The sequence below is a fragment of the Mus musculus genome, chromosome 1, assembly GCF_000001635.26.
Source record: "Mus musculus strain C57BL/6J chromosome 1, GRCm38.p6 C57BL/6J".
In the NCBI taxonomy this organism is placed as follows: Eukaryota; Metazoa; Chordata; class Mammalia; order Rodentia; family Muridae; genus Mus; species Mus musculus.
Genome location: NC_000067.6, coordinates 194,162,141 through 194,306,319, shown reverse-complemented (window position 1 = coordinate 194,306,319; position 144,179 = coordinate 194,162,141). Strand labels below are relative to the sequence as shown.

The 144,179-nt window shown below is 40.6% G+C and overlaps 2 long non-coding RNA genes across 2 annotated transcripts; one reads left to right on the top strand and one right to left on the bottom strand.

Annotated features, from left to right (window-relative positions):
• Positions 1-43,636: 43,636 nt before the first annotated feature.
• Positions 43,637-51,086, bottom strand: Gm31988. The gene is made up of 3 exons (XR_373914.2): positions 51,031-51,086; positions 46,120-46,217; positions 43,637-43,896 (listed from the first exon to the last, which is right to left on the bottom strand). It is a non-coding gene; the product is annotated as a predicted gene, 31988 (long non-coding RNA).
• A 32,474-nt stretch (positions 51,087-83,560) lies between these two features.
• On the top strand, positions 83,561-94,133 carry 4930503O07Rik (RIKEN cDNA 4930503O07 gene). Its single transcript, NR_040477.1, has 3 exons — positions 83,561-83,891; positions 91,213-91,309; positions 93,984-94,133. It is a non-coding gene; the product is annotated as an RIKEN cDNA 4930503O07 gene (long non-coding RNA).
• The last annotated feature ends 50,046 nt before the right edge of the window (positions 94,134-144,179 follow it).

Here is a 144,179-nt window from a genome sequence, read left to right as displayed (position 1 = left end):
CTTGCTCTAGGCTACAGCCAGTGAGGAGGCCAGGTGCCCAGGCCTTCTGATGAAAAATATTTACCACAGGCAGCTGCTGCTCTCCTGGTGCATGGCACTCCTCTTAGAAAACAGCTTATCTGGTGATACCCCAAACAGCCAGCATGATGCCTTTACTCTGTCCCTGGTATCCAATATTAATCACTCTGATGAAGCTGGGTGATAGCTCATGCACTGCGAGGGACTTGCAGGGTTCCAATATAGGAAGACTAATTTACAGAGGAGACCAGAGCTTGTGAAGGTAAAAATCAATGAGGAGGAAGGAGAGCAACCACCACGACATCTGAATGAGAATCAGGAAGTGAGTAAGTCCAGCTGAGAACCTGTCACATGCCTGGGAGGACTCACTGCCCTAGCGGGGAATGGCAAAAAACAATTTACATGACTCTAGTTGTGATGAAGTTCTAGCTGAAAATACTAAAACCTGAACCATGAATACAACTGAAGAAACCTTTGCTGAACAGTGTGATCAGTAAGTGCCAAGGGATATTTGATGTGTGGCTATATAACTCATCAATTAAGCTCCAACAGGATCATGGATCAAGGGAAACCCCAGCTATGCACATGAAAAACTGTTATGTCTGACCCACGCATAGAGCAGAGAGCATGGGGTTTCTTGAGTTCTGTATATCTATCTTCCTTTACCACGCCATACCTTATTTGTTTATTTATTTATTTATTTATTTATTTTAGATACATTCTTTCACTGAATCTGGGGCTTGACTCACTGGCTAGTAGTCTTCTGGAGTCTACCTTTTTTATCACCCCTGAACCATAACTGGGGTTACAGAAGTAGGCTGTATATGGATTCTAGGGCTCAGAAATGGGTACTTACATTTCTGTTCTGCCCACTTAGATCCTGGAACTGACATGTGGAACCAAGTGACTCTTTTATGTGGGATGTTCTGTACACCATAATATGCCTGATGTGCCGGTTGGCTTTTGTCAACGAGGCACAAACAAACCCACACACATCTGGGGAAAGGTAATCTCAATGAGAAAATGCCCCCATAAGATTTTCATAGAAGTGGGGGATATATCTCAATTAATGATAAATGTTTTAGAGCCTAGTTCACTGCCAACCCTAGTCAGGTGGACTTGGGTTACATAAGAAAGAGGGATAAGCAAGCCATGAGGAATAAGCCAGTGAGCAGTCTCCTGTTTCAGTTCCTGCCTCCATCTTTCTGGAGTTCTTGGTCTGACTTCCCTCAGCGGTAGTGTGACCTGAAAGCTGTCATGCCACAAGATGAAGTACCACTCCTCAAGTCAATTTCGGTATGGTGTTTCAGCACAGCAATAGAAATCTAAGACACCTAGCTTCTACTTGCCAGAGATCAAGAGCAAAGTATCTTTGAACACGGCCAGATGTTTCCTGAGCTACAAAATCACCCTTAGTTCAAAACTACCAATAACTCATAAGAAAAAAAAAAAGACAAAACACTTGCTTAACCAAGGGTTGACATCCTGTAAGGTTAACTGGCTAAGGTGAAACCAGGTTATGGTAATACAAGATGCCAAGCAAGGGAGTTTCTAATCCCAGCTGCTGGGATGGAGATTGGAGCTGCCAGACCTCCAGTGAGGCTGACTTCTTTGGAGTTTCTGTGCTTCCTAAAACTGTCCTTCATATCAGCCCCAGGCATCAACTAAACTAAACCTGCCAGGCCTCCGCCACTTACTAAGGACTTATAGGGGAAGGGGGATGGGAGGAGAAGGTTGCTACTATGGTTCTGAAAGATAACTGGGAGAAAATAACCTTGGGAATTCAAGGAGTTCTGAGTCTGTTTTCTCAGAGGTAAGTTTTATGTTTCCTTTGGGAGAATACAAAGCTACAGGCAAGACATAAAAGGATATTTTTATAAAAAGTTCAGAAAGATTGTCTTTCTATTGGTGAAAGTAAACCATTTGTACTTAGTTGCCACAGGGATGCCAGCATGGTTTGAATGTGAAATGTCTACCACAAGCTCCTGTCTAGAGTGCTTGTTCCCCAGTGAGTGGGAATGTTTTAGTAAGCTACAGAACCTTCTAGAAATAGGGCCTAGCTGGTTGAAGAAGGTCATCAGGGCTGGGCCTTTGGAAGTTATACCAAGCTCTTGGTTCTTGTCTGTACTTTGTGCTTCCATGATGTTAGCAGCTCTTTGATAGCACATGCAGCCTGGCACCCTCTGCAACTATAAGTCAAAACAACTCTTTCCTACCTGGGGCTTTTTCGTTTAGTTATTGTGGTCACAGCATTGTAAATGTGACTGACTCAGAAGTTAAAAGATTCTGAAAGTGAGAGGTAGTATCATGGCTGCAAATTTCTAGTGTGGCTCTGTGTGGTGTATGTGCTTGTCTACAGTGTACTGTGTGCTTGTGTAATGTGTACTGTATAGTGTGTGTTGTGTGCTGTGTGCTTGTGTGCTGTGTGGTATCTGCTGTGTGATGTGTGCTTCTGTGCTTGTGTACTGTGTGCTATGTGCTGTGTGCTTCTGTGCTGTGTACTGTGTACTGTGTGCTATGTGCTCTATGCTTATGTGCTGTGTGCTTTGTGCTGTATGGTATGTGCTGTGTGTTATGTGCTATGTGCTTCTGTGCTGTGTGGTGTGTGCTTCTGTGCTGTGTACTGTGTGCTGTGTACTGTGTGCTATGTTCTGTGTGCTTGTGTGCTGTGTGCTGTGTGCTATGTGGTGTGTGCTTGTGTGGCATGTGGTATATGCTTGTGTACTATGTGGTATATGTTGTGTGCTTGTGTGCTCTGTATTGTGTCCTGTGTACTATGTGCTGTGTACTGTGTGCTTGTGTGCTCTTTGCTGTGTGCTTGTGTACTGTGTGTACTGTGTATTCTCTGCTGTGTGCTCTGTGATTGTGTCCCTTGTTCTGTGTACTTTTGTACTATGTGCTGTGCTGAGTGCTCTATGCTATGACGGTGTGCTGTGTGCTATAGCTTGATCTAAGCTGGGCTCTGGTTTCCAGATGATGATGACGACCTCTTTCAGTATATGAATTCTGAGTCTGTCTCTGTGGCTGTGAGATATCCTGGCCACCTCTCCTCAACTGCCTCCTCATTTTAAGCACCATTCTGTCTTGCAAGCAGAGCGAACTCTTATGGTTAATCACTGAGTGAAGGGTCAGGAATCATCTTGTCTGTCTGTCCTCTGTTTTAAATAGCAGGCAGAAGGTTAATCCAGAGTTTTACACCAGCTCTGGTCCACAGAGCAACTGACAGGATGGCTGCTCACTTTCCTTCTGGCTCCCACATGTCACAGAACCTGTTGGCACATGATTCAAACCCCCATTCCCATCAAAGTTAACCATCCCCTTGAAAATGAATGCACAGTTAACAAAGTGATAAGTTGATGCTTAAACTTTAAGCAGATTGCTTCCAGCTAATCTCAGTTAAGTGGCAGATGAGATCACAGGCTTTCAGCTCTCCATGAGCCCCAGCACCCAAGAAAACGAGACTGCCTCCTCAGGGAAAACACTTGTGCAATGCTTTCTTCTCCCAGAGTTGGGTGTGCATGGGGTAAAGGCAAAGAATACTCGAAAGAGGTTAGCTGTGCAGTCCTGGGAACTCTAAGTGACCACTCTGAGCCATGTTTACTACAATGGAAATGCAGATAAAGTTATCTCTGCTGAAGGGAGGGTCTGGTGTACTTGTGAACAGAGGTGTTGACCCTTGCTTTGCACTTCAGAAGGGCTTGATTATCACGAATGTCAATTACTGGTGGCCCAAGAGTAGAAAGACAAAGTGTCTGTCCTCAAATAGCATATTACCTAAAGAATGCATGAAACAAGGGCCACAAAGACCCTAGATGACCAGTCTGAACCACAAGAGAAGCTTTTGGGGTGGGTGTAACAACAACTTAGGTGAAGAGGACAGGGTGAGTGAAAGCTTTCTAGGTAGAGTGTTCAGCATGGGGGAGAACCCTGAGAAAGAGGTGATGGCACTGTTAGAAACCCAGAGGCAGGCTCAGCAGCACCATGTGGAAACACTAGAGTGCCACAGATTAGGATGCTGTAGAAACTTCTGACCTAGAGGAAGATACAGGCCTGTTCCATTTTTTCACAGTGATTTTAATAAATAAGGTACTTGCTGTGGTCTTGGGTGTGGTTGAATTGGATCCTCCACAGACTCTTCTTGGATGAAAAGCTAGGTTCTCAGTGCTGCACTGATAGAAGGTAGATTGTCAAGAGGCAGCCCTGATAGAAGGTCATGTCAGGAGGTCATAGTCCTTGAAAAGGATTGAAGGAGTTTCTGTGGAAAGAACGTATTTATCCTCAGAGTATTACACACACACACACACACACACACACACACACAGAGAGAGAGAGAGAGAAAGAGAGAGAGAGAGAGAGAAAGAGAGAGAGAGAGAGAGAGAGAGAGAGAGAGAGAGAGAGAGAGAGAGAGAAGAAAAAAGAAAGGCTAGCCCAGCTCTCACCCTGGCATCCTGTCTCATACCATGTGATCACCCTGTGTCACAAACTGTGACCATGATGCCATAGTTTCACCAAGACAGCACCTTACCCTTGAACCTCACAACTACAGGCTAATAGATCTCATTCCTTTACAAAACATGCCACACCTCATGGATTTCATACAGGGATGGAAAACACACTAATCCAGGGTTGGTGCCAGAATCTTTCAGAAACAGAACGGCATCCTCCTATTTCAAGGTGGAACAGATTTGACTACATCCAGCTTGGTGCTGAGTTCTCGTGAATCCAAGCTCGTAATTCAGTGTTCTGTGATTTAGTTGTATGAACGGCTAATAATGATCAAAATAGGCAACAGTGAAGAAAAGCGCATCTTATTTATAACGTCGAGTCAGTCTTCTGGGCTGACAGCACTCCCCTTAACTATCTCAGCAGCTCTAACTTCATCAGATACTGCAGCTGTCTCTCCAGAATACAGTGTCACAGGAAAATTGTTAACAGAAATGTTTTGGAAGCCGTTTCTTCTGCTATGCATGCCCTGCCTGCCTCTCAACAGACTGTCATTTTCTCTGCTGTATTCCTACAGACTTTGTTTATAGTCCTTTCAATTAAAGCATTTCTCCACTGTATTGCAATACTCCATCTAATTTTATTAATTTTTTTTCATCTAGAAAAAAATTCTCAACTTATATCCTATGCATGGGAAGTGTTATTGTACTTACCTGGGGAAAAAGCAAAAATAAATTAATTACTTTAGACCTAGGAAACCTGATATTGTAATTTTATGCTCAGTAACTAGTGGTGAATAGAATGGAACAAGTCTTACCAGGTTTGCTTCTAATTTAAGAAATTATATGCAACTTTAAGTGTTGAACATGAGGAAATATTTAATTAAATTACCTTACATCTGTTGAATGATCAAAGGACAATAGAAACTAATGTTCATGCATAGTTTATGGTAATAAGAAATGTTTGTTAATATTCAAATTTTAAAAGCATTACTAAATATTGTAAAGAAAACATGGAAATTTGGAAAAAAATACAAATCTGCATTTTATAAGGAAAAACTTGTGCTGAAAAATAGGTGGATTGTAATTGTTATCTCTAGATGATAATATTTAACTTCCTTGCTTATTTCCTATTGACTTGGCTAAGTGGAATTCTTGTTTTAAGTGCCTTTCTCTGAAATGCTTCTTTTTTTCTTTTTATTTACAGATTGCTGATTCTCTGAGACCAGCTACATCCTTTTCTTGAATCTTATCTTTCTCATCTACTTCTCTGACTCCAGAGCTTTTCTATAATAATGTTTTGAGCTGAAAGTACACTATATTTCAGATCTCCCTTTAATATTTTGGTTAAGATGAAAATCATGTCTCTCAAGAGGGAGAATATCCAAATTTGAATCTTGACCTTTATTTGGATTCCCGGAGTAACTTTGTGAAAACTCTCTTATTCTCCCATTCCCCATTCCATTATTTATAAAATAAAACTGTCTTATACCTAAACACAAGAATATGTCTTTGTAGCCATGCTGAGGTCTAATCTGAAACCTTGTTACAAAAATCCACTTAGCAAAGCTAAGGTAATTGCTCCTGACTTACATAGACAATGTCATTCCTTCATTTATAGACATACTCATAGACACACACTACTACAAAACAGGTTAATGTTCTCTGCTATGCCTGGAACAAATTTTACATTTTCGAAACTATTAGTTTTATTTGTTCATCTCCTGATGCATCTGTTATTGAAGCCACTTGTGTTATGGCCACTGTTGAGTTCTTGCAACAGAATTAGTATAAACTATTTCTGGCTCTCAGGGAACTTAAAGTTCTGTGTCAGAGAATGGAAAGCACAGACCAAGTAGAATAGACTTGTGAAATAGTAGGGAAAGAGAGAATTCATAGGTATGAGGTATCCTGCATATGCATGGGTAAAATAGCTGTGAGTCTGAGGAGAAACAAGATGACAAAGAAGTGATAAGGTATTATCCAATGACCTGCACACAATGCCAGAGAATGAGGAGAAAACATAGCAACTTCAAAGGCCCATGGTTTGCTTTCCCTCTGAAAGTTTTCTTCAAGAGAGACAATGGCTATCTCTAGTTGAGTCTAGAGTTGCTGCAAAATTTAATGTTTGTGTCACCAACCCAGGAGAGAAGGGCTCAGAGATTTTTATATATTTAAGATGGTTTTCCATTGTGAAGATTAAGGATTCCTCAAAGAATCCACCAAATCCAAGTCAAAATAAATTCAGTATATGGACATTAGTGGGAGATGAGCTTGAGAAGTAGCCCATGCTAACAGAATGGCAGTGGGTTGAGTGTTTATATGTGGTTACAGAAAAGCTTCTGAAGTTTTCCTCAATGTTATGCCTGGGAAAGTGACACCAGGATGTAGGGTCATCTATGAGCTATGGAGAAAAAGCAAGCCATGTTGTTTTGAAAGGTTCAAGGTTGCCTTGAACTTGAGGCCTTGTGAGTTTCCAGGCAGAGATGAAAGAAATAGCTGGAGATGTGGGGTTCAGAGCTTTGGAAACAGAACTAAAATGTGCTTCTGTGTGCTAGGATAAAGGGGAGCTCTAAAGACAGAAGCACAAAGTCCAAGCCACATGCTCACAACAAAACAGAGAAGACAAAATGGCTAATGAATATTGAGAATGAACATTTAATGTAGCTTAGAGCTTCCTGGAAGTCTGGGCAAATGCAAGCTGTTTTTCAGTCCATGTTATTTTTCCATTTGTTAGAGTTTATGAAAAAGAAAACCCACCAACAGAGTTTGCTCAACATAATATATTAGAATTTGGAAAGAAATGGCAGAGTGCTAATGAAACTCTTGAAATGGAGAACTAGAAATTCTGGTGTAAGGATTCTGAATTCATACTGCATCTCAAGAAAGGGCAAATATTTGACCTCTTCAGAGGTCACAGAGAAAAGTATCAATATGTTGTTAAATATCTAAAAGAGCTGGTTACCTTAGAATCAATCTGTGTGTAAGTGATGCCTTGTCAAATAACGCTAGAATGAACCCTGTGTGTCTTCAATGGGTTGGTTAAAATGAATTAAAACCACAAGTAAGCTAGTATGATACAACGCAAACCTAGTCAAGCACTGTGCTGTCCTTCCCCTTTCCACAGCCCTTCTGTGCTTGGTGTTAAATATCATAGTCATAATTCATGTCTAGTCCCAGCAGTTTCCCTGCTCTTGACATACTTGGCCCATCTCTCAGCTGTGGATAGCTCAGGAAGCGATGCTTTATTGAAGAGAAATTCACAACTCAACGCTGACTGCAGCCTTTTAATACTACTATTGGTGAGGCCAACTGTTTCTCTTACTAGGCAGGCTGCTTCCTTAAGTGTTTCTTTGTTTTTCAAATATGATTTGCTTATAGCTCAAAAGAAAAAGGAAAGGATCAGAAAATTGGAGCAGAGTCCTGCTCTGATAGCTGCTTGCTTGATTCCAGCTATATACGAGGCCCTTGAAAGTCCTGATGGGTCAGGCTCTTTGGAGGTGGTTTGTAGTGTAGTGGTAGTGTACCAGCGGTGTGGTAGGCACAGACAAAGTAGCATATACTCATGACACCGTAGGGCAAGAGAGGCTGTACTGGTGTGAGGTACACAGGATATGCCAGGTAAAAGAGCTGTGAGTCTGAGGAGAAAAATGAGGGAAGAAAGTTTCTGATGGTCTCTACAACAGAGCATCACAGCCTTGGTGCTTGATCTATGGAGTTCATTGTCTCAGCTGAGGAGCTTTTAAGTTGAACTTCAGAGTAAGTGAAAAAAAAAAAAGACAAAAACAAGCAACAATAAAACCCTACTGTTTTCCCAGAGTGAAGTATGAAAACTTCCATCATTCAAGATGGCTCCGCAGTGCAGGGTTCTAAGCAAATTCAGCACAGAAAAGATCCGCAAATCCCACAATTCAAACATCATCCACTGCCGCTTACCTTTACTGTTGTTTTTTGACTTGAGAATCTTACTAATATCCCATGGAATTAATGTTCTACATACAGAGAACATTGTGGTAAATGCTAGCTTAATGTTTCACCATTTACAAAGCATATTCCTAGTTATTATCTCAGATTGGTCTCTGGCGAGGCACAGTGCTTGAATGTTTTTATTGTGGAAAAATCCATGATTTATTGCAGGCTAACCAGCAGCCAGGGCTGAAAAAGCCACCGAGAGGGAGGCAGATTCTAAGCATGTCAAACGGGAGGGATGTCAGTAATCTCTCCTTTCTCTGTTGCTAGAATTAATTCAAGCCACATCGTTAGTCTTTTCTGATAAACAGTGATTACTTACAGAGTCAGAAAGATGGGTAGAATATATTGTAAGGTTAACCCCACAGCCAATCTTGATGTCATGCCTGCTGCCCACTTCTACTCATTACCTATTCTGAGTTTATACTTACTTTGTAGGTTTTTCTCCTCTTGTTTACATTGGGTCTTTGGGGGAAAACACTCTGCTCCATCTATAACCTGGCTTCAGCCTCACTTCACATTGCCAGGACTCCAGGGTCATCTCTGCATCACATCTTTAAGAGACTCTTTATTGGCACTCAAGAAACTGGTGTCATTCAGAACACAACTTTTATCTCTTGGACACTGTCTGTTACCATAGAAATCTGCCTTCAGGGGCTCTTCAGGCTGCTAGAACATTCAACAAGAGCCCACAAAAGCTCTCAGACACTGCTGGGGCTGGCCAGTCCCAGCACCACTATTCCCTGGCCTACAAAGTGCTCCTTCACTCTGCTGGATGCCAACTCACATAGGCCTCTGCACAAAGGCAATGAAGAGTAAGTGCTTCCTATGCAAGGAGGGAGGCTAACCTAACTTGAAGAACACAGAAAGTGCTGTGCTTAGGGGGAGGGCTCCTATCATTGGGGTAGCCTAATGTCTGTGGCAGAGAGGGTTGTGAAGATAGATTCTGTGTTGTAGAATCATGGGAATTAATAGATGAAGTTAGGCCTAGCATCCTCGGTGAAGTAGATTCAGATATGATTGTGGTGGAGAAAGAAATGGCTGATCTGCTTGATGACCATCCCACTCATGCAGCCCTAGAAATAGATTTGGCAATAATCCATATCTGAGAAAGACAAAAACCCCAGCCTGAGCCTTAGTACAGTAGCCAATCATGCGGCTGTACTATGCTAGGAAGCAGCAAGTGCTGAAAAGTCCAGTCTCTAGAAGCATTTGTGAGATCAAGAGCGATCGTGATCTGTTCAGGGAAGTGTGCCTGCTGGGCCATAGAGGTGTTAATAGTGAAAACATATGAGGTATAGGTAGCAGTTCCTGGGGCTACCTGTAGCAGACTTGGGTACTGGGGAATGCTCAGGAAGTTGGATGACAAGGAAAGAGGAAATATTCTGCTTTAAGGAATACTTTGTCACAACATAGCCCAGATTTCTCTTTGCCTTATTTGGCCTCTGGTTGGTATATTATATTAATTTGTATTTTTTGCCCTTTACCAGAATTTCCTAACTTTAGTACTACTGACATTGTGGGTTGGAAAATTCTGCACTGAGGGAGCTGTTCTCTGCATAAAGATATACATTTATTTTTTTATCACTTTATTTATTTATTTTTGAGACACAATGTCACCTGTAGACTGACCTGGAGCTCATTATCACCCTGCCTCTGCTTCTTGAGTGCTGAGCTGAAAGGTGTCTCACCATGCCCAGTCCAGTAAGATATTTACTGTCTTTGACCTTTTATTAACCAAGTGTCTGTAGGCTCAAGGGATTGAGTTCATAAAATGAAATTATTTACAGGCATTATCAAATGTCCCATGAGATGGAGGAGACTTTTCTTCCCTTGCTGAGAGCCACTGTCCTCAGGAAAATAACTCAGGAGTGATTAGACAGATTTGATGGAGCTAGACCCTAACAGAAGCTCAGAGCAAAGGCTGAGCTCCACCCATGTTAAGAAAGAATGCTGGAGAGAAACCTAGGCTTCTGCACCTTCATCATGTGTAGAAAATCAATTCAGTGGGGAGCTGTAGTGGCGATTTTAGAATTTTAGTTTCTTTATAAAACACAGGAATACTATAAGAATATGTTTTCATTTTAATACCAGGTGTGTGGTATGAAGCTGCTTTAGATTGTCCATAGTAGTTGACTGTGGTTTGCCTCATGCTCTATCAGGAGCATGATTTTGCCAGCTGCAGATGGTTTCCACAATTTTGTGATGTATGGAATTCTGGGGACTTTTTGGAGCATGTGTAAATGCCAGGGCCCTGAGAGAGGTGTATGGCGGGGGTGGGGGGGTTGTAGGTTGGTTATTGTTGGTCACAGTCTGTTAAGTAGTCTTGTGCAAAGAAGAAACATCATGAAGAAGAAATTAGATATACAAACAGCAAACAGGAAGTAGTCTAATGATTACATTGCCCCTCTTCTGACTCCTGAGTTTATTCAGAGATCTCTTTCATTTCCTCTCTATCTTTTTTTCTCTCCTACCCAATGTTAGGGAGTTCAAAGAGTGGAAGAAAAGGGGGGTAGAGAAGGGTGGTAGAAAGAACTCACAAAGTAGAAAAGACCAGCTACAGGGAGCTGCTGGCCTCAGACTTCTGTGTTTCTGGCACCATTGACACTGAACACTATAATTTGTGAGAATCTGTGGGCCCCAGGGCTCTGTCTGAATATCATGAACACTGAGCACCAGCAATAGGATTGATTATAGGCTTCACCTGATGATAGGGCTAGGAACGAACGTGGCTGGTCCTGGTCAGATTGATGGGGAGCTGGGGAGACTGTCTCCTTTATACACATCAGAGCATGTCTATGACAGTAATAAGAAGCCCCTACTGCTGCTGTTGCATACACTTATGTGGCTAACCATGAACAAAGCAATATTAGAAAAAGGTTCATCTTTTTGCCATCTAGTTATGTATCTATCCCATTTCCTGACTTCCTTCAGGTCTCTGTTTAACTCTGTTATCTGAGATGGTTTTTCTCTGGTTCTATTATGTAACAATAATGTAACCCCTGTCATTCTCTCTCTCTCTCTCTCTCTCTCTCTCTCTCTCTCTCTCTCTCTCTCTCTCTCTCTCTCTGTCTCTCTCTCTGTCTCTCTCTCTCTCTGTCTCTCTCTCTCTCACACACACACAAACACACACATCATTGTTCTTCCTAACACCTACTCCCATCTGACATATTCCATGGCTTAGTTAGGGTTTTGTTGCTATGAAGACACATCATGACCATGGCAACTCATAAAGGGTTGGGATCAGCTTACAGTTCAGGGGTTAGTCCATCATTGTCATTTGGGAAGTATGGTGGTATGCAGGTAGACATGGTGCTGGACAGATAGATGAGAGTCCTATATTCAGATTGGCAGGCATCTGGAAGAAACATTCCACTGGGCTTGGATTGTGCTTCAGAAACCTCGAAGCCCACTGCCAGTGACACACTGTCTCCAAAACAAACAAACAAACAAACAAACAAACAAACAACACTTACACCCACAAGGGCATAGACCCTAATCCTTTGAAATGCCACTCTATATGAGCCTGTTAGGGCCATTTGAATTCACACTTAAGCACTCTGGGTCTAGTTTTAATCACTCATCTCCTTACTCATAAAACTAGTTCTTCTACATAGCACTTGCTGCATTGACTGAGGGGATATGGGTTGAATTGTGTTGTCTATATATTACTATATGTCCAAACATGACTAGTTGGAGATTTTTTTCTTTTTGTTTTTCTCAAATGCTTCCTCTTTTTTTTTTAAAATTAAATTTATTTTTTTATTGCTAAATGATTCGTGTTTACTATATAAAATTTCAGGTAAACAAATGCTAAAGGCATCCTAAGGTAACCATTTGATATATTATGTAATCTTTTAACATCTATGCATACATTATTCTTTTTTTTTAATTAGGTATTTTCCTCATTTACATTTTTAATGCTATCCCAAAGGTCCCCCAAACCCACCCCCCCAATCCCCTACCCACCCACTTCCTCTTTTTTTTAACTCCCCACTATGCTCAGAAGTTCCTAAGCCCATATCATGTATAATCAGGTTCTTCTCTTTGCTGTTAAATTTTTAATTTTTAAATTTTTTTTTGAGATTGTATCATTCCCCCTTTCATTTCTCACTCTAAACCTTTGTTCTCTTTCAAATTCATTCCTTCTTTTTCTATAACTTTTACTGTTGTTGTTTTTGGTGCTGGTGGTAGGGTGTTTATGTGTGTATGTTTGTATATATGTATATTTCTAAATATGTAAATACAACCTGATCAGTACATAGTGTTCCATGTATGAATGTTTTCAGGGCTGGCCATTTAGTATTGGATAACCAATTCGTGTGTTCTTCACTGGGGAAGCCTATTTTTACTGCTCTCAGCATTACTTAGTTGCCTGTAGTTCATGAACTGTTCCCCTTTCAAGTTAGCAAGACTATAATATGATCTGTATTCCAGTCATGATTAGACAGCCATGTTGGTGAGACTTCATGAGTATAGCTTCTTTGACATTTCTAGGAAGTGGAGTTTTAATGTTTAATTTCAACTGGGGTCACTTGGGTGAGTCCTCCTTCAGTCTGGCTAGTGACCTTTAATAATAAGTTTACACCACAAAGGGACAGCAGAGACAAATAAGGACAGAGGAATACTGGATCCCATGAGGACTCAGGGCAGTTGTCATCAATAAGCCAAAGAGAGGACTCAGGAAGCATGAACACCATAGCTCCTTGATGCTGGGCTCCTTTCCTGCAGAGCTATGGAAGGTGAAACGTTTGCAAGCCCCTAGTGTGTACTGTTTAGTTTGACAGCCCAGGAAAGCCAATGAAGGAGCCTGCTGCAAGTAAAAACTCTAAACCTTGTTCAAAAGGCAAGAAAATTGTGTGGCAATATGAAGCCCTTTTGATCTCTTTTATCGCTTCTCTTGGTGGTTTTACCTGCTGTTTAGTGTTGAACCCTGGGAGATAGTAGCATGTTTGCCAGGCCAGTACAGACTTTTCTTGGGAGTCCAGGTGCTCATCCCTGTTTTAGGGCACTCATTACTCTCAAGAATGAGAAGCTGACACTAGAGATTATACCATGTATTTGTTACTCAGCTTTCTGTCACTGTAACAAAATATATGAAGCATTGGCTTAAAAGGAGGATCTATTTTGGGTCAGGGTTTATTTTGCAGGCTTCAGTCCATAGTCTTGTGATACAAAAGCAATGTATTCAGCCACCTTTCAGCCTTAATTATAATAGTCTTTAAATTTTAGAAAAATCATTTCCTGATGTATGAAAACTGGAAGCCAAAGGTGGAAGGGAAGGGACCTAGAGCCTGAAGGAGCATGATATCAACACAAAAGGAGACTTTTCTTTTGGGCCTGCAGTGAGGCAGAGTGAAGTCATGGTGGTGAAGTCAGTCGTGAGGCAAAGCTGCTCAAGTCATTGCAGACAGAAAGGAGAGAGGTGTGGGACAGGGTGCTCATATCCCCTTCAAGGGCATCTCTCCAGTGACTGACTTCATCCATTGGCTATGCCTTATTATTGGTTCCACTACCTCCTACCAGCACCACAAGATTGTGACCGAACCTTTAACATACAGACCTGTCAGAGGACACTGAAACAAGGTATATAAGTGTGAGCCTGACAGGAGCCAGTTCCTTGTAGTGATCCAGCTTGACATCACTATAGCATCTTGATCAAAACAGCTATTTTACCCAGCATGCATTGTAAACCCAAGGACTCAGCAGAGTTCATTGTTTCAGCCACTGAACCCTGACTTCCAGATCATTTCTTAGTTAATGCCAACATAATAGCCTTGAGAAAGTCCAGGAATGGATTTTTACCTCTTGTCCTGTAGTATAAGTCTCATTCTGTACTAAACTTAGTTTTACTTATTCACTTTACATCCTTCTCTCTGACTCCTTGGGAATCACCCCCATCCAAAATCCTTCCTCCCTCCTCCCCCCGCCCCACCTTCTCCTATGAGCAGGTGGAGGTATTCCCTTGCCCTGGCATATCAAGTCTCTGTGAGGCTAGGCATATGCCCACTAATGCCAGACAAAGCAGCCCAGCTAGAAGAACATATCCCACCTACAGGCAACAGCTTTTGGGATAACCCTGGCTGCAGTTGTTTGGGACCCACATGAAGACCAAGCTGCACATGTGCTACATATGTTCAAGGAGGCCTAAGTCTGGCCTATGCATATTCTTTGGATGGTGGTTCGGTTTCTGAGAGCCCCAAGGGTCCAGCTTAGTTGACTGTGGGTCTTCCTGCGGAGTTCCTATCCCCTTCAGGACCTGTAATCCTCTCTCCTATTCTTCCATAAGAGTCTCCAAGCTACATCCACTGTTTGTCTGTGGGTGTCTGCATCTGTCTGAGTCAGCTGATGGATGGAACATCTCAGAGGATAACCATGCTAGGCTCTTTTCTGCAACTATAACAGAGTATCAGGTATTGGTCTCACACTGGACTGGTTATTAGTTGGCCATTCTCTCATTCTCTGGTCCATTTCCTGTACCTGCATTTCTTATAGACAGGATAAATTTGGGTCGAAGTTTTGTGGGTGAGTTGGTGACCCTATCTCACTATGGTGGTTCTTGCTGGGCTACAGAGGGTGGCCTCTTCAGATTCCATATCCCTAATGCTGTGAGTCACAGCTAAGGTCATCCTCTTTGATTTTGAGGTGCCTCTCTTATTCCAAGTCTCTGTCTTGTCCTAGAGATGTCCCCCCACTTCCCACCCCCTCATTTGCAGACTTCCATTCATTCTCATGGCCATCTGGCCATTTATGCTCCTGTCTTAATTCATTACTAAATTTCTCATTGTGCAATCTGGGGTTCCTCTGACTCACTCCTCAGGCCCTTCCAGCACCCACACACACTGTCTTACATATATACAAAGAATGGATTTTTTTCAGGGTTCAATTCCCCATAATGTACATAAAAACAAACACAATACAAACCAGGTGTAGCATCACACATTTATAATCCCAGCACTGAGGAGGCAGACACAAGAGGATCCCTGGAACTTGCTGCCAGCCAGTCTAGCCAAATTACTGCTCTCCTGGTTTGGTTAGAGACTCTAATTCAAAAATAAAGTAGGGACTGATTGAAGAAGACCATAGAGAATCTACTCTGGCTTCCATTATTCAAGGAACATATCACACACATGTACTCATGCACCTAACACAAGAATAAAGATATTTTGTACTGTTCCTGACTCGTGGAAAGCTCTGGGTAGCAGTAGTGCAGTGACCTTGTCTTTGCTGAGAGTAGATGGTCTATCCTGTGCTCTCTGGAGCTAGACAGCTACATGCAAATCTCATCTTTTGTCTCTTTGTTTGATTAGCCTTGGGAAAGAGACTTTTCCTTGCAGCAATTTCCTCATCTGTAAGAGAATAAATAAAAACAGTGTCCATCTTGCAGGGATGCTACTGTGCTTGCAGAAGTCAATGATTGATTATAGGACACTTAGAACCATACCCTGAACACTCGGTGCATACGTTAGATAATTGTTAGTCTAATAGACAGCACTTCTCACCAGCCCTTTCATGTTTACCCCTCAGTTCCCAGAAATTTTTTTTTAAGTCAGCATCCAATCCTTGATCTTTATTTGCACCCATTACATCCTTCTGAGTAGTGGGGTTGCACTGAGCTTATATCACAGTGTTCTGCTCTGTCACACTGCCTCTTACCCCAGTCATATCCTTATGTATGGGAGGCATTGAGCAAGATTCTTCCCCAAATTTTCCCAGGCTCTGACTTACTAAACTTCAAATCTGTTTCTAGTCTGCCTGCCTCCCTACCCTAGCTGCAATGACATGTGTGACCTTGGCTTCCTCAGCTTCAGATTTGTAGAGGGAGAAGAACACTTCTGTTTCTGGAAGCATTGCAGTCCTGGCCTGATCTTATAAAAAAGTGTACAAGAATTTGATGGGTTCCTTCTCTAGGGGAGTGCCTGGATGTTTCCCCCAGGAAGGACTGGCCCTCCCCTTGCTGGCCACCTTCTCTCTTAAATGTCATTTGCTTTGGAAGATCTCTTTCCCATTTTCTTTGCAATCTCTGACCAACCTTTCACCAACTCTGTCTCTTATTGTCAGTAATCCTTCCCAAGTATTGTCCCCATGGGACCACAACATCTCCTGAATTCCATGGATCTTATGCTGATTCCAACAGAGGGGATGCTGAGGGGTGGACACCCTGAGAAGGAGTCCAGGTTGAAGACTTTATCTGCTTCTTGCAGCTGCATCTTTTGTGAGCTGCATTCTCTGACTCGTCAATACCATTTCCCATTAAATTAAATAGCTTATTGACTGGTGTGGCATGTGGAGATGGGGTTGATGGGATTCACAGAGGCTCCTCACCCCTCTCCCCTCCCTGCAACAATCACAGGTCACTGCTCAGTAAATCAGTTGGTAATGGAGTTTGAACTCTCAGAATCAGCTCTGTGTACCCTTTTTATTTGTTTTTAATTTGTATCAATGGTAATTCTGTCTGTTTCAATTTATGTGGTGGCACAGGCTGCAGAACAGAGGAAGTGCCTTTTTTTTTTTTTCCTTTTTTACCCCATTAGCCACAGAGGGGCAAACCTGTTTTGATGGGCAGGGGCTGTTTCCCTTCAGTCCTCTTGTCTGGACCTCACCAGGTAGCCTCTGTTTCACACCACATATAGAGATGATCTCAGAATGGGTTTTGCAAGCCATTGGTCATTTTTTGCTCCAGCAGACTGAATGTAGTATGATGGGAGGGGTACTGGAAGGACAACCTTGTTCTGTGCCCTCCAGGAGCCTAAGGTCACAAAGCCTGGAACCTTAGCTGATTCTAGAGTGATTTGTCCATGCTCTTGTTGTAAGCTACACCCTCTCCTCTGTCCCTGCTCTCTTAGCTCTTTACTTGCAGGTGGGTAACATTTCCAGTGCATTAGTGTCCAGAATGACTGCAAAGTAGACATAGTTTGTTGCAGCACTCTTTATCTCCCATTGGTCATCCTCTTTTGCTCTAGTCTTGTGAGAAATGTGAAAATACAGAAGGAAAATTAAAATGCATATAAGAGTGGTTAAATTGAGATGGAGAAACAGAGATACTAGACTTCTCCATGATTGGTGAAGGCTGTTAGCAGTTCCAGGCTACAAAATACAAACTGTTCTGGTGGGGTTCCCCCCATGTAGGAAGTCTCATGTATAACAAGAAAGGTCACTTATGGACGGTGGGACTGTGTGTTTCAGAAGGTACTAGTGCAAAAGATAGGTACGCTTAACAATACAAGAGAGAGGGCACTCCTCATTATTTTCCACTCACCCATGAAATCTTTCCTACCTATATCACCCGAGTCCAAGAAGCTGTCTGTGCTATCCTAGCTGTAAAGATATTTCCCATGTTTCTGTTAAAATTCAAAATCTCCTTTGATCCAGTTTTCCAGGTCACAGGGCAGGCCACTGTCCTCTGCTCTAGGAACTCGTGTCTATAATTCATTTGTTCGTCTGTGGTAACTGAAAAATCAACTACTTTTAAACTTTATCACTTAATAATATCTGGTTCTTTTCACATCCAACTTCTGATGAGCTTATGATTTTAGATTCAGAGAGCTGTGCTCCCCTCAAGCACCCATTCCATGAACCAAATAAGTAAGAGTTCTGATGTATATGGGATTTAGGGATTAAGTTCCATGCCATTGAAGGATCTCAGTGCCATAGAGAGTACCAAAGGGAAAGGGCTTATGTGGAGCTGAGCATTTCACACGTGTGAGCTTTGTTCTCTCCTGTCAATTTTGTAAGGTGGAACTGATCACAATCACAATCTCCTTGTGAAAACGTGGCAGTAGTAATTGTGCTGATTTTACTGAGAGCATTCAGAGATTGAATGAAAAAATGTATTTGCAAAAAGTTTGCAAACTTGCTGGTTAAACCCCACAGCCAGCCAGTGGGTTCAAGGTCAAGCCCAAATAGAATCTCCAGGGCCAGTCTCTTTCTCTATTTCAAAGACAGTTGAGATGACATGGGAATTTTACCTTTTAATCTAAGTTAAGAGGTTCTACCTTAGCCCCTGAATAAAATAGTTTCAGAAATCTCTAGGCAAGCTGTCTGGCCCTCAAGTAGATTGTAGTCTTTTCCAGCAGAAGAGGTTGGCCACCTTGGTAGTGGCTCAGGTTGGCCCATTTGATGCTTTTGCTTCAACTCCTGGAAGCTTCTAGCTGCTGCTTAATGGATTCATTTAAGTGATAATATGAGCTGATCGTATGTCAGGCTGTTAAAGTGGTGATAACATACTGCACTCACAGAGCATTATCTACAGTAACTGCATTATAATGGTCAGGGAATGTCGACGGAACTATAGATGATATTCCCATAAACAGCAGATGAATGCAGAGCAATGAGGCTTCTCAAGACATGTGTGGCTGAAGCAAGAGCTAACACTTCATCTTTGAGGCCCTCATTTCCCATACGTGCAAAAGGAGTCGTGTGTGGACAAGTGCTGACACATCAAAGTGTTATAAATGCACATGCTTCCTGATCAAACCCTGAAACACATTTAATCCAGCTTCAGGGGGATGTGTGAGCTGTGAGCTTGAATTGTGTCTCACCCCAGGGAGCCTACTAAGCAACAGGGAACAGACAGCAGAATTCTGGGCTGCCCTGACTACAGAAATGTAAGTTTCACAGCTGTAGTATTTGGAAGATACAAATGTACAGGTAGCCAGAAACAAAGAAACAAAATGAAACAACAACAACAACACCACACACACACACACACACACACACACACACACACACACATACACCATGACCCTTCTCTGTACACATGGATAAGTGACTCCCATGTAAAAAAAATTCTCTGTTGCCTTCAGCCTCAAGTTGTAGCTTTCCTTTTTCTTTCAGTATATCTGTGGTATCTCTTCTGCTGTCCCATTTCAATATGCTATTACCCCAAAGGTGTGCATATTCTTAAAGAAGATGCTAAAGATATACACAAAGAAGATTTCTGTAACCATGCCTATTGGCTTCAGACTTCATACTGGCAGTCATAATAGTTAGCTTCTAACTCAGCATCTATGATGATCCAAGCAGTATATTAATATTCCTTTATAATCACAGAAACATCTTAAGTCAGGATTCTCCATTATCATTTTAGGGATGAAGTAATAGCCAACCAGAAGAGACAGAACTAGCATCAAACTTCCAGCAGAGCCACGTGTCAGGCTAACTTGGCTTAGCAATGACTGAACAACTCTGAATCCATTTTCTTATGTGTGTGTGTGCTAATGTAGTGGGTACATGTGTGTATGTAAGCTTGAGATCCATCTCCGCAGTCATTCTTCACTGTCCACATTATTTCCTTCAGACAAGGGCTCTCACCATCACAGAGCTCATTGGACTTGGCAAGGCTGACCAGCAAGCTCCAGAACAGGCACCTCCCACTTTTGGAATTAAAAGGGTATGCCACCACACTTAAATTTTTTTAACACAGATTCTGGGCATGGAATTCGGGTCCCCATGTTTGTACGGTAAGCATTTCACTAACTGAGAAATCTCCCTGGGGCCATTTCATTATTCTTAAGTTCTAAAATATTGTACTTTCCATAATAATTTTCTATGAAGGTCACTTTCCCCTTACAACTCTACAGATAAGGATAAGCATTAATGCACAGTGCAGAGAACCTTGCATCTGGAATCTCAGACTTGGTTTCATGTGAATTTTCAAATTTGTTGATTTTCTTCTGGTAAAATAGGGTTTTTATAAACACTGTACTCTTCATTGCTCCCATCATGTGATCTGTGTACAAAGGTCCATCCAGTGGCCTCCAGTTTGTAGCAGCTCCTCTGTACTCAAAGGAGGAAAGGGTTTGTAGAAAGTAGGAGTAATAAAAGACCATATGAACTATAATTTAGGGAAGTTGAAAAGTGGTCTGACAGCATCAATGAGGCAAAGAACCACATTGCAAGGAAACAGATGGAAAGTGTTCTGTGGGAAAGAATAGACTGAAGGGTACAACAGAGGTAGCATCGTGTGTCCCAGTGCCTGGTGAACTGTCACTCAGAGATGAAGAAAGATTTTTGTTCATGATTTGTCCAAAGGAATATGTTGCTGCTCTCTGGGAGGGTGGTTAAGACACCACCATCTAGAGAGTATTTTATGAGCCATTTTAGTCTTGGTTTCGAAAAAAAAGTCCTCTGGAGGCTGCCTGCTCCTATGTTTCTGCCTTGGTTCATGTACTTGGTTTTAACCTAGGTGATTCTCCCACATCTTGTCTTGAAATGGATGGAGAACTGTGACCTGAAATCTTTGTAGGCCTGAGACTTTCCTGACCTCTGGATCACTGAGCCTCACATGATCCCCATTGATAGGAACCACCTTTGTTTTTCTAGAAAGCAATGCCCTAGAAATTCTGGGGCTCTGATCCCCTTGCACTGGGAGAACCCGAGGCTTGGAGATATTTCTTACATCCCTTCCAGCACTGCCATCCTACCAACATGATTTGGGGCAGGGTGATATTTTCTCTGCTTAGTCGGAGCCCTACAAAAGGCTGTACATCACTGCTAAAATAAATCCCTGAGCCACTGGGAGCCATGTAGTATGAGATGGTGCAGATATGAAATGCCCAGAGGATACAAATCCACAAAGGACAGAGAAAATTGGCTTCCTGGAACTGGGAATGGTGCTGGGGTGAGGCAGAGAGGAGGATGGGAAATGATAAGCTACTTGACACAGGTTTATTTTGGGGGTAATAATTGATTGGGAGTGAAGGCAGTGGGCCTTCTACTTATGTTGAAGTCATTACATTGGGCAATTTAAATTGATGAGTTGTTATTTTGTATGAACTCAAAACACTCATACATGCCAATGTTTTGTTTCATAGCTCAGTGCTATGAAAGCATCTGTGGTCTCCAGTGTCAGGGTCTTCTTGGATCTTGTCACCTGAGAGCTTCCATATCCCCCTGCCAGGTATAGTTCCAGTAGCAAAGCTGTTCCTCACTGGAGACAGTCCATCAGCTCTCTGCCTGCTCCACAATCCCATCCAGTTTAAGGCAGATCTTTCTCCATAAAGCTACTAAAGATGCAAGATCTAGGTTTAAAAGATTATTATCAAGGAGGGAGGTAAAGGAGAGCTAATGAAATCAGACAGGACTCTATATTCTGTAAAATGAAAAGAGTCCTAGGGTGGATGAGGGCAAGAGTTAGTTACAGAGAAGTGTATATCATTTAATATCTCTGAATCGTGTAAGTAAGACTGAAAGTTTTATATGTGTTTTACCATAATTAAAAAAGAACTCACATGATTGAGGAGCTCCCAACATGTCACTAAAAAATGTAAGAGAATGATTGAACAGGTAGTATGGGGCACTAAGCAAGTGACCATAGCATAGTTTAAATATCCAACCTGACATTCTGTGATCATTTTACTAAGATATCTCCTCCCTTCCTCCCTCCCTCCCTCCCTCCCTTCCCTCCCCCCACTTCCCCTTCCTTCCTTCCTTCCTTCCTTCCTTCCTTCCTTCCTTCCTCCCTCTCTCCTTCCCTCCTTCTCTCTCCTTCTCTCCCTCCCTTCCTCCCTCCCTCCCTTCCCTCCCCCCACTTCCCCTTCCTTCCTTCCTTCCTTCCTTCCTTCCTTCCTTCCTTCCTTCCTTCCTTCCTCCCTCTCTCCTTCCCTCCTTCTCTCTCCTTCTCTCCCTCCCTTCCTCCCTCCCTCCTTCCCTTCCCTCCCCTCCCCTTCCCCTTCCTTCCTTCCTTCCTTCCTTCCTTCCTTCCTTCCTTCCTTCCTTCCTTCCTCCCTCCTTCCCTCTTTCCCTCCCTCCTTCTCTCCCTCCCTCCTTCTCTCTCCTTCTCTCCCTCCCTCCTTCCCTTCCTTCCTTCCTCCTTCCTTCCATCCTTCTTCCCTCCCTCCCTTCCTCACTTCCCCACCCTCCCTCCCTCCCTCCTTCTCTCTCTCCCTCCTTTCCTCCCTCCCTCCATCTCTTCCTTCCTTCCATTTTTCTTTTTGGATTGGTGTTTCTTGGCTGTCCTGAAACTCACTTTATAGACTAGGCCTCTATAGAGATCTTCTTTCTGTCTCTCAAGTGCTAGGAATAAAGACAATGGGCCACCATAGCTGCTAATTTTCTATTTTTAAATTAAAATTATCATCACAGCCCATATTAACCTCTTTCTACAGTGTCCTGAACACACCCACTCATCTATACAAGGTAGAATCCTCTCAATCAGTCTTGGACTCCTCCATATCTTTCTAACCAGTTATCTAAAAGGTCTTCATTCTAAACCCAGGGTACTTCAGACACACATGGTCACCTACATCTGTGCTGTCCCTACTCCCAGTCTGGTCAGTGTAATTGCTGGAGGTCACTCTGCTTTTGTCTCTGGTTTCAAATGCAGCCAGCATGAGCCTTTCAGAGATTACATAGGTTAAGTCTTTTCTAGACTAAAGTGTTTTGGGTAGCCACCTCAGCTAGAACAAACTCCTTCCTGTGGCCTGCAATGCTTTGTGCAAGCTACCTGCTCTGTCCTCACATCAACATGTCACCTTTCCCCTGGCTTGCTGTCTGTACTAGCCATTTCTCATTTGTTAAAAGCTTTTGTCCTGACTATTTATCCTCCAGTTCTCAGCTTAAATATCACTGCTGCTGAATTTACATATTATATATATATATATTAAGCATGAAACTAGGCTGTGGGCCTCTTTCCCAATTCAGTCAAAGCCTCTCTGCTGTATTCATTCCTGATACACTTTTGTATTGTTTTTTTTTTTTTTTATCACACTAAGCACAATTTGTCATAGTTTTTCTTAATTTCAAAATGTGTCTCTCCTCCTGTGCAATGTTAAGGTCTTTGACAGCAGGAACTGTTTAATTAACCACAGTGTCATTCCCACAAATAATAGGTTTTCTATTAAGTATTTGCTGAGTGAATAAATCCCTAAATGGAGCCCTTTGCTTCTGAGGGCTGAGAAAGTTTGCTGCTGTTTCTGCTCAGCTTACTTACACCATAAACTAACAGTGTGCTCTGCTGAGGTTGGCTAAGCAGGAAGCAGGCTCAGGAACTCTTCCTAGGGATGATCTACTTTGGTTAAGGGAAGAAAACAATGATGACTAAGTCAAGACTGTTGTTTTACAATTTACGAAGCATTTTCCATATGCATTATCTTCCTCAATTTAATAAAAACAATCTAGCCCTTGGATTTCTATAAAAATTAAATTAAAAAAGAAAGGCTTAAGGACAACAGGGATTAAGCTGTTATATATTTAAAGTCTATTAGTAAAAGATTGATGAGATAGCAAAAAAATTAGACTCCTCCTTTCAGGTTTTTTTTTTTTTTTAAATTCCAAATTTCTTGAGAATTTCCTAGGTTTGTAGAAACAAAGACACATCTGGTTAGGTCCATTGTACCTGTGCCCTCTAGACCCTTAGGTGCTCACTGGGAGTGATTAATCCGTACAGTGTAACATCCGTGCCATGATGAACGCCAGCACCACCACCCCTACCACCACCCTTTTTTCCATCAGAACGAGGAGACGCAGAGGCACAGTAGTGTCTGCAAGTTCATTTTGGCAGCTACTCATTAAGAGACAAACTTTTCACTGAATGGAACATTCCACTTCTAAAGAGATTTCTTCTCCTCTCCCTGATTCCTTTCCTTCACACTGGAGCTGGGGTGGGTCTTCTCAAGTCAAAAACCCATTATAAATATCGCAATCAGAATCAAGATCCTGACTAGGACATCCATACAAATGACTATGTACAGGCTGGGCCAAAAGCCACCCACACAGATACCGTTTGCAGCTTAGCAACTGCTCCATTCAGTTAAAACCCAAGGTCTTTAATTGTGAGCAGTGAGGTTCTAATGTTTCCTGCCATCAGCACAATGTGAACTGTTCTAGGACAGCATGACTGTATTGTAATGATTCTCTGCTGTCACGACTCACCAAGGCCAGCCTGAGGCTTGCTCTGGGAATGAGGAAGGTGGGGCCACAGAAGAAGTGACCTACCATTAAGAAGGTTGCCCAGAAAAAGTCCTGCATTATGGTTAGATAGCGACCTGCTTGTGCCAGGCACTATAGATCTGAGGAAGTACTGTTAGAAATGCTGTTGTTAGAAAGCCATGACATGTAATCAAGTCACTCCTTTTCCTTCCCTATTCTTACAGTCTCTAGAGTCTTTTTGGTCTAACATTCCATAATCCTAATTCTCAGTAGCTCATTCTGTAAATTCTCAAAGCAAAAAAGGAAAAGGTGTTGTGGGCTAAAGAAAGAGAATAAAAATAAACAATACAAGATGCCTACTATTTTTGGCACAACCTAAGTTGTGAAGGAGCATTTTGAATTGAGGGAGGGGTAAAAAAAATGTGTGAGAGAGATGAGAGAAAAAGACAAAGAGAATTAGCTAGAGTCAAGTGGGATGGAATCATGGGAAAATCGAAGCAGCCAAAGCAGGAGATATACTTTACTAGAAGATAGATAAGTGAACTGTTCTTATACTATTGATCTTGTAGGGCACTTTTCAGCTCTTAAAAGATTCCCACCATACTGAGTGAAAGATGAGATTTCAGCTTTTTTCTTAGGATGACCCAGGAAAGGACAAATGTTGATGGAAGTGGAAGGAGGGGGATGAAGAAGAGTCTCAGGATCTCCAATTCCTCAAAGTTTCATACTAAAGAACTAAAAAGTTCCCTATGCTTAAAGTGTTGATATAGGACAAGAACGTGTTACAGGAGCAAGACAGATTGAAGCTCCTAGCTGTGGCCATGGAGACTGAATCTCTCAAATACTGGCACCAAAGACATAGTGATAACATGTTAAGCTGTACTTAGGAGAAAAGCCAAGGGCAAAAAGGAACAACCATTGGAAGCTGGGGTTCCATTCTCTCTCCACCAGAGAATGCAGATCTAGCCACAGGAGGACCGCAGATCAAACTTTCCTCCCTTACAGGGCAACTTAGCAATCTTTGTACCTATTATGTTCCAACTTCAAATGATTCTCAAATTCTTCTGTTGGTTATATCCACAAGATTTAGCATGTCTATCTACTCAAATGTACATACGTAACTTTGTCAAAAGCTTTAATAAGCACAATTGATTCTTACGACTTTCAGAAGTTTTGGTCAGGCATTGGAGAAGTGACCCAATGAAGTATTACTCATGGAAGAAAACAGGGTTAGGATCCTGTGAGCCTCTGATCATGACATCCTAATTAACTGATCAATATATAATCTTGCTTCATGTGTGTTTCTATTCACAAACACCTGATTACTGTGTATTGTTGATTTAGTAATGTTAAACTCTCAGCTAGGAATACTAAAACTCACACCTGAATAAAGCTAACATGGATAACTCCTTTACAAGGCTCATCCTAGCACAATAGACAGTGCTTTAGCTCTATGCTTGAGTACCACCAGTAAAGAGCACATAAATGTGAAAAATGCAGCACTACCTAGATAACAATATGATACTTGTTTACAGAATCGGAGCCAAATCACAAAGTGAGAGCATTTCCTTCTCTGCCTTGGCTAGGAAGGGACATATTGAACAGTTCAAAAGCTTCTCCACTTCCCACTCTGTATGTGTTAATGAATGATAACAAAATACCATGAGTTTTATTTGGGGTGATAAATGAATTAGAAGTAGCATGCAAACTCACAAATACAGGATTGCAGATAACTAGAATCAATTGTTTATGTTTAATAAAGAGGTGGATAGAGGAGATTGTGCGTCTGTCATGCTGATATACCATAGACTATTTTTAAAGATAATTTTATTTTCTTGAGAAAAATAACATGGGAAAATAAACATGGGGTCTCATCTATCCCAGCTTGGTCTCAAACTCAGCATGTACTCAAGGATGTTCTTGAACTTTTGATCCTTCTGCCTACCTCTCAATAGTATTGGGACTATTAGCAGTGATATTGATTGAAGCTAGAACATTGTGCATCTTAGGAAAGCACTCTATCAACTGCGTTACAACGGATGGGTGATGATGAATACATAGAAAGTCATAGATGACAGAAAGGTAGCTTTGTAGAGAAGATAGAGAAATGGAGAAAGAAATGGATAGAGATAGATTGATATATAGTCAGAGATGGATGATAATTAGATGATATGTAGATAACAGATAAATGATAGACATACAATAGGATAATAAATAGATTATAGAAAGATCATAGGTAAATTGATGATAGATGATGTAGATAGCTGGGTAGGTAGATAGATCAATAGAAGGCAAGATGAATATAAACATGTAGGAATTTGACAAGGTCCTTAATTCCTTAAGCTTCCACTTACCTAAGAAAGGATTTATAGGTCTGCATGGCCCTGTTGTGAGTGTTATCTGAGGTGAATCATGGCAGGACACTGAAGATATAAAATTTACTGTGCCAAAGGGAAGTCCCCTCTTTGTTTGCCAGTAGGACTTCCATGATGAGGGCCTATAGCTTTCATTTTGGGTAAAAAGTTTTCTTTCTTTTAAAATTGTCTCAGAAAACCATTTTGTTGATTCTTAACCATCATAGCTCCCATGTCTTGTCTCCTGTTCAAAGTGCCACAAGCATTTAATTCTTGCTTCATTTTCCCAGATCAACTCTTTGCATGTTTACTGGAAAGTAAAATCCACACCTACTGCAATAGCCCTTTTGTATGCTGGACATGTACACCTGGGGCTTGAATGCCATTGCTTTCTCCTCTGGTTTTGTTTGTTTGTTTTTGTTCTCACTTGATCAATCTCTTTCCTTCTGAGAAGCCAAGCATCCTCTCAGCTCACTTTTCCTAGCTGCCAATTCTGACTCAGGGGAAGGTGCTGGGTGGCAAAGAGGGTCAGGGTTTATATTTAGCACAAGATAATTTTCTTTCCCCAGCATGTCCAGCAGCTCCAAAGAGAATTTGACATTTAAGGGGACTGAGTAGCAAGAAAAGTTCTTATTTTGCTGGCTGTTGGAAAGCAGCGGATTGGGAGCAACAAGTCAGCTACAGGGGTGAGTGAGTCAGGGATTTAGGAGAAAAAGGAATTACAACTCACATGGTAAAGGACATGGAGAAAGACTACTGAACTGCTTCCTTAAATGCTGTGGTAATCACTTTCTAAAGGATTGCAACAGCCTTGGAGAAGGACAGGAGAAACTGATTAGGACAGGAACCATGCTCTCAGCTGCTGAGTACTGTTGAGTAAGGATCAAAGTTCTCCATGCTTGGATATATAGAGAAATCACTCTCTAATGTTTTAAAGTTGTATTTTATATGCATGGCTGTTTTGCCTGCATGTATATCTGTGTATGTGCCATACCCATGGATTCCAGAAGATGGCTGTGATCATCTTAGACTAGATTATAGACAGCTTGGAGCCACAGTGTGGGTGCTAGAATTGAACCTGGGTCCTTTGGGAGAACAGCCAGTACTTTAACAGCTGGGACATCCCTCTAGCCCCTGTAAATCACTGTTGATATTAATGTAATATAGGCACTAAACTAGTAGGTCTTGATGGGTTCCAAGACTTTATATTTTCTGCTGTTCTTCCAAATTAATCTAATGTTGTCCAAGTCTGTAGATTTTGATTTGATTGTGGATGTTACAGGACTTTGAGGTTCCACAGGCAAAGAAATAGAAAGGGGCAGTTTTGACTCCCACTTCCTTTCATGCATCTGTATTTTTGTTTTTGTTTTGTGTTTGGGGACAGGGCCTTGAATGCTGGCCTTAAGCCCCCTTTATAGTCCATTTTGTCCTCAAGCTTACAGAGATCGACTTGGCTCTGGAGTGTGGAAATGGTGGTGTAACCAGCTACTCCAAGCTTCACTATAAAGATGTAAGGGATGTGGCTTTGAGGCCTGATGCCTGCCTGTTCCTGTCCTGGATACAATCAGCTGGTCTGGTTGACCTAGGCCATTGCGGTTTTCTTCTTGAAGTGATCCATGTTATATGATCCTCAATGCAGTATGGCTGGTGGAAGAAGATACTTTCTACAATGAGGAGGACCATTCTAGAACCCCAAAACAGGCTTTCAAAACCTCATTTTATATTTACCTTTCTATGTGTCTTTTTCTCTCTAAACTCATTGTACTTGGGGAACTTGGATGGAGTTCTGTAGTCTTTGCATGTAAGGCTTTGCCCAAAGTAGGCATTTCATAAATATTAATATTGTCCTAAATGTATCCTTGTTTTTTTCAGAATGCTTTGCCAGTCATTTTGCTCCTACAGAATTAATATCTATATCATTCATTTGGCAATTAATCTCACACAGCGTAGTGACAGCTTTGTATAGTTGTGGAGGATTGTTATATATCTTTTGAATTGCTATTATTTTTTAGCCCCTTTATGTATTGACTTTGCTGTTATATTGTAAATAAATTCTTTGAGGTGAGGGACTGTATTTTTATTCATTCATCAATCACCTAGCTTGTAACCTACCTCCTATAAGGAAGTGTGCGAGGGTCTGAGTATACATAGATTGATGGCTGAGAGTAGGGGGAAAGCACAGGGGGTCATCCAAGCACACTAGGTGTAGGGCAAGGGCTCAGCTTTCAGAGGTAGAGATGGTGGGGGCTTGGATGCCAGATACATTACTTCCTACCTGTGTGATCTTAAAGAAAGGACTTAACATATTCCAAGTTCTAGGATATAAAATGAAATAAAAACACTAATCTTGTAGAATTTTGGTGAAATTGACTATAATGAAAAAACAACTCTTATCATCTCAGTCTAATGGGCACTGAGATAAAATAGACCCTCATCATTTAGAGATTACTACCAAGTATTTTAGGAAAAACCCAATGACTACGCAAGTAGCCAGAGAACTAGAGAGACTGTTCTAGTGGGGCCATTTCTTTGTAGCTTCCAGAATGAATAGCTAGGAAAAGTTTTAAAAATCCTTTAGGGGCTAGAGTGTCTCAGTGGTTAAGAGGACTTGGTGTTCTTCCAGAGGACCCAGATTTAGTTCTAGCACTCATGTGGCAGCTCACAATCAACCATACTCCACTTACAGGAACACAATGCCCTCTTCTTGCCCCCAGGGTAATCAGGCATGCACATGGTGTACATGTATGCATATAGACAAAACACTCATACATACAAAATAAAATAAATATAAACACAAATGTAAAATACCAGATGTTTGGATGCTACCATATCCTGTTCTCAATAAAGGCACTTTGGAAGAGTTCACTGGACTCAGACCAAACTACTAGTCTATCACTCCAACTTTCACAGACTCTTCCTATGGTAAGCCATCAGTGAATGGGTAGTAAGGATGTTAGTACTCCCAAGAAACAGTCCTTATGCATGAACTCTGCCTACAAACACTGTAGTTAAAGCATCCTGACCTAAGCAAGAGTTCTATGTACAAATGTAAAGCAAACAAGGCCAGGAAAGGGGGAAGGGCTATGCCTTCTGACAGACGTGATGGTGGTGGAGGATCAGCAGCAGAACAGTAGAGATGAGTAAGCACACAGGTGAAAGGCAGTTCAGGAGTCCTTGGGAGAAAAGCAAAATTCATAAGCAGTACCCTATAGCCATCCTCTACACTATAAAAGAGCAGTCGGTATCACACTGCTCTAAAGGGTCCTAGGGTCCTCAGGTGAACAGCTAATCTGGTCTGACACCCACTATGCAGAATAATCTGTCCTTTGGTCCAAATGCAGAGCCAGAGTAATAGCAAGATAGGCACATAGGGTAGCTTCCTATATGGAGAGAAGAATCCCTGACTGTCAGTCCATACTCAGGTCAGTCCATAGCCTGCTCTACTCTGAAGTAACCAGAAGGAGAACGAGCAAACAAAAAAGAGTTAGGGTTATCTGTATGCTCAGGTAGAATACTTCTTTGTCAACTTGGACCAAGTTTATGCGGTAATATGATACTCTCTTTGTCTTTTCCTAAGCAAGCACTAAAAATATGGCTTGGCTAATTGTAGGCTCTAGTTTTAGCTCATCTATCCCTGCATCTATGTCTTCAGGCTAGAGGACCTACATGGACTCCCTGGTCCCTGGTAAGCTAAGTAGTGAAGGAAGGAAGCTCACCCAAATCATCACATCAAAGCTCAGTCTTATGGTGAAGAAGCAGAAATGAGAGGCAGCGGGAGGGGGGCATGGTATGTTTAGAAACACCACCAAAGAGAGGGTGAGGGCATGCTACAAGTTCCCCTCAAATTCTCTGTGCAACACTCTGCATAGGAGAAATCTGGATTAAGAACAAAATGATTTCAGCCCCTGAGGAGTCTGGTTGAACAGTTAGAAACATAAAAATTAGAGCTGAGGAAGCCCTTTGATTAAAACAGGCAGCCAGGTGACCTGAGTGTGGCATCAGTTGAAAAATTCATACCAGGACCAAACCTATTAAAGATCAAGGGTGAGAATTAACCTCGTTTAGCACAATGATTAAGCGTCTGTCAATAGAGCCCTTTCCCACTAGTGCTAAAAACTTACTGATTTTTCTTTTCTTTAATTGCATTAAAATGAAGGGAACCCAAGACCTCAGGAGGAAAGAAAGCCAAACAGAAACCACAGTCCCTAGGAACTCCCCAATCTGGCAACTATGTAGCTCCAGATAGAAAAATCTGTGTGCACCTCCAATGCCTAACCCAAGTTAGCTGTGTATGGGGCTTTAATTATTGGAAGGCAAACTGCTAGGGCAGGGCCTGAGATGGCACACAACTAACTACAAAAGCCTGTTTACCAGCCCACGGGTAATTTTTAGTCTGTTGCTCTCTTGCCTGCTAAGTAAGTGCATTCAGCTCTTTCCAGTCATTTGACCTTCTATACACATTCTAGTGTATCATTCTAGTATTTACAATAATATTTGTAATTTGCTTTATATCTTGACCTGAAATAAATGAAAATTATTGATAACTAACAATAGGTCATGAGCTTCCTGAGTTTGAAGGCCAGGGTCAGCACAAACTTACAGTCTATCTATGTAAATCTGGTACAGGTAACCCCAGTGGTCAAGGGACCAGGAAGAACATTTGCATAAAGAAAGGAGAATGTAGGTGGGATGGGGTTCAGAGAGCCCTAATGGTGTCTAGCTTGATAGCAGAGTTCAGGCTGAGCCTCAGTGTTCCATGCTCACCTGAGTTGGCTCTGTTGGGGCAGCCAGCACTGGCCTTAGAAAAAAGCCAGGAGGCAAGAGGAAGCTAAAAACCTGAAGCTAAGAATCACGCTGTGGAGGAGGTAACTCTTCTGTTAAACTTTTAAAAACAGATTCTGAATATTGCTGAGTCTAGCCTCAAATAAACAAATTTGTTGAGGAACATAGAACTCTTGGGTTGTGTCATGATTTGAATATGCTTGGTCCAGGGAGTGGCAGTATTTGGAGGTGTGGCCTTGTTGGAGTAGGTATGTCACTGTGGGTGTGAGCTTAAAGACCCTCATCCTAGCTGCATGGGAGTCAGTATTCTGCTAGCAGCTTTCAGATGAAGATGTAGAACTCTCAGTTCTTCCTGCACCATGTTTGCCTGGATGCTGCCATGTTCCTGCCTTGATAATAATGAACTGAACCTCTAAACCTGTAAGCCAGCCCCAATTAAATGTTGTTCTTATAAGAGTTGCTTTGATTATAGTGTCTGTTCAAAGCAGCTGGAATGGTTGACATTCAAACTCCCAAGAGAAGAAATCATCTCTTACTCTGGGGTGGTGCTGCACACCTGGAGTCTGTGCCTTTCTTTGAAGCCATGTTTTTTACTTTTTTGGTTTCCAGCTACAGGGGTTAGGGAAGAACACGTGGAAGGAAACATATCAATTAAAGAGCTGGACACTTAATTGGAATTCCAGAAGTAGGAAATAACCACAGTGCAAGGGAAACACAATCTATTTGGGAGTTAGCTTGAAAATAAAGATACACCCATTTAATTCAATTAAATGGGAGACACAGTGTTTTTTCTCAATTCTTCCATTTCAAGTATGCTCTAGAAACTTTACCTCTTCTTAAGTATCCTTCCTCCTTAAATACTGTTACTTCTTTAATACTCTAAAAATGATTTATATATAAAGAGGTTTAAGCTAGCACAGTAAGGAGACTTGTCTGGAGTCCACAAGATGCATTTAACAAATATTATTTCTGTAAGCTTCTCTAGATCCCCCCTCAATTCTCTTCTTTGGAAGTTGTAATATAGGACCCAGGATCTAAAGAGTAAGTTGCTCCTGATCCTTCCTCAGTGGCTCTGTGTGTGCATGCATGTGCATGGGTGTATGTATGAGTATGTGTTCATGCACATGAGTGCACATGTGTTCCTTTGAATGCAGGTTCATGTATGCACAGGTATGTATATACACACCTGTGTCAAGAGGCTAGAGGTCAACCTCTGTCTCATATATTGCCTACCATTTTTGATTTTGGTAGGATCTTCCACTGGGACCTGAGGCTTGCCTAGTAGGCTATTCTTGCTGGCAAGCAAGCCTCAGAGATCCACTAATCTCCACTTCCCAGTGCTGATATTGTAAATATTTGGTACAAACCTTTATGTATGTTCTGGAGATCAAACACAGGTCCTCAATCTTACATGGTAAACACTGTACATAATGAGGCATTTCTCTACCACCTTGGTAGCTTTTTGAGTAGAACTAGACTATAGTGTCAGCTGGGATGTGTTTTCCTGGTGTCCCTATAAAAGTGTGACCATGAAGCCTAGGCCCCCTGTTCAGCCCTAAACAGCATCATTCTGCCTAACTCAGGTAACAACAAACTACACTAACTAAAATCAACCTCTTTAGGTGTTTTGGATACCTAGTAAGAGAAATGTTTTGTTTTGCTGTTTCATTTTTAAATAGCTGAATATAAAACAAAGAAAAAGAACATTTTATGACACAAAAATTAACTGACATTCAAATTTCATGAGCAGAGTAGAGCAGTTACATAGAGATGGCTTAGTCCAGAGAGTCCAAACCATTTACACTCTGGCTCTTTACAAAACAGCTTGCTGGCGCCAACTACCTAATGGAATCCTTGGTCAGTGAAGAGGACCAGCCAAACCTACTTTGTACTTTAGACAAGGCAGTGAACTAGTGACGTACATCCAAACAGAGACCTATGGAGATGGTTAGGCTTGAGATCAGTGTAGGAGTTCTTCATGTAGGAAATATAGTCATGATTCCATGTAGTTTTTACGCACATCCCTACTATGTACACATGCACACACACACATGCAGGCACACATACATACATAAACACACACAGACATACACACACAAGCACACATATACACATGAATGTACAGACACACAAACACATATTCATACACAAAAACACATGCATCCATGCACACAGGCACATAAACACACACACAGACACATGTGCACACATTCACACAGGCACACATGCACACACAAAAGCACACACACACACACACACACACACACACACACACACACACACACAAAACACACACACACACATCTCAGGCCTGGAAGTCTACTGTTCATGGAGCAGGTTGTCATAAGGGACTACACAGTCTGCTAACGTATGGTAACAGTGTCTGGCTGAGTCAATTGTACTCATGATTGGTTTACTCCTGACAACTTTCCTTGATGGGATGCTGTAGGAGAAATGAGATTTTATTAGCTTGGGTGTGGCTCAAGGTCTAGTTCCTTTAGATTCTCGATATTTTTATTTGAGAGGTCCCTGTAAAAACCAGTGTATATATTATTTAGTTCTCACCCCAAGGAGAGTATAACCAGTGATCCTAGGGTGTATGGAGTCCAGTCACTGCCTTTCAGATGTGTCCTGTGGTTGTGACACACTGAGGGACAGGGCATCTTCTCCTTTCTGTCTTCTCTTTTCTGCCAGATAATATTGTTCATCAATGCTATCTTATCTGGCAGGAAGCTCTTAAGGAATCTCTCTCTCTCTCTCTCTCTCTCTCTCTCTCTCTCTCTCTCTCTCTCCTCTTTCTCTCTCCTTTTTCTTCCTCTTATTGCACGTTATATGTCAGTTCTAGTTGGCTAGTTCTTGAAGTCTGTATAGAGAATCTGCTATGTTCCAGGCACTGTGCTGATCATGAAGGTACAAGTCAGCAATGGGGCGTAGGAGATGGTGCTGGGAATCCTTCCTCTAGTACCTAACCCTGCCATGCAGAGCTACTGCCTTTATGGGTGGTTCTTTTTTATTGATTTATATTTTATTTTTTTATTAGATATTTTCTTCATTTACATTTCAAATGCTATCCTGAAAGTCCCCTATACCCTCCCCCCACCCTGTTCCCCACCCCACCCACTTCCTGGCCCTGGCATTCCCCTGTACTGGGGCATATGGGCTGTGGTTACCCAGGAGACAAACTCATGCTCTTTGACCAGTGTTCATATGCATGGACTCTCTCAACATTGGGTTCCACATTTCTGTATTTCTGTGCTTGAAATTCATAGCTGGGTCTTCAGAAATCCTTGTAATTTCAGTGAAGGAAGAATCTTTGGGGAGTCTTAAGCCCTCCCTTGAAACTGGAAGAGTCCTCTTTCCTTGTTCCTACAACAAACACATCCCAGAGACTAAAGGAGGAGAAATCTACATTCAGCTTCCATTTGTTGGTGATACATGCTGCCTCTGGGATCCGGGAGCTAGGGCTGGTGCAGTCTTCCATAGACAGCTCCATTGGCCCTGAGGCACACAGCTAAGAGATAATAAAACTTTTTTTCTCTTCCTTTTTTGTTATAAGTAAATGAAGCAGATCTGCTGCCAGGGTGACAGAGGGAGGGATAGCATATGCACACTGACAAGGTGACCGAGTCCATATTTCTTTGAACTATGATGATTTTTTTTTTTTTAGCCAACCAGTAACTGACCACTGCTTTTTATTGACACTTTCATTATCTATACCTCAATTTCATGGATCGTATTAGGTTTTCTTTTCCAATTGTGAGATTCTCTTCAAAACAAATCAGTCTCCCTCTCTGGTGGTGCCTTTGTCTTGTCCTTTTTCCTGGGAGGGACATTTCTTGTGGACTGAATCCATGTAGCTCTGTGAGACACAAAAGCACACATTTTCTCCAAGAAGCTCTTGTTTCACCTGAATAATCTCCAAAGAAGTAAGCTGAACAAGGAGAATGGTGATGATAATAAAAGATAATGTTTATTGAATTCTGACTCTGTAAGAGGCGCCTTCCATTTAGCTCCACTCCTTTATGGCTTTTATTTATTGCATCAGCTCCATGGAGCAAGTGCTAAGATCACCCCTTATTATAGAGGAAGACTGGCAGGTGCAAAGAGGCTTGGGAAGTAACTTACTCAAGAACACAGATTCCTAGGTTGCAGATAGATAGGACTTGGCCTCAGGTTGGCTCTCACTGAAGAGCCTGTATCATTAACTACTACCCACTAAAAGGTATGATGGACAGAACCTGAAATTTCATATCTGCAAAAATGCCTCATTTCTCTGGATACTGAAAGTGTATAATGCAGAAGTCAAAGGGAAAATTGTCCTGGAATTTATTTAGTTTTTCCTCTTCTAACAATTACTGATAGAAGGAACTGGGAGTGAACATGGAATGGTAGCACCATATGCAGGCTAAAGTGAACATGCCTGCTACAGGCATGTCTAAGGATGTGGACATGTTACATGCCCTCTTCAAGGATGAGTGGCATTATTTGTTATTACTGCTAAGCTATTAGAAATATTATGGCTCTAGCCCCATGGGTCTATCCAGCTAAGATGACAAAGTGATTCTGAGAAGTTTTTCAAGGCAAGTCTTTGTTTGGGTCATATATTCTTGGTAATGGCTCATCAAGAATATGAACATTTTGATCAACTCAAAGATATTTTCAAGATCATGATATGTGATCAATTAATGGTGAGCTTTTGCTTGGAATTAAAAGCTGAAATATCAAAGCAGGAGGGAAAATAAAGACACATAACACAGTTTCCTCTAAGAAACCAAGGTTATTTCTATAGTGTCTTGCTTGAACAAATTACTCTTCTTCCTTATCAAGTTGAGCCAGGGAATTGCTTGCATAAACTACATGAGTTCATTGCAGGAGGAGTTTGGCTGTGCCATGTGTTGTGGGGTTTGGTCAGTTATTAGAGCATAGAAGGCAGAGGAGGAAGAGAGAGGCACACACTACCTAGGAACTGCCTGAGATGCTTCTCAACTCCACAAGTGCCAGCCTTATCCCTCCCCACACACACACAAAGACACACACTTAGTAACAAAGTTATCATTCATTCATTTATTCCTAATTACTTACTCAACCTCTTTTCGTTCATGCCTAATTCACACAGCTTTTATGTTTATTTAATCATTCCTCATTCGTTCCTCTTCCACTCTGTTCTTTCTCATTCTCATCTACTCATGAACTAACCAAACATCTGTTCAGTTGATAGACAATAGGCTGAGCATCTAATACAGGGCAGGCATCATGCTAGAGACGAAACCAGGGAACAAGTAATCCCTAACACTAGCATTCACAAGTGTAGGGGCTCACTGTAAAATAGCTCTGGAACTTGGTTGTCGTTTAATGCATACTTTAGGATTTCCAGGTAAGAGTGGCAGGATTTATCTATCGAAAAGTATAGAAATATCTGAAAATTAAATAGATGGGCACATAACCCTTTAATTTTCAGTTCAAATAGTGTTTAAGTTCATCTTGTCACATCATGCCCTATTGCCAGTGACCAGCCATACTGTCTGAAAGAAGGAAAAATGTTTTCTAGAATTTTCACAGATTATTTCCCACTTGGACAATTCATCTAAGAGGTGTGGCACATTGTGCATTTTAATTGAATGGAGATATGGTTATTGGTTCTGAAGTTATTGTTCCATAAGTAGGAGAAAGCAGGGGAGAAAAACTGCAGAGAAGCCAACATGGAACCCTGTTATTGCTGTCCCACTGAGATAACCAATCGTAATCAATTCATAAAGATGCAATGCATGCTTTCATTAAGTTACTTGAACTGATTGCTGTATCCAATGTAAAAAGCCACCTGTACTTCAACCCATTACATCACTGCTCCTACTTTTGTACATTTTAAAAATGTAGATAGATGTCTACCCACACTCTAAATACTACAACCCTCAACATCTTATTAAATCTGCTGCAAACATGACTTCCAAATCACTATGTTTATCCCTGTCCTTCATACCCAACTTTATACCCATTTTGCAAACATGGTTTGCATGTTTGACATCATGATCTTTTCTATACTCCACTTAGTCCTTCTGGATGGGAAGTTCTCAGTGTGGGCACTGTGCCTTATACATCTTTTCAAAGCCTGCAGTCCTTTTTCAGTCTCTGACCAGTGCTCACTGAGCACTTAATAAACAGATGTAATGGAAGGGAACCCAGGGGGAAGTTAGATTTATTTTCTAGAGATGTAAAAGGGAGAACCAGATAGACAGAAAAAGTCTCTGGTACCAAGTCATGAGAAACAGTGATCTCTCTTGGCAGGTTTTGCTTAGGGCTGACAGCACCCTGTGGGATGAGAGTCTATAGCTGAGGATAAGAAACTTGGAAGCTAAAAAGTTGCAAATGCAGAGATGATCTATGCAGATAAACTTACAATTTACTCAAATAATATCTTCATATCATAATAATAAAGAAAAGAGAGTCTGACTCTAAGACCAGGAATGGTCATTCTTCACATGAGAGACTGATGGCTCATGGAATGATTGCTGGCTTGAGTTACTCACAGTCAGAACTTGGGGTTTTATATCATTATCTCACAGCAGCAGCCTGGACCCAGAAAGGCTAAAGTAACTTAAAACCCAAGAGTGTGTGGGAGCTATAAAGAAACTGGTGAAATATATTTGCAACTGAGCAAATCTCAGAACTTCTTGTGACATTCAAGACTAAGGGAGTGAGCCAGACATGTCCCATAAGTAGGTGTGGAAGATACTTGTGCAATATGAGCTAGAAGTGAAATGATGGGGAAGTGAGAAGTTCAAGTTTTATTTTGGGTGAAGAAATGAGAGAGTGAAACTTCTTATTCCAGGGCTAGAAAAATGAGACAACATGGTGTTAGTCCTGAGACATTTTTTGTCTACTTGACTGGGTCTGTCCCCTTTCTTCTTTCCCTATTCAGATGAGGTTAACCAACACCCTCCCTCTTGCTTTCTATCTTTTCTTTTTTCATTTCCTTTTTCTCTTCCTCTTTGTGAAGACTTCTACATTCATAAAATGAAGTGGATAGTGCCTTCAAATTGATGACTTGTGGACCCACTAATTTATGTTTCAAAAGAAAGTGCAAGTTCAGTTTGAGGGCAGAAGGACCAGAGTGGTGCCCTGGAAGTGGACTGGGGAGCATCTGTTTCTCAGGTAAGAACATAGAGCTAGCATGATACAATTTTTACAACTTAAACTCTCAGCTTCTGTGATGCATCTGGCTGTTGACAGCACATTTCTTTGTCTCTATTGAACTGTTGGGCATATGTATAAAATGATGATGTAAGACCACAGGAAACAATTTCTAGGTGAAACATACCATGAATAAAGTAATGGCTCTGAGTATTTCTAAAAAAGAATTTGACGGGCATCCCTTCCTAATGTGTACACTTCACAAGAATGTCTGTCCAACTAGGTTCCAATCTAAGTGCATCCACATTCTTACCCTGAGTATCTCTTCTTTAGAAATTTTTTTTCTAGCTTAGAATGGTATGGGGATGAATGATGCCTAATGGTCCTCTTAGACATTCTATTTGTTGACTTTACACATAGACTAGTGAACAGACAGCAATCTGGGAATCACTGGAGACTTGGCAACCATACAGATTTGATCATCATAGGTCCTGCTGTTGATGTGCGGGGAACCTGCAGTCCTCACAAATTCTGAACCACACAGAAGTACATTGCTGAGTCTGGACTCAGGCTGAGGTCAAGGGCAGTCTGGATCTCATATGAAGAGTTGAGTTTTGCCAATAGACCTACTAATGATGGTGTTGCATGAACTTAGCCTGCTGATAAATTTCTCACTCTGTGGAAAGTACATTATTCAGAAGTAATACTTCAATTCAGGACTCTGATACTGTGATCTGCTTTTGTTTGTTTGTTTGTTTGTTTGTTTGTTTGGTGTGTGTGTGTGTGTTCATGCACTTGTGTGTGTACAAGTGCATATGTACATGAGTGTGTGTGGAAGTCAAAGCCCAACTTTGCCACTGTCCTTTGGGAGCTTCCCACCTTGATTTTTTAGGCCCTCGTACAAGGTCTGGAGCTCGGGGACTCACCTAGGCTGGCAGGCCAGTGAGCTCCAAGTGTTACGTGGGCCGTTCTCTTCACCAGCACTGGGATTATAGGCATAGATCATGGGTGCTGAAGATTTAACTCAGGTCATCTTTTGATACATATGCAGCTAGAGTCAAGAGCTGTTCAACAAGGACTTTACTGACTGAGCCATATACGTGGTTCCTAGGCTGCAAGCTTTTATGCCTTGTTTAGAAATCTGGTCCTTCTGGTTATTATAAATAAGGCTGCTATGAACATAGTGGAGCATGTGTCCTTCTTACCAGTTGGAACATCTTCTGGATATATGCCCAGAAGAGGTATTGCGGGATCCTCCAGTAGTACTATGTCCAATTTTCTGAGGAACCGCCAGACTGATTTCCACATTATTTATAATAGCCAGAAGCTGGAAAGAACTCAGATGCCCCTCACCAGAGGAATGGATACAGAAAATGTGGTTCATTTACACAATGGAGTACTACTCAGCTATTAAAAAGAATGAATTTATGAAATTCCTAGCCAAATGGATGGACCTGGAGGGCATCATTCTGAGCGAGGTAACACAATCACAAAGGAACTCACACAATATGTACTCACTGATAAGTGGATATTAGCCCAAAACTTAGGATACCCAAGATATAAGATACAATTTGCTAAATGCATGAAACTCAAGAAGAACGAAGACCAAAGTGTGGACACTTTGCCCCTTCTTAGAATTGGGAACAAAACACCCATGGAAGGAGTTACAGAGACAAAGTTTGGAGCTGTGATGAAAGGATGGACCATCTAGAGACTGCCATATCCAGGGATCTATCACATAATCAGCTTCCAAACGCTGACATCATTGCATACACTAGCAAGATTTTGCTGAAAGGACCCAGATATAGCTGTCTCTTGTGAGACTACGCCGGGGCCTAGCAAACACAGAAGTGGATGCTCACAGTCAGCTATTGGATGGATCACAGGGCCCCAAATGGAGGAGCTAGAGAAAGTACCCAAGGAGCTAAAAGGATCTGCAACCCTATAGGTGGAACAACATTATGAACTAACCAGCTCTTGACTCTAGCTGCATATGTATCAAAAGATGGCCTAGTCGGCCATCACTGGAAAGAGAGGCCCATTGGACACGCAAACTTTATATGCCCCAGGACAGGGGAATGCCAGGGCCAAAAAGTGGGAGTGGGTGGGTAGGGGAGTGGGGGGGGTGGTATGGGGGACTTTTGGGATAGCATTAAAAATATAAATGAGGAAAATACCTAATAAAAAATATTTTAAAAAATCTGGTCCTTCCCTCTAGAAGCCTCGTTCTGTAGTCTCCTTTTTCTACTGCTGTTTTTAGGAATGCTGTAGTCCTTCTTGACTTCTTCTCCTTCCCACTCCTGACCCAGTCTTCTCTCCCTCTCCCTCTCCCTCTCCCTCTCCCTCTCCCTCTCCCTCTCCCTCTCCCTCTCCCTCTCCCTCTCCCTCTCCCTCTCCCTCTCCCTCCCCCTCTCCCTCTCCCTCCCCCTCCCCCTCCCCTCCCCCTCCCCCTCCGCCCTCTCTCAAATTGTTGGTCTTCCAAGTTCCATAGAGATGGATCTTCATGGATCTCAAGGAGTGTTGCTCATTCACTTCACTTCAGCTCTCATTAGGCCTGCTGTCTGGTTTTTATAACATTCTGGGTTTGTGAGCCAGTACTGTTTTATGATCGTATTTTGTTTTTGTTTTATATAGAACATACCCAAACACCAAGTAATTCATGTTATGCTTGTTTTAAGTACCGAAGTAAACCCACAACTAAACCAACAGTAGCCTCAAGCATGAGCCATGCACTGGCTCAGCTCTGCCAAGTATTTTGGAAGGTAGTTGGTAGACTTCTATTATTTGGGAAAACCACTCCTGTTTCTTCAGGGTTCTGAATCAGAAACCTTCCTCCCAAACCAATTCCTGTCACCTGAACATGATGTTTAGGAACCCAGAATTCATCAGATGCAGCTGCCTCCTCTTCAGTGTTAAAGAGCAAAGAAGTGAAATGGCACATGGTATCAGACAGCATTCCTAACCTGCAAAGCGCTTTCACACAGACAGTTGCATGGAGTATGAATCCAATCCTCTGTATGTGGATAGACAACCCACATCTGCAAGTAAAAAAACAGGGCCAGAAAAGTCATTTTATTTTCTAAGGCTTGATACCTATTAATTGGGGAAAAAGTCTGTGTTTGTTTTCTATAGAGGTCAGGAAATTTCCACAGTAAGGAAATAATGTCCATGGCAAAGAAACACCAGTTAGAACTGGTAGATGTTTTAACTGGATTCATCAAGCTGAGTAGTGGAACCTTCTGGGGACTTGGTAGTCTAAGAAGTCCATCCACTGAGATTCAACAGGGTACAAAAATATCATAATCATTGTTTCAATCATTTATTCATTCAAAAGTATCTAAAATTTCACTTAGTTGTCTTTGGTTTTTTTTTTTATTATTACGTATTTTCCTCAATTACATTTCTAATGCTATCCCAAAAGTCCCCCATACCCTCCCCTCCACTTCCCTACCCACCCATTCCCATTTTCTTGGCCCTGGCATTCCCCAGTTCTGGGGCATATAAAGTTTGCAAGTCCAATGGGCCTCTCTTTCCAGTGATGGCCGACTAGGCCATCTTTTGATACATATGCAGCTAGAGTCAAGAGCTGGTTAGTTCATAATGTTGTTCCACCTATAGGGTTGCAGATCCTTTTAGCTCCTTGAGTACTTTCTCTAGCTCCTCCATTTGGGGCCCTGTGATCCATCCAATAGCTGACTGTGAGCATCCACTTCTGGGTTTGCTAGGCCCCGGTGTAGTCTCACAAGAGACAGCTATATCTGGGTCCTTTCAGCAAAATCTTGCTAGTGTATGCAATGATGTCAGCGTTTGGAAGCTGATTATGTGATGGATCCCTGGATATGGCAGTCTCTAGATGATCCATCCTTTCATCACAGCTCCAAACTTTGTCTCTGTAACTCCTTCCATGGGTGTTTTGTTCCCAATTCTAAGAAGGGGCACAGTGTCCACACTTTGGTCTTCATTCTTCTTGAGTTTCATGTGTTTAGCAAATTGTATCTTATATCTTGGGTATCCTAAGTTTTGGGCTAATATCCACTTGTCAGTGAGTACATATTGTGTGAGTTCCTTTGTGATTGTGTTACCTCGCTCAGAATGATGCCCTCCAGGTCCATCCATTTGGCTAGGAATTTCATAAATTCATTCTTTTTAATAGCTGAGTAGTACTCCATTGTGTAAATGAACCACATTTTCTGTATCCATTCCTCATGAAACTGCAAAGCTTCTGCAAGGCAAAAGACACCGTCAATAAGACAAAAAGACCACCAACAGTTTGGGAAAGGATCTTTGCCTATCCTAAATCAGATAGGGGACTAATATCCAATATATATATAAAGAACTCAAGAAGATGGACTCCAGAAAATCAAATAACCTCATTAAAAATGGGGCTCAGAACTGAACAAATAATTCTCACCTGAGGAATACCGAATGGCTGAGAAGCAACTGAAAAAATGTCCAACATCCTTAATCATCAGGAAAATGCGAATCAAAACAACCCTGAGATTCCACCTCACAGCAGTCAGAATGGCTAAGATCATAAATTCAGGTGACAGCAGATGCTGGCGAGGATGTGGAGAAAGAGGAACATTCCTCCATTGTTGGTGGGATTGCAAGCTTGTACAACTACTCTGGACATCAGTCTGGTGGTTCCTTAGAAAATTGGACATAGTTGTCTTTGTATACACACAAACATACTCAGTCACACACTCACGCAGACTGGTGTGTATACACATGGCACTGTTTCATCTCCATCTCTACCCTACCTCTGCCAAGGCTAAGTCCTCCTATGAGCTCTAGCCTTTGTCAAACCTTCCCACATCTCTGCCTAAAGGGGATGCTACCAAAGGATATTATGAAATAGTGAAAGGGCTTCTTCCACCATGCCTGAGCCATAGCATCTCAAAGGAGACTCTAACAGTAGATGATACTAGCACCTTTCTAAAGAGGTCTAAGCACCCCTAAGCCTTCTTCATAAAGCATCATTCCTACATTTCATTATATATAAATAAGGAAAAATGTTTTCACTCACTCACTCTGTAACCTGAGCTATCGTGCTTGCTGGTCAAATCTGGGGGCTTTGTGCCTTGCTCTTGTGAGGAAGTGGGCAGGAGACTTGAAGCAGGAATGCTCTTGAAGTAGACAGAGTGAGGTGGGGGTGGGGAGGAGGGATAACCAGTTGGGCTTTGTGCCACAAGAAAGGTAGAAGACAAGGCCATTATGTTTTTTCAATGGCGTTCCTTTAGTTTTGTTCTTTTTTCCAATGTCTGGCAGCGCGTGGGTAGGGACTGGCTTCATTGTCTGGCTTCTCACTTCTCTCTGTTGTCAATGGTACCCATCTACAAGCAGACAGACATGGAATAGTTTGTTTGTTTTTTAAAAAGAGTAAAAAGGAAAAAAAAAGAAAAATTCTTTTGTTTCCTGTCTGGTTCTTTGCAACTAGAAAACAGCCCTCACAAAGAAGGATTTTTTTTTTTAAAGAAATGCTGCATAATTCAGACTGTAGTTTATCTCTGGCCCCATTAGCTTTCCAGTCTGAGTTTCTTTCCTGGTGTAGTTTGCCCACTACCACTGAGAACCATGAAAAACTGAGGTTCTATAAAAGCCACAGAAAGACCCCCTAATAATCTGGGCCACTGCCCAGTACCACTATAATTTATTTATTGATTATAATGGATGGAAACTCAAGTTATTTACAGCTGACTTTTCTGACTATTTATTGATGCTGCTAATTCTTGGCAGCCAGAAGGAAGAGCTGGCAGGTTCAGCAAACCAGGGAGAGGTGCTGTGAAGTTCTGTGCTTAGAATAGCTCCAAAGAAGCAAATGATTTGTGAGACTAAGAAGCAGTTGAATATTCAGCTAGTTTGGAGTTTAGATTGAGGTTATTTCACAAACAAATAATCATAGCAGATAAGTTCTGAGAGGATGCAGGCAGTGAGGCCAGGTGTTGCTAAGCAATGTTTAGCTCAGCTCGGAGACCAGATCAAGTCTATTTGACCCTATGAAAGCACAAAGAGGTGAAATTAGAAAGTGAGTAGAGAACAGCTAAAGTATGACAAATTTTATATTTGGATATTTGATCAGATTTCTCAGACATTGTCCACTTGTTATCTTCTAGTATATGATTTTCACACTTAAAAATTAAAAAGAAAAACAAAAAACAAATCATTAACACTTTGCCATACACATTGGGAGTGGCATTTATCTAAGATGATGTATTGACCATTGCTGACCCCATGTGTTGGGCTCTAGCATCTACAGGTCAAGTTTTGGATTGGAGCTCTCTGGGGGACCACCTTCTCTGTCATATAGACAGTGTGTTCATTTAACAGTCGTTAAGGATCTATGGGTGGCCCCGCTGTATTTGTTACCTTTCTCATTGCTGTAGCCAAATACCTGACAAGAAGCATCTTAAAGAAAGAAGGGATTATTCTGAGTCCTGGTTTGATGGGATACAAATCATCATGGTTGCAGGTGGCTCCATGGTGGGCAGAGTATGCAGATAGGAGTCCCCACACCCTCTCACAGTGGTGGAACAGAAGTCACAGAGGATAGGAAGTGAGGTTGGGGTATAAAACCTCTGTCCCTACCTCTAATGACTCTCTGTGACATTCCTTGACCTTCCAAAACAGTGCCATGATCTGGAAACCAAATTTTCACACATTTAAGCCTGTGTGTGTGTGTGTGTGGGGGGGGTGTTTTACATTCTAAATAATTACCAGTTTTGCTCTCAGCTCTGAGAATACAATCATAAGTACAAACTGATAAATTCACTGTTCTTAGGTCCGGCCAATATGCAAGTATTATAATAATTAAACAAGCATAAAAGTCTATGTAAGACCCTAGTACATAATTGTGAAAAGAGTTCTGTGAGGTCAAGTGTAAGAACTGCTTTGTTTGAGACAGCAAGAGGAGGCCTGAAATTTGAGCTAAGATCATAGTGTAAAAGAATGAGCCATACAGAAATTCATAGGATATCAAGTACAAAGAACACAAGGCAGACATTTATCCATGTTGCTACTGTAACATAATGCTATAGACTAGGCAATTGATATAGGACAGAAATTTATCTCTCACAGTTCTGAAGAGTGAGAAAGAAGTCCAAGACTGTACCATGGGGATGCTCAGTACCTAATGACATTCTGGTATTTGTTCTAAGAGAATACCCTGACTGCTCCAAATGGGGGAAGCACTGTCTTTATGTAGTTTAAGACAAAGGAACAAAACGAACAAACTACTTTCCTTTAGCCCTTAAAGGGCATCTAATCCCACCCACAAAGGAGGAGCTCTCTTTAAAGGCCTTCTCTTACTACTATTACACTGGGACAGCTTAATTTTTCAGGGAACTTGTCCAGACAGTAGTAGAATTGGATGATATTGTTTTTAGAAAGCAGAGAGAATGTTGGTAAAGCTGAAGAGAGTCGAGAAAGCATCATGTAAGACAGGATAGGAGAACACACAGGTCAAATTAGAATTAGAGGTTGGATTTTCAGTCTCCCAGCAAATCACTAGGGGAGTTGAAGAAAGCAGCAACATAGCACAGGGTGCTACAGATACTTACTTGGGCTGTGCTGAAGCACTTGAGCAAGGGAGAACAATGGGAGGCTGATCTGTCCCAGTAGGGATGGATGGGAGGATGGCGTTGGTGTTGGCACAATGCTGAGAAAGAACAAACAACTGTAGCATTTATCACTGTTTATACGTTTGAGTTATTATAGTAATTTTCAGTCTAAATATTTACAGTAAGTCCTTGTCAGTAGACTCAACTGTCTCAGGCCAACTTTTCTATCTAGACCATTTTCAATTTTTCAAAGTAGTAGATATTCTATATCATTTGAATATTGATGAATGAATTTAAAATTGCTTATTAAATAGGGTTGTTTTCAAGAATGGGCTTTTATCTGTTGGTAGCTGGCTTAGGATTTTACTGATAAAAATAGACACCATGACCAAGGCAACACATAAAAGGACAATATTTAATTGGGGTTGGCTTATAGGTTCAGCAGTTCAGTCTATTATCATTAAGGTAGGAGCATGGCAGCATCCAGACAGGCATGGTGTAGGAGTTGAGAGTTCTACATCTTGTTCTGAAGGAAAACAGGAAAACACTGGCTTCCAGGCAGCTAGGATGAGGGTCTTAAAGCCCACACCCACAGTGACACACTTTCTTCAACAAGGCCATACCTCCTAATAGTGCCACTCCTTGGGCTAAATATATTCAATTCACCACAGTAACCCTGGTGAACTGAGTAACTGAAACTGGTGGGAATAAGGGTAACTAACCTAAACTGAGTGTGGTGGCTCACACCGTTCAACCTAGATGCAGGTAGATTTCTGAGTCTGAGGCCAACCTGGTCTACTCACTGAGTTCCAGGATAGCAAGGGCTATACAGAGAAATCCTGTATCAAAAAAGAAAAGAATAACTACCCTGTGATTGTTGCAGAGCTTGACTGACATAAAAATTGGAAGACACATGGCAAATTTCCAAAATACATCAGCCAAAGTTCTTCCTAATCATTACTGAAGCTGGAGATAGTTGCCTCATACTCACCATCCAATACTTAAAACTTAGAAATGTCCAGAACAACTTAAATATTTATAAAGATATCTTAAAATATATCATTTTTTCTAATATTTTCTTTTTTAATTTGACATAACTGAATTAATATATATGTATGTATATAGATTTTTATTGTATATATAAATGATAATCTGAATTTCCTCCCAACTCTATACCTGTGAAACTCTCACTGAAATCAAGATAATGAGCTTACCTATTTTACCCCTAAGTTCCTTGTGTTCCTTTTCTTCTGTGTCATCTGTTTTCATGCCTCCTGTACTCTATAATCAGTTCCCAGGCAGCCAACAGGCTTCTGTATCACTGTAGTTTGGGTGGAAATTTCTAGAATTTTAGGTGAATGAAATCACCATTGTTCTGGCTTCATTCATGCAATAGATCGTTTATGGTTTAAACGGTTCCAGGAAGAATTCCTGATACTGGATAATTTACAAAGAATAAGAATGTTTTACAGTCTGGAGATTGGATCTCTAAGGTCAAAATGTTTATAGCTGGAAAAGGCTTCTAAGAAATCTGGAATTCCTGCTTCCAAGATGGTATCATGAATTCTGCATCATCTGGAGGGAGGCTGTATCTTCATACAAGAGCACATAGACTGACAAAGGAATAAAATCCTCTGCCTTTCATAATGACATCAACATACCCATGAGGTCAGAGCAGTCGTGACCTGAACTAAATATGTACGCAAAAGCAAGTTCAGGATAAGTTTCTAACATGTGGATTTGGGAGATGCATTTAGATATAACATGTATACATTTGTTTTTTCTTACATTGAACAAACAACTATAAGGTTAGTGGCTGGCTTAAGTATAGATCAGCTTATTAAAGCAATGCCTAAAACTGTTCTAGTCAGACTCTGCCAATTAGGAGATTCAGCCAGCACCAGTGCTTGGGTAGACTTTTAAATTTATCCATTATAGTTGGTAAGTAGTGCTTTCTTATTGGGCTTTTAATCTTCTGTCTTGTGATGACTAATGATGTTAATTTAGCATCTTTTGTGTGCTTACTTCTTTCTCTGAACTCTGAAATTAATTCATTGCTTTAAAGAATTTATTAACTTGTACATGCCATCATAAACACATATATAGATGATAGGTAAACAGGTTGGTAGATAGATGTATGGGTAAATGAGTAGGTGAGTAGATGAATGAATGGGCAGATGGCTGGATGGGTGAATGGGTAAATAGGCAGATGGGTGTGATAAATGGATGGGTGAGACAGATAGGTAGATAGAAGACATTTCAACTCTATCATGGGGAAATGCATAGTTTTAAACTCTACAATAGAGTAGCAGGTAAGTCAATGATCCTAGCTTCATGAGACATTCCAACCACAAATGAGAGACCATCAGACAATAGACATTGCAGTGCACTTTGTTGTGTATATGGTTACTATGAAGATAAAGCAAGGTGACACTGAAGGGATTGGTTTGCAGTAGACAACACTTTAAGATGACATGGCATTCTCACAGTTGAATTCCCCACTGCACTTTAAGATCAGCAAAGTCCTTCTCTCTCCCTCTTTGTAGTGTTTTACTGCAGGGCTTGAGATCAATACATATTACTAATCAATTACTCTTATTCATCTGTCTCCTGCACACAAAGGTATGTGTCTTAGACTGTTTAGGTCACTATTACAAAATATCATAAGCTAGATGGATTAAAACAGCAGAACTTTATTTCTCACAGTATCAAAGGCAGGTAAGCTTTTGTCTTTTCTGGTTAAAAGTCAGCACCTTCTAGCGTCAGGTAGTTAGGAATGCACTTACTCACTGAGGTCTCTTTTATAAGGTTTGCATCCAGTCTTCTTTCAATGCTGCTACCAGTACTATTACTCTGTGTACTAGATCTCAATGTATGAATTATGACAATAGAGACCTTCAGGACTCAGTGATGAGCTTCTCTGATCCACCTTGGATCAGGTCCAGGGAAGAGGTGTGTTTAATAACCATTAATTCAAAACATGGATGGCTGAAAAAAATGATTGAGCAGCATATAAGATTTGTGATCTACAGAGAGAACCTATGTCATCTGAGGCAAAGCTCCAGACTGATAGTGCAACTGGGTTCTTTAGGCCTCCTCCTCTGAGAGAAGACAACTGGGACCAATTTGCTAAGACTTCTGTATCCATCTTTTTGGGGAGCTTATTGGATGCAAGTACCCTCTCATATACATTGCCTGCAATAAGAAGTTACTTCTCTCTGGATAAAATCACTGGCTCCCAACTCCTCCCGTGGCCTTATGATGTCAATAGTGACATTCTGCATTGTTATGGATGTGAGAATTGCACTCTGTAACCCAGGTTTGCCTTGAACTCACAATCCTCCTACCTCAGACTTTTGAGTGTTGGAATTACAGGCACATACCAACACACCTGTCAGGAAATCTATATCCTGTGATAGGGAAAAAGCCTGGTATGTCTCTTACCCCCAAAATTCTCCCAGGGACTCAGCAGCTCAGGAAATGTGTATCATATAAAATTGAATTCCAAGTCCCTCTAAAATATTCAAGATGCCAGAGAGATACTGTCTACCAATACACAAGAGGAAATAGCCATTGTCCCAAGTGATTAAAGTTGGACTTGAGGAAATTTTTGTTTTGGGTCATATAAGTTGTTAAAATACATCCACACACAATTTCATACTTAGCAATTTTAAAAACAAGAACCATTTTTAGCCTGAAATGATTCTGAATTGATCCAAAGAAGAGGCAGGAGGATAGATTAGATGACCTTTAAAAGCTGATGGAATATGTTGCACTCTGTCATTTGGTCTTATCTGTGGGTAACAACTCAATACTCCAAAGTGCCAGTCCCTGGAGTTGAGCATCTTATATCCTCTAAGGCTCTGAGACTCACAGATTCTGTCTTGTGCCAGGAGTTCTAACTACCTCAAAGTTCAATAATGGCAGACCTCACACGGACAAGGAGGCAGGCAGAGAACAGGCTGGTTGGCACACCATTGCTCCCTTAGGGAGCCAAGTAAAGCTACCAGCCAAGGCATGCTGTTGCCATCTCGACCCGTGCTGCACAGCATGGAGAAGGTTTATGGTGGCTCTGTCCTCAAGCCATAAAGTTTATTCCTGTAATTAGCCAGCCCATTGTCCCTTGCTCCAGCTCTCTTTCATCTTTAGTGGATTTGTCAGGATGCACTTTATACACAGACTGACTCAAGCAGGACAGTGCTGGCAGGTGGGGCTGTCTGTCCATCAGAACCTTAACACAGGAAGTTAGTCGGTAGCCACTACACCCAATGTGTTTCACTTATTGTCTTCTGGGATGTAGGTATTAACATGCTTAACTCCACAACAAGAAGAGAGGTGGCCTAGTCATGAATGGGTCAACTGCAGACCCATTCAGTGGGCCATGAAGGAAAGGAGGGATGGCCTCTGTCAGACTCTTCTAAGAAGCCGTGTTTTTGCCTGAGCATTCATTCTTCAGTACAGAGGACAAAAATATTTCAATAAACTCGAGGACTGAGAGAGTGGGAATTGAGAGGATGAATGGATATTCTCATCAGTGTATGAGGATAAAATACTTTCTGCTTTATGGGTATTTTGAGGATTAGGTAAGAAAAACCCCACAAGGAATCTATTAGAGACCAACACTTATAAATTTATCTGTGAATGTTATACAAAATTCCTTACTGTATCTGTTAGGTCTGACTTTCTGGGAAGTTCAGTGGACATGGGAATGAGAGTGAGAGGAGAGGGAAAGTCAAAGGCAAGAAAGACAGCATTCCTGTAGAGAGGTAGTATAAAGTAGGGAGAAACGAGGAGAGAGCTGAGGGCTACTAGAGAAGCCTGAAGTAGTGGATATTCTAGTTTCATTCAGTTGCTATGATGAAACATTCTAACCAAAAGCAACTCATGGAAGAAAAGGTTTATTTGGCTTACCTTTCCACGTCACTGTCTCTCATTGAGGGAAGCTGGACAGGAGCTCAAGGCAGGAACCTGGAAGCAGAAACCATGGAGGAATTCTAATGGTTGGTATGTTCTAGGGCTCATATTTAGCTAGTTTTCTTACATATCTTTTTTTTTTTTTAGCCCTGTCTAAGGATGATGCTCAGAGTGGCAAGGGCCCTTTTACATTAATTACCATTCAAGACAATGCCCTATAGACATGCCCATACCCATAGGCCAATCTATTCTGGGCAGTTTCTCAGCTGATGCATCCTCTTAGGTGACTCTAGGCTGTAGCAGATTGACTATAAAAACTAAACAGGGCATATGGAAATAAACAGTTTATCAGGAGCTCCATGAGGGAATGAGCTTCCATCTTTTCCTCGCACCAACTTGTTCCCAACAGGAAAGACTTACTGCTCAGAACTATATCCAGATCCATTCATAGCTAGGTTAAAATACCACTAGTGGACACTGCTTAGAATTCTAGTTGAGACCATCCTCCTTCCCAGTCCTGGCATGGCTTCTATGAAGCATGTGGCCCTGGATATATATGACAGCCACACAAAGCCTTAGATTCATCAGGAATGGATGGAGATATGAAGGCCTGCACCAGAGGGCAGTTAGAATGTGGTCATTTGAGATAACATATGCAGCATGTTTAGCCTACAGTGGCTCGCAATGATGTTATTAGCAGGTTCTCCTAAATACAGATTAGTTGCAGATGTGACTGATAAGACAATTATGTTGGGTAACACTTGCACTTTTTTTTTTTTTTTAGAGAAAAGACAAATGGTTTGAATTACCCAAATGGTGAGAAAAAGCAATTAATGAGAGATGTGTCCACCCCAGCGAAAAAGGGCATTCAGGTTCACCATGCCCTGCAGAGGCCAGTCTCTTCATTTCCAGAAATCTTTGAATGCCTCTTATGAAATGAAAATAAAACCTCTACCACCTGATTATATAACATTACAGTTTTTCTATGGCTTGTCTCTGCTGCTTATTGAACTCTAGGGAGATGTTGTGCCCCACTTTAACACATGTGGCTCTCACTCTGGGTTACCAGGTCCTTCTCTCATCAGCACCAGCCACCCACGGGAGAGACTGAGAGCTCCAGAGACATGTTGACCTCAGCCTTTATTGGACTGAGACTTAACACAGAGTTTCTGCTTTGCAGATTGAAAAACTCTAAGCTTGTATGTTAGAAATGAGTAGGTCAGAGCTCTAATGAGAAAATAACACAGAAAGACAGGGTGTTTCTGGCTCTTTTCAGATTGAGGTGAATTTTGTTTTTCATTCACGTTATGAGAAGTTGATATTTATTGTTCTATGATAGATAACAATTCCAGTGTAAAAGATCTGGGGTACAAGTGTCAGCCACCAATACCCACAGAACCCATCTCACCCGACGAATGATGTGATTGCCAAAATCGCCTTATTGTGCTTCTGATGAACACCATCAGTTTTCTACATCTTAATCTCTTAGAATTAAAATATGTATATTGTTCCAGCCTTCTTCAACCCACACTGAGTAAGCTTGGAAATGAATGGGACAGAAGGCAGATGACACTGTCCAAAGAGTAGTGATGATTTCCAAAAGAACCCACGTACTGTAGTCAGCGCCAATCAAGTGTTTCCCCTTGTCTAGTTGAAGAGCCCAGACTTGCTAATCTGTTTCCATGCTTGCTTGCTCTGGCTCACATGGCATGTTGATCTCCCTCACTCCCAGCACCAATATCCACTCTCTGCTTTACTTGATACTCCCATGATTTGGACCTTTCTGGTATCTTGAGACCATTCTGACCCGGCCTTAGTTCCTTGTTCTTGCAGAGAGTATTTCTTTTCTGTGTCCATTCCTCTGTGTTTCTGGCTGAGAATCTCAATCATTCATGTATTTTCTATGGCCTCTCATTACCCATAAGATATAACCACAGGAAGAAAGCATAAGAATTATCTCTTCAATTTATAAATAGTTTAAATTCCAAACCTACGTTAATCAGTTAAGGTCACTTTGAAAACTGTGCCCACTTACCCTGTTCTCCCTACCTATAGGCTTATGTTTTCAGATAATCTAGTATAAAAGGTAAGACAAAAGCAGGAAAAACTATATACAAGTTTTGGGGCATTCCTAGCATGTCTGGCAAGGAGTTGAAATGGGAAGGTAGTTTGTTTGTTTGTTTGTTCGTTCGTTTGTTTGTTTTGTGAGCAAGGGCATATTGGAAGAGATGCTGTTTTCATTTCCTAGAATTTCCATCACTAAGGACTTGAGGCTCACAAGTGTTGCATAGCTAGTTGTACCAACAAGCCAAGCTCTCTTTCAGTCACTCTATGGAGTCCTATTTATAACCTCTGAACATCATGAGTCTCATCCCATGCCTCATCAAGGGTCTTGCCTCAGCATGTATATCCAATCAGCCTGAGTCTGCTGAAGCAGCAAGAAACTACAATACACCACCAGAAAAATTTTTGGTGTGTTTCTCTATATGGAGTCCTGACAAATGCAGCTCAACTATTCAATGCCAGGAGGATCAATACACACATGCTGTTATCAAAGAATCTTTTATTACATGTCCTTTCACATGCTTGCTTTAGCAGAACATCCTTTCTCTTGTGTCTTTGAGTGAGAACATTCCTTCAGGAGTCTGCCTTAGCCTTTCACACCTGTGTCCACTTTAAGGAAACGTTCCTTCATGAGTTTGTCTCAGCAATACATCATTCAACTGACTTTCCATAGAACCTTTAAGTTTTCACTTCAGGGCTTGAAAATAGTGTCTTAGTTATGGTTTCTTTTGCAGTGATAAAACATCATGACAAAAAAGCAACTGTTTTGACAGGACAGCATGTTTTGTAATGACAAAGGGGAACTGTTTCATCTTACAATTCTCAGTTCACACTGTATCACTGGTGGACGTCAGGACAGGAACCCACGGCAGAAACATGAAGACAAGAACTGAAGGAGAGACCATAGAGGAGTACATGGCAGCTTGCTGGAGAGAGAGCTTGACTTGGCTTTGTCTGCTTACTTTTCATAGCATTTTGAGGATCACCAATCCAGGGGCAGCAGGGGCAGTATCACCAGAGTGAACTGGGCCATCTTATATCAGTCTCCAATCATCAAACAAGAAAAGGAACCACAGGCTTTCCTGTGGGTCAGGCTGGTGGGAGTGTTTTCTCAACTGATGTTCACTCTTTCACAATGACTCTAGCTTGTGTCAAGTTGATATTAACTAGCCAGCTTAGGTAGTTAAACAGATGAGGACAATGGTAGTCACTTTGTCAAACTCTATAAGTAGCTAACAGCCCAGAAGTAGGCACCTGTGAGTTTCTTTCCCCTCCATGATTGATTGTAACCAAGTTTTACCTACATTGTGAAGGCCAATGTAGGTAAGTGCTGATTACAATGGGTACATCCAGTCTAGAATATGATATTGTACAGCCCTTCTCCCTATCTTCTGGATCTTATCTGCTTATAGCTCCACTTTTCTGAGCCTTAGAGAAGGTGATCTAAATGTTTATAGATTAACCCTCAACTGTCCTTTATTCTTGACATGGTGACCAGCCACAAGTCTTTCCATTCACTGAAAAGAGAGACTTCTCTGATTAAGGCTTAGAGTTTCTTTTGTTTGAGGGTATAAACACAAATATTTAGAAGTTCCCCAAGGAGTCCTAGAATCTCCAAGATATAGGTTGTTAATTTGGCTTGGAGTTCCAGGAATGAGTTCCTACCCAAGAAGCAAATCTATCCAGAAGGGAGAATCTACTCTTTCCTAGCCATCTTTTCACAAGGGCACTATCTTCTTGGATTAAGGGCACACTTCAGTCCATTATGGCATCCTCTTGACTAATTACATCTTTAGTGACACTATTTCTAAATAACATAACATTTTGAATCATGAGCGCTTAGGACTTCAACAAATCATTTTTATTGAGGGAAATGGGCATTCCATCCAACCCAAAGCAAGTATTCATGTTGAAATAACCTGAGTACCTAGCTATATGTGGTGGAGCACATTTATAATCCTAGTACACAAGAGGTGAATACAGGAGAATCAGTGGTTAAAGGCCAGCTTCAGCTACATAGTGATATTGAGTCCAATCTAGACAATAAGAGACTGTCTGAAAAATCAAATCAAAACAAAATAGCTTCTACTTCCTGCAAGAAAGGTGGTGTTCAAAGGGCAGAAGAACTACATACATTAGTGGTTCTCAACCTATGGGTCACAACACTTTTGGCAAACTTTTATCTCTAAAAATATTTACATTATGATTAATAACAATAGAAAATTACAATTATGAAATAACAACAAAATAATTTTATGATTAGGTGTCACCACAACATGAGGAAATGTATTAAAGGGTCACAGCATTAGGAAGGCTGATGACCACTGCTATAGTTAGAAGGATGATGTCTCTACCAATAGGTTTCTGAAGTTTGCATCAGAAAGTAGATATTCTATCTTCTGGGTGGTCCCCTTCCCCAAGCAGTGCAGGGTCAAGGGGTTGGCTTTCTCTGGAGTCCTTAATGACTCAATGACAGTGAGGTTTCCTAAACAAATGATGAAATGAGAAATTCAGGTGTTTCATTTGCTCCTTTGCTTTTGAGAAAAGCTCTCATCCAAAACTGTTTTTGGTGCTTAACTAAATCTTACCCCTGTTACAATTTGGAAGTGAAGACTCAGACAAAAGTCTCTCACTGCTGGGAATAGTTTCAGCCTGTCAAAGGAGCCTGAGTTGAATTTGAGGTAATATCACCACTTCTTCCCAATGCATGTAAGACTTTTATTTCAAGATTACACTGATTTCTTTGATCATTCCACCAACAGAGATTTTGTTGCCATCACACAAAACATCTCATTTTCTTACTGGCCATTTAGCCTTAGTTCTTGGAAATTTTTTTCATATATTGGCCTAGATATTTACCTCTAACTTCAGACCCACTTTCATTTGACCTGGTTCCAAATTTTTGTGCATATGGACTCAACAGAATTGAGCTCAGGGTTTCAGGGGATCCCTTTGCACATGCTTGTGATGAGGAAGAAGCTTACTCTGTCTTCTGGACCATTCTGCTTCAGTTTGAGAACCTCCTTTTCTTCTTATTGTTTCATTTCTTTTTACATCTGTGTTACATTATTATTTGCTAGGAGTCTCCATAAAAAAACGAAAATAATATTACCTAAGAGCAATTTGTCTCCTTAAGTAATGGTTCCTTAAGCATTTGAGAGCAGCCATTATTTTCATTCTCCAATCTTTCACTCTCCTTCAGAATAAATTGTCTTGGTTCTTTGAGCTGAAGCTATAGTTTCATTTTCAAATCTTTCAGTCCCCAGTTTGTATAAAGAATGTAGTCACCTGCATATCTGTTCTTAGTATAATAAATGTGATTACTCTTCAGCTTAAAGGTAGTTTAGAAGTTATGTAATTAAATTTCTCATTTGTTTTTGATCTTGAGAAAGAGAGCATAACTTTATAGAGGTCAATGTTTTACTAAGATGCCCTATTGTAGTGAATCCTAATCCTCTCAGAAGTGATTATGAAAAATGATTTTTCTAATTTTAAACACTTTCTTTCATTTGACATTTTTCCTATCCCATCTGTTACTTGACATCAGTTACCTTTATGTCACTCTGACACAATGTATGACAGAAACAGTGTAAGGGAGGAAATATTTTACCTTGGGTCACAGTTTTAGAGTGTTCAACAAAATTATGATGGAAAGGCAAGGCAGAGTCCATGCCTATAGGTAGGTGTGGTGGAAGCCATTCAGATTATGGCTGGCCAGAAAGCAGAGAGAGCATGAGGCAGCATGAAAATAAACAAGGACCAAGCATAACCTTCAATGATTCACCACAATGACTTATTTCTTCCAACTAGGCCACACTTCCTCTGTGTTCCACAGACTCCCCAAATATCACCATTATCTAAGGAACAAGCATAAACATGAGCCTGTGAGGAACTTTTCAGAGTTAAATCATATCAGGGTTGCTGAGAGCGATTCTTTTCACATTGTATTTTTGATGATGCTGGTGGGTTTTGGTCTATTTTTAATCCATGCAAATTGGATAAGAAGGAATTAAGGGTAACATTTGATTTTGGTTTGTAATAGGCTAGATATCAGGGATCCCGGGAAATGTTGAGCACCCAAGAATAACAGAAGAAATACTGTTGATTTTTGATCAGAGACCGAATGGATAAATCAATACCAGGAAAGTCTGAGAGCCACACACATGGACTGGTACCTATGTTTCTACCCATGATTTCAATTAAGAATACCCTTCTACTCTATGGAAGGAGATGCCATTCATTCACTTGATGCATATTACAGAACACTTAAGAAGCAAGATAGACTGGGGCTTGTGACTACAAAACCCTTGCTGTTAGTGTCTGCAGTATGAGACATGCCAGTATGGACGGAGGGATGATGATGGCTGTCTTGGGTGTAAGGGTGAGTGAGCTGCATTTCTGGAGTGAGGTGAGAAGAGTAACAGTAGAGTTGAGATTTGAGATTTGAGATGAGTTGAGAGTTGAGATTTGTGTCCTGCATTTTCCGACATGCCCTATAGTCAATGCTTGGGTCAAGAAAATGCTTCACATAGATTTGATGCCACACACATCTTTTATGAGCTCTGGTGACTTGGGTTGCATCTTCAAATAGCAAAAGTGAAGGTTTATTTAATGATTTTTAATTAATTTTAATTACTTACATTTTGAATGGTGGTTTAGCTAAATCCCAGCCGTTCATATTACTCTGGGATACATGCCAATTTCCTCATGACATACTCACTTTCCTAATATACTATTTGATAATGAAAGGCTTTAAAGCAGTCTTCCAAAGCATTCAGTCTATGACAGCGAACCTTGGGGTGCAGGAGTGGATTTCAGTGTATGTTACAGATTCTTCCATCATACCTGAACTTATGAACAGATTCTTTTTACCTAAGGAGTGTGTCTGCTATTGGCAGCAGTGAGTAATTTATCCTTTCACCCAGGCCCCAACCCTAAGACAACCTTAATGGATACCCAGAGGGATGAGATAAAATAACCATTGTCCCAAAGGGATTAAAGGATATTTGACTCAAATTTGGAGTGCCACTTAAAATCAGTGGAGAAAGAGATAGGGGAGGGATTTGTTTGGAAATAAGGTGAAGATGAGAAGCATTTGCTTTTAGATGGTAAGACATCCACTAGGATCCCAAGAAAGATTGAAATTTTCCTTGAGGCAGAGACTATAGATTTTGAAGGATGCTGGACTTTGACATATCAACTTCTAGACAGAGACTTTTTAAGTGTGAGGTCAGGGCCAGTCATTCATCCCCAGAAATTGGGCTCTTTAACACTCACCACCACACCTGTTTCACTAGCCAGCATGAAAATTAATGATATCATGTGGCTTGTGTATTATGCTCACAATATTAACTTCTTCTGTTTGTAAAACTTGAAAAAGACATACACACATAAGAAAGAGCCCTTATATTGTGAGCTTATTTAAGGATAGCAATATGTAAACACTGAAGAGGATAAAATTGCCCATAGAAGTATGTATACTGCAGGAATACTATAGGTCTGGTTACTGGATAGATATCATTTGTCCTTTACTCAATGGCATATAGTCTAACATTCTATACAGAGAAGAGCAAAATGGAATAAAGTTCTGTAGTGACTGTTGTCCCATAGATGGTAACTTACTACTTTCCCCTACTTTCCTGGGGATCCTGAAAAATATATATATATATATGAGTGTGTTTTGTGTATGTGAGTGAGTGTGTGTGTGTGTGTGTGTGTGTGTGTGTGTGTGTGTGTGTGTGTGTATTTTAATGCCAGACACTGTGGTACATCTCTGCCATGCTAGGAAGGCTGAGGGAGGAAGATCATGCATTTGAAGCAAGTCTGAGTTATATAGTGAGACTAAATCTCAAAAACAAATATACCTTGCTCAGAATATTCATGTGAACGTCATGGCCTGAACTAGCTGCCTAATCTTGGATATCATTGGTTTGTGCAAGAAAGCAGATGCAGACTGTAGCCCACTTCTGGCTACTGCTGGAATACTCAATGATTTCAGAGCGGATATGGAAATGAAGCCAGACTCCAGTATTCTGTTGAAAGTACTTCTCATAAAGTAGCATTTACCTGAGGGATAGATAGCACCCAGGTTTATTTTTTAAAAATTAGAAATACTTTATGTATATTGTATGATCTTGTTATAGTTTTCAAAACTGACTGCCTTTTAAAAGCCAGCTTTAAAATATTGTTTTTATGAATAAAAATTGATTTTTAACTGTTAAAAAAAGAAATACTTTATGTGATGACAGCTGCATTTTGTGACAACTTAGAGACTTAGCAGACACATTCACTGGCCCTCATGGAAGGCATTGCCGTTTCTCTCTCTTTATCTGCCACTGGTTTTCTAAGCTGGCTGGTTTTCCATTTTCCATATTTTCCCTTGGTTAACAACAACTAGAATTTGCAATATGACGTCTCTGCCAGGAGTTCTGAAATGGAAATTAGTTTAGGTAATTTGAAATTGGTATCAAGGGAATGGGATTTTGAGAGTTTTATGAGTTCACTAAAGTCAAGGATGTTTGATCTTAACAGACCTCTTTTCCTGGCCCTTCTTCCCAAAAGACTGAAGCATCTGTGTGGAAGGGTCTGGCAGGATGAGGGAAGTGAAGATGAACCAGCCAGAGGTGAGCCCAGTGGGAAGTGACCTCCTTTCTGTCCACAGGCCCTGCATAATTCATAGCACAGAGATTATATACAATATCTTATTCATGAATCTTTACAGAGAATGGTTATTTCTGTTGGTCAATTGAAAGTAGATGGTTCCTTCTACATTGTCTCCTTCCTCCTTCAAACTCAAGGGCACCATGAAAAGCAGAAACTCTCAGAGCCTTAAAATGAAGCCCTTCTTTCTCTTCTAAGTTCCTTCAAAGTCCTTAATTCTGAACTCCCATGAGGCTGTTGCAGATTCTATCTGCAAAGAACCTCTCATACCTGAAGTCTCCACTGTTGACAGAGGCTGAATGCATCACTCCTGAAATTTGGAGGACCAAGAAGGATCCCTGAAGAGGCTATGGGAAGTACACTGGCTAAAAGAGAAGGGTGCGGTTGAAGGAGTGAAGTCTCTTTTATTTTCTCCCTCTTGGCAGTTTAAATTAAATAAGAATTGAGCCAGCAGCCCTACTTTAAATGGGTTTCAATTCTCTTTTCCCCCTCTTAGTCTTATTTCCCCTATGTCCTTATCCACATCGGAAGGCAGCCCAAGTGTCTAGAATCTTGAGACAAATCATAATTGCTCGTTGAGGTAAGGGCTTGGAGTACTTCTTCCACTTCTGTGTCTCCCACACAGCCAGTGAGATCTGAAGCTAGGAGGGGAAGCCTGAGCAGAGAGCAGCAAGCCTGTAGAATAGGGGTTTCTACTACAGTGGGGTTTACTGGCCCTACAGCTTTCACAGAGGTCAGTGCTGGACATTGAGACTCATCTGCTGTGAAGCAGATAGCAAAATTTTGTTACAGACTATATACAACTCCTTTCCACTTTACCTGGCCAAGGACCCCACCTGGAAATGTCTTTGTGCTAGATGTAGAGCAAGAGCTAAAAAGGGGTTCTTCCTGCCGTCAAAATTTGCTGGATTTTTATGAGTGTTTTCATCTCTGACAGTCATTTCAAACTTCCCTTGCTAACAGGCTAAAGCTAAAGCCAGCCAGAAGAGAATTGCACTTCTCTGAAATTTAGAGCAAGTTTTTTACAGCTTTGGCTCCTGTTTGCTCCTCAGTGCCTGTGTGTGATGCATGTTGGGCAGCTTTTGCGCCTTGTCACTGTCTGAGAGTCTTTGATGGATTGACAGTGTCTCTTTCCAGCCCCGGGGAGTTGCTTTTGTTTCTTCATGGACTGAATTTCTTTCTTCCTTTCTTCTTTTTTTTTCAACCCCCACCCTCTCAAAAAAAAAGAAAAAAAAAACATAGCAAAAGGTAAAGGAGTGAAACAAAGTTGTGGCTTCTATGCCTTGGTGAGCAGAAATGGAATGGAAATGTTTTTGAATGTTCTGTCCCAGGACCACCCAGAAAACACTGCAGGGAAGAAAGAGCACAGGGCAGACCTGGGTGTAGGATCTCTGACACCCCCTCCTCTTCTCCTATGCAACAAGCCAGGGGCTAGAGGAGCTGGGATAAAAGAACCTTTCACAAAATGAAAAGCTGAGAAAGCTACACAATAGCAAGTGTCCAGAAGAAACCGAGCATGGGGTCTGATACTGTTAATTAAGTGATGAGGGCTGTTGAGCTACTTCTGACTTGGGTTGCTCTGCAGTCTTTAGAAGAGGCAAGTGAGAGTTCAAGCCCTTCCACCCTGCTCCAATAGCTGCTGTCAGTTTCCCAGTTAAGGGTTTATCCAGCTCTGCTTTGAGTCATAATGGAAAGCCACCAGCTGGTCACTTGTCCCTAAAGCTGACAGAGCTGTTAAGGCTCTCTTCTCCAGTGTGCCAAAGTAGCATAGTACAGGGTGTGAAGTTCCCCACTAGTTTCAACTGGTTGTCTTTCTAGTCATCATATGGATTCTCCTGTATAAAGTGGGTTAGCAGTAAATCTTATATCACAGAGCAGCTGAAAGAACCCAATGACATCACTATGTGTGTTTTATAGATATTACAGAATGAACTATCATTACACTGTGACTATTCTAACTGCAAAGAAGGGTGACCTAGAGACCAATAGAATGTAGCAGGTATCACAGCAGGGAGAGTGAATTGAGAATGTCTTAAAATCTAGACTTCTTATTTATAACTGTAAGACAGTGGCACATGCTGTCTTACAAAAAAAAAAAAAAAAGCCCTTATTGTTTGTTGTTTTCTCTAGCATTAGCTATACAGCTTCCTAGAGGAACATTAAATCAGAGGAAAAGAATTATTTGACAGTAAAGTTTCATAGTAACAGGTGTGCAGAATATATAGCACACATCTGTAAACATATAGCACATATCTATTGAAGATCAAACAAAAGCTTCCTGGATGAAGCTGCAGGTATCACCTCATAGCTAATCTACATCCTAATCTGAGAGATAGTTTTCCTGGCAAGAAGTACTGAGTCCTCTCATGACCTCTGGCTTTGCTGGCTTTCCACAGAGTTTCTGGACTTGTCTGAACATGGTGAGTTGCTCTCTCAGAGTTCTTTGTTTCTGCATCTCCCCACAAACCCATCTCAGTTTATCTCACCATCCATACCTATTGTTTAATAACTTAATAATTCTCTCCTCCTCCTCCTCCTCCTCCTCCTCCTCCTCCTCCTCCTCCTCCTCCTCCTCCACCTCCTCCTCCTCCTCCTCCACCTCCTCCTCCTCCTCCTCCACCACCTCCTCCTCCTCCTCCTCCTCCTCCTCCTCCTCCTCCTCCTCCTCCTCCTCCACCTCCACCTCCTCCTTCTCCTTTTTCACTGTACCCTTCCTTGTCAAAGTCATTCATCGAGTTTTGCATTCCTGTCCCTGGCAGCTTCTGAAAGCCTTCACTTCAGGTGAAATCTCCAAATTTTCTCTCCTCTCAGAGGTGTTCAGAACTTTTAAAAGATGCTATAAACTTACAAAACAATCTGAGAAAAATCCAATTGATCTTAGTCGAAACCCTAGATCAGTATTTCTGGGGACAGCCAATGTGTCCTTTTACATGAAAGGTTGAATTACACTAAAATAGTCAGCACAATCTAGAATCTCTACAGTAGCAGTAATGGGAAATATCTTTTCCATGTGAGAACATAAGCTTGCAGGGAAGAACATGTGTACTACTTTATATAGGACCCATGGGTGATATTGGAGCATGTTTCAGCCAAAACACATGAATTGCCCATTGAGATTCCTCCCTAGACAAGAGATTGGAGCCGTCATTCCTTAGCTTTTACTACTAGTTTTAAAAACACAATTTTCTTATACATTATAGTTGTAGGGTGAATGGTTCAATTATGTTCCCAAGATCAGAGCACAATGCTTGTCCTCATTCTCTCAAAGGGTTTCTTCTATATTGTTCTACAGAGTCTTGATCTGTTTTGGTAATTTTACTGGATTAAGTAGTACACCAAATTCCTTCATCTTTCCCTAATTCAACAACAGGGGTCAACTGCTTCTGTCCACTGGTTGGATGCAAATATCTGCATCTGACTCTTTCAGCTACTTGTTGGGTCTTTCAGAGGGCAGTCCTTTTTTGATAGATCCTTTTTTGTGAGAGCTCCATAGCCTCAGTCAGGCCTCGGGACTTCCCCTTAAGCTGGATTCCACTTTGGGCCTGATGTTGGACCTTCTTTTCCTCAGGATCCTCTCCATTTCCATCCCTATAATTCTTTCAGACAGGAACAATTATGGGTTAGAGATATGACTGTGGCATGGCAACCCCATCTTTCACTTGATGTCCTGTCTTCCTGCTGGAGGTGGGCTCTATAAGTTCCCTCTCCCTACTGTAGGGCATTTCATCTAAGGTCCCTCCCTTTGAGTCCTGGGGTCTCTCACCTCCCAGGTCTCTGGCAGGGTCCCCCCAACATCCTACTTCCTTAGGTTGTCTGTTTACATTCTTTCTGCTGGCCTTCAGGGCTTTGGTCCTTTTCCCTCACCCAATACTAGATCAGGTTCCCTTCTTCCCCCCTGTCCATTTTTCCTCTCAGGTCCCTCCCTCCCTCCCCATGATTGCTTTCTTCTCTCTCACAAGTGGAACTGAGGCATCCTCACTTGGGCACTTCAGTTTGTTGAGCTTTTTGAGTTCTGTAGACTGTATCTTGGGTATTCTGTACCTTTTTCCACCTTTGGCTAATATCCACTTATTAGTGAGTACATACCATGCATGTCCTTTTGGTTCTGAGTTACTTCACTCAGGATGACATTTTCTAGTTCCACCCTTTTGCTGTAAAACTCAGGATGTCCTTGTTCTTAATAGCTGAGTAGTATTCCATTGAATTAAGGAAGGCTGAAAGAAGCTGAGGAGAAGGGCAACCCTGTAGGAGGACCAGCAATCTCAATTAGTCTGGACCCCTGAGATCTTTCAAACCCTGGACCACTAAACAGAAAGCATACACCAACTGATATGAAGCCCCCAACACACATACAGTAGAGGACTTTCAGGTCTGTGTTCATCCAGAGATGATGCACCTAACTCTAAAGAGACTGGAGGCCCCAGGGAGTTTAGGGGTCAGGTAGGGTGGCGGCATCCATGTGGAGATGGGGTGGGGTGGAGAGGAGGTGTGCAATGTGGAGCGGTTGGAGGGTGGATGGGGGGTGGGGAATGGAATATGGAGTATAAAAAATAAATTAAAAATAAAACAAAATAAAAAAAATAGTACACCAAAAACATATCAACACATCTACCCAGAACTTCAGAATTAATTTGGAATAGTAGTAATAGCTAATTATATATATATATATATATATATATATATATATATATATATATATATACATACCTTCATACATACATACATACATACATATCAACTGTGTTATAAAGTCCATAGGTAGCTGGTTAACATTACTTCTGGTTGTATTTCTGGTAGAGATTACACTGAGTGGAATATACCCTCACCATTGTATGTAGAAACCCTCGTATATGTCCAGCTCCATGCATATCTCAGTCCAAGAAAAAGTGAGTTCACTCAAGCTGGAGTCACTATCATCTTCTGACCTGGAATACTAGTGTAGATGTTCATTGATTCCAACTTGTACATGAACTGGTACCATCAATTCCTGACACCTGATGGAAAACAACTTGAATCATGGCAGTCCCTTTGCTGTTTCTCCAGGCTAGACTTCCCAGGCTCAATCACATGAACCAGATCCTCTAATGTGAGTGCACATGTGTTGTGAGTGCACATGCTCATATATACAAAGCAGATTTCTCTAATATGAGTGGCCATTTAGCCAGTCAACTAAAGGTCTGCAGAACACAGAGCTCTGTAAAAAAGCAGCTTCTGACAGTCTACTTTGAGCTAGCACACTGGCCATTTCCACTTTTGAGACCACCCACTGATCTTCTGTGATTCCAGCTTCCAAATGCAGGCTGGACTGTATGTGGGGCCTCTGGTATCTCTAGCTTCACAAATTCAGGTCTAAATTCAGTACCTCTAAGCCATCACAATTTTGTAAGTCAATTTCTATAGATATAGGTATATATTGAGTGATATATAGAGATTTATGTAGATATGTAGATATAAATTAGATAGGGACAGATATATAAATAAAACAGATATATAGATAATGAAAATTATACTAATATAGACTATAAAAGTAGATGGTTATATATATGTGTGTGTATATATATGTGTATATATATGTGTATATATATGTGTATATATATGTATATTTACATATATACATATATACATATATATATATATATATATATATATAATTGATTTTGTTTTTTTTTCTGATAAACGCTGACTAATTTAGGAATGTAGTAGATGCAGTTCATTAAACTAAGATGGGATACATTAAACTAGGCTTGACTTTACTCTAATGCATCAGATATTAACATTGCATTATAATTAACACTGCATCTTTCCTCTGGTCAGTTCTTCTCTAGTCTCTGCTGTCACCCAGAACAGCAGTGCCAATTTTCAAGCTCACTAAGTAGGATGAGGGCTTGACTTCTAGCTACAGCAATGAGGCTGGGTCCTCCAATCCTCATTGCCATATTACCTTCCTGTTGACAGGTGCATCACTCTCTGACCTCAGACAGACTCTGCCCAAAGCAGGCCATTGTAGCTTTCTAGAGTTGATCATCAGAGCTTTCTCATGTCCTTCTTCAGTTCTATCACATTTAGCTTCTACCTGCTGTTTGCCATGGTGCCTTCTGAACATAAAGGATTTCTCCTCTTCCTCCTTCTCTTTCTCCTTCTCCTCCCACCTCCTAATCCATATTCTTCAGACACAAGTCATAAGTAAAGTCAAGCCTAGTTAAGTAGGACCTCCTCTCAGTTTAATAAACTTCATCTACTACATTTCTGTATCCAGGGATCTACCTAGCATGGCAGACCACCTAAGAACACTGTGTTGGAGTGCACGGTCCAGGTCTGATTCCACTGTGGTTAGATAACTTTCAGGCCTAACTCTCTTTCTAAATGAAACAAACAAACAAACAAACAAATTAGCATTCAGCACATCATCATTGCTGACATCTTGCCATCCATGCAGAAGGCATCATTTGACTCCTGTGTTTTCCTCCCATTCCTTCTATTCAGTATCCAGTTCCTCTTTGGCTGTCAGTTGGCACAATGTAGATTCTTAAATGTGCTGGCAGAGATCCTGTCCTGCTATGGGAGTTTCTTTTGTTCTTTTATCCTGTTGACTTTCTTCCCTTTTCTCTCTTCTGAAAATGCAAACAAAGGAATTTTAAATGAGCCAAACCATTGCTTAAATAATGGTCTTAGCCATATCTTGGTAATTAGTAGCATCAGAATCCTACTTGAATAAAATCGATTTTGCCTTTTGTCCCACCCCATACAGCCAAAAAATTATAGTCTTCAAAAGCAGAGGAAGAAGATACATTGTCCTTTTCTTAATGGACAAATTATATTATGTATATGTATTCATTTCTATGTATATATGTGTGTATATGTATGTGTATAAGTATAAGATCAAGGAGGGGATAAAGGAACATGGAGACAGAGAAAAAGAGAGAGGGAGGCAACATAGAGAGGGAGAAGAGGAAAGGGTAGGTGAGAGAAAAGAGTGAAGGTGTGGTGGGGAGGGAGAGAGAAAGAAAGAGAGAGTGAAAGGGTGGAGGGAGGGAGAGATAAAGAGGTACAGACCTATAGATACAGACAGCATCTGTATGAGAAATACATACATCTTCAAATAAAAAGATGAAAGATACAGAAAACCACTATGTCTGGTATCTTTTCACGGAGGAAAGAAGGACAGATTATGCTTAGGGTTAGTGAACTCACAGAATGTGACCTAACATTTACAGCCTGATTTATACACAGGCTTATGGATCAATTCAGATATCTGGATTCTATACTTGTTCATCTCATATCCAGTAGTTTATCAAACCACTAAGATATTAAGGTAAAAATATAGCAGTGAAGGGTGGTCACTCACATACAGAATCATATGTTCTATGCTCATTCCCGGTCTAGACATCTGGGCACCAAAGGGAATTTGGGTGGAGCCACCTTTCCATCAAAATAAAGCCTCAGGATTGCTGATCATTTATGGCCTGTTCTAACTAGATCTCAGCTTCCTTGTGATGTGTTATATCTAGATCTGTCCTAGGACCATCTGTGACTTCTAAGCCCCAATGTCCAATGTTTCATGGGATGGGTATCTCCTTCTACCTTGTCTTTGCCTTCTTAGATGATGTCATATCATTATCACCTGTATCTCCTGTATATAATAAAGGGATATTTTACCAATAATTGATGACTGCTAGCAGCCATGCTGGAACTCTTCCCATGGTGTAGCAGGTACTGTCTGAGCACACACCATACCCTTCCCTTTCTCTGCTGATGACTACCATACTCATGACTTCATGGGAGCATTAGTAATCCTCACTTTCTTTACTTCCTCCCTTACTATGCCTCACTTCCAGCTACTCTCCTGGTTCTGCCAGTGAGCCATGTCTAGTAAACTGCTCTCATATGAATCATTAGTGCAGGGTTAGCTTCTAGAGGCTGACATAAAACACATGGACTGTTTTGTTCAGAGCTCTTAGAAACCTGAGAGAAAAGCTTTACAGATGGAAAACAAAGGCTCAGGAGATGGAGCTATATTCTCCCCTGGCCTTCCTGACAGCTGAATCTGGCTCAAGTTCAGTATCTAAACAATCAAGATAACCCACAGTGGTATATGTGCCCCAAAGCCCTTATATGTTTTCTGATAACCCCCTCTGCCTCCATTGCAGAGTCCAGACATTTTCCTAGGCCTTTGCAGCTCTCTTCTTGATTCTGAATCCTAGAATTCCCCTAGCCTTCAACCCTCAAAACACTGAGAAAGGATTTAGAAATTAAATGACAATTGGTAAATACATTTAACTCTAATTGTTTAAACCACAAACCCACATGAAATAAATTTGTGGATTCTAGAGTCAGGCCCTTGATACATAGGTGTTATCCATGGACTGGTAACATAGCCATCACTCCAGAGCTGGCCAGACATGCACCATCTTAGTGCCTACCTGGATCAGAATCATTGCTTTAACAAGTCCCTTGGAGGCTTTTCAAGACTTGGACTTTAATCTTAAGAATGCAAGACTTGACTTCTTCATACTTCTGTGATTAAGAGATCTGGATTCCAGCGTATTCCCTGCACTCAGCCTCCTTCATGGCATGTGCTCACAAATTTCCATGCTTCCAGAGCTGTTTCATTTGAGCCAACTCACAGGATTCTTTCATCAATGAGAGCCAGGAACTTCTGCTGTCTTCTAACACTCACCTTCCTCTGAATTGAATTATAGTGATTTTTCCTGAACTAAAAAATGGGCTTTCATTCTGGGTGGGGACACAGTGACCATTTGCCCAAAAGGCAAATAAGCTCCAATATAGAGGATGCAGGCTTCAAAATAAAGCATGGCAGAGTATACACAAGTACTTCTGAACTACAGCTTGAGTGAAAGATTCCTTGTGCCTTGTGTGGGGGCATACGTTCCGAGCAAGCATCCTAAATCAAGAGCATCTCTGGAAAATTGTGTAAAGTGGATTCTTGGAGCTTGGCTTACTGAGGGCAGAGGGTGCTACGCCTATCTGTTCTCTAAGAACATTCCAAAAGAGTAACCTGCTTAGACACACAGGCCTGCTCTGTGGGAAATGGTGAAAAGTTTCCAGGAAACAAAGAAGCAATGAAAAGGCTGCTCCATGGGTTTCTTTTACAGTCTAATAGACAGTTTTATTAAAAAGCCTTCTGGCCACAATAGGATGTGAATGATGTTTGCTGAGAAAAGAAATAATTTTGTAGATTATGAGTTCAATGTTCATGGTCCAACTATTGCAGCTGCAAGGGAACCTGGAGGCAGAGAGATTATGTCAGGTCTTCCTATGGAAAAATCCTAGTGGGAGAGACTTCTCTCCATAGTCAACACATCCTTCAACACTGTAGAAATCCAGCATTTCTCATATTTCCAGTTCTTCAGTGTCTTGTAGTTCACAGGATGTTCTTCTTAAGCTCCTATTAGTCCTATGTTGATTAAAAAGAGAAAATTCCACTGCATACAGAAAAAAGGCAGTTTTTAAATTTTAGATGAATCGAAGAGAGGTGGGTTGAGCAGTGGCACTATAGATTGTCTATGTTTTGAAGCTATTGTCCAGAGCAGGGCTCTGTAAAATGGTTTCCCTAGTCGAATGTAAATAGCTAGTTCTGTTAGTCATATCATCTCTATCACAAATCTTTATTGCTCCCATTCAAAAGAAAACAAGCAGCCATACATAATGTGAAACTGGCTGGTACTAGTTTAAACACAAGGTAATTTTGACTAAATCCTGGCCCAGGGAGACTGTATGGTTCTATTGATCTTGTGTCTATCCTGGACCAAGCTACCTTTTATTTTTGGTAATATAACTGGGTTTTTCTGGATAGTGTTCTGTTTCTATTCTTGCCATACTTTGACCAATTCTATCCATAGCAAAATGAACTTGAAAACAAAATATGTCACCCCTATCCACCCATCCCAGTATGTTTCCATATCACAAAGCTCTGTGTCTTTTGTACTCACATAGAACTCTGTTCTATCCCCTCCCTTTGTCTGACACTTCCTCCCTTAAGCAAACCCCCTCTACTTCAGGACTTTCCAAATGCAGATTTCTTCCCAAAAGACTGTTTCCTTTCATTTGTCCTCGTTTAGGTTACAGGCGTGATATCATGTCACCAGATTGATACGAAAATGTTCACAAGCACTTTGTACTATCTGTCATTCTAAGTATATTTTAATACATTTAAAAAAATACTTGTCTCCACCAACAAGATTAAGCCTGTGACTACAGAAACTTCTTAGTTTATGACCATACCTTTATTGTTGGACGATTGTTACATGGGTAGTCGGTGTTTAGAATTTGGATAAATTAATAGGCAAGTATGTAAACTAAATAATGTTTAGAAAGAGACTCTTTGAATAGGAACATGATGGGTGTGAGGTCAAAAGTGGAGCAGTTAGGAGTCAGTCAGCAATGATATTCAAATACAAACTGAGGTAAATGTGATTGACAGCAGGAGAGTCAGTGAGGGACAATACATTTGGAATTTCTATGAATAGATGCTTACCTCTCCATAAAACGTCAAAGATTTAAGAATTAGGAGATAGAGCTCCAGGAGATGATTAGAAGACAAGGCAGACCTCTGGAGTGACATTGGTGATCTATAAAGAATCAGTATATATAAATAGATCTATAAAGATTCTACAGCTTTCACTCCCCATCCTTGAATGATGTGACCATCTACAAGCCAATAGGAAGAATGTCAGCAAGAACTCAGCCCAGCTGGTGTTCTGGTCTCAGATTTGCAGAAACTAAACAATGTTTAAGCTATTTGATCCTCAGGATCTCATTGGCTTTGAGAAGTTGAGCTAGAGTCAAGTGAAAGAGTCTGACCAATGACACACCAGGTTCTTTGCTTCTTTTTCTTCTTTTTCTTCTTTTTCTTCTTTTTCTTTTTCTTTTCTCCTCCTCCTCCTTCTTTTTCTTCTTCTTTTGGTTTTCTGTATAGCCCTGGCAGTCCTGGAACTCACTTTGTAGATCAGGCTGGCCTCGAACTCAGAAATCCACCTGCCTTTGCCTCCCAAGTGCTGGGATTAAAGGAATGTGCCACCACTGACCAGCAGGGTTCCTTTCTTCTTATTGTGATTACATATCAGAGAGACACTTGATAAATCCCAAAAGAAATCCGGCAAGTGAAATGTTGATTAAAGAATAGAGGGTTAGAAAGAGCTTTGAGGCTACCAGTAAAACTATAACATTCAAATATAAACAAATTAGGAATGAGAAAACACTCCATTTGGTTCATGACTAAGGACACTAGAAACAGAGGGGGAAATGAACACTAACTCTCTCTCTCTCTCTCTCTCTCTCTCACTCTCTCTCTCTCTCTCTCTCTCTCTCTCTCTCTCTCTCTCTCTCTCTCTGGCTTTCACTGGTATAATGACATGGAAGAGAGGAATTTTCTCCCAATATTTCTTTTTAGTAAGAGAATCTGTGATGGTTAGTTGTAATTGCCAACCAGATAGGATTCCAAAGCATTTAGAAAGATTGGTAAAGCAAACCTGTTCATTTCATTTTTGTCGCTGTGATAAAATACTTCTTCTACAAAAGCAATTTATGGAATAAAGCCAAAATACTTCTGCTTACAACTTTCCAAGTTGCAGTCCACCATAGTGTGGAAGTCAAACAGCTCTTCACATCACAACCACAGTCAAGAGGAAAGATAAGTGAATGAGAACAAGATCACTGGCTTGTGCTTAGCTGGATTTTCCCACCATTGTACAGTCCAGGGTCCAAGACCATGGAATGGTGTTGTCCACAATAGCTAGGTAAAATATCAATTAACTTAATTAAAACAACCTCCCCAGAGATATATCCACAGCCCATTCTAATGCAGATATCCCCTCTCTGAGACTCTCTTCTCAGTGATTTTCTGTGTTGTGTAAAGCTGACAGTTAAAGCTACCCATCACAAGACCTTTGGATGAGCTTGTGAGGGCTTTTCCACAGAGAATGAATTAGGATTGGAGGTGACCTCCTGAGTCCTGGCTACCACAAGGCAAGCAGTTCTGCCATGCCTTCCCTTCCATGGTGAGCAGAAACCTCTGACACTGAGCCAAAATAAGCTTTTCTTCCTTTTAAGTTGCTTCCAGGGGCATTTATGATAGTGACAGAGTCCCACTACCATAATGTCCTGTTTTACTTGGGAGTTGGAGCTCCCTTGCTTGACCTGTGTTTTTCACTCTCCTTCAAACATGGATATGCTATGTCTTTGCATATAATACCAATTAGAACCAGGAGGTTATTTTTTTAAACTTTTTATTGATTCTTTGTGAATTTCACATAAGGTACCCCAATCCTACTCATCTCCCCATCCCTACATATCCACCTTTGCACCCCACCAAAGAAAGAATAAATAAACATTTTTTAAAAAATCTCACCATGGAAGCTGTGGTTTGTCACTGTGTGTCACACAATATACCTTTTTTGCCCAAACAGCTTTATTTGCAAATGTTCAATGGTCTGGTCCAAGGCCTCTGGCTTCTGCTACACTTACAATATGGGATCCTGACTGGGACTCTTTTCAGATATCCTGTTGTTACCCTGTGTCATGGAGATCCTGTGGTTTTGGATCTGTAGGACTTTTCACAGTTCAGCAGTTCATAGATTGGGTAGATGTTGAGATGGGTCAGCTCAAAGCCCTGGATCTAGGTCTGGGTGGTAGCTGAGTTGATCAGCCCACCAGCCCTCCACATTCACACCATCAGGACCATTATCTGGCTTTCCCCAGAGGAGGGTAGATCCAGTTCTCCTCCCTGTAGCAGCTGGCAAGAAGCAGGACCAGTTCTCTGGCCATCTGGATGGGGACAGTTCTCCTGCATCCTTGCTCCCAGGGCTATATCTTCAGTACTGCTCTGGTAAGGGGCAAGGCCAGCTTTGTGCAGCCCTCAGAATCAACATGGCCCCATACAATAGCCTAAACTAAGCACATCACCATGGCCTTTGGTGGTAACATGATAGACATAGACCCCTGTTGTTGCAGGACCAAGGTCCCAGATGTGGCTCTAAGTGGCAGCACAGGCTGGGACATATTCATAGCCTCAGGTGGCAGTGAAGGTTACTCACATCAATACCACTCTCTCATCTTCAGTTCTTCATCTCTTCATAGTGCACAAACCATTCTGCTTCCCTTTTTGTCCCGTCTTTCTACCACACATTTGCTCACTGTAGTGGCAATCTTCCACCCTACCTGCATTGTATGGTAGCAGGCAGGGGCTTCTCAAACCAGGAGCTTTTGATGTGACTATTTTTTTTTTCTGTCCTCTTTCTCTCTGCTCTATTCCTGAGACATAAAAGCATCAGGTTACCCTAGAGGTGAACTTACAAGGCCCATGTTGATGGTTAAAGCACTCAGCAGCAAATCTAGATTCCTCATAACTCTTTGAAGCAGAACTATCTGCCTACTCAATACTACCTACTTAGTTAAAGGCTTATTAAATTAATCCAATGCATTTAAGAATGGAACAGATATGCAGATTTACCAACCAAGGCCACATAGTAGAAGCAGAAAGCTATAGCATTTTCAGGAGCCAGATAACACATTTCCTTGGGCCAGGGAAGACTGAGTTTCGTGGATTCAACCCTTTGTGACTGTTTGGCTGGCAATGTAGTTATATGAGTGGGTACAATTTACAGTTTTATAAATGAACAGACCTCTACCCAGACAGTCTTTTACTCTAGAAAGATAATTAAAATGGATTAGCTTCATGGTTGATTCATTCCCCAGTGGGAAGTAGAATCAGGAGTAGGATGTTTGAGAAACGATGGCACAAGATAGATTCTTCAGTGACTGAGATCATCTGTAGCTTAGGTACATCTGGATTATTCTGATGTGTGCCTTTGGTTTGCTCATTTTGGTTCAGAAATTTGGGGGCACACTTGGGTCATATTTATATTTCTATCTTTGGCTACAGAGTCAAGGTGTTCTGCAAATGATATATGTTCGCCAAAAACAAAAACAAAAAACAAAACAAAATATTTTAGTTGAATAATTAACCCAAGTTTTTCAATTCTGTCAGGAACACTACCTTAGTTCTTTGCTAACTCCATTCCTCCTTCCAACAAACAGCTTTAACATAGTAACCCCTAAAGTAGCAAAGATTAATAGTCAGTTGTTCAGGAGACCCCAGGAATTTCCTATATGCTAAGGCCAAGATTTTAGAAATTGGAATGGGTTGAATTTGCCTCAGTACAGTCCCCCAAGGTTCCTTCTTAGGAAAAGGAAAAATCAACACTGTGGGCAGATGAGTATACACACACACACACACATACACACACACACACACGAATGAGAGAGAGAAAGAGAGACCACAAGGCAGGCACAGCACTGTGCTCCAGAGTCCCCCACTGCAGCAGCTGTCAATCTACACCCTCCATCCCTACATCACATTCTCTTCCAATTTTCCCTCTTAAATTGCAATCCAAAATACACTGCAGATGTGATATCATTTTCCTGATAACTGGACCTTCCGAGTTAATGACTTTCCTTCTTTCCAGCGGGGAAACAATTTCGTTTGCTTAATATAATAATCTATTGTAGTCCTTGCTGTTTGCCCCCTGACCCCAGGCCCAGTCTCAGAAAACCAGACCTGCCCCATCCAGCTGCTTGTAGTGAACTGCACTCCATTGTGAATTTACAGTAATAACCTCCAAATCCCTCGCCTGGCCATGACCCACCTCTACTGACGATCCAAAAGGTGGCAGAAGACAAGACTGGTCATCTAAACCAAGAGGTGCAGCACAGAAACTGCTTTTTTTGAGTTATAATTGAGTGCATCTGGTCTGGAGTAGCACCTGGGAAATTGGAACTCTTTGTTTCTGTCCCTTGCCACTCTCTGTCCTGCAAGCTGGCTCTGGAACCCTTTTCCTACATGTATCTGAGCGTCTAGGCAGAGCAATTTTTGTGAAGATGTGGGCTGCAGCAGCCTTGAACTGATTTGAATGGAGCCATGTCAGATGAATGTCTTCTCTGTCAGAATATGTGGGTGGGGGGGAATCCTGTGAGGAGCTTCCCGAAGCCAGAGGCAGCCTTCTAAGCTCACCCACTGCTGAGTCAGGCAAAGACTGAGGCCTTCACCACATGGTTGACTAACAAGAGCAAGGCTAATTTGGTATCATTTGTTTCCCATTTCCAAACCCTCATTAAAATAATCTGCTCTGATTGTCTAGGGAAGTTATTTTTTGCGCTTCCCTTCCCTTGCTGTACCAGTACAATTTCACAGGCAGCACATTTCCATGTGGAGGGTCCTGGCAGCCCTGTAGAGAGATGGGGGAGGGCTTATACATACATTCGCCGGGAGCACAGCCAGACCTCTTGGCAGTCAGCAGAGTGGGAATCCCAGACCCTCCACTGTCCCCTGGACTGGGTCCCTAAAAAGCATTGGATTCCTAGTACTGAAGGAATCTGCCTCCCTGGGAAAGTCTTTGAGCAGAGAGAAAATTCGATAGGATTTCTTGGTTTGGGGTTGTATAAATGGAAGGAATCTTCAGTAAGGAAGAAGTCCAAATTAAAATTCATGATTGAGATTCTCTTAGGCACCCATACATGTAAAATCTGTCACATTCAGACCATGGAAATAATGACTGACTTTTGTAACTTATCATGACGATGATTATCACTCTTAAATTTTTGTTTTGTTTTAAAACAATGGCTCTGTTTGTGGCCCAGTGTGACCTATGCAGATTGATTTGGCCTCAAACTCACAGTCATTCTCTTTCAGCCACAGGAAAGACAGATGTGTGCAATCGCACCCAGCTAAAGTACTTTTTCACTGTAAGTTGCTACCAACTGTATACCTAACAGGCAGTATGCTGGGCCATGAAAATAGAAAACTCAAGACAGGGCACTTCTTTCATGGAATCTACCAAATATTAAAAAATAAAAAATGAAAAAAAATCATAAAACCAAGGCAGAAGGAAAAGCTCTTCTTGACTCTGGCTGTATTTACTACAAGCATGTTTCGCTCGCTGCAGGTAGGGTGAGTAAAAGCACCTTCTCCCCTGATCTTTTCATTCTGGATACTAACCTCACAGACACACCCCTGCATCTTTTATACCCGTCCATCTACAGCCAGCAATCTCTTCTCCTGGAGCAGAGTGGTGCTGTTTCCACTCAGGTATATCTGCCTGGCTATTAGGCTTCTTGTTTCCTAGAGCCAACAGACTTAAGTCTTGGAAAGGATTTTAATTGGTAGAGATGCTGATTGCTCTAACTGGCTAATGGGCCGCCTGGGAACATGTGTAATATTTATTTATGAATTAGACGGTCATGCACTGTGAAGTCCTATTTCCTCACAAGGACAGCATGCAGCTACCTTTGGAGAGTGTGAATTCTCTGCAGGCAGAGAAAGGAGCCAACACTCTGTTCCAGGGCAGGTGTGCAGAGGTGTCAAGAGGAAAAGAACAGTCCCACCAGACACTGGGCAGGGTGTCAGGGAGCAGGGAAAAGACAGAGTTCCAAGGCTCACCCTCCTTATTCTCTGCACCTGAAGGTGGAACTTTTAGCAGGAAATTACAGGTCAAAGGAATGTGTTCTTCCTGATTTCAACTGAATTTCTCAGTTTTCAGTGTGTCTGAAAGATCTTACCTTATAGACTGAAAATATGGTTAAACTAGTCTATGTCATTTAGGGAAGAATTCTAGCAGCTGATTTTCATCTTACTTCAGTGCAAGTGCCCTTCACTATGATTCTCAAGACAGTGGCTGATATCAAACGTCTGTTATAGACATAGCACTTTGAACCCCCCCCCCACACACACACACAGTGGCAAGTCTAAGGCCCATACTCTCACTGACCTAGACCCCAAATTGAGTTTTTAAAGATTCTACATTTAGATCTCTGTCCATTCCTGTGTTTTAACAATTCACAGGTGGTTGAATGACAAGGCTAGCGTGCTCACACACTTACACAGGCACCCACCCTCCCTTACCTGTTGGGAAGCTATCCCAAGGTCAAGTTACCAAGTGCAGATCTCACACCCTGGCTTAGTCCCAGGAGGCCCTCAGCAGACTAACAGTGAAAGTTGATGGTTTCCAATGGATGGCACTTTTTGTTTGTTTGCATTTAATTTTTAAAGTAATGAAAGTAAATCAAGTTCAAAATGCTAACTTTGTTGTTGTTGTTAATGGAATTGGAAAGTATAATGTAGGTTTCCTGAGGCTGAACAGCAGATTTAAATACAGGACTGGGGAAGCAACTCAGATAGAGCATTGCCTAGCATAAGCAAAATTGTGGTGGTCTATTAGAAGCCAAAGAGAAGGCACAGAGAGAAGAGCCGAGTGTCACACTTAATGACATTGTCCCTAATGGAAGGACCATTAGGAATAATAAACATTCTCATATTGCATTCTGCTGCCTTAGTCCAATTTTTCTTCTCTTTCCCAGAATCAGGGGAAAATAAAAAAAAAAAAAACAACCAAAAACATTTTTCAAAGAGTAGAAACCTCTACTGTAATAGTACACAAAATCTAGACACTGGGAAGCCAAGGCTAGGAGAGTGGGATAGGACAGATGTCAGTTCTACCTCTGACTGGAATTGTGACCTAGAGCAATCAATTTATTGATTGGTCTTAAGAATCTTTTATGACTAAGTTTGTTCTTTGACATTTTCCTACATGTACACAATGCATTCTGATTATTCTCATCACCCTACCCCTTTTACCTATCCCTATAAGTTCTTATTCTGTATTCATATATATGAATATATATGTAAATATATATATGTGTGTGTGTGTGTGTGTGTGTGTGTTTTGTTTGGTTTTGAAACAAAACAGAACATCTCTGTGACCATGGGATTGGGTAGGCTCAACAGTGATTATTAAACCACTAGCTGTGATTCCTCTGATAGTGGCCACTAGTTCAGTAGGAAGCCTGGTCCCCTTGAGACTCTCATCCATGCTTAGCTGTTAACTGTCCCACTCTGTGCAGACTTTGGAAAGGCAAACACAGTTTAATTGTTTTCTTAATTCAAATGGTTATATCATGTCTGGAAGATGACCCCATATCCTCCCATGTTTTGTGTCTTGTATTCCTTCTCCTGTCCTTCTTCAGTGTTTCCCAGACCTGAGAGGGGATAGTATAAATGCCACATTTATAACAAAGCATTTAACTTCCCCTATTCTCAGAACCTGGAATGGTCATATGTATCTGTGTCCACTGCCTTTCATTGCAGAAACTTCTCTGTTTAAGCCTTGAATTTTTCATGGACAAATTCTAGTGCAGACAAAAAGTAGTTCACATGTCCGTATGCTGGATCCGCTAATGCTGTCACTTCTTCCAGGCCTTCCAGATCTGTTGTGTGTGCATAGAAATGGGAGAAACAGGAAATACACTTTAAAACAAAACATTTTCACAGTGGAAGAACCAAAGGAAAGGTAGAGTCTGGAAGCCCTGAAACTTTAAGCTGGCCCAAGAAAGAGGGAGAATGCCAGGGCTGGAAGCCCTGAGCTGACCAAAGAGGTTCTTGGTAGAAGAAAGCAACGGCATTAAAAAAAAAAAATACAAACAAACACCTAGTTAGAACAGAAATCAATATACTGAGGAGAAGGCAGCCAGCTAGATCAGCCACCAGGGTCTCTCTGTCCTGAGGTGGCTTTTGGCTGTGTTGCTTTAGTAGTGCTTTGTTCATAGGCTCCTAGATCAGCTTGCTCTTGGAAACAGTTGCAAAGCATATACACAAAAAGAGAAAAATGTATCTGCTGGTAGACTTAACACTGTCCCCTGGACTTTAGCCTCCTAGAGCTCTTTTTTTTCTCCTTTCTTTCTCTCCTTTCTTCTCAGTCCCTCCCTCACTTCTTGAGGTCCTCCCTCCCTCCCTTTGCCTTTCTCTCTTCCTCTCTTTTTGCTCTCTCGTCTCCCTCTACCCCTCCTCATCTTCTTTCTCCCACCCCTGCTCCTTCTGTTTCCTTCCATTCCATTTCTCTTTCCCCTTGTCCTCCTTCTTTCTCTTGACTTTTTTCTCTATTTTCTGCCTTCTCTGTCTTCAACCATCTGACCCTCTGTCTAGGTGAGGGGTCAGCCTCTTACCTTTAGTAATATCCTACTTTTCTGCCACCAAAAAAATCCCTGCAGATCCACACACCTCACATACCTAAATTATTGCTGTGGTGTCTTTATCAATAAGTAATTTTAAAAAGAGAACCCTGGGCATCTCTTGGTAGCAATCAGCAGAAAAACTGTTCCGTGAATTGAGTGGAAGGAGGCTTCCTTTGATGGGTATCAGATATGTTTTTAGTTTGTGTGGTGGGGGGAGAGTTGTAAAAGGAGGTAACCAGTAAAGAATGGTGAAAACTCAACCCCATTTCATTAAATCCTCATGAATATGCAAAAGAGGACTAATTGCCCTCTTCAAAAACTAATCATTCTGAATTTTACAAGTTGAATTATAAAAACCTGACACACTTATTTTTCTCTTTTATTATATTTGTAAGCATTACTCCTTTCTGCAAAGGAAATCAAATCCTATTTCTGTCAGCTGCTCTGGTTCCCCCTCCCCCTTTCTGCTGCGACCTGCTTCTCCCCTTCCTCTGCCTAGCACTGCTGCAGCCTGGCCATGTGTATTAATTGCCCTGTGAGAGGCGCTTGCAGTCATTAGAATTCCCCGTTCAGAACTATTATCTTGTGCCATTGTGCCTTTGCATTATATTTATTTAAATGTGCCTCTTCTGAATTAGCTCATTTTTAACAGCTAGCCATGCCTGAAATATCGTCCCATCCAAGCTGTTCCCATATCATTTTTCTTTCCTTGGTGGAAGAGAAGTCTGCATCCAGCCTTCCATTCCAACAGGGCAGCTTTGTTAGGAGCCAGAAGCTGCTTTGTGTGGCAGCTTCCTGGAAAGAACTCTCTGCTCAGACCCTGTATGTAGGAAGATAGCCTCCAGAACATACTAGACTCTCACTAGAGGAGTGTCTTCTCAGGGACGGGCTGCAGGTTTCCTACCATGTGATTTTCATTGAGGAAAGAAGATGTCTACACAAGTTTCTAGTCGTTTCTTGAACTTTTGCATTAGAGATTCCCAAGTTGATGCCAAATTCTTACTGGCAGATACTCAGGAGCCATCAGCTGTCTCCAGAGTCACCCCGACTCAGGGCAGTGTAATGAATTAAATGGTCACACAAGTTTTCTCTCAGGCCTCCACTTCCCAGGGCTGCTAAGAAAGTTCTGGCTGGAATGGGAATTTCTGTTTCTGTACTAAGTCTAAACTGACAGGCCTCCATATCAAACTGGTTTTTTGTTTTGTTTTCTTTTGTTTTTTTTCCTGTTTTTCCTTGTCTACCTCATGTGCCCATCTTCCCATTCAGAACAGACAACATAGTTTAAAGCTGAGCAGAGACTATATTCTTTTGTTGTTGGTGGTGGTGGCAGTGTTTTATTAATAATTAATTAATTTTACATCCCAACTGCAGTTTCTCCCCCCTCTTTTTCTCCCATTCCTTCCTCTTTTCACCTTGCCTCCCATCCCCCATTCTACTCTTCCTCCTCCTTTGACTTCATTATTCTTACAACTCCAGACTTCAGAGAGATTTTTCTCTGGACCATTGCTGCCCAGCTCATAGGATCTCTATGTCTCATTTGCATAAAGGCACACAGCCAAAGACACAGCATACCCCCCCTCCTGTAAGTGGGGGCTTGTGGTCGTCTCATCATGCCCTCATTATTCCTTTTATCTTGTGAGGAAACTGGAATAAAAGGCCTTAAGCAAGGTTAATAATCTAGTGAGTAGTGAAGAATGAATTTGTGCACAGGTTCATATTAGATTTATTTTCTTCCCACAACACCAAGCTGGCAGCATTGGAAATAAAGTCGATATGTTGGCATGAATATTTGGCAGAGAACATCAGGAAAGGCATTATGGACAGGGTGGGCCAGATGTTTGATTTAAAGCTGAAGAGAAGTGCTTTGTGATATGGGGAGAAAGATAAACACATTTGTCTCTGTAAAAATAGTAAGTTCAGACGCCAGCATGCTTGGGGGGGGGGGGGTCTTGCAAGTTTTATAAGATGTATTGAAGAACAGCTTTTGGGAACTATCATGAAAGTCCCCCAAGCACAAAAATATTTACCCAGAATGTCTGGTTCATAACCAACCCTTTAACAAGGTTTGTGAATGAACATGAGATCTTGCTGCCCATGTTCATAGAGGCATACATGCTTCTACAACTTGCACACATGAGTGTGGGGTCTCCAGATCTGGGGTCTAGCACCAACACAGTGCTATCATCTTGGCTGGCTCTGAACACATCTTCTCAACGTGCTGTGTGAAGACTGACAGGGGAAGGAGCTCCCTGGTTCCTCTGAGTGTCGAAGATCAAGAGGAGGGAGACCAGCATAAGATGAAAATCTTCTGGCTTTTCATTTCCCTCAAGAACAGACTGGGGAACAGTGTGTTCCCCCACAGTGGAGGTTACCAGACTTCCTAAATTCTGAGTAGAAAAGGGGGTATCTTTGTGAACTGAAACAGACTGCAATTCATTCATGAGGAAAGAACTCAACATATTGCCTGATAGGGATCTGGGGTAGGAATGAGCCCAGAAATGCTTCTCTGTTGTCTTCCTTGGGTAAAGAGCAGGCTGAGGCATAGGCATGAGCTTGAGAAGATGCAGCACATGTGACCTGTTCGGCTCATCCCTCAGTGCAGCACCAGGAGCAGTCTAGTCCCCTCTTTCTCTGACCCCCTCCCAATTCTTAGAGGCAGTACCACAGAGCTTACATCCTGCTTGATTTCCTATCTAGGACTCATCTGGCACCAGAGGCAGCCTATATTGGAGGAAGGGAAATCTCTTTCCAACCTCCATGTATAAAAGCTCTGAATATGATTTCAGAGAACTCAGTAGAGAGGATGTCTGTGTAGAAAGACTCCTATTCCTGTCTGTCTTCAATCAAAGAAACCAATTTTTACAGCCCCCCTAAATATGGATATAGCTTTTTCCTTTATAAATACATATTTTTTATTTATCAAGCAAATATCTGAAAAAAAAACATCCCCAATTGCTATTGCAGCCTACAAGTCCAGGCCTCCAATGGCAATATCTCCCTTTCTAAACTCAATCCCACAGGATTGCAACTCAGCCTAAGATTACCCTGGGATGATACAGGTTGCTGAGAGCACTGTCCTCCAGCATCTACCTGAGAGGATGAAATGAAGTAGATGATAGGTAGATTGGAGTATGTTTCATGATTGTGGGGGTAGGGGGGAGGTGGCTCAGTCACTAAACACTTAGACCTTACCCTGACTGTGCAGGCCTATAATCCTAGGGCTGGGTTGGCAAAGACAAGGACATTCCTGATACTTGCTAGGCAACCAGGCTAGCCAAATCAATGAGCTCCAGATTCTGTGAAAAAACCATTCCTCAAAATACAAGGTGAACAGCCCCTGAGCTTTAAAGACACAGGGCGTTGACCTTGGCCTCCACACATATGCATAGACATGTGGATCACACACCCTCCCCATGGACACACACAAACATGCTTAAATGTATGCTCACAAGAGTAGGTCAGAGGATTTCAGACACAGAGCTTTCAACCTCTGTGAGAAACTAGAGTCTCTAATGGTTGCTGAGTAAGTAAATAGTGGATCCCCCCCTCCCCTACTTTCAAACACTCTTTTCATTCAGCTGTCTGATGGCCCTATTGGCTAATTCATTTCCTTCCCCAAAGACTGCTGAATATTTAAAGCAGGAACTTTAGATGTGCCCAGTGACTTCACATCGCCGTTATATCTGGCTTAATTTCTTCTTACAAGTCCTGTTCTGATACCCTCTCCTCTCCTGTATTCCCAGGTGCCTCATCAACCCAGCTGCTGGACTCAGCCCCTCCTCTCCATAGTTGGCTCATGGCAATTCTTTCTGAGACCTTCACACAGACCCTTTGATTTGTCCATTGACAGAGAATTTTGGAGATAAATTTTCAGGTAGAATAAACTTGCTCATAACTCAAAGCTATTTATGTAAATTCAGCTCCAAACACTGGCCTGATTTTCCAGCAAAAACTCAGATGTAGGATGGACTAGATACGTCTCTTTTAAGTCTCTAAATGCCCACATATTTTCCTGAGGTCAGCAAATGGTTGACTTGAAGGGGAGATATTGTGATTTGTGCTCAAGAAACTTAAGTTATGAGTGATCATAGCTTCATCTTTAAAACGGAAATAATGATTACATCAACTTTCATGGGGCTGGTGTGAGAATTAAAATGTGGTACTATTTGTAACTGTTTTTTTACAACACTATAAGCATAAGACATATTGTTCGTGCTGGTTGGAGGCAGATGTCTTGACAGGAAATCTCTGGAGGTCGCTCTCAGTGTAAACATCCCATGATTCTCTGCCTCAGACAGGGAGATGAACTGCTGCAGCTGCTGCCCTTAGCAACGGGCCAGCTGAGCGGCAGGCTGCACTTCACAATGGCGGCCGCTAGATGGCACGTCCCTTGAAAAACTTCTGCTGCCACAGAACATCTGGATTCTTACAGAGGAAGCTTCTCAAAGGGCATGTAGTTAATGTGGAAGAAACCTGGAGTCCCATCTCCACGGCGACAGAAGCCCTATTCAAGGATCAGAAGTACTCTGAAATACACATAAAAACGAGGGACACCACCCTTTCTTGCTTATTGGTACATTGACATTTTCTTCGTTCCGCTGTAGGGCTCAGAGATGCACTGGTACCCCATGAGGCATCTGGAAAAAGGCAACTAACTTGTTTATCTGAATTCCTCAAAAGGAGAGCAGCGTGATGAAAAATGAATGCCACCAATTATTACACAACAATGTAAGTGTCTAATTCCTCAGCCAGTAACCTCTCTTTAGCACTCCAGCAGTGCTTCAGCCGGCCATGTAAGGAGCTACCCTCAGTCTACCCTCAGGGAGATTCCCATATCAACTATGGCATCTTGGGCAGTCACATCCTGTATGCTCATAGGATCTGCATCACAGAGGTACATGGAGTCATCAGATACACAGGATGAGAACTACCTGTGAGGGCTTTTGTTAGGACCTTCCAGTCAGTCCATTTATTTGTTCTATTTCACTTGATCTTCAGTTGCACTTCCTGCACTCTCAAGTGCAGGAACCCTAAGGTGGCATTTTTCGCAGAGAGAACAACTGTGATAAAAGTCCATCTGTGACCTAAGAGAAGCACCGAGAACAGCAAGGAGGGTATGCTGTGCCTAACATATGCATGTGTCTTATATCTAAGAGTCCTGTCATCCTAGAAAGCCTTTGGACCTGATCTGTTAGAATTTCTAGGTGGAAGCCAAGTCTGTTCAACCTATTTCCTTCTCTAACTTAAGGTTCCCTATTTGGTTTTAACTCAGTAAATATAACTGCCACTTTTCTAACATTGATTAGTGGGAGGAAATGATCTAGATAAACTCCTGGAAAACTTGTGTTTAGTATGTCATACTTTTAAGATTTAGCTATGTAAATGTGTATGCTGGATATAGATGTATATGCATATGTATATGACGTATATGTATATGTATATGATGTATATGCATATGATGTATATGTGTATGTGTATGTGTATATGTATATGATGTATATGTATATGCATATGTATATGATGTATATGTATGTTGTATATATGTATGTGATGTATATATATATATGCATATGTTTATGATGTATATGTATATGTGTAGACACATACATACATGTGCTCATGGAGACAGTCACTGCACGTCTGTGGCCAGAATTACAGGCAGTATGAGCTGCCAAATGTGGGTCCTGGGAAATTAACACAGACTCTTTGCAAAAGGAGCAAGAACTCTGAGTCATCTCTCCAGTCCTATCTAGTATTCTATTAAAAATAATGATAATAATGAACAATACCTCTTAATTAGCAAGAGGAAAGTGAAATAAGAATAGATTTTCCATTTTCTTTGTTAAGTTTTTCAGAAACTGAAAATATGTGGGGTGGCAATATGAACAGCACTGGACAAAGATTTGTTTAATGAGCTTGGTTCTAACCATAAGCTTTGTATTAAAGAGGTCTTGGAAAGAGTTACTATCATTTTCATCCAAGTCAGAAATAAGAAATAGAAACTAAGAAAATAGATGTAACTTACCATATTCTCTGAACAGCAGTGAACAGTGCCTGTTTCTAAAACTTTCCTAAAGCCAGACTCTCTGGAAACATTGTGTAATTTCTTTTGGGAACTCACAAGTGGGACTATATACGTTTTGTGACCTTTTATAAATTATTACTTTTCTTAAAAACAACAACAAAAAAGGCAGGTAAAAAAGTCTCCTCAAGTCCTGTCTCAAACCAAGAGTTGAGAAGACCAAAGCTTCTTGTGCAACTATCGAGAAGTTCCCTATAAGGACTTGACCTCTAAGACTGGACGCTAGGTGGGAAAGAGATTATTACAGCCTCAGGGGGTTCCTGTGCTAGGGTTATGTCTGCATTAGTGTTTTATCTATGACTGACAGAGGAGAGAGAAATATGGAGACACACATAAGGAAAGTTACTTAGAGAAGAGTAAGGTTGGAAGTGGCTATAAATGGAGTCTAGAGTGGGATCATTTTCCCTCTACTAGGCTTGTGTTTGCTTTACAGACTTTCAGGGAACACAAATTTGGGTTATCTACTCTTCTCAGTGATGGGGACCCTGCTCACGATCTAGAGCTAGGTGTGAATGACCACCATTGCTGTCAAGCAAACTTGTACCTGTCCCTTTGTTCTTTCTCACCAAGATGGACGAGAGTCCTCTGAGGGACTTAAGAGAATTTCCCAGGTGTCAAAATGCAAAATCTGAGTTGAGTTCACCTCTTTTAACTATTTCAAATATATGAAAATAATTCCCATAATTCACATGCATTCTATTTTTATTTTTCCCTTTTTATTCTAGCCCTTTGTAGAATTAACCCTATAAAACCCAAAAATGCACAAATGGGTTTAAAAATTCTAAGATCCTCTGATTAGCTTGTACATACGGGAATAATTGTTGTTCATGGCTGGATTTCTTCAGAAAGCTGAAAGCTTGGTTTGAACAGAGACCTAATAGGAGCTGGATTTGAATGTGTCTGTTTTACAAATGAGAAGGCAAGGTTTCTGATCGTGTAAGTAATGGCCCCAGTGTAGGATCTCATGTTACCTCATCCAGAAGAGAAACCCCACAAATTTGCCTGGGTTGATGAAGGTGCAAAGAGAAGGAAGAGATTTCTGGGGAAGGAGGCAGCAGCGACTCTGTATATTCAATTTTAGGTAGCCACAGCTTTACCTAGAGATTTTTACAGTAGGTGGCTTGGATTCACCTGTTTCACTGCCCAGGGGATTTCTCTTTTATCCAGAACTGCAAAATCCCATGAGAGTCTGTAGACATACACTGTCTTTATAGCCACTTGAAGAAAATATTTTCACAACCTCCAGGGTGAAGGTTGTTTTCACTTCTCTCAACTTATAACATTTGACACTAATCTTAAAAGCTCACTCAATATATAGTCACCCTCCTACATCTGACCAACAGTGACACCATATCTTCTCTCAGATCAAATCCCACTCTTCAGCGCTGGCAAAGGGATGAGAAGATGCTAGCAGATACTGTTGAGTGACTTTCTGCCATGTGTCTGTCACTATGCTTTACATTAACATGCTCTTTTTAATTCACCCCCAAACTTGGGGCTCTGTGAGAATTAGGAGTGGTGCTGGATAATTGTGTATGGTTTCCTTCTCCTCACCACTGTAAGATCACCACTGTTTGGCTAGCTTGAGTGAAGCAAGCACAGGACTGACAAAACATCCCACTTCTTGATTCAGATTGGACAAGAAGCAGGAAGTCTGTCTTAGCTAGGTTACCTAGGTATGTGTATACCTCAATAATCCCAGTTGAGGCAGGATCACAAGTTTGAGATCAATGTGAGCTACATAGTGAATTTTTTCTCAACCTAACTCTCCCAAAACACAAACAAAACAAAAACACTCAACCTAAACACTTACAAATATAGCATCTCTCTTTAAGCCTCTGAGATTTGGGTGTCATTTGTTACTGTGGCCAAAGCTAGCCTAGACCCAGTGCACCATGGTCATCTACCCATACATCTTGGCTATCTACCCATGTGCCTTGGGCCTTACAATTGACTTCTCTGCCCTCAATCACTAATTCTTCTTGAACTGCATATCCACATGCTTACTGAACTTTTGAAGGACAGCATGGTGGTTTGAATGAGAGTGACCCCCATAGGCTCATGTGTTTGAATACTTGGTCTCCAGCTAGTAGAACTATTTGGGAACAATTAAGGGTGTGGCTTGATGGAGTAGGTGTGACCTTACTGGAGTAGGTGTGTCAGCTTTGAGGTTTCAAAAGCTCATGCCAGGCTTAGTTTCTTTCACTTCACCCTTTCTCTCCCTGCAACTTTTGGAACAGATGTGAGCTCTCAGCTACTTCTCTAGCCTCTATCCATGTTTCCTACCATGATCATGGACTTACCTTCTGAAATTGTACATAACCCCCCCAATTAAATGTCTTCCTTTATAAGTTACCGTGGGTCATGGTCTTTCCTCACGGCAATAGAACAGTAAATAAGACAGAAGACAGTCTTGACCACTTAACCATGTATCCTGGTTAGGATCAGATCTTACTATCCTGCCACATACCGGGATTGATTTTGGATTCCACCATCCTACCACGTACCCCAGTTGTTTTCTGATTCTACCATCCAACCACAACCCCAGGTGATATTCTGATTTTCCAGGGCATCTATGTGCTCCCCCCAACAATTTCTCAGCATTGATATTTACAGAAAAATAATAAAAATAATACACATTGGTGCCTGTATCGACCCCCAGCTACCACTGACATTTAGGAGTAAATGATGGATTGCCTTTTTTTCGAGGCTGGCTGAACTGACCTACGTGGCCTGTACATAATTTACTTTTGATTAAAGGAGTGCTTCAACATCTAGATTCTGTTTGGGAGTAGGAGGCAGGATCAATAACGTGTATGACACAAGCTTTCAGACAATGGACTGTGAGTGAGAAGTCTCTGTAGTCCATTCACCAGGGGAGATGTGGGAGGGCAGAGGGAGGAAGGCCTGAAGCTTCTAAGTTGGACCTTGGATCTGATGTACCTCAAGAAGCTCTGCTTTCTGCAGATTTGGGGCTGTGGTGTTGGGGAAGACAGAACTGCAGAGGGCTTGAATTGCTCCCCAACACATGTGGAGTGAGAAGCAGCTGAGTGCCAGCAGCCTCCCAGGAAGAGCGGGCTTCAAGAATGGAACTCTCTCTTCCCCCATTTTGCCTTTTGTTGCCCACTCTGCTAGAATAATAACTTATCTTCCAGACCATTTGTCCATTGCTTGGTTCCATTCAAGCTAAGCACTTTTAGAACAAGGAGAATACCATGCTCTGTTTGACCTCACTTGCCTCTTCTAACACCTCACATTGCTTTGTGTTGGTTCCTTTGGCTTCTGCCTCTGCACAGGGCACTCGGCACTATGCTTCCTGTGGTGATGGGTTTCCTGGATCTATTCATTGGAAAAGAACTTCTGCCTCTCTTCTTAGTGATGCATGGCTGCAGCTAAAAATATTTGTTTTTAAATGAGACACAAATTCCATCTCATTTAATGCTTACATAGGCCAGTGTGAGCCACTATGTGGATGCTTAGAACTAAGCTCAGGTCCTATGAAAGAGTAGTTAGTGCTCCAACCACTGATCCATCTCTCCAGCTTCCAAATCTTCCATTCCATATTTACTAAGTTCTACAAGTATTGAACACATCTTCTCTATGTGCCAGATACTGTAGTAGCACTGGGTAGAGATGATTATTTAAAAAAATAATAAAAAAAGATAGACCTAGTTTCTGTCTTTGTGAGACATGAAATTTTCAGGGAAGGGTAAATGGGATTTACTTAGCTATAATACTTTCAGATGACAGTGACTGGCAGGTAGCATTTATTATGGGACTCTGAGCAGCTAGATTGGGTGTGCACATTGAACACCTTATCTCCATAATACTCCATAACACTGAACTATCCATTGTCATCTCTAAGAACTCTCTAAAATGAGAAGCTGAGAGTGTTAAACTTCTCTGATCAGATGCTCCATTGACAGTAATTGCATACTTTGGACATTTCTCTATATGTTCTTGGATTTAAATGCTAGTATTTTCTTTGATAATCCTGAGAAACCTCAACTTGCACACCACTCATCTCTAAAAAGCTGCATGGGTACTTTGGGGCTGCTGCTCCCTAGACATCTGAGACTCTTTACTCCTTCTGGGCACCATCCATGTTGTTCCCTACAATGGCATACCTATCTGCCTGTCTCTCCCTCTATACACTGAAATGTTGTCTTCCTGTCTCAGCCTGTCTGCAATGTACACTGACAGTTTCTATCCCAGTAATTATTCTTCCAGCCCATTCTGGAGTATTCTGATTGCCAACTTTCCCAGGCTTCTATGTAGCTAATCACTAAACTTGTCCGCATGTGCTTGTCTGCATTATTCCTGCCTCTAAGTCTTGTGCAGATTGAGGTAATATGTCACCCAGCTAAAACAACTGTTAAATTTTCCTCCCTTCCTTTTCTTGTCACTCTGCTGCACCTTTTCACTTTGTTATTTGTTTGCTTAATTTTTGCCCCACTCCCATTATTTTTCTTTCAAAACCAAGCTTTCCTGACTAGCTAGCATGATTTCCCAGAATGCATTACATAGCACCTAGACTTTTACTGAAATAAAATCTGTATTTGTTTTGACAGCATGGGGCAAGACTTTCCTTGCTCAGATGCTGGTTGACTGCCCCACTGTAGTTATAGGAACAGAGCAGCTTGGCTCCTGTTGTGGAGTCTATGTTAATAGTTTCAGATTCCTCCACAGAGGTAACTAAAGTGAACTGGCATCATTGTTAAACTCACCTATCCCATTAGCAACCTCTGCCTGAGACTCGCTGTGGGTAGTAAAGGGGAATGGATATGCCATATGTACTCCCAAATAGACATTGCAAATGCTCAAATGCACTTGAGCAAGTACTCTTGGACACTGCATCATGACCTCAGTCTGTCTCAACCATGGCCATCTTCAGTGTGGCCTCTGAGAAGATAGGGAAAGCTGGTAACTCACAGACGAAACTGAACAATTGATGGAAGCCTGCTCTTCCAGGCCCCTGTGAAGATGGGATTATTATAGAAATAAACCCAACTGATCCACACCACCAAATTCTCACCTGCCGGGTTGCTCTAGATCCAGGCCATTGACCATTCAAGGCTTCTGCCTTGAATTCCCTTTTCTTGGAGATTTGCTTTCATAAAGCTCTGTGCCTAAATGGCAGCATGTACTGTAACTAAATGTGACCATAAAGAGGGAAAAGTTATAATGTTGTTTCGGAAAATTGTTGTTCTCATTACCTACCTTAGTGCCATATGTTCCAATCTAAAGCTGTACAATATGGGGAATTATGGTGACACAAAGATGAAGTGATGTCTGGCTAACGACACCCCCAAATATTTATCCTTGCTCCCTCCCCAGCAGTATTCACATGCATAATTGATGCCAGCTCCCTCAATTAGAAGTCCAGGGCATAAAGAAAATGAGGACAAGGCTGTCCGCATTTCTGAAGCCTGACAAGGAAAGATTAAAATATTTTATGAGTCTTCCCCATCATCTGTGGAACATGGAGCTCTCATATTTCATTTTCTCAGGAAAAAATAGTGTTTGCATTATTTGAAGAAAATCATTAGGAATGCAGCTTACCAGCAGAAGAGGTGGGCTGCTGGGTTGCTAGCCCTGAGTTATGTGGTGTGCTTGGCCTCCTCTACATATTCTCATTTAGATGCATCAGAAAAGGAGCAAAGCCTGCTAGCTCAAGAATATCCAGTGTTCCAGACACAGTGCCATGGAACGCCATGTCTTTCAAACCACAGATAAGTGGTGCATGTGAACTGGGCTTCCTAGAGGGGCAGCCCTGCCTGCAAAGCCTTTCTCACTGAAGACTTCTCTCACTAGGAACAGGAGCAACTCCTGGGGACAAGGAGGCAACACAGGGGGGAGTAAGCATCCTCATATTTTTATTATTTCATTTCAGGACAAATAGCCTGGGTTGTGACATATGCTCTACAAGACAAATGTGAGCCCATTTATAGAGAAGAAACTATCGTGTGACACTGTGAAGAATATGTATAGCATCAGAATCTCACAGGACTGGTTTTCAATCCCAGTTCCTCCATCAGGAACTGTGTAAACTGTGTGGCTACTCAGAACCTCAGTACTTATACAATCAGATAGTGACTACAACCTGTGCCAGTTGGTTATGTCTGTATGGCTAAATATGTGGCCTATTATTATTACTAGGATAATAGAATTCAAATATATTTATAACATTACTTTATCACATTATAATAAAGGAAATACTCAAGTTGATTTTTCTTATTGGCATTGTTATGTTTTTTCTTATTACTTTTCATGGGTGCAATGATTTGATCTTGTGAAAAAATAATTATTTTCATTAATATATTCATTAACTCTCCAATTTATTATATTTTCAGTAGGAACATCAAAACCTGTACTTGTCCAATTTTGAGACACAGAGGCTGAAACTGTGACAGTGGTCACCATGCAGCAGGTGACCAGCTCAGTTCTCAGGTCTGCTTTTTGTCAGTATGCTCCCTCTCCCAGCCCTCCTTCTCTTGCTAATTCTTACCTTTTGTTTTCTATGAGCTCAATTTTTTTCAGATTCTATATACAAAGAAGATATTATGGGTCTTGTATTTGTATGCTTGGCTTATTTCATTTAGTTCATTGTCTTCCAATTCTGTCAGTGTTGTCACAGATAACAAAATTGCCTTCTTTTTAAGGGCTGTATTGTGTTATTGTATCCTGTTATGTATATGCACATGTGAATATATATCCCATATTTTCTATTCTTTACCCATTGATGGCATGGATACCTGAATGGTTCTGAGTGAATATGAGAGTATAGGTAGTTCTTTCACATAAACACACACACACACACACACACACACACACTGTGTGTGTGTGTAGTTTCTTAATAGATATACCTAGATAAACTTGTTGGAATACATGGCAGTTCTACTCTTAGTCTTTGAGGAATCTTCATGTAATTATCCAAAATGTTTAGTCTATACTTTTTACCAATGATTCCAATCAGCTGATTTTTAACAATGGTGCCAAAAACAAGAAATGAGGAAAGGACAGAGGGAGGGTCATTACTTCAATAAACACTACGGAGAAATTGGGTATCCATGCACAAAATGATGAAGCTAAAATTGATATCATAAAAAATCTTCATAAAAAATCCTTACACATAAGAACTAAAACTGTAGGATAAAGTGCACAAAAATATTTCTGCAGTACTTGATCTTAATGAAGACATTGTGGATAGAATTCAAAGGAAAAAAAAAAAAACACAGAAAGAAGACAGAAAGAATTCCAGGGATAGAGACACCTCTACATAGAAAACAGATAAAAGGAATCCCAGGGCAGCAAGGCTTCTCTGCACAAAGATTGACTGGCCATAGAGAATGTTGCAGAACAATAGGACATATTTGAAAATCGCTTATCCAATAAGGGACTAATAATATTCAATATAGATAATGAACACAAACAACTTAGTAGCTAAAGGCAAATAACGTATGTAAACAATGGGCAGAGTATATGAACAGGAATTTATTGAAAGAAGATATACGAATGGTTGAAAGACATTTAGAAATGCCCTACATGAATTAATCACCAGATTATCGGTATAGTCCTAATCCATCTGTCCTGTTGGAGTGGCTGCTTTCACAATGAGGAAAGAAAAAAAGAAATATTTTCATGGATGTGAAGAAAAAGGATACTGTGTACATTTTGTTTTGTCTTTTAAACAGAGAAAAAAACAACTTTGATATCCTATGATGCCTTTGGCACTAAGCTCATTGTAATATAAGTGAGAATCCTTGTGGTTCTTCCACTGAAATTTTCACTCAGAATCAGTGCCTGTGCTTTCACTAACTTCTGTAGCTCCAGTGCCTAGACAGCCATGTGTTGAATACAGGAATAACTCAGGGCATGACCTATAGATGGATGGATGGATGGATGGATGGATGAATGGATAGATGGATGGATGGATGGATGGATGATGGATGGATGGATGGATGGATGATGGATGGATGAGCTTAGCTCTTGAATGTTCCTAGGTTGTATTGGAGCCAATGATTGAAACTGGGTGAACCTGACAGCAAAGTACACACACACACACACACACACACACACACACACACACACACACACACACATATATATATATATGTTACTATAGGAACCTATTTGTGCCCCTTTATAAAGTTATGACAAGCAGTGATATACTCAATCATCAAGCATGGAACAGAGGTATGGCAGTTGTGACACAGTTCCTATTTTACTGATTCCTGTGTGTCTGAGCAGTGATCTTTAGTTTCTTACTTTGTAAGCCTACATCCTCTAACTGCAAAAGAACTTCAACATTGTGATACCCTCAAGATCACATTTCTATGGGACAATGGTTCAAAGTTGAAGGCTCTTTGTCTAAATGGTGTACTTTCAAGATACCATATAACACAGAGTGAGGCTGTTACACAGGACCACTCTAGATGCGTAGGCAACCAGTGAAACTTTTGGGTCCAGAGACCCTTGCTTTGGGTAAAGAACTTAGAGCTTGACAGATTTAAGCTTTTGATATTTCAGATTGGGAAGCAAGAGAGAAAGACAGAGGGGCATAGGAGAAGAAATTTTCTTAGGGCCACACAGCCATGAATGACTTCCAGAATATAGTACCTTCCACTGCATGAGCTCATCTGCTCCAGGGCCCAGTGCCCAGAATGTTCTCTAACATCAAAGAGGGCCTTTCTACCTACCTGCTTTTGTTCCAGGTTGGCAGTTTCCAATACTGCTACAGGAGACAGAAAGGCAGCTTCTCCTTTCCTACTATGCTGCTCCGTTTGTATACAGACTCACCAGATCAGTTCTGTACCAGGCAAAAAGCAAACATCTCTCATCTCCTCAACACATTTTACAAATGAGAACAAAAGGAGATTGACATAAATTGTCTTTGGTTTTTTTAATGCATACTTGTTCGGTTTTCTGCCTGGGCACCTACTCTTCCTTTCTACCAAGAGCTAAACCCTCATGCTCAGTTCTATCTTTAGCTTCTGGCACTGTGATTATCCTGTTGATGCTGATGACAGTGAATTGATGGATGAAAGACAAGAACATAGATATCACTGGGCTCCATCCTTCAAAGACTCAAATTAATTAATGGTCATCTTGGCTTTTTTTTCAGGTCATCAAGAAAATGAAGACATTGCAGCCAGGTTCCTAACTTTGGCCTAAGTATGAGTCACTAAAGGCACCTTGGTCAAGTTTCTAGTATTGCCTTAGTGATTAAAGTCAAGCCATTTTATGGCAAATAAAGTCAGTATCTGAAACCATTAAAGGAGAAGTCCCAGGAAGGAAGAAAATTTGTTCTTTTAGGGACCTGAGATGGATGTTTTGAATATTTTAAGCATTATTTTTCTGTAGTTCTGACTCAGAGACAAAGTAACTCAGTATACTCTATCGTCCAGCCAGACTCAGTCACCCTGGATGTAATTTATACACACACTGGGCTGTCTGTGCCAAGCATTGGCATAGCTAGTTTATGTGCTCCACTCTCAAGAACCTCAATACATTTTTAATTAAAAAACAATTGATAAAGTTGGAACTATAAATCCCCTTTCACTGAAGGAAACTTTACCAAGACTTTTGGTTTATAGACAGGTGAAGGACATTCTTGGCTACTAAACTACTATTATTTTAGCTTGATCTATCATTTATGTGTGAAAGATGATTGAGTTATTGGTTGGAAATCTAAAGAAGGTCTCTAAAGGTCAACTGACATACTGTTCTCTCTTATGCCTCTTCTTTACTGGAATTCTGTGTACCCCAGTTTGCCCACCTGATTTAGACTTTCTCCTACAGAATGGGCCAAGGATGTTTTCCAACATACTGCTAGTTGGGATAAATGTATGATTTTGTTTAGCCAATGGAATGTGTATAAATGTGACTGTTTCAGTTCTTAGTAGAAGTCTCAGACAATGCTTTCGAAATGACTGTATTCTGTTACAGAAAGAACATGCTCCTAGTAGTAGCTGATTCAAGAGCCTGAGAGGCAGGTGAAGTAAAACATAGCTTTGGAGTAGAGCACAGTGGAAACCAGCAGAGACTGGCCTCCCAGCGCTAACTTTATAGCTTGCAAACAAAAGGTTCTTGAGGTTTAAGGTACTGAAAATCAAGGTGGTTTTGCTTGTTACACAGCTATAGCTGCCTCGTCGGATTTTATCTCATACTTCAACAAGTGACCTCTACAGGGGCCTCTATTTCTTTCCTGTATAAAATGGGAGAGGTAAGCCAAAGCCTATTCCAGAAATTTCTCAAACTCTAGAACTCAGTGCATACAACTAATGGCATAAATTCCCAAGATAGCTTTCATGGCGGCAAAAATATGAAAGTCACTGACTGAAAGTCTGACCTACCTGGCTCCTTATCTGAATCTGGATTTTAAGTGGTAAAGTCCACTTACCTGGAATACCCCAGGACCAGTTAGGGGTAGGAGAGGTACCATGTGGGCTGGCTGTACATTTTTTTTTTTTTTGAGGCAATATCCAGGCTAGCTTCTGACCTCAGAGATGTGACCTCCAAAGTTTCTGAATGTGTCTCCAGTGTGTGTAAAGAATTAAAAGTCCATGTCACTAACTAACGTGTGAAACGGAAACTTCCATGCTGAACTTTTAATTTAATATACCCAGACCCATTTATTTCCACCTGACTGCAAAGCCCTAATATATGCATATTTTAATAACTCTTAGGATGTTAAAGTGACACGTTTTGAATATACGCTCATTCATGATGACTACATCTCCTGCCTCATTTCATCCTGAGGTTCTCTAACATTTGGAAAAGTCACGGAATTTTAAGGATGGGAGAAAGCTACACCCTGTACTTGCTGTCCCCTGTTTCTCTACTGGCATATGAGAGGTTTAGTCCCTGGCTCTCATCCCAGAAACAGTTACCTCCATGTCCTGAGGTTTCTAGGCATCTTTCAATCTCTCAGTTATTTTCAGTCCTCTCGTGGGGGCCCCAGGAAATGCCACATGCTGCCTTCTGTTTCTCTTCTGGGAATATGGATGTTGATTTCAGATCCAACTAGACCTCCCACCTCTCTTTTCTCAGTATGAGTCCACATCAAACTGGGATGTCCCTCCCAAGCTGCCTACTTTTACCTGCACAGGTAAGGCTGACTTCTCTCTAGTCTGAAATTACTAGCTTCTTCAGAATGTACACTAGTTGCAACTGAACTCTGAATCAACTGTCCTCCAAGATCAGGTCAGGTGGAAATAAACAATACTTGAGGTTTAAATTAAGAGCACAATGAAAGAAATTTCTATTTTCTGCATATGAGTTTGTAGTATCTCCCTATCTTCCTGGCTCCCTTTTGCTTCCATTCCCACCTGCTTCTGCCACCATGATCTCCATCTTCCCTCTTCTCTAGACTTGGATGGAGCAATCCTTCTCTTGTTCTTCAGTCACTTGCTTATGACTTTCTCATTACGCCAAGATTCCTGAAGGACTTAATCTCTGATACGAACTCTTAATCTCTGATATGGCCTGGGCCTTATGAACCAGAGGCCATAATTTAAATGGATTTAAAATTTTAAAAATCAGAACTTACTGTTATTTTTCTCTCTTTACATTAGTGTTGCAATAATTTTACTCTTCCCTGGGGCAAGGTAAGCCCCTGGTCTAATGAGAGGGGGAGGCAAGGGGAATCTTGGGTGTCATCTTCAAAAACTAATGTGGCAATAAAAGAATGCAGAAGACAGTAGAAAGCAGGGGCGGCATTCCTTGGGCTTCTTACTCAGTCATTCAATAAATATTAGTTAAATACTTGCAGCATGCTGTCTGTGGAACTGCATAAACAGCAATAAACAAGGCAACAGGCAGGCTGCTGCTTTCACCGAGCTCTTACATCCTGTCTGGGGGTGACTGAACACAAAAACAAATGTATCAGGTAATTACACAGCAAGGACTAAGCAAAGAACTCAGCGTCACATAGCACAGGGAATAGGACAGGTAGAGACTAGAGACCGTATCTGCTGGGTAGGAAGAGTCTCTCTGAATTTAATTTCACAGCTCAGGAGCAGAAGTTCGGCTTGTTTACCTGACTGGAAGCTAAGAAGCTAAGAGTCCAGTACTCTTCCCTTCTACTACCCAACAATGGCTTCCTCTTGCTCTTGGGCTAATAGCTGCATTAAAATCTGAATGATGACAATGGGTCAATAGAGCAAAAGCCTGGGGAAGAGCATTCCAGAAGAATGCATTCCAGAGTATTTCCAATGGGCAAAGCCTGCTCTCGGTAAAGATAGGAGCAGGAGGAAAACGAAATGCGTGGAGCATCGCTTGTGAAAAAAAAAATTAAGGAGTTGGGAGAGGATTTGGAGACTTGCCATTATCTTAACAGTTTCAGTCTCAGCCCAAGAGCGAGAGGAAACCGTTGTTGGGTAGTAGAAGGGAAGAGTACTGGACTCTTAGCTTCTTAGCTTCCAGTCAGGTAAACAAGCCGAACTTCTGCTCCTGAGCTGTGAAATTAAAACAGTCTGCTTGCTCACTGAGTGACCTGTGAGTTAGAAGGAAGCATTCAGTTCAATCCCATCCTGTCTGCAGCTTGCAGAGGCTGGAGTAGAGGTTGGCCCAGCATTAGGCCCAGTGGTTCACAGAAGCAGCGTCCCTGCTCTCTGTGCTCTTGGCTCACCAGTGTTCATTCAACATGAGGAGGGATATGATCTCCTGAGGCACAGTGCCTGTAATGGTGACCAATTTCAACATCTATTTCTCTTCCTCCTTTCCCTCCATCTGAAGCACCTAGGGGGTGGGGGTATGCCCAGTGAAATTGGTCCTCTGGAGCCACTGGCAAAGATGGCCGGAAATCCAGTTATTTTCTCTAAGGGGATGTTTCCCAGGTGTGGAGGGGGCTCTCTTCCTTCTCTGTTGTTTCCTGAAAGCGTTTATCCTAGTGTAAGGCACATCCCTGGGAATCAAAGAACCTTTGTTGATTCAGAGACTGATTGATTCTGGGGGACTTGAGTACATTTGTAAATATCCTTTGAGGATGATGCATCCCACTGGAATAAAGCACCTCATGTTTTATTCAGTTCTTCCCCAATATGCAAATGTGCAGGTGCCCCGACGGCATATAGATAACATCATTACACACACTCACATTCGCACACCAAAGAAAAGGCTGCGCACACAGAACACACAATTAGACGGAGATTGCCTTTGAGAAATCTATCGGGTTAACATGAGGATGATTGGCTCTGTGGGCAGACGCTGACGTCCGCATCTGCAGAACAGTCTTCTCTGCATCCTCAGGAAACAGCAGTCTTTGCTGCTGCCACCGCTGGCGCAGCTAGATAGCCTGGGGCTGTAGGGACAAGGAGGCAAGCAAGCCATTTTCCATCTTAGTACCACACTTCTATACTGTGTGACCCTAAGCTAGTCAGAGGAACTTCATCTTCTAAAGTGAACCAAAACAAAAGCAAAACCACAGGGGTAACTTGATTTAGAATGAAATGTCCAACAAGATCATGAAATCATATAAATGGTAGTAAGGCAAAATGCCATAGGCCCTGAGACGCAGGCTGGTTTCGTGGGGCCCCTGGCAAACTACAGTGGCCCAACCCTGCAGGGATAAAAAAAAAAAAAATTACGACAGTGTTTGTAATGTGATGGAATCAGATCACTCGGTCCACTTCAAATCGCTATAAAAAGCATATAATTAACTTTCACTATTTTACATCCCCTTACTATTCAGCAAACAGCTGTTGCCAAAGTTCTGAGTGAATCTCGATTTCCTCATCTTATGCCTTTCCCCCCAATAATTGTATGCCCCTGTCTCTGTCATCTAGGAATACGCTGCCGCCTTTGAATACTGTTTATGAAGATGTGAGGAGTCACTTTCATTCTTCCTTGCTCTTTCCATTGTATTACATTCCGTCTGATCCTCTTTATTTATTCTCGTGTTTTTAAATATCAAGATCATGTGTAGATGCCCCAGACATGTGAAACAGAAAGTTCTCTTTAAAAGTTAAATTTTATGAAAATTAAAAATGTTACATAAAATTAAAAGAAATGTTTATTATTAAATATCACCAGCACACTTTAAAATCAAGAAATATTGAAGTAAAATGAACATTAAATGCATTTAGCTGAGGTGAATTCCCTTTTAATTTTTATCTTTGTTTTAATTATCATCTTGAAATATGTAAGTGATATATTCAACATTTAATGGTTAAAATATATTCAAAGTCTTCCCACTCTGGTCTCAGCTATATTCTTTAGCTGTGATGGACGTGTGGCCACTTCAGGAGAGTCTAGCACATGTGATGATAAGACCATGCATACATAAGAAGCATATGAGTTGTATGAGCATGGATATATCAGCTACTATTGCACACATGAAAAGTGCATTCAAAAGACCACTCTGCTTTTTATTCTTACTTTGTACTTTATGAACTTCTTATGAACCTTGTTCTTGTGTGCAGCCACATGATACTGTGTGGATGCCTCATAACCCGTGTAGGTAATTTCTTGCTGACAAACACAGGCTACCATTCTCCATCACAAACATTCTTCACTGAACTTCCCTGTGTATACATCTTTGTTCTCATGTGCAAGTCTGTCTTCAGAGTAATGAGTTTTCAGCAGTGACTAGCAGGTATACAAAATACATTACACACCAGCAGTGTCCACTCACAGATGGCTCCAGTTTCTACTGTCCCTCTTCACTGTCCTCAGCAGGACAATAGTGTCATCACTTTATCTGTGACACTTTGATAAAGATTCTGTCTTTATTATGTTTTCTTCACACTTGTCTATACCTTGAGTAAAGCTGAGCACCTCTTACGATTTTCACAGCCAGCTGCATTTCCTTTTCCTAGAACTGCCTGACTTGCAGATGACTTATCATCATCATCATTATTTTGATATTGGTTTGCATGAGTTCTTTCTGTATTATCAAAATTATCCTTCTGTTCATTAAAATGTTAAACTATAATCTCAAAATTTTACCTTAAATTTATCTTTAAAAATTTTGGTTTCCGTAAATGTCTTTCCTAATTTGCTGTCTTTTGTGGAGTCAGTATTTCCCTTTGCCGCTGACACTATGTGTGGTTAGTGGGGCCTTTGTTCTCTTGAGACTCTCATCTTGGTTTCTTTAAGTATTGATATGGTTTCATCTTTATCTTTACATCTTTTATCTGTTTATAATTTATTCTGACCTAAAAGTTTAAGTATGGATCCAACTTAAATTTTTCCCAGATGGTAACCCAATTTTTAAACAAAATTAATGAATAATCATCCCCTCTCACTGATATAAATGGAGAATTTATCATAAAGTCATATGAATATCTTGGCCTCTTTCTAAGCTTCTTTCTATCTCATTGACTGCCAGTTTACCCCAACACAGTAGCCAACAAGTTATTATTGAAGCCTGGTAATACATTTTAATATTTGGCAATGGCAGTGTTTCTTTTTCTGTGTGACATATTTTAATTTTCTTTTCCTTTTCATATGAATTTCAGAATCAGTTTGGCTGTTTGAAGAAACAAACTTCACTAAATTTTTTACTGGGAGCTTGCTCATGTAGACAGTAAGGTCAGAAATAATTGATCATCACCTGTGGGAGCTCATATGGTGTTACTAAAGGTTTACACAAACTGTTGCATGCCCTCTGTAGAATGTCTAGATACATTTACATGCATGAGCGCACTTATGTGCGCACGCACATGGCACGTGTGCATACACACACATACACATATACATGCACACATATGCTCACAGGTATGCACATACAAACTAAATTCCTACTAAGTTTATTATTAGGTATGGTTCAGTCTTGAAGCCAGTTGGAAATAGCACTTTTGCTTCTTTTAGGACTAACTTGATTAGCTTCTTTCTTCTCGATGACAAAAAGTTCCATCCTTCCCCTTTTACTGAGTGTTTTTGTCTGTGGTGGTTTTAGTTAAGTTTAATTCTATTCTGCAAATGCTTAATAGAGCTGTTATGTTTGATGGAGAAGAGAGGGAAGATGCTATTGATATTCCTACTTCATTTAGAGCAACAGACCATTTTGATATTTTGATACATTTCCTACTTCACCCATGTATGTTTTGTAGGAGCTGATACTGATATTGGGTTTTTACCATGGAGCCTTGGCTGGCATGCAGCTAACTTGACAGTCAGGGATGGCCTAGGACTTGCTGTGATTTGCCTGCTTCTGCCTCTGAACATTGGGATTATAGATGGAAGACTCCACACCTAGTTACTTTCAGGATTATCTGTACAAAATTGAGCCTAACAAATTCTTTTTATTTCCTCTGTATCTTTTGTGTGTACTCTAATTTTTTTATTTTACCTGTTTATTCTTTTTTCTTTTCTTTTTTTTTTCTTTCTTTGCTTCTTTTACTGGCAGTGTAAATACACATTTTCATGTATCCTGAGAGATCATACCTCAGCCTCCTGTTTCTTTAAGTTTCTGTATCATTCTGTTGTGTTCTTGTTTAACAAAGGCAAAGGCTTTATCTTTGATCCACATTCCTTTTCTATGGTGCTAGAGAGCACTTTGTATATACTAGGCAAGCACTCCACAACTGGGCTACATCTGTCCCAGCCCTTTTGTTTCATTCGCATAGTTAATTTGTTTTAATTTTCAGGTCCTCTATCATTTTGTCTTCAATTATTCATCTTTAACGGAGACATATAATCCAACTGTTGGGGTTTGTTGGGAGATGTCAGGGCTGTGTATCTAGGTAGCTGCAAGAATTTTGGTTTTGGTTCTTTTGTGTTCACCTTGGGGCAGATGCCACAGTTCATTCTTGTCTGGTCAGTGCTTCCAGAGTCTAGCTGTTTCTGTGTCTTCTCATACCTTCTTGATTTTCCCCAGCACCAGGCTTTGGTATGATGCCTGCAGCAGAGCCCTGGCCTCACTGTTGCCCATTCAGATCTTGGATTTTATTCCTGTTCAAATGTTTCAGGGGTAATTTCTGTGAAGAAAAGCAAGTTCTGATTGATGATTCCACTTTAAACTGGCATCACCTCTTCAGAACCTTCTCATAAGTCTCTTTATATTAAAATTCTAAAAATTGATATTACTTTGAATGAAGGCTAATAAGTAGTCACCCACAGAGTTAAAACTCTGGATCCACACTCCTTGTTGCTCCCTCTAAATCAACATTTGACACATGACCCTTTGCTGTCTGTTAGGTGTTGTGTTAATGAATGTGTGCTAGGAATGGGACCCAACAATTGGTAAAACAGAGACAGACTTTGGCTACAACATTGGAGCCCTCATAAATGCAGTGGGGAAATGTGGGTACAAGGCTTGCTATCACATTCTATGTTTTTGCTGAGATGTTTTCATCACACTTTGTCTGCTTGACCTCCAAAGCTATTTGAAATTGTGGCCTCTGCAAATATTCAATTAACTATGTCTGATTGTATTATCTGAACATTTTTATTATTTTTTAAATGTTAGCATTCACATGAGGTCTAGAGATTAGCTAAATTGGAAGACTTTGAGAGGTTATTTAACCCATCTGTACCCTCAGGGGACAACTGTGGTTCATTAATTAAACAGAGGCTTCTGCAGAGAATTCAGGGATAAATAAAATCTTACCCAAGGATCCAGCATCTAAGTGTAGTTTCTCATATTTCTGGAGGTCTATTTTATCCCAAATAGCCAAGGACACAGGTGGAAAGATGGGAAACCCTGGTCTTCCTTCAAAGTGATTATTGGATCTTTCTCAGACAGTTTGCCCAATGTCTTTGGCTGTATTTAAGAAAGTGATGTTTCTCTGAAGGGGATAGACATTTTTGAAGAAACTTCTAGAAGAAATCGTTGTGGATAGCCCTGGAGCTAATTATATTTGATGTTAATTCCATTCTCCTGTGAGTGGCTAAGAACAAGGAATGAGTCAGCACTCAGGTGATTTCCTGTAAGCCTACTTCCCACCTTAATTTTTAAAATAAAGGAGAGCTGATGATTGGGCAGATAAAAGAGAAGGTGGAGCAGAAGGTGGAGAAAGAAGAAGGAGAAAATGGAAGAGGAAGAGGACACAGAGGAGGAGGAGGAGGGGGAAGAGGAGGAAGAAGAAGAAGAAAAAGAAGAAGGAAGAAGAAGAAGAAGAAGAAGAAGAAGAAGAAGAAGAAGAAGAAGAAGAAGAAGAAGAAGAAGGAAGAAGAAGAAGAAGAAGAAGAAGAAGAAGAAGAAGAAGAAGAAGAAGAAGAAGAAGAAGAAGAAGAAGAAGAAGAAGGAAGAAGAAGAAGAAGAAGAAGAAGAAGAAGAAGAAGAAGAAGAAGAAGAAGAAGAAGAAGAAGAAGAAGAAGAAGGAAGAAGAAGAAGAAGAAGAAGGAAGAAGAAGAAGAGCTGAGCAGAAGCACATGGCCTGGAGAAACCTCAAGTTCTAAGGTGTCTCAAAGATGTGGAAGATGATAGTGTAGCAGTAGATCTGCCCAATGTAGGTACACAGGATGTAATCATATTTATTGAGTCGTGTTTTCATTGCTGGGTACTATTTGGGATGAAGAGCTTTACCACAACAGGGGGTGAGGTGTTTTCAGGCCAATGAACACATACTGGTGATTAGAGGTGAACCTGTTGCTTGGGTGGATGAAGAGAAGGAGGAGAAGAGGAGAGGACTGGCTTTGTACGTTTCACTTGCATTTACTGTGGGCATGATGAGTATCAGATATAATTAAAAATTGTGATAGGAAGAATGTAAAGCAGGTTTCTGCTTTTGATAAACTCTAGGAGTAGTTGTTTTAAAAAAGTATTTCAATATAATATTTAAATTTTTAGGAGACAAAAAAACTTACAGTCTTGTTTTCTCTCTAAAACAGACTATATTCTTACATTTTTGTTACTAAAAGACAAGCATTCAAACAGCTTCACACTTATTATGCTGTCTACCAAATATAGTGCCATGAAATTCATAGAATCTGTGTGCTGACAGCTCTTTTCAGTAGCACAAATAACTCTGGATCCTTAGACTCACATGAATCCAGCTCTGTAAGCAGAGCTGTTAACTCATGCAACACAGTGGGGGCATTCTTGTTCCAGGGGTAAAATTGGGGGCGGGGGGGTAATTAAATCAGTTTTTTTTTCTCTTCACTAACATCTACAGGACAAGAATTTTCCTATATAGAAAAATTTTTTTTCTCTCTCTATAGAAAAGAACAGAGTAAAATTTCACAGCAAAACTCTGTATGAATCTGTTGTACATGAATTATTCTCACCCCCAGTGAAGAGATGCAGTCTTCTTTTTTTTTTTTTTTAAGGTAAAGTGCTCAGCCATTTGCCTTCCTCCTCTGCTCCTCTCCCCCAAAACTTTATCAGATACAGAAAGAAAAATGCAACTCCTCTTCCTTGGGCTTGAAATGGGTAGGAATGGGCATGTGGAAAGGTCACACTGTGACCAGGACCCTGAGCTCCCTATCCTGATGAAGCATGTGATGAAAAAAGAGATGCTACACTCTGTGGAGAGAGGGAGAGAGGCACACCAGCCACCAGAGAAGAATAGAGAAAGACACAATGCTGAGCAGAGAATGCCACATGCAAGGTCATGTGCCAGCACACACATTTTAATAATTGGAAAACTAAGGCATCAAAAAGAATTCAAGTCATGTCCAAGATGTGTGAGTCATGAGTGATGAGGACAGAGATGCTCTTATATCAGATGTGTTGACACCTTGCTGCTGAGTGCTCATTCTTACCAGGCCCTCTTTCCTGGGGAAGAAGAGCCTGGGCTTACCAGTGCTCTCACAATGCTCTCGTGCTTTTTGTAATAGTTGGCTTTTTTTGTGTTTAAAACAGCTTTGCTATAGAAAGCCAGCTTGGTTTGGGGCAAGTTTGATTACAGCAGGAAAAATGCTGACTGTCCAATATGCAAATGAAATTAAAGGCCACCCAGGGATGGAGGAGCCCTACAGGAATGCTCTATTGACTGCTGAAAATTTACTCAAATAACAACTATTTAAAAAAAAAAAAGTAAATTGAGTTACAGTCTCCTTTGTTCTTCCCTATAGGAGTCACATGCCTTTGCCTCTAATTTCATATCATCGTCAGAGAGGAGTGCTGGGCATTATTTATGGGTGGAATATCAAATGAAGGTGGCTGTGCAAAACACTAGAATTCAATTAATCATGGAATGTGTGATGTTGGCCATTTGCCCTTTAAGTGTTTCTTTGAGTGGATTTTTTTTGTTAGTACAGAATATATAAAATATTCTATGTGCTTTCTGTAGTAACTTCTAGAGTAATGTATATCTATGTCCTTTCCTCCAAAGAAATCTGAAACAGTGAGATGTGGTGAGAAGCATATAGCTTTAGAGGGATGCTGTCTTTAAACCAGCTGGCATCCAGTTCTATTTGAGTGTCCCAAGCCTCTCTTATCAGATGCTGAGGTTAGGATATGAGATCGAACCTTTGGGAGCTGTAGGGCCTTGCCATGGGAAGTGAGTTGCTAGGAGGTGTTCATATAGATTTATAGCCTTACCTTGCTCCCAGCCCTCTCTATGTTTTCTGTTCCACCCAAATGTGAGCTGCTGCTCCATGGTTGTGCTTTCCCCATGATGTGCCTCTTTAAATCATGAAAAGTAAGTCCATCCTCCATGAAGCAATGGCATGTGCTTGGTCATCAAGATGAGAAAATAGCTAACACCACTACTAGGTCCACAATTTTGAGGGATTTTTTGTTGTTGTTTAGAGTATGAAGTACTATAGCATTGGCAAATCAGAAAGGAGTGGATTTGGCTCATGGGTGTGGTGTGGGTTTGGGGTCTATAGCTAGTGATATCCTTTCTGCTGACTTATATCAAGGCAGTTTGGGGTATCCCATGTAAGAGAGAGGGAACTGTGAAAGACTTAACCAAAAGGTCTTTCAGACCACATCACTCTCAGGATAACCCAGGAAACCATTAATGATGTAAATGAATTAATTATTCAGGAAGGAACAGCCCTATTTGCCTTTACAAGGTCCTACCTGGTCACATTTTTCAATATACCATAATGAGAATTAAATTTCAATGGAAATTTCAAAGGGAATACGTTATATTTAAACAATAGCCAGTTAGAGATTTAAGCAGGTGTTGAGAAGATGAACCTGAAGGCATGGGGCTAAAGGAGAAATTTTAATCTAGTTAGGATCCTGTTAACTCCAGAAGTGGTTAGTATCTTGGATCCTTGGCTTCTAGAGACAGAAAAATTCAATCAGGGAAGTGGGAATTTCAACAGAGGTCATCCAGTCCTCCTATGATGACCACAGACACAAGGCGATTGTTCCTCTGGTCCATAGATGGGGCCTGGTCATCATTCTTTAGGATCAAGGAAGCTCACACATGATCTCTGGCTTAAACTTCTTAAGCCTCAAGACTGGCACAAGATGTTCTAGGTGTGTCTCTGTGTTGACATTAGTAAAACAGACATAATGTCACCCACCTCCTAGGATCTAAGGGGGATTAAATGAGGCATTCAGGACAGCACTTCTAATCATGGAGCAGTTATTAAGAAATTTCTCTTAGGAGATATTAGAAACTATGAAAGTGAACATTTTAGACATCGGTTCATGTGACATGGATTATGCTGAGTCCCCCATGTAGGAAAACAGTGATCTTTTAGTCACTTCCTTAGGAGATGAGCACATATTCAGAACTTCAGAAATGCACTGCTCAGTCAAGTACCTGGGTTCCAGATATGCTTATAGACATCACTTCTATGGACATGAGATAGTTGACAAACATTCTACTCTACTGTAGCCTCCCCCAGCCTTGAAGCTGGCTGATTCAGACTTTGCTGCCACTGAATATGAGATCACTTGGGGTGTAGCCTTCCGACTTAGATGGCTATATTGTTATGTCAACTACCACTGCTCTTCTCTGAGACTCTGTTACCTGCTGAGAGACCCTTGAGACATTCTGGAGACACATCCTATCCTACACGTTGCTTACAGGCTGGCTCAAAGCACCAAGAATGGACTGGCAGGGGCTGGGGGTGGCGTGGGGGAATGGGCCTTCTCCCTTATAAGCACAGTCTCTTAGTAAACTCGCAGGCCTTGATCAGAAAAATTTGTCTTGGCTTCATCATTCTTTTCTTGAAGTCTAAGTCTCTTTCAGCCCCAGCCTGCCTTCCAGAAATACCCGGTTCGTGTAAACTGCTGGCCAGCTTACTACACTCTATCCTTTAGGGTTTATCACCAAATTGTTCACTGGATACCAAGGAGCAGAAATGCTGAAAAGATGGTTCAGTGGTTAAGAGCTCTGGGTACTCTTCCAGAAAACCCAGATTCAATTCCCAGCATCCAATTGGCAGCTCACAACTATCTATAACTTCAGTTTCAAGGAATCCAATGCCTTCTTCTAGCCTCTAGAAACACCAGGCAAGCATGTGGTGAAAAGTCATACAAGTAGGCAAAACACTCATACACATAATAATAAGAGTAATATTTTAAAAGGAGTAAGATAAACCCACAGTTACTATCTCGATCTGAAGTCTTCTACTTTGAGCAGTAAGTGCTCACAACCATGGGGAAATACACCAAAGCTTGCGGTTATTCTCAATTCTGTGAGAAGCACAAATGAGAAAGCCGAGTAGGCTCACTCTAATCTCCACCTCAGCCGAAATAAGCTTCTCTGACAACCACTTAATCCTCTGTGCACTCTTTCTGGGGCTTTGGAGTAGGTGGCCATTTAGGCTGATAGTCATAGGGCTGCCTCAAGTCAGTCCTTAAGGGGCATCCATGGCCCACATAACAGGAGCCATTGGCCAATCTCGAGATCCCCATGTCTTGTTCATGTCTGCTTCTTTGCTTTCAGTGTGCCTCTTCAGCTTACTGCATTCACCATCCCCCTTCTTTCAAAGTCTTCTTTCCTAGTCTCAGCTTCCCTAGCGCCCCCAGCTTCAAATCTAGTCACTCCCCATTTTTCTCATAGTATCTCTGCTCTTCCTTTATAGTATGTAACTCAAAATATTTTTTGTGTGAATAATTTGATAGTTACCTTTCCTATCAGACTTATTACCACGAGGCAAGGATCAAATCATTCATGTTTGTGTCATGTGGTGCTCAATAATTGTGTGGTAACTGAATGAACACATGTTTATTTCTTAATGCTCAAATACTATGAAATTCACCCTCTTTTCTCTTCCTTGAGAAGGCTAGGACTTTTTGGTCTATATATAAAGAAAGTGGAGAAGCAGATTCATTGATTATGAAAGCATTTGGGAGTTTAACAATAGGTCAGGGCATATTTTCCCAGCTTAGCAATTTCCTGAGACACTTAAAAGTCCCACAGGCCAATGTTTGAGGACTTGTCTTGTAATTTAAATCCTGTCCTGGCTGATGTCTTTGGAAACCCTTTCATCCATTTTCAAAGGCCACTAACTTTTACACTGGAGCTCTGCTTATGGTGTGAGCCCCTATGATGCTATTATCACCTTCTGCTGAGTGCTGACCCAGGGCAGGAGTTCTACTATTCTTTTGTACTGACTGGAACTTCATGGAGCCTGGCTCCTTTGCAGCTTTGTAGGAAGACATTTGTGGTTCGAAGCACCTTCCCTAGAATCATTAAGCAACAAATCTGCTTGGAAATTTCTTTCATTGTGTCTCAGTGGAGATGAAATACGGTCACTTGCTAGACAGAAAACAACAATAAAAGGAGAGGAAAATCTCCCTAAGTGCTCCCTAAAACAAGGAAATCTGATATGCAGACTGTGAGCTGATGTGATTATGAGGTTTCAGCTCCAAGCTGTAACAGATGGGAGTCCTCACTCTGTCTGTGGCGATAAGGTGAATGGTTTCCTCAAGGGACATGAGTAGAGAATTGCTGAGTTGACAGCATCCTGCCAAGCAGCTGGCTGCTGACAGGGTCTAGGCATGTGGGGCTGTCAGAGTATGAGCTTCTTCTTTTGTCATTCTGGAATGCTGGGATGGAAAGAGTTCATTCTGAGTACTGACTGGAGTATTGGCAAGAGGACTGGGGTGCAGCTCAATGGTAGAATGCTTATCTACCATGGTCCTGGGTTTGATCTTTAGCATAGAGAGGTTAGGAGCAGAGGCATTAAAGAATGGGAATCCACTCATTCATCCTTCTGTTTATTGACTGGGAACCTGGTGTGTGGATCCACTGTTCTATCTGCCAACACATGAGCCCACATTAGAAATTATTTCTGCCCTCAGAAGGTTCCTAGCTTTGTGAAGAAGGTGAGTGCTGAAAAAATAAGCTTTATGAAGTATTATTATGAGCAAGTAAAACTTTGGGGTGCCAGGCATCAAAGTAAATACTTAAAAAAATCAATCAGGTAAATGTTGAAGAGATTGGAGAGAAAAAAGGACAGAGAACACAATATTAAGATGTCCTCAACCTCCCCACTACACACACATGCCCTCTGCTCCATGCCTGCAAAAGTCACAGCCAGTTGCATGCAGTTCCCATGTTTTACTCTTTGCTTCTTCTCTACTGGATCCCCCTGGTTCTTTTCTAGTGTTCCTGAAGATGCTCAAAGACTCATGAAGGACAGACTGAACCTCATCTAGACGTTGTGCAGAAGCACCAGGGATAGAAAAGCAGATTTGCTTACAGGAAGTTTGGTTTATACTTTGGGAGAGTGAACTGGGAAATGTTGCCTACTTACATGGCTGACACAGATAAATGGAATTGTCCATCTCAAGTTATTGAGGGTCTACACCATAGAGACAACATTGTTTAGGGACAACAGAGTCTGGTTATGGCAGGAGTGAGGAGATGAGGGCAAGTACAGAACCTAACTGGCTCAAGAGACACTTCTGTTTTCTGATTGGTTTGTAAATGGTTGTAGCAAGCACACTAGTGAAAACAGTACATTCACACAGCCTGGTAGTTGGTTTAGGATTTAATGTTGAAACTACACATTTGTCACCAGATGGAAATACTTTGGGGAGGTCATGGAAATGTTAGGCTACTATGTAATATGAAGATTTGGAACTCAAGAAACAAAGGTCAGGACCTTTACCAGTTAAGATGAGGTAGGTCATTAAAAATACTAATACTTATAGAGGAGAAAGTGGGGAAAATCCTCGAAGATATGGGCACAGGGGAAAAATTCCTGAATAGAACAGCAATGGCTTGTGCTGTAAGATCGAGAATCGACAAATGGGACCTCATAAAATTGCAAAACTTCTGTAAGGCAAAAGACACTGTCAATAAGACAAAAAGACCACCAACAGATTGGGAAAGGATCTTTACCTATCCTAAATCAGATAGGGGACTAATATCCAATGTATATAAAGAACTCAAGAAGGTGGACTCCAGAAAATCAAATAACCCCATTAAAAATGGGGCTCAGAGCTACACAAAGAATTCTCACCTGAGGAATACCAAATGGCTGAGAAGCACCTGAAAAAATGTTCAGCATCCTTAATCATCAGGGAAATGCAAATCAAAACAATCCTGAGATTCCACCTCACACCAGTCAGAATGGCTAAGATCAAAAACTCAGGTGACAGCAGATGCTGGAGAGGATGTGGAGAAAGAGGAACACTCCTCCATTGTTGGTGGGATTACAAGATTGTACAACCACTCTGGAAATCAGTCTGGCGGTTCCTCAGAAAATTGGACATAGTACTACTGGAGGATCCCGTAATATCTCTCCTGGGCATTTATCCAGAAGATGTTCCAACTGGTAAGAAAGACACATGCTCCACTATGTTCATAGCAGCCTTATTTATAATAGCCAGAAGCTGGAAAGAACCCAGATGCCCCTCAACAGAGGAATGGATACAAAAAATGTGGTACATTTACACAATGGAGTACTACTCATCTATTAAAACAAATGAATTTATGAAATTCCTAGGCAAATGGTCGGACCTGGAGGGCATCATCCTGAGTGAGGTAACCCAATCACAAAAGAACTCAAATTATATGTTCTCACTGATAAGTGGATATTAGCCCAGAAACTTAGAATACCCAAGATATAAGATACAATTTGCGAAACACATGAAACTCAAGAAGAACAAAGACTAAAGTGTGGACACTTTGCCCCTTCTTAGAATTGGGAACAAAACACCCATGGAAGGAGTTACAGAGACAAAGTTTGGAGCTGAGACAAAAGGATGGACCATCTAGAGACTGCCATATCCAGGGATCCATCCCATAATCAGCCTCCAAACCCTGACACCATTGCATACACTAGCAAGATTTTGCTGAAAGGACCCTGATATAGCTGTCTCTTGTGAGACTATGCCAGGGCCTAGCAAACACAGAAGTGGATGCTCACAGTCAGATATTGGATGGATCACAGGGCCCCCAATGGAGGAGCTAGAGAAAGTACCCAAGGAGCTAAAGGGAACTGCAACCCTATAGGTAGAACAACAATATGAACTAACCAGTACCTTGGAGCTCTTGTCTCTAGCTGCATATGTATCAAAAGATGGCCTAGTTGGCCATCACTGGAAAAAGAGGCCCATTGGTCATGCAAACTGTATATGCCCCAGTACAGGGGAATGCCAAGGTCAAGAAGTGGGAGTGGGTGGGTAGGGAAGTGGGGGAGAGGGTATGGGGGACTTTTGGGATAGCATTGGGAATGTTAATGAGGAAAATACCTAATAAAAATTCAAAAAAATATATCTACGGATTAAAGTACTGAAAACCAATCTATTTCTTCACACTCTCATCTGCACAGGACTGCCCAGAGTCTTAGCCTATGGCTGTTATTTAGAGTTCCAAGTTGAGAGAGAAGCCCTCTGTTTCAAAAGCTGTTGACTATTGTGCTAGAGGGATAAAAGAAGTCAGCAGAGTCTTGCCTGACAGCTTTTTTCCCAGAAAGAGCCAGGGAGTTTCTGTGAAGATTAGTCAGTAGCTGTACTTAGGTGGGGAAGCAGGGAACTCCTTCCTCCTGTAGAAAGAAGGAATTGGAAGTAGTTGGCTAAAAGCAACAGTGAGTTCAAAACAAAAAATGAAAGGATTGAGGGAAGTAGGGTGTGGCAGTAGATAATGGTGGGAAGTGTAGGTAACTCCAATAAACTGGCTGACTCACCTAGCTAGACAGCAGTGAGAAAACATTGTTTTGCACATCTCTCCAAGAGGTTGTGCAGTGTAAGCCCGGGGTCCAGAAAATGGCCCTGGAACCCAGGACCATTGTCTCTTTGCATCTGAAGGGGTGTAGGAGGAAGAGAGGTGTAAATGGAAGAAGGGAAGGGAAGTAGATGGTTGTCAAAGACATTAGGAGGAAGAACAATGGCTACAGAGAAAGAAGGGGGAAAAAAACCCCAAAGCTAAAATGTACAAAGGAAAGAAGTTCCCAGGCCTTATGGATTTGAGCACTTGTAGTTCTTAAGTGGCCCTTTTAGAAGGGTAGACATTGAACATTCCACTTTTCTTTGTTTATATTTATAAACCATAAAGTCAAGCTCAGATTTCTGTTAGAAAATCACTTTTAGAAAGCAGTGAGATCTTATCTTTCATTTTCTATAGATCAGCCTTGCAGCCTTTTGAAGTATTTACAGTTTTAATACATAACCATAAATGCCCCTAAACGAGGAATATCATACCTTTCGATTATCGTTATTACTTTATTGCTCATCACAGCCGTAAATTAGCAACGTCCTCCGGCATTGCCAAGAGAGCCCTGAATTAGGTTTACACCGTGAACACACAAGAACCCATTAAAGCTTCCCTGCTTCTTAAAGGCCTCTACAGTTTCCCAGTGTGCACCATAAGTGTTTCAATTAGTGAACTACCTGCCTGCTCTGTAATAGCTCTCCCGTTTGAGATAAGCTTGCATATGAAGAAAGAAAAGCAAGATTAAAAGAAAAAATTGGACTACAAAACATTGAAAATGAAATTGCTATGAAAGGGAAAGAGGGTATTTAAGTGATGTATATTAAAGACATTTAAATTGCATAACTCTTTTGGATGTGAGCTGATGCATACATGTATCTCTCTCAGGATGCAGTCAGCTGCTTGGGTTTGCATTATATGTTGAACTCCAGTCTAGTGCCATCTTTCATGCTGTTAATAAATTTCTTGGTCACATGACAAATTACTAATTATTATTTATGAGTTTCAATTTAGTTCTTTGGAATAGGCATAAAATATATGAAAAAATAATATTCTAACCATGTATTTAGTGTTTTAATTCCTTTAAACCTAATTCTTTTTTAGCATTTATCTTTTTTATTGTTGGAGAGATGTGCCACTGCACATGTGTGGGGATCAGTGTTCAACTTTCTTTAGTCAGTTCTCTCCTTCAATCATGTGGATCCCAGAGATAGAATTCAGGACTTTAGTCTCAGGGGAAAGCACTTTCTGACTCACCTTAACCCCAGGCCTCTTTTAATTTTTAAAGACCCATTTCACTAATGCATAAGTGTGCATGTGTCTGAGATGCCAGGTGCTTCTTTAAGACGAACATATGATATACACTAACCAAGTCAGGGTAATTGATGTTTCTCTGCCCTCATCATTCCTTGGAATTTGATTCCCTGAAACTTTATTCTTTTAGTTTCAAAAACATAGTAAGTTAAATGCCATAACACACTGTATTTATTACTTCTATCTGGCCATGTCTGGGTACCTGCTATTTGATTTCTTCCTGTTTCCACTCTCTGCAATCCTTCCCCATTTCTATTGATCATCTTTATATGTTCAGTTCACTTTTTAAGCACCCAGTAATGAGAGAGAGCATGTAGTAGTTTCTTTGTGTATCCAACTTACTTCATGCTATATAATATCCCCCATAAATAACAAGATTACATACTTTGATGCATGAATACTATTACATACTGTGTTCATGGTTTTCCTCATTTGATCATCTGTAGACATCAGGTTGGTTCCATACTTTAGTTGTATCTACTTAATGGATCAATGCAGGAATATACTTGTCTCTGTTATGTTGATGTCTTTTTCTCCATATTGATATTCAATAGTAGGACAGTGATATATTTGATTTGTATGTCTCTGTGAGTGCATGCTGTTTATGTGTAGATGCCTGGATAGTCCAGAAGATGATGTCAGGTTCCCTACAACTGGAGGTACATGTGATTGTGTGAGTGCTAGAAGCCACTCTATGGTCCTCTGTAAGAACACATACTCTTGGCTGCTGAGCCATCTCTCTAGCCCCTACCCCCACTTTTGGTTTCTTACTCCCAGAATTACTGCTGATCATCTTAAAGTATTTTGTGTGTGTGTGTGTGTGTGTGTGTGTGTGTGTGTGTGTGTGTGTGTCTGTGTGTGTTTACGTGTGCATGTACATGTCTATTTGGTTCTGAATCTTAAATACATTTAGGTATTCAGCTCAGTTTAACTAGAGCACATGGTGTTATTTTTGACTCTTGACTGTGTTTCTTTGGTCTATGTTTGTTTTTGTTTTTGTTTTTGTTTTTTTATGCCACACCATTTCAATTTGTCAAATCATTTAAAAAAAGTGAAAATGATGATGGTAGTATGAAAGCACTGAACAGAAATTCCACATGGACTATATCTTTAAAATTGTAACACAGGGCTCCCAGTGGAGGAGCTAGAGAAAGCACCCAAGGAGCTGAAGGGGTCTGCAACCCTATAGGTGGAACAACAATATGAACTAACCAGTACCCCCAGAGCTCGTGTCTCTAGCTGCATATGTAGCAGAAGATGGCCTAGTCCGCCATTAGTGGAAAGAGAGGCCCCTTGGTCTTGCAAAGTTTATATTCCCCAATACAGAGCCAAGAAGTGGGAGTGGGCAGGTAGGGGAGCGGGGCAGGGGAAGGGTATAGGTGACCTTTGGGATAGCATTTGAAATGTAAATGAAGAAAATATCTAATAAAAAAAAGTCATGGGTTGGGGATTTAGCTCAGTGGTAGAGCGCTTGCCTAGCAAGCGTAAGGCCCTGGGTTTGGTCCTCAGCTCTGGAAAAAAAAAAGTCAATAAAATAAAATAAAATAAAATAAAATTGTAAATCAGCTGTGTACCCCATTTTTAATAGGGCTATTTGGTTCTCTGGAATCTAACTTATTGAGTTCTTTTTTGTTGTTTTTGTTTTTGTTTTTTGATACAGAGATTTTTCTGTGTAGCCCTGGATGTCCTGGAACTCACTTTGTAGACCAAGCTGGCGTCGAACTCAGAAATCCTCCTGCCTCTGACTCCCAAGTGCTATGATTAAAGTGCCACCATTGGAATTAGCCCTCTTTCAGATGTAGGGTTGGTAAAGGTCTTTTCCCAATTTGTTGATTACCATTTTGTCCTATTGACAGTGTCCTTTGCCTTACAGAAACTTTGCAATTTTATGAGGTTCCATTTGTCAATTCTTGATCTTACAGCACAAGCAATTGGTGTTCTGTTCAGGAACTTTTCCCCGTGCCCATGTGTTCTAGGCTCTCCACCACTTTCTTTTCTTTTAGTTTCAGTGTATCTGGTTTTATGTGGATGTCCTTGATCCATTTGGACTTGAGCTTTGTACAAGGAGATAAGAATGGATCAATTTGCATTCTTCTACATGCTAACCAGCAGTTGAACCAGTACCATTTGTTGAAAATGCTATCTTTTTTTCCACTGGATATTTTTTGCTCATTTGTCAAATATCAAGTGACCATAGGTGTGTGGGTTCATTTCTGGGTCTTCATTTCTATTCCATTGATCTACCTGCCTGTCACTGTACCAATATCATGCAGTTTTTGACAGAATTGCTCTGTAGTACAGCTTGAGGTCAGGGATGGTGATTAGACCAGAAGTTCTTTTATTGTTAAGAATAGTTTTCACTATACTGGGTTTTTTGTTATTCCAGATTAATTTGAAAATTGCTCTAACTCTATGAAGAATTGAGTTGGAATTTTGATGGGGATTGCATTGAATCTTTAGATTGCTTTCAGCAAGATGATCATTTTTACTATATTAATTCTGCCAACCCATGAGCATGGGAGATCTTTTCATCTTCTGAGATCTTTGATTTCTTTCTTCAGGGACTTGAAGTTCTTGTCATACAGATTTTTCACTTGCTTAGTTAGACTCATACCAAGGTATTTTATATTATTTGTGGCTGTTTACACAATGGAGTACTACTCAGGTACTAAAAACAATGAATTTATGAAATTCTTAGGCAAATGATTAGAACTAGAAAATGTCATCCTGATTGAGGTAACAAAATCACAAAAGAATATACATGGTATGCACTCACTGATAAGTTGATATTAGCCCAGGAGCTTGGAATACCCAAGATACAATTCACAGACCATGTGAAGCTCAAGAAGGAAGACCAAAGTGTGGATACTTTGGTCCTTCTTAGAAGGGGGAACAAATTTTCCATGGGAGGAGATACAGTGACAAAGCATGGAGCAGAGACTGAAGAAAATGCCATCCAAAGACTGCCCCACCCGGGGATAGATCCCATATACAGTCACCAAACTCAGACACTATTGTGAATGCCAACAAGTGCTTGCTGACAGGAGCCTGATATAGCTGTCTCTTGAGAGGCTTTGCCAGTGCTTGACAAATAAAGAGGTGGATGCTTTCAGCCAACCATTGGACATAGCACAGTGTCCCCAACAAAGGAGCTAGAGAAAGGACCCAAGGAGCTGAAGAGGTTTGCCGCCCCATAGGAAGAACAACAGTATGAACTAACCAGTACCCCCAGAGCTCCCAGGGACTAAATCACCAACTAAAGAGTACACATGAAGGGACCCATGGCTCCAGCTGCATATGTAGCAAAGGATGGCCTTGTCAGTCATCATTGGGAGGAAAGGCCCTTAGTTCTGTGAAGGCTCGATGCCCCTGTGTAGGGAAATGCCAGGACCAGGAAGCAGGAGTGGGTGGGTCGGTGAGGGGAAAGGTAAGGAGATAGGGGGCTTGGAGAGGGGGAAAGGGGACAACATTTGAAATGTAAATAAAGAAAATATCTAATTAGAACAAAAGAAGATTGGAAATCAGGCATATGTCAGGAGGAGAAGGATATCTGATACTAGCAAAGTTATGTCTCCATATAGCTCTGTGAATAACTATCCATTTCAGTTCTAAGATTTCTCCAGCAATACTTACTGAATAAATTGATACTGCATCTTCACTGATCACAAGGGTCAGCATGTTGAAGAATTCAATGCCCCCCACCCAAGTACATTTCCAAGGATTAGGATTTCAATGCAATCCTAATCAAAATTGGTAGAATGCATTTTTTTCCTTTAGAAATGAAAACAAATAAAAAGAGTGTCTAAATCGTATGGAAATGGTATACATCCAAATTAACAGAGTAACTTTTAAAAGGACCAAAATAGCTTTTAAAATAATTTAGAAAAACTTAATTTTAACGTTAATGAAAGCTAGAATAATTGAATTTGGTTTGGCACAAACATTCATCGGTGAAATAAGCAATTAAGTAAATATACACATGCACATGCAATCAGCTAGTTTTCAACAAAGCTGCCAAAACAATGGGAAAAGATAATCTCCCCGAACATGGTGCCCAAATGATTGAACAGCCAAACACAAATGTGCTTCAGTCATGTCTACTATGCTGTGCAACATGGAATCTAAATAGCTTACTAATTGAATGTGAAAACTCAAAATATCAATCTTCTAGAAAAATAAAGAGAAATCATCATGATATTCATGATCCCATGGTTAGCATATATTTCATATATAAAACTAAAATGTGAGCTTTTAATGAAAATTTCAATAATTGGAATTCAGTAAAAATTTGAATATTCTTTAAATTATTTTTACTAAAATTAAAAGGCAAATGTCAATCTTTTTCTAGTACATTTTATGAAACAAGAATAACATCTAGGGCACATTAAGAACTTTTAACAATTCAAGGATTAGGAGACATTAAGCAATTGAAGATTGAACAGATCCTCCCGATGCAGATAAAAGATGGTTAAAACAAGTGGCAAACAACATCTTGCCAGTGGCTATATTCTTAAGAGTCCAAACTGGAAACAACCTAACATGTTTCATCTTCACACACTCATCCATTAGAATCTGACTGAGCAAGGAGGAGGAATAGGCATGGAAACTATCAATAAGATAATAGACAGTGTGGTATTTGAAAGATTGAGTAAAAGTATACACATTACATCATTCCTTTCATATAAAGCTCTAAAAAGACAAATAGAGAAAGTCAAGATGTTAAATAGCTCACATGCATGACAGATTAATAGTTGATAAGTTCTTTGTAAGGTTTTTGGGTGAAAACTCACAAATTGTCACTATCAGGAAATGACTTATGTCTACAAAAATAGAGAAAATAATCAGATACTTGGCAAATTTTATGTCACTAATTCAGCAACAAATAAAATGTACAAGTCTCATAGAAGTATAAACGTGGAAAACGAAATGAATAATTTAAGTAATTTTAAATAGTTAGCACTTGTAATAAAAATAGTCAAAAGGAATAAATGCATAGATTTAAAGGATGAACCTACAGAAACGCCTAACCAAGAAGAGAGGGAGAAACAGATTTCATATAAACATAATTGTAAAATTTAGCAAAGATATTCTGAAGAAAGGAACTTAGATTTTCATGTGGCTCATGAACATAAAAACAAAAATTCTCAATAAAAACATTAGCAAATATTGTAAAAAAAATAAATAAATAAAACCACAGTCCCTGGCCAAGCAGGGGCAGGGTTTATCAGTTAACATTATAGAAAATTTAATAATGCATATTTACAAATGAGGCAAAATAATGTGCATCTGAGTTGACACAGAAAGAAAACATTTGGTCCAGTTCAATATCCACTTATTATAGCAATTTAAAACAAACTAGAAATAGGGAAGAACTTTTTCAATCCATTTAAACACATCTGGTAGATACACACATCTAATGTCATTCTTAATACTAAAGCATTAAACCTCTTCCTACGATCACATAACACAGGAGAATATATCATTTGCAGTAGCCCATGAAAATCACGGACTAAGAAACAAATCAAACAATCTTCACAGAAACATATAAATATTCAATGCAGACTTGAAGCAGTGCTGAGAAATTTAAAAACAAATAAATTGAGAGATACACCATATTTGAGATACTCAATTTTGTGATCCATTTTCCCCCATGTTTTCTGCAGATTTAACACAATCTGAATATAAAGCAGCATGCTATTTTGAGGAAATTGACAAACTCTTCCCATAATTTATATAAAAAATTAAAGTTACCTAGAAAAGTTCAAAACAATCATAAACAGTAAGACAAAAGCTTTGGGACTCAACTACCTGAGTTCCAGTAAACACAGTGGGTGGGAGTTGAGGGTAGGGACAGAAGGGAGATACTGATGGACAGGGCATTTTTCAAATGGCCTATAATATTCCCAAATAGATAATTTGATATCACCCATAAATTGAGTGAAGGGATCAAGGACATAAACAAGGAAGTCAGAGTTAAGTTTATTTGTTTGTTGATTGTTATGAATTGACCATAGTTATACTTATTTATTTTTTACAGTAACAGTATGTGTGTTACATACTTCACAGCTTCTCCTCCATAGGCAGTATCACTACAGCAACACACTTGAAACCTATGAAAGCTTCCTGTGCAGGTGTGCAGCCACAGCATGGGTGAGGGACAAAGAGAAATGAGTCTCTTTCTTTATAAAGCAGAGAAGGCAATTGTCTTTCCCATATACAACTTCCTGAAAGAGTTTTGGATAGATAGAAAGATGGATGGATGGATGGATGGATGGACAAATGGTTGGACAAATAGATGTTAGATTGGTACACAGATTAATACTTATACAACCAGATAAATAGATATAAATAGATGATAGAGAGAACTAGAGAGACAATAGGTGGATATATAGATAAATGATAGATAAATAGATGATTGATAGATAGATAGATAGATAGATAGATAGATAGATAGATAGATAGATAGATAGACATATAGGTACATAGACAGACTAAACAAGTGAATTGCATCCTTAACACCACAAAAAAATAAAAATGTTGGATAAATTGCTAAAAGAATATATAGATATTGATAAGTAAATATTAGCCATAAAATTCAGGATACCCAAAAGATGCCCCACCATGCCACAGGGGCACATGTTTCACTATGGTCATAATGGCCTTATTTGTGATAGCTGGAAGTTAGAAACAAACTAGATGTTCCACGACAGAAGAATGGATACAGAGAAATGTGGTTCATTTAAACAATGGAATACTACTCAGCTATTAAGAAAGAGGACATCCTGAGTTTTGCAGGCAAATGGATGGAACTAGAAAATATTATCTGGAGTGAGGTAACTCAAAATCAGAAGGACATGCATGGTATGTACTCACTAATAAGTGGATATTAGCCAAAATAATAATAATACAGAATACCTAAGATAAGCTAAAGTGTCCAAGTGAGGATACCTCAGTCTCATTTGGGAGAGAGAAGAAAGCAATCACAAGTGGGTAGGGAGGGAGGTACCTGGGAGAGAAAGTGGATGGGATGAGGGGGGAGTTGGAGGAGGGGAGAGGTGAACCTGATCTGGTATTGGGTGAGAGAAAAAAACTGAAGTCCTGAGTGCCAGCAGAAAGAATGGAAACAGGCAACTTTAGGAAATAGGAGGTTGGGAAGACCCCCCCCCCCCCCCCCCCCGCAGAATGCACCAGAGACCTGGGAGGTGAGAGACTCCCAGGACTCAAAGGGAGGGACCTTAGATGAAATCCCTGACAGTTGGGAGAGGGAACTTATAGAACCCACCTCCAGCAAAGAAGACAGGACATCAAGTGAAAGACGGGGTTGCCATACCACTGTCACACCTCTGAACCATAATTCTTCCTATCTGAAAGATTTACAGGGATGGAAATGAAGAGGAGCCTGAGGAAAAGAAGGTCCAGTGACAGGCCCAAAGTGTGATCCAGCTCAAGGGGAGGTCCCAAGGCCTGACACTTACTGAGGCTATGGAGTGCTCACAAAAAGGGATCTATCATGACTGCCCTCCAACAAGCAACTGAAAGAGTCAGATGCAGATATTTGCACACAACCAAAGGACAGAAGCAGCTGACCCCTGTTGTTGAGTTAGGGAAGGCTAAAAGAAGCTGAAGAGAAGGGTGACCCTGTAGGAGGACCAACAGTCTTAATTAATCTGGACCCCGAGATCTTTTAAAAACTGGACCACCAAATAGACAGCATGCACCAGCTGACATGAAGCCCTACAACACACATACAGTAGAGGACTTTCAGGTCTGTGTTCATTCAGAGATGATGCACCTAACCCTCAAGAGAGTGGAAGCCCTAGGGAGTTTAGAGGTCAGGTGGGGTGGGGAATGGAGTGGGTTGAAGGTATGGGATGTGGAGCAGTCAGAAGGTGGATGGGGGGGGGAATAGAATATGGAGTGTAAAAAAATGAATTAAAAATAAAGTAAAATTAAAAACAAAAACAAAAATACAGGTTACCCATGATACAACCCATGGACCCAAAGAAGGTAAACAGAAAGGAAGACCCAAGTGAGGATGCTTGAATTTCACATAGAAGGGTGAATAAAATAGACATAGGAAGCAAATAGAGGGAGAAAACTGGGGGTGAAGTACATGGGGAGGGGAATGGGGGAGTCAGGATCTAGGATCAGGTGTGGGAAGAGATAGGCAAGAGGGCCAGAGGGCCAGAAGAATGAATGGAAATCTATGGATGTGGGGAAGGGAGAGGACTCTCTAGCAAGTGCCAGAGACCTGGTATGAGGGAGGCTCCTAGGAGTAAATGCAGGTGATCTTAGCTGAGAGATGCATAACAGTGGGAATATGGAACCTGAAGAGGCCACCTCCTGTAGTCAGGCCAGTCTCCCAGTGGAGGGATAAGGGCATCAACCCACCCATAAAACTTTCAACCCAAAATTTGTCCTGGTTAAAAGAAATGTAGAAACAAAGATGGAGTAGAGACTGAGGGAATGGCCAATTAATAATCAGCCAAACTTGGCATCTCATGGGCAAGCACCAATTCCTGACACTATTAATGATACTCTGTTAAGCTTGCAGACAGGGGCCTAGCACAACTGTGCTCTGATAGCCTCTATCCAGCAGCTGACTGAAACAGATGCAGAGACCCACAGCCAAACATTGGACAGAGCTTAAGGAAGAATTAGAGGAAGGATTGAAGGCCTTGAATAAGATAGGAACTCCACAGGAAGACCAACAGAGTTAACCTGGTCCCCTGAGAGTTCTCAGAGACTGAGCCACCAACCAAACAGCATACATGGGACAGACCAAGGACCCTGGCAGATGTGCAGCTTAGTCTCCATGTGCCCCCTGCCCCAACAACTGGATCAGAGGCTCTCCCTAAAGCTGTAGACTGAGTGTGGAATCTGTTCCTCAACAGGGCTTGCTTGTCTGGCCTCTGTGGGAGAAGATGGGCCTCTCCCTGCAAAGACTTGATGAGCCATAGTTGGGGGATACTGGAGAGGGAAGCTCTCAGAAAAGAAGGGGAGAAAGGATTGGAGAGGGACACTGGAAGGGGGAACTGGGAGGGGCAGTGTTTGGGATGTAAAAGAATAATTAAAAGAAAAAAGAATATCTAAATACTCCTAATCTTTTACAAAAGAACAAGAAAACAGACAACCCAACTGAAAATAGGCAGAGTATTTGGCGACTGCTAGTGTTGATCACAAGACTGATCACATGAAAATGGGCTCAAAATCATCATATATCAGGGATATGCAAATTGAAGCCAAAATAAAACATAGTACAAGCATGTTTAGAGTTAAAAACTGTCAAAGATTTCAAACTTTGGGAAGCCTGTGAAAGAACCATTTCACAGACTACAACTTGCACATTGCTCATAGTAAGTTAGCTCTTATACCACATTGGTTAGTTTTCATTATTCCTGATAATGTTTAAAAGGTATCTATGCTCTGACACAGTGACCTACTTCTAGATATAACTCAAAAGAAGTGGAAGCATGTGTCCAGGAAGGCAGATATTCCAGAGACCTGCCCAATATAGGCAGTACTAAAGCAGTTCAACAAAAGAAAATAACTTTTTTTGTATGTTTATACAATGAATACATTTGTTCATCAGTTGAAAGATAATTAGTATTAGTAGGCACAGAAACATAATATCTTCAGTGAGATGAGACAGATATTAATGGATGTACACTTTACTACACTGTTATGAGAAACTGAAGAACAGCCAAAATTAACTAGTAAGGGGAGGATGGAAGGAGCAGGGGTAACAGTATATGTTACTTATTTAGCCACCAGTAGGGATGTAAGGCCAAGAACATGACTTAGAACATTTGCTAGTTTTGTGTTGTGTGCAATGTCAGAGCCAGTATCCTTTCTTATCAATGTGAGTGAATGAAGAGTAAAGAATGGGTGTTCCCAACATTCCGGGCTCCACGAGAATCAGCTAACCTCTGGTAGAAAGAAGGGAGCCTCTGGCAATAGAAATATGACTGTTTCTTCTAATATATGGCTGTACATGCATGTAAAATCACCAAAGCTCATGAGGGCACAGTGGCTCCCAACACCAGGAAGGCTGAGGCAAAACAATATCTGTGAGTTCAAGGCCAGGTTGGATAATGGGCTAACACACCCACCTCAGAAGAACAAGATTAGAAAATTTGACCATGTGTTTGTATTTATTGTAAACTATTTATAATTCAATAATCTGACATTGTAGACAACAACTGCTGAACAGAGTGAAGCCAGGGACACTAAGGTTCAACCTCATTGTAACAGTCCTGCTTCCCAGCATCCCAGCTTGACAAATGACCCAGCAGAAAGGAACGTGAAGCAATGGCATAATTTATTTCACTCAAAGAAAAATATTTGTTATCATTATTAAATGAAATATCATTTACTTGAGCCAGAGCTGGGCAAAAAAATTAGTTCATGTCAGCTTCAATGAGTTTCTGCAACGGAGGCTCAAAGATGGGCACAGGATTCCTTCTAACTCACTGGGACATCTGATAGAGGATGATGGTGCTGTGGAGGGCAGTATTTACATATGATCATTTAAGCCTGAGCCCTCTTAGGACACAATGCCTGCATTTCTAGAGAAACTATGCAAGATGAAAGCAGGCAGAAACTGTGTCATCTTTTCTAACCCACCAAGGAGTCACACTTCTCTGTCTCCTTTAGTCTGTGGCAGTTTCTTGGCCATTGCTTGTCTTTATCACCTAGGCATGAAGTTTATTTTTAAAACAAAGCTGTATTGAGATACCACAAATATGTCCCCTTAAATATATGATTAGGCGTTGTTAGTATCTTCAAACTATTGGGCAATGTTTTCACAGTCTATTTAAAGACATTTTGTCCATACAAACTGAAACCCTAAATCCTTTGCATACGCACTCTATTCATTTTCTTCCCTGAAGTCTCCAAGTCCTCAAGTGCTGGCCATTTACTTTTTCTCTGGGGTCTCATCTAATGGCTGTTCTATAAAATGATATTATATAGTGTGTTGTCTGTGGGTATAGGTGTGTGAAGTTGACTTACTTTTTCATAGTTTATCCAGATTATAACATATAGTGATATTTCATCTTTTTATAATGTCAAATACAATATTCTTGCGTTGTATTATGGGTTAGATACTAAGTGTCTCCTGTAGGCTCATATGTTAAAGGCTTGACCCCCAGATGGCAGTTCTTTGGGGGGTTGCTGTGGAACATTTAGGAGGGATGCCTACCTGGGTGAAGTGACTAAGTTACTTTAAAGAGTATACCTGTTCCCCAGTCCATTCCTCTCTCTTATTACATTTACCTTTAGCTGAGCTAATCTGTCCCCATAATATGTTCTGGATCATATTCTCTGATCTGATAATCAGTCACCCCTCAGTTACATAGCTATGATGCCAGCTCACCAATGCCTAAAACCCTGAGCCAAGATAAATTCTTCTTCAAGTTGTTTCCCTTCACCATTTATCACAGAGATGAGAATTCTAATGAAGTCATCAGAACTCTGGACTACATTTTATCTATCACTCACCAGTCAATGGACATCTGGATAAATTCAGCTTTTAATCATTATCAATAATGTCATTATAACTATTTGTCTAGACATTTTAAAGTAGAAATATGTTTTTATTCATATACTGTGTTAGTAACCTTTGTTTCTATAATAAAATACTATGCCCATGGTAGCTAATAGAAGGAAGCATTTATTTGAGACTGTGGTTCTAGAAAGATTCCACAATGGCAGGGAAGACACAGCAGCAGGCAACCCGAGTGGGACATGCATGCATGCCTGTGCATGTACACACACACACACACACACACACACACACACACACACACACACACACACACACAGAGAGAGAGAGAGAGAGAGAGAGAGAGAGAGAGAGAGAGAGAGAGAGAGCAGAGAGAGAGGAGAGAGAGAGAGAGAGCAGAGACAAAGAGACAGAGAGAAGGGGGAGGAGAGGTAGAGGGAAGGGGAGGGAGAGAGGGGGGAGAGGGAGAGAGAGATAATATAGGAAATGGGACAAGGCTTTAAACTTTTGAGGCCTTCCCTCAGTGATGTATTTCTCCTAGCAAGGCACCACCTCATAAAGGTTCCATAATCTCCCCAGATAGCACCATCAACTATGGTCCAGTCATTCAAATACCTGAATCTATGTGGGGAATTTATCATTCACACTAGCTCATATATCTTAGAGTGGGATATTCATGCATATATACACGTATATGTGGACACTAGAGGTCTGCTATCACTCTCCATCTTGGGAGACAGTATCCCTCACTGAACCAGAGGACATTGACTTACCTGGGCTGGCCAATGAGATCTGGGGATATTCCTGACTCTGTGTCCTCACCCAACTATTAAGTGAATGCTAGGGTTCTAACTCCTGTTCTCATGCTTCTGTGGCAAGCATTTTTCCTCAGGCCATCTCGCCAGACCTAGCGAACATTTCCTGCTTCCTCTATCTCGGGCAGTTATCACTTTCCTTTTGCATTTTAGTATAAACCGTTGGGATTAAGAGAACACTGTCCTTTAACATTCTGCCTGGAAATCTGAGTTCTACCATCCAGTATATTAGGTAAATCTCCTGTGTCAATGTAGATGGCAGATGGCAATTCTACTGAATTTCCTGTAGCTTTGTCTCAAGATCCCCTTTCACTATCCTCCCCCAACCATTTCTGTCACTGCTTAAAGCCTCTCCAGGGCCATGAAGCCTCAGCTTACAGAGTTTTGATGTTCACCCATTTGATGCCTATCCTGATTCCATGTAAGGAACTTGGTCCACTACCATGAAAGGTACTTTCACCCACATAGAATTTTGAAATAAAAACTTTCCACTTTAGATACTTAAATTCCTTCCAGCTACTCTGGCTATATAACAAGCCACTCTGAATCCTTGTATGGTTGAAAAAGTGACTGTCCTCGTATCACTCATAGATCTGCTAATTACACAGGGTTTAGCAGGGACATTTCATCCTCACATCATAGCAGCCAGATGCTTTGAGAGGGCTGGTGTCACTGGGGTCTCATTCCCTCATGTGTTTGGGCAGATATTGACTACCTGGTGAAGGTTTCATGGGATTTTCAACTGGAACACACTCTGGCACCTTTCCACATAGCCTCATCATGCCACAATATGGTAAATAGGCCCCAAGGACAAGAGCATTAGAAAAGAAGAAGACTTGGAAAGATTATATGGACTGTTCTAGAATATCTTCAGAGGTCAGCAGTGTTAGTCCTACATTTTTTTTTATGTTTGATGTTGTCACAAGCCTGCACACTATAAGAGAAAAGGAATTTTGTTGACTTGCTGACTGGAGTCTGGCAGTCTCTGGAGGACCAGAGCCATGCATAGGTTACTCTATATGTTCTTCATAACTTTCCACAGGAATCAGGAATCTTTCCTATAAGAAATGACGTACTAATAATATTCTCCAAAAATAGAACATTGATTTTGATAAGAAACATAAATGTATATTCATTATAAATATTTCACATAATATATAGACCACATGCTGACCTACATGCCATATTTCAATATTCCAGTTAGGTCAGGCTATAATCTTCTTTCCTGGATTTTAAAAGATTTTTACAGGATTTGTGTCTCATCTCTGATTCTACATCTTTTCTGTGAACCTCCTTTAAAGAATCAAGAAAGTGGACAGAGGAAAAATTTGAAGCTGTCAGAGATAGTTGGCATGTTTAATGAGATTGCTCAATTTATTGCAGTTCTTTTACCACAGAAATGGGCCTTTTAACACCTGTATTTTGCTTGCAGAGGAGGTTGTTTTAGTCAGACCTTTTGTTGTTGTGATAAAATACATGACAAAAACAAGTTACAAGGAAGAAGTATTTATTTTAAGCTCACAGTTTTAGGAGTGTCAGTGCAATTGAGTAGACTATTTTGGTTACAAGATCAGCTAGCAGAGCAGGCACTTCATTCAACTTAGAGCAGAAAGGAAGCAGATAGTGACAGAGATGGGCCCAGGGCAAGATATACTTTGAGCAATAACTTTCTGCTTTTTAAGTCTGGCTTTCTAAAGGTTCAGTTACCTCCCACAAAGCACCATCAAGCGGAGACAAGACATCCAACATATAAAGCTGTCAGGCATATTTTATATTCAAACCATAGCATAGTTCTATGGGCAATGACCAGAAGTGACCTGCTTTACTCGACTTTGATTAGTATATACTCTATACTACATAGTACACACTACACACTACATACTATATACTATAATCAGGAGCAGGAATGGAATTCTATTTCCTCAACCAAGTCACAGTAGGAAGGAAATCAGCACATAGTCACTAGCTGAAATTAATAAAAGTAGAAGTAACATCAGAGAAAGTAAACATTGAATTAACATCAGAGAAAGTAAAGATTAATTTTGCCACAAGGGTGGGTAAAGTGGGTGAGAGAGTATGGCAGAGGCTGTTCACATCATGGTACAACAGGAGGAAGATAGCAAGACAGGAAGTGGGCTATGATAAAATATTTCGTATAATAAATAAATCCTTAAAAAAGAGAAAGAAAAAGAAAATGTTTTGCTGGAGAGATGGCTCAGCAGTTAAGAGCACTAACTGTTCTTCTGAAGGCCCTGAGTTCAAAACCCAGCAACCACATGGTAACTTAAAACGATCCATAATGAGATCTGATGTCCTCTTCTGGGGTGTCTGAAGACAGCTACAGTATACTTACATATAATAAATAAATAAATCTTAAAAAAAGAAAGATAACATATTTCCAAAAATCTATGTGAGAAACTTCCAAGCCTCATGTCCTAAAGGTCTCCCCACTGTCTCCCCAAATAGCACCACCTACTGGGAAATAACCAATCAGAATATGAGCCTATAACATTTCAGTTTCAAGCCATGTAAATGTGTAGAGTAGGACATCAAGATGGAGGTCAGAGGAGATTGTTTCTATTTGCAACTCTATGACTAAGGTATTTGTAGCTGTCAAATTAAGACATTTGGTTTCATGCTTTCTGAGCCATTCCCCAGCTCTAGTGATCCCTCAAGGCTGCTCCCACAGTGATTGTACCCTACTTTACCAAGATACTATTTAAGCCTCTAACCTTAAAAATTGTGATGGAACCACTAGAAATAGACATTCCATACCAGCAGAACATTTTTTTGACTAGTTAGGATCAGTCTCCACATAAACAAAACCATCTGAAGGTAGTTCACAGACACAGCTCAATAGACTAGGGCTCAGCTAGTACCACTGAATTCCTGGTAGACCACTAGGTAAAGAAGTTGATAACCTGAAACATTTTGGGGCCTGCCACATGCCTGCCCTGGAGTTATAGAAATGTTCTGGAGATGCAGCACAGTCAGGACAAGGCTGTGGACATCCCTCCCACTGGGGCTTCTGTATTCTTTTAGCAATTTCTCCATCTTCACAGAATAGACCTAGTAAAACTACAGTACATTTGTTGGTCAGCTCTGCTTCCATACTCTCAGTTTTTTCCTGGCTGGCTTTTTATCTGGGACTATCATCTATCACACATCAATGTAGTGGATTCTGTCTGTCTATCATCTATCTATCTATCTATCTATCTATCTATCTATCTATCTATCTATCTATTATCTATCTATCTATCTATCTATCTATCTATCTATCTATCTATCTATCTACCTATCTATATGATTGTCTTTCTCACAGTGTTTTCTCAAGTTCTCAAAACATAGAATTCATAGACATTGATGTGTGCCCTGTACATGAATATGAAGAGACTTACCTCAAGACACAGGCTGACATGATTATTGAAGCTGAGAAGCCCCATGATCTGCCATCATCAACCTTGAAGCCTAGGAGCCCCAAGTTCTGAGAGCCAAGTGGCTCATAACATAGGTTTGCACATGTGTCTGGAAAATGAGGAATACTGAGGGCAGGAGAAGTTATCATAGTACATGTAGTCAGGCAGGTGTTAATCCATCTTTCCTCTGCATTTTTGTTTCATTTGGGCCTCAGTGGACTGGATGAGGTCCACAATTGAAAGGGCTGTGTGCCTTAGCCATTTGACCAATTCCAACATGGATGCCCCCTGGACATACCTAGACAAAGCCCAGTTGGGTTGATTCATAGACTCAACCACTATGCTTTTAAGATGCTAATTTTACATTTTAAATGAAATCTTACATATAAGATTTCCTTTGAATAGAATTTCCTTTGAAAGTAGGCTATGGAACAGCATTTATAGGCCCTGTTAGTGCTGAGTTGCAGGGCTTCTCTGAGAACTCCTGGGGTCAGATGAGCTCTGGATGCTTTGCAGGTACAGATCAGGTAGAGATTGTGACTTTCAGAACAGTATGAGCACTTAGGGATGAATGATTTGAAGCTGGTACCACATAGGAAGCTGCAGAGCAGGGACAGCCCGCAGAGCTGGCCCTTTCAGAGGAAATAATGAGCTGCACAGCTGTCATCCTGCAGATTTTAACTTTTTTTTTTCCTTTTGGAAAATGTTAGTTCACCACCACTACTGGAAAATTCTTACCACTTAACCTGTCTGCTGTAAATTAAGCTGCCATCAAATTCAGAGATGCTGCCGATGCTAGAGTCAAGAGATTATTAAAAAGCATGAGCTTCCTTGGCTCCTAATCAGATTTCATAGTGGGAGCAGAGAGCTTCTAATCCAGTCCCAGAGATGTTCTTTGTGCTTTCAATTGTCCTTCATTTGAAGAGTTGGCTACCCACTCTGGAGCTACTGGGCCTTTGTCCATGGCTGATTTTGAATCCTCCCCACTTTGCCTTTGGCAGTTCTACTAGGAGAAAGTAGAGGTGGTGACTCAGCTGGTTTGGATTTGGGGAGCTTTGAAAGTCACCTCTGAGTATTGGGTGCAGAAACAGCCTAAGTACCACACCTAGGAATTCAGGTCAGGGAGCACCCAGTGAGTGCTTGCTGAGCACCCTGCACAAAGTTGTTAGTGAGGCACCAAGGTTCTCAAAATCACTGTTCTGGAAACTCCACATTAAGAACCTACCCCAGGACATTATTTTTTTGATTGGTAACAACTTCATTTGTGACAAATTTACAGTTACATCAGTGTCTAAACATGAATAAATAAACTTTTGAGCATTGGTGAAGCTTCCTTAGTTGAATGAGCGGTGGAACCCCTCAAATATCATTTAGTGAGGGAATATCCTGAAAAGTGATCAAGGCGGCTGTCATACTCTTTTCAGCTTCCTACTGCAATATCGAAGAACAGACAAAAAACCCAATCAGAATATTAGAAGCTAATGAAATAATTCAATGATGCCATATCAACTAGAATTAGCTGAATCCAAATCCATGTGATGCTAGAGGCAGAATGAGATTGCTCTACAATCAGGTAAGGAGCCTACCCTGTACCTGAATGACCTAATGACCTTTCTTGTCAGCTTTCAAATCTGTGCCTCTTCCCTTTGGTCCATCATTTTATTTGTAGAACTATTTAGAATTTCCAATCACTAGTAATAGAATGACTCTGGATAACAGAAGAGTTCACGAGTTCTGGCAGCAGATTTTTTACATATGTAAGGGTTTTAAAAGTACCCCAGCCATATATCCTATAGAAAAAACAATCATCCTCTGAGTTGATCCTGTTGACAAATACAGGAATCAAGAAAGGAATAAGAGGGAAAAGACTATCAGCCAGAGACCTTAGTTCATGTGAGCAGAACTATAGTGGGATGCTAATTTGATTATTGTAAAAAAATGTAAGTACTAAAGTTATAACAATCTTGAAAGTGATATATAAGAAAATGATAATTTACATTATGTTATAATGATTATGTAATCATAAGCTGAGGGAAGAAAGACCTTACTTAATCTTTATGAATCATACTACCACATAATCCTCATTGCATATCAATATGACTTAGCTCATATAAAACTTAGGATGATGGAGACAAAGAGTTACTTTTGACAATTTATAAATACAAAAAGAGACACATTTAAACAATTTAATTAGTGAAAATTGGCATACTTTATAAACCAGACTTTAATCTGTAAGATTAATCACTTTTAGTTAATCACCATGAAATTAATATATTGTCCCATGTGTCCATGCAGCATTTATCAAAGCTGACCATATAACATTTTAAAATTTTTTTCAATAATTTCCAAAGACTATTATCTAATGTTCCCATAACATTTATCTTTTCTTGACAGCCTGTCACAAATTTACTGAAGTAAAACCTACCCACTGATGTCTTGTAAAATTCTGCTGGTCCATGTTACCTCATCTCTACATCTACCTACCATCCATCAACATCATGGTTTGAGAGGCTTTGTGAATAGGTTCAGTATTGTTAAAAGGAAACAACAGAGTAGTCAGCTTCCACTTAAGATTTAGAAAGGTGGAAAAGGCATGGTTCTCAAACTCATAACAAATGGGTGGGTAATCTACAAAAACTATTACTTTCTTGAACTCATCAGAGAGTGATATCAAATATCAGCCAGCTTGTCTAACATCTAAGGAGTAACAAATATAGACCTAACTCTGGTAAAGCTTGGGGTGCGTTCAGCTGAAATACGTAGCCAGATCTGTTACAAGATTCTTCTCTCCAATGGAAAATAAAGGTCAAGTCACAGGAATTGGCTGGTAAATGTGCTGGATCAAGAAGATGAAAGAAAAAAGACACTGGTAGATGGGGGAAGGACAGAAGACATCATAGTAATGACCACCAAGTCCCCTACTCCCATAGAGGAAGGGAAGGACTATGAAGAATATCTACCTTAAAGCCAGGAACACTGGGCATTTCTAGAACTGAAGTCAAATCAAATTTTTAATTTTTAAAAATTACATTTATTTATTTATTTATCTATTTATTTATCTATCTATTTATCTATTTATGAGTATACTCACTTAAACACACATGTGCCATGGTATGTACATGGAGGTTAGAGAGCAAGTTATTTGAATTAACCAGAGTTGTCTCTTTCCTTCTACCATATGAGATCAAGTTCAGATTGCTGGACTTATTGGGAAGAACTTTACCTCCTGAGCCATTCCATCATCCTACCACTTCCATGTACAGTTTACCACATGAAGGGATATCACTTGGAGAGAGAGCCTCTCTAAGGTACAGTCATAGAGAAGTCTAATACTCAAAATGGCAACTACCAATGGCATCTCCAACTTCATGCCAAGCCAGGACCATGTTAGATGGAAGTAAAACAAGTGATTCAATGACGGAGGCCTCCAGGGTCAAAGCAGACCTTGCCCAGTTCAATGCTTGGTCAAGGCATTGAACCTCCAACAGCAATCATTTGATAGAGGCAGTGGGTCTACTTTTAAATGTAGATACTGTTTTTCTCAAGGCCAAGTATTCTGCATAAAATGTCTGGCCTTTAACCTGCATTAACAATGAAAAATAAACATGCTTTCAGGAGGCTTAGCACTCATCAGAATGGCACCTAGAGACAAGACCCATATGGGAGAATTGGGAGGAAGAAAAGGAGGAGGAGAAAGAGAGCTAAAAGAGGAAGAAAAGATAAGAGAGATGTGAAGGAAGAAACATGGAAGAAGAGGGGAAGAGAAGAAATATAAGACAGAGATATAGACACAGACACAGAGGAGAGAAAGAAAAGAGAAGGGAGAGAGAAGAAGAAAGTAGGAGATAGAGAAAAGAGATAGTAGAAATTAAAAAGCTATAGACTGATATAATATGAGTTAACCATGCACTTGAGCTCAGAAATAGAAAGTAAAATGAACAAAATATCATAATATAATAATGGAGAACTTTTAAAATGATATTGATCAAAACAAAGATACAGGGATATTTTAGAGAGCACTATCAAAAGTAAGCAAACAAAATCCTGAGATGCTTTGTGATCTAATTACTGAAAATCAGAGAAAATACTTATGGAAGGCAGAAGAAAAGACAAATAACAGATAGATCAAGGAATTTTCCAGACAGATTTAAAATTTTTTTGAAAAAATTAAAAAAAAATAAAAATCACACAAGTCAAGGAACACCTATGAAGGCTGAAAACCAAACTTTTTAAAAGAAATTAGAAAGGACTTTGTACTAGGTAGAAATATCTTTAGAGAGTGAAATAAAAACAAGTTTTCTAAGAAAACAAAGACTGAAAAAACAAATTACCAGTGGCAACATACAATGAGATACATTAAATGAATTTCCTCAGGCAGAAGAAATGCCAGGCAGGAAAGTAAATCTATACAAAGAAATGAAGAATGATGGGAATTATGAAAGTGACAAATTAGACATTCAAAGATGGGAAATTTATTATGTGTATATCACACCTTCATTTTTTTCAAAGACATTCCTGCTTATGGTTAGTGATTTTAACTTTGGTTATTGGGAATAATTGTAACAATTACACATTTCTCCAATATGTGTTGAGGTCTGGACACCCAGTATCCTAGAATGTGACTGCTCTTGATAATAGCTTGTTTTAAATCATTTTAAATTATTGTTATTATTTATTATTATAAATTTATTTATTTATTTATTTTTATTAGTGTGAGATGAGAAGGAGAACATATCTGTTGTGGTATGTGTGTAGAGGGAGAAGAGAATTTGCTGAATCCATCTTCCCCCTTCTGTCACAAGTTTCCAGATACAAAACAAACTTTAATCAGCAAGCTTGCACAACAAGAGCTTTTACTTGTTGGACCTTCTCTCAGACCCAGAGATAACATCTTTTAAAAGTTACATAAGCTCATAGGATATTGTTAAATTGTTCTTGACCCTACATGACTGCTGTCCTAATTACTTCCAGAAATCAGGACACAAGCCAAGCAAGGGGGATCAAAAGCCACAAGAAAAAGATGAGTCTTTGGGAAGGCAAGCATGGAGTCTCTAGTGGATACAATCATTGATCTAACTTTGGTTCTGTATCTCTTGCTTTTGGAATTAAGAGAAAGAACTTTGGCTCATAAGCCATCCAGCCTCTGGCATTGACCACTAGTGAGCTAGTACCCTTGACAAACATGATAGTTTCCAGGTTCGCCTGGAAAGAACCCTTGAAACCATGTACATTTTCTTTACCCCTCTAAAAGCTTTGCTTAGTTACTTTTCTTGTTGCTGTGATAGCTTGACAAAAGCAAACTAAAAGCTGTAGAATTTGTTTGGGCTCTCAGTTCTCAATTCATCCATTGTGGTGAAAAAGTCCTGGTGGCAGGTGCCTAAGGCAACTGGTCACAATGTACCAGTAGTCATGAAGCAGAGATTGATGAATACCAGTGCTCAGTTTACTGTCTCCCATTTATACAGGCCAAATCCCAGCCCAGGGAATTGTGTGCCAATCACAGTAGCTCCTGGAACCTTCTGACAAAGCTCTAGATTCCTTGACCCTAACTCTTAGAACATTATTTCAAGCCTTCATTCTCTCTGCTCTATGAGATAAGATATTCTTCCAGATAGCCCTGCTTTTATTTATTGAAAGACAAATTTATAAATCAAGATTTGATGCCATTTCCCATAGTCATGAGGTGTTCATGAGTGGATGTTGCTGAATACAGCTCTGTAACTTCATCCAAGCTCCCAGACCACATTCCTATTACCACTCCACTTTAATATAATGCTACTCTGGCACTGAAATGACCAGTCTCCCAAGATCTTTTTGTCATCCTCACTTCTTCTACAGCCTATCTAACATGCATAACACTGATCAACTGCCTCTATCCAGATGCTCCCTTCCCCTTGATCTTCATCTTTGCCAACTAGATACTGGCCTCTTCTAAGGGCCATGTTCTCTCTCTCCTCTATCCTTGATAATGAAAAGGCTATGTGTTTGTCTCTCTAGTAATCACCCAAGACATGGATAGTACTTTGTCCTTTGCCTCCAGTGAACGTCTTATATTCTCAGGCATCACTGCTCTTCCTAGAACATTCCTTGTACCTTGAGTTTGACTCACTGTTTATGCTTCTTTTCCTGTTTTCTGTTACTATTGTTAGAGACAGATGTATCTATTTCCTTACTCTCCATGGCTCCCTCCATTTAATTCTCTCTTTCCAGTTAACATTTAACCACTCACTTCTACTTTCATTCTTGAAGCCAGATCCTAGCACACAGTGAATATAAAAAACAAAGCTTCTATGAAGAAGCAAAACTCCAACTTCCCTTGTAAATATCTTCACCAATTCAGTACCCAATCTATTTTTCTACATGAGGCTACCTCTTTCTCATGTTTCATCCTAGTGATGAGAAGCTTACCAATAACTCATAATTTATCTTATTCTGCTTCTTGTTATGGTTTTATTCTATCCTTTATCAGGAAACTTATTAAATGGATCATTTGCTCTAGAAAGGAAGAAGCTGAGATGGTTTACAAGATGTGTAATGATTCCTTCCTTTTATTTCTTAGTTCTTCTCATTGAGATGAGGAAAGAATGAAGGAAAGCGTTGACTTTTATGATTTAAAAATGTAATAAAGCAATAGGAAGAATGAGACATCAGTACAGTAGAATTTCCTGATAAGATCATAGAGGAAAGTCCTCCAGCAAAGTAGATGCCACACTAGAGATTTGAACATAGGTGTTGAGTCCATCTTAATTAATTGTATGATCTTTGGCAAGTCATTACACATTTCTTAGCCCTTGGTTCTTATCTACAGAAGAAGAAAAATAATGGCTCTGTTTGGTTTTCTATAATCTATAGATGAGAAAAGAGGGATCTATTTCATGGGCTACATTGTTACAGAGAACAACTTAGTGTCTCAGAGACTTTTGAGAAGCAGTTACAGATTATTCAAATTGGAGTTACTTGAGTCTAGTATTGCTATTGGATTATTTAAGTAGAAGGTTGAAATCTGGTCAATGTGTAATCCTGTTAACCTCTGGGCATGTATTTAGCTCCTCTTTCTTTCTTGTAATTTGAAGGCTTTGGAGGAGGTAAGAGATGCTGACTCTAAGGAGCTCCTGCTTCATCTGCTTTTCTGTCCTCTTCAGTTCATACTATCTGCAGGCATATACCTTCTCCAGGGAACAGTGGGAAACACAGTCATAGCACCATTCCATCATTCTAGGTATAGTTCTTTCTAGAGTGGGTTAATTTTCTCTTTGATTATTAGAGTGGTTTATGTGAGAAATGCCCCACATTGTTCCCAGTCTTTGAACACATAGTCCCCATTTGGTGGCACTGTATGGGGAAGTTTAGAATGTATGGGTCTTGCTAGAAAAATTATGTCACTGAGAGTGGGCTTTGAGAGCTCAAGTCTTCATCTTATGCAAAGGTAAATTTTACCCTCCAATTATAATTGTCATTTCAGAGGCTTACTGCTGAATAAACTCTCCCTTTCTTCCTACATCTTTTTGAAGTTTAGGTGGCTCGTTCAACTCAGTTGAACTCCTCTTCAAGCTGACTGATTCAATCTGGGTTCTCTTGGCTTCTGACTGAATTTCTCTGCTTGGCCTCAAACTAACTCTGACAATCTATTCTAATATTCTGGTGCCTTCTCATTCTCTGGCTCATTCTGTCATCATCTGTAACCTGTCTCTGTACTGAACTCATGAACTAACTCAAATCCATTGCACTGCACTCAACTGCACTGACTCCCAAATGACTGAACTGTATTAAATGAACTCTACTGAACACAACTGAAAAAACCTGGCTCTCTGCCTGTTTTTCTCCTGAGAGTTTAGCATATCATGTCTCCAATTCATTCTGTCAAATCTTCCTTTGATTCATCACTTTGTCCTCCAATTAGATGTCATTGTTTTGGGTTAAAGGTATGTACTGAAGGCAGGTCTTAGGTACAGCCACATCATATAGACCTAGTAGATCTTTGGATGTGATCAGAACAGCTGTGTTACTGGATTAAAATTCCTCTGTAGTCTTACTTTCAATTATCTCTCTGTTTTGTGTTCACTACCAAGGAGTAATCTCTTTTATATTCCTTCTGTGAATGCCACACCTTCCTATCATGATAGATTTACCCCTCTGGAACCATAAACCTAAATAAACTCATCCTTCAAAATAAGCAAATCCTAGATTATGGAGTTTTGTCACAGAAATATAAAAGTAACTAATACTAAAGTAGGTAACAGAGGGTGAACTATTGTTATGAAGAACCTGACAATATTTTGTTTTTGTTTGTTTGCTTTTGTTTTATGTTTTAAATGTGGAACTCATTGGAACATTGGGTTAGAGAAGTGATTGAATACTGTAAGCAGAGGTTAAAGGGCTATCCTAGTAGGAACCTGGAAGACCATAATATTGAGAGCAATGTGGAATGTAGAGGCTGAGGGGAAGAGGTTTTAGAAGGGAAGAATATCAACAACTGGGCTAAATCCTATTACTGTGACATTTTGGCAAAGAATATGCCTGCTTTATGACCTTATCCTAAGAACTTGCTTGGAGCTAAATGAAAAATATTAGACTATTTTCATTGGTTGAGGCTATCAAGACAGCAAAATATTGAATCCAGAGATGGTTCTTATTAAAAATTACCAAAAAAGAGAGCAAACAGGATATAAAGAAATGCAAAAGATATACTTTAAAGAGAAAAAAGAGCCCTTGGGAAACTTAATGTTGCAACTAAAACCTGTATTAGAAGAGATAAGGGATTAGTAACGTCAAGGAGAGACCTCCTTCTCTGCCCTGAAGTAAAAGGAATGGTGCCCTGAGGGTATTACTCAACCCAGCTAAGGTTGCAACTTGTGAAAGAGAACATAATGCAATATTCCTAGACGACGCTGTTTGGGGAGTTTTGAGGAATGCAATCTTTCTGGAGAAAATGCATTACTGTGTGTGGGTGGGCTTTGAGAGCTTAAGTCGCTGCCCTCTTGTTTTATTTTTCTTCCTGCTTGGGGTTTGTTTGTATGTGAGCTCTTACTTTTCTGTTCTCATTGCTATGCTGCTTTTGCTATGTCTACTGAGCATGCTAGACTCTTATCCTGGATAAGAGTGCTTCTAATCCTGCCTAATGCTGTGACCCTATAATACACAGTTCCTCAAGTCATGGTAACCCCCAACCATAAAAATATTTTGTTACTATTTCATAACTGTAATTTTGCTACTGTTATGAATCATAATGTAAATATCTGATATATGGGGTATCTGATATATGACACCTCAAAGAGATCACCATGGTTGAAAACCACCCTTCTAGAACAAGAAGCCTAAATAAAATTTTCCTTATAAGTTGTTTTGGTCATGGCATTTCATCATAACTACCAAAAAATTAACTAATACAACTTTTAAACTTGATATCACAAGTAAAACATACATGGGATTAGCATACACGTTAAGATCCTTAAGAAAATTGGTGGGGTTGTAAAACTTAACTGAAACTAAAGGGCTTGGCTCATCAATTTCCCTCTCAGACATGATAGGGCTATGGGTACTACTTAGTGAGGGTAGACAGCAGGATTTTCCTGATGCTGAACTCACTTTCAACTAAGCAGGAAGTCACATCTTTGAGATGGAAAGCTTCTAAGTTGCCACAGCTGCTTCGGGAGATGTTATTCTAATAGTTCTACCTTGGAATTGCTAGTTATGTTATGTTAAAAATGTTATAAGAGCATATTTAAGAAGTCTATGAATCAGTTTTCATTGTAGCACTAAAGATGCTAATCTTTAAAGAGGAAATAATGGATGATGTTTTGCTAGAACACTATATGAACATTTTGCTGTTCCATTTTGGTAGGAGTCACAAAGAGTTGTTGCTCTCGTTGATTCTAACTCTCATTTATGAAGGAAAACACATTCACATGTCTTTTTTTCCAAAGGAGATGCAATTGTTATCCATGATGAGAAACAGGGTTATTAGCAATTTCACCACAGAAATTCAAGCAGAAATAAAGGCATCTGGGTTATTACAAGATATTAATTTTGAATATTAGCCAACTTCAATGAAGGGTTTCTTTTTGGTGCAAGGTGCAAATTTATCTGCTGATATGGTGGATGTTTCAAAGCACAGCTCTTCTAGTCTGAGCTTGTATTTCATATATAATACAATTATGTATTCATAATATAATAATAATACATAATAATATAATACATTATGTATTCAATGAATTTCTTCATGTGTTTTTGAAGAGTGCTAGATGGGACAGTGAAATGGCCAGATGGTCTGCAATGTGGGAGATGGATGCACTGGAAGGTGACAGAACTGTGTGATAAGGAGGATGCTGAAATCACCTACATTCAAGTGACATATTATATAACATAAAAGTCAATGTCTTTATTTTCTGGGTGGGTCAGGAAGAAAGTTTCTGAGAATGAGATGAAAACTGAGGCGATAAAGATGTGAGAGCAATAGAGAACAAGTTCTGACTAGGAAACGGGACTGAATGGCCTTGAGGACCCTATGGTGGCAGTACATAAATTTTCAGCAATGACTACAACATTGTAAGAATGCCCCCCCCCAAATCTAGGTGCCATATGCTGTGAGTGGACAGCTGACTGACCAGTCAAAATGCAGAACAATGGGGTGAACAGGGAAATATGCACTGGGAAAGAAAGAAAAACAAATTATGAACAAGTAGGGGCAATTGTAGAGAAGAAAGAACAAGGTCCAGGATGCAAAGCCAGAGATCAGATACTCTGTACTGCAGACAAAAATACCAGAGGCCTCAGGAAGAAGGCACTGATCTCTCACAGTGGTTATGATATCATCAGTGGTTGAGTTATCACTTGAAAAAAATATGGAAACATTTTAGATTCAAGATACCTCTTAAGGACAGCTTATACTTTGTTCCCATGTCTGTCTGACAAGCACTCTACCACCTAAAGTTTATATGACAGAAATTTGATCCCTGATGCAGTGATATCATGAGGTAGAACTACCTTTAAGAAGTGCAACTTCTTGGAAGGTGAATACATTTTTGTTTGATGCTGCCTTTACAAATGATTAAAGTAGTTACCTAGTTAGGTCCTGTGCTGTTAAGTTTTGACTGTGAACTTGACACAACATAGACTCTTTTGAGGAAAGAGTAATAATGGGGAATTACCTGCATCATATTTGCCTATAGACATGTCCATGGGATATTGTCTTAATTCTTAATTGACATTGAAAGACCCAGCCCATTGTGGGTGGCAACATTATCTAGATTGGAGGTCTTAAACTGTGCAAGACAAGATAAAAAGCTAAACAAAAGCAAGCAAGTATCCAGGGAACTAGTTTGGTACCAAGTGCAGCAGATAATCTCTGCTCCTGACTATAGATGTGAATCTTTAAGTTCCTGCCTTGATTTCCCTGAAGTGAAGGACATTAACCTGGATTTTTAAGTAAAGTAAACTCTTCTCCTTGTAATCTACTTGTTAGGATGGTTTAGCACAGAAATAGAAATGAGGCCAGAACAAAATTTAATACCAGAAGTGGGTGTGTTGCTGTGATGAACCTGACTATATTATGAGGAGGAATGTGAAATACTTTGGAACTTTGGGATGAAACACTATTGAATGTTGTTGTCAGAGCTTAACAGGTCATTCCAGTGGAAGCTTGGGAGACAGTATTGCTAAAAGAAATGTGCATTGTTCAGACCTGTCTCATGGGGTCTCAGAGGGAAGCAATGTCTTAGTTATACTTTTGGCAAGGGGACATTTTATGTGATAGTCTTGCTAAGATTCTTGTGTGCATGTAAAACGTGAGTGTGCTAGTTAGTTTCAAAGTTAACCTGAAACATCCTAGAATCACCTGTGAAGAAAGTCTCAACTGAGGAATTATCTAGATCAAGTTGGCCTGTGAGCCTGTCTATGGAAGATGCTCTTGATTACTAATTAATTAAGCCTACTGTTGGTGGCAACATTTACTAGTGTGGTGGTGGTTTGAAAAGGAATAGCCCACATAAGTTCATAGACTTGAATGCTTGATCACTGGGGAGTAGCACTATTAGGAACTGTGGCCTTGTTGCAGTAGATATGGCCTTTGTGGAGGAAGTATGTCACTGGAAATGGGCTTTGTGGTTTGAAGTGCTCAAGCCAGGTTGTGTGTCTCTCTCTCTTCCTGCTGCTTAATTATCCAGAGGTAGAACTCTTGGGTCCTTCTCCAGCACCATGTCTGCCTGAGTATTATCATGTTTCATGCCATGACAATAATGGACTAACCTCTGAACCTGTAAGGCAACCCAATTAAATGTTTTCCTTTATAAGAGTTGCTATTGTCATGGAGTCTCTTCAATAATAATAGTAATAATAATAGTAATAGAACATTGACTAATATATGTAGGCTGAACTCTGAACTGTAAAAAAATAAAGGAAGCTAGATGGATGCACAATGAAGCAGCATGGGGGGCATTAATATTCCCCTGCTCTTGGCTTTGGTGCATTCTGACCAAATCTTTCTCTGAGTTCTTTCTCACCAGGTAATATGCCCTCTTTCAGTCACGTTGAATACAATGGCACCCATAATGATGTTATCACCAGAAGATAAGCAGGGCTACCTCATAGTGAGTTTTCAGTCTTAAAAACCTTGATTTCACACATCTGGATTTTTAAAAAATATTACCAACCACCATTGATTCAGTTATATCAATAAAAGCAGACTGATAGGTCATGTTCCAGCCTTGGCTATTTTTCTTCTCCAAGATGTCATCATAGTTTTATGACTTTTTTTAGAGTAGGGGCTTATAAACAAATCAAAAGTAAGGGAACAGAAAGTTTCTGTGAATCTTTCCTATAGAAAGCATCTTTTATGATTATGCTCTATGTGCTGGTCAGGTACAGAATTTTTTCTCCCATGAGCACTTTGCAGGATTCTTAGATATTCCTCTTTCCAACTATAGTGCCGTCTTTCCCTCAATTCTGTTCCCTTGGCACAGTGAAATGTGTCTCCTTTTGCAGGCCAGTTATGATTCCTCCCAGAACCCTTAGCACTCAGAATATATACCAAAGTTTTTACTGCAGAGGTCTTATACTCCAGAGGTCTCCTGAGCAGATCACATGTCACTGCAGTGACCACATGGATTTTAGGAGCAAATGGTTTGTTTGGGCATAGACATTTCTATGGAAGTTTGCACTAGGTCTTTTGAAGGAGAAACTCTGTGTGGGGGACATTGAACTGCTGTGACTACAGCCATGGGCTCCTAGGACCCCTCTACAGGGTGACAGAACACAGAAAAGGTCTTGGAAAGCATCCACTAGTACAGAAGTGGGATTCCTCTAGTGGACAGCTGCAGCTTTACTCCCCCAAGAGCCTCCCTGTGACTCTTGGGATTCACCAGGTGCCTAAGATCATTACTGCTTACTTCTTCCTTTGATCTCTTCCCACAGCCATGAGACCACATTATGATGGGAGCTCTTTTTGCTTCATTTTCCATCTACAAATGTTTTTCCCAATGAATGTTTTGAACTGCTTAGCATCTGCTTCTTAGAATATCTGAAGCAACAGAGCACAGGCTGCCAAACCTAGTCCTTCATCCTTTAGAATTTGCAGGCAAGAGGTCAGCCCACACAGACCTGCATTTGATAGCTGGTTCTTCAAAGAGTATGCTCTAAGAAAACAGGACTTGTTTCCATTGGGAATTTAGGATATGGAGCAACAGACATGACAGGGGGAAACATGTGCTATACATACAGATCTAGGTAAGAGGTATTGGTATACAAGGCCACACAGAGAAGCATGGTGTTTGGGAGACTGAGGATATAAGGAAGAGGTGACGTTGTATTTGTGTTGCACATACATGAGGGTGGGGTTGAAAAAGGAATGACAGAATGCATGTAATCTATGTGATGACAAATATTCTGACACAGAGGCATATAGTCTTTCAAGGTTGGCTTTAGGGATTGATTGATTGATTGATTGATTGATTGTGGTGCTGAAGATCAAGTCCACAGTGCATAGCAGGTAAGTGCTATATCCTACCATATCCTTATCGTTTAGAAATGCAAAGACAATGTCAAGAACTGTAGGAAAGTGCCATTAAAAAGAAACAAGATTTAAAAGAGGCAGGAGACAGGTAAAACCAAAAGTGCAAATGTAGACTTGTCCTAAGAGACATTCTTCCTCCACACCTCCCCTCTCTCTTTCTCTCTCTCCTTCCTACCTCCATTCTTTGCTCCCTCCCTCCCCCCTTCTATCTTCCTCTCCTCGCTCCCAGCACTGAACTTTCTATATAATTGAGGTTAGCCTAGAACACTTGTTCTTCCTGTCTCATTGTCCTGCTTCCTAGAATTACAGATGTATACCACCAAACACACAATAAGGTATCACATATCGGGGTCTGGAGAGATAGCTCAGATGTTAAAAACATTAGCTACTCATCTAGAGGACCAATGTTTGATTCTAGCACCCACATGTTGGCTTACTGTCTGTAACTTCAATCTCAGGACTTTGATGCATGCAGTGAACATAGATAAAATGCAAGCAAATCACTCATACACATGAAATAAAAATAAATTAGTTCCTTTAAAATAAACTAAAAACAATGCTAAATCCATTGTTAAAGAAAGTTAGAAAGTGCAGTGAGGGCACTGTGCCATGAAGGTCAAAGAGGTGGAAACAATGAGGATGGTTGAGAAAAATCTAAGCATCTTAGAGGCCTTCACATCTGATTAAAAAGGCATACAAGGCCAGCTGGGATTAAAATGATGCCAACATCTTTGTCTTTTCATGTACATGGAGAGTAAAATAAAATTAAATTACTTTTATAATCAAAGCACAAAACAAACTGCAAATATCTTAAAGATCTAAATGTGAGCAAATCCTTTAAAAACTAGTTATGTCTAATACAAAAGAAACAGCAAAATGTCACAATAGGACACCATTGTAACTATATCAACAAAAACAGAAATCTTCAAGATAAGAAATTTCTGTGCAACCAGAGACACCATAAACAAAATTAAGATACTCCACAAAATGAAGCATTATCGCACATGTAGCAAGCAAAACACTGACATTCAACTATAAGGAAACTCTTGCAAATCAATTTATAGAAACAAATGGAAAAATAAATGGAAGATGCAAAATAACAATTCTGAGATGAAATTCGAGGTAAAATGAATGTGGGAATGAACTCTGCCTACATGCCTGTAGTCAGAATGATTCAAGTAACACTACTATGACATATTCTTTACCACCACCCAACTAGCAGAGGTCTTTAAGTTAGAGGGTACCAAATGGCAGTAAGAAAGAGGAAAAATAAGAACTCTGAAATACTGCTGGTGAAAATA